The sequence below is a fragment of the Pinus tabuliformis genome, chromosome 1_1 (assembly GCF_031772625.1).
Source record: "Pinus tabuliformis cultivar Carrire ecotype Pingquan chromosome 1_1, CPIR1, whole genome shotgun sequence".
Classification (NCBI taxonomy): domain Eukaryota; kingdom Viridiplantae; phylum Streptophyta; class Pinopsida; order Pinales; family Pinaceae; genus Pinus; species Pinus tabuliformis.
The window spans coordinates 700,451,418-700,595,596 of NC_142297.1; the positions used below are offsets into that span (position 1 = coordinate 700,451,418).

At 37.3% G+C, this 144,179-nt stretch overlaps 3 long non-coding RNA genes across 3 annotated transcripts; all 3 read left to right on the forward strand.

The window, feature by feature from the left end:
* The first annotated feature begins 35,015 nt into the window (after positions 1–35,015).
* Positions 35,016–35,639, forward strand: LOC149215430 (uncharacterized). The gene is made up of 2 exons (XR_016250483.1): positions 35,016–35,152; positions 35,259–35,639. It is a non-coding gene; the product is annotated as an uncharacterized LOC149215430 (long non-coding RNA).
* A 5,945-nt stretch (positions 35,640–41,584) lies between these two features.
* LOC149215431 (uncharacterized) lies at positions 41,585–42,123 on the forward strand. Its single transcript, XR_016250484.1, has 2 exons — positions 41,585–41,636; positions 41,743–42,123. It is a non-coding gene; the product is annotated as an uncharacterized LOC149215431 (long non-coding RNA).
* A 23,149-nt stretch (positions 42,124–65,272) lies between these two features.
* Positions 65,273–65,713, forward strand: LOC149215432 (uncharacterized). The gene is made up of 2 exons (XR_016250485.1): positions 65,273–65,315; positions 65,429–65,713. It is a non-coding gene; the product is annotated as an uncharacterized LOC149215432 (long non-coding RNA).
* The last annotated feature ends 78,466 nt before the right edge of the window (positions 65,714–144,179 follow it).

Genomic DNA, 144,179 nt, shown 5'->3' on the forward strand with positions numbered 1-144,179 from the left:
CAAGTCTGCAGGAAGGTTTCTGTGCTTTCTTGGCCACATAGTCGACATGCAAATATGACCAAGTATTAATACACCTTCCGCAGTATCTTCATCTTATAGATCTGGTTCGGTGTCATCCTAAATCTAGCCGGCTCCTTTACCCAATTCTTCATAATGTCCCTAGAATTGGCACTGTTTCTGGGTAAGCTGAAAGGAGTCTCCATGATAGTCACAGGTTTCGACATTTGATACATCTCATCATAATCCTGTGCCCAGAAGGTGGCAAGCTTCGTTCCGTTGGCATTGATTAGAGTCATCATCTCAGGATCAGTGTGTGATACTACCCAGTGTATCATGTTCATGCATGGGAACGTGGGGTATCTGCATGCAATCCGGTACAAGATAGACTTATGAATGTTCACATACACCTGACCATCTTCGAGGTCTTCCACAAAAGTGCCTGCAAATGCTTCATTGACCTCTTGCCATTTTAGCTTGATGTCCTTCTCTAGAACAACTTTGTATCTTCATATATTTGTAGACATGTGGACACCTCCTCAACTGCTGCTCCAGTTGCACTTTCGTCTGTGTCCTTTGATCGTGCTCTCTTGGAGGCCATTGATCCTATGCTACTAATAGGCAAATGAACACCTGAAATTTCTAGAGACAAAACAACATGCATGGTAAGAAATCTGTCAACGAAAACCAAATCAAATTTGGGGAATGGCTTAACACATACCTAGGGAATGATAGGCAAAGATTGTGAAATTTCTTTTGGGAGGCTGGGTAATTGGCTGCCAGAACTGCGCAAAAGGAAGTTTGAGCTTGTCTAGGAGGTAATACTGGTTGTTGGATTTGTGCAATAAGCAATCCAGGCTAACTGTTGGGATTGTGCAATGTGTAATTCCAGCTAGCAATCACTGCAGCCTCAGGGACTACAATGCGCAATTTTTTGGGCCATAAGTCACTATCCTTCAAAAATGCGCAAAAAAGTCCTGGAGGACAGTGTATATGTAAAAATGTGCATTTCTGGAGAGGAAGACAGAGCTTTCCTTCTCTAGATTGTGCGATGTTGTTTGGTGAGGCAGAGTCCGGGCGAAGGCTGCCCAGACCCACCGACAGGCAACTGAAAGAAAATATGAAAGTGAATGCATGGCGAAACTAAGTGAAAGTAGAAGTGATTGGTCTTGCATGCAAACATTGAATGAAATATTTAGTAAACAGATCAACATGTGTGTGAGTGAAGCAAGTCGCCGAATCGGCGACCGTTCATGCAAAACAGTTTCATGCATGTGACAATAGTGAGATAGCAACGAAACATGAAACAGTGCCAGTACAAGATAGTATGCATGTAAATGACAATAAGTGTTCAAAGAAATCAAGCAAACAACACTCACACAAGCGAAAACACAAAAAGCGACAAAAATGTTGAAAAAGACAATTTGAGACCACTTACCTGTGAATAGATGAGCCAGATGTGTCGAAGAGTCTTGGATGTGTTGTGGGATGTCCGAGCTCCAAGATCGATGTGAAATAATGAGCTTTGATGTGTCGAATAAATAAGTTTGATCTCATGACGCGCCTACCACAAATCTAGGAAAAAGAGACACTTGGAGGAAAGTTTCTAAAACAAACTTCGCATGTAACCTTTGGCTGCTAAAAATAGCTCCCTGAATCAAGGGATTCTTTTTGCATGTTTCCTTTTTCTATTCTCGAAAAAATCAAGCCATGCATTCAAGTCAAGTTTCCTTGGTCCCAACTGGAACTGGTCAACCCAACTGCTCATGCATGAGGTTGCTCAATTGCTGGGAGAAATGTGAATTTCATAGTGGGAGTTGGGCTAGCTGCCTAGGAGATTTGCACAATTTCTAGGCAAAGCAGCTGACTACTGCCCAGGATTGTATAATTCTTGGGCTGAGCAGGCCTGTTGGGAAGGATTGCACAGTTTTCTGGGTGAAGCCTGACTGGAAGGATTGCGTAATTCTGGAGCCGAGTAGGCTTCCAGACAGAATTGCACAATTTCTAGAGGGAAGGTTGGTTGCCCTCCAGAATTTCGGAATTTATTGGGGGAGCTACTCAGTCTACAGTTGGACCAAGTCCAGATGAAAAGCATGTGACGAGAATGCATCAAGCTTTGATCATGTTGAGATTGCAACAAGATGATGGAGCTTAGTGAAAAGAGTCGCCTTCACTAAGTGGGCCCGCAGGCAAATTATGGCCCAAGTTCTATTTTTGATCCCAGCAGGGATGATCACAGTGTGGGTGACCATAGTATGCGTGATCACAGTGTGGGTGACCACAGTATGAGTGATCACAGTGTGGGTGACCACAGTATGAGTGATCACAGTGTGGGTGACCACACTGTGAGTGATCACAGTATGAGTGATCAAAGTCTATTTTAGACTGGCTGTCAAAAATAGAAAAGTCAAATATTATTGTCTCATAATAATATTTGGACTATAAACTTGATCTTATTCTCTTGGAGCACTTCACGATGAGCTACGGATGTGGTACATGCAGATCCCAGAGGGAAATACGTGGTTACCTATGGGATGACTAATATTTTCATGCAGGACTTCAGTTAGAACTCAAGTGAGTTGAGTTTAGTGGACTGGAGGTGCAGTTGATGGAGTTGTCTTTAGTTTAGCTTTGTTAAACTGGTTGTATTTAGTCTAACTGGCAAATAGACTAGAGATGAGTTGGGTGAATTAGTTATTAATTAGTTCACAAGTTATTAACTCATAATGCAACTATAGAATACATCAGTTAACTCAGTTGCATGTCAGTGCATGTTCAGTTCAGCAGGGACAGGTGTTAGAGGATCAGATTGCTATCAGGTGTGACTATAGTTGTGCATGATGATTTGCACAATCAGAGGGATTGAGTATGCCAATGAATTGGACAATATCAAGAATTGTAGCCTGTGCTGACGTCCAACACAGTGTGAGTGATTCTTTGCAGGTGAAAGACGAGTTTGTTAAACCATTCTCATCAGTTCTTGAGCAGGTATTGAGCTGGAGAGGCAGGCAAGCAGTGGAAAAGAAAAAGAGATCAGATCTGAGATGTATTGTGTGTAACAGGTGGAGCTGGTACTAGATTGCTTGTGATAAGCATTGTACTTTGTAATGTTACATGTTCTCAATCATTAATATACAGATAGTGTGTGGTTTTTAGCGAGATGTTTTCCCCGGGTTACATACTGTGTTAATGTGTGAATGCTCTTGATGTTTTATTGTTATTGATGCTGCTATATTAATGATCAACGTAAAGGAGCTTATGTATTGTGTATGTATTCCGCAATAGTACATGATCAGGATAATCTCCATTGAATATGTGTTAAATTATTCAAAATTTCTACATGGTATTAGAGCTGTTGATCATCAGATCTGCTATTCAAGAAGTGTTTACATTCTATTTCTTTAGGCAGAGTCTGTAATCGGGCCAGGTAGCCTCTGGATTCATTCTTCCTTTGGAAGGTGAGATATCCGGTGAATGCCCATACAGTCAATCTCTGTACGAGAAATATTGTGTTCTCATGAATTTTAGATTGGAAGCGGTTGAGTTTGAGCTGGTGGAAATCGAATTTGCAGCAGTGTTGTTGAAAATGTCTTTCAACGAATTGCAAATGTTATTCCAAAGCAAGAGCGACCTGGCGCTCAAGGATAAACTCAGAAACAATAAAGGTGAGAATGGATCTTCATCAAAGGTATCTGATGAAGAGAATTGTGCTTTGGCTGCCAAAGCAAAGAAAGGGAAGAGCAAGAAAGCTTCTCAGACTGGTGCGAAAGGCAAGAAGCAGAATATGTCCAAGGTGAAGTGTTTTCACTGTCACTAGCATGGACACTATGCCACTAATTGTCCGCAGAAGAAGAAGAACAAGCAGGTTGCTGGATCTTCAGCAGGAGAGGCTCTAGCCTCAGAGTTTGAGCTTGATTTTTCATTGATCGCATGCTTGGTTTCAAGTGTGATGGGATCAGTGTGGTTCTTGGACAGTGGTGTGTCTTTTCACATGACGGGAGATAGAGATTTGTTCTCTGATCTAGAGGACAAAGATCTTGGAGTGCACATCGAGATGGGCGATGATGGTAGATACAGTGCGACCGGTATCGGTACCATTTCCTTTGAGAGGGAGTCTAGTAAACCCTTCGTATTGAAGGAAGTCATGCATATTCCAGGATTGAAGAAGAATCTTATCTCAGTGGCGATGTTAGAAGACAAGGGGCATGATGTTGTTTTCAGCGAGGGAAAGGCTTTCCTGTGCAGCAAGACAACTAGTGAGACCCGGAAGATAGGGTTCGAGTGAGGAACCTTTATCAGTTGCATGTAGATGGATGCACAGCAATGGCGAGCAAGGCAGAAGGATTGGTAAGCTGGGATGATGGCGAGTTGTGGCACAGGAGATTGGGTCACCTTCACCATGGAGCCTTGAAGATACTGCAGCAGATCACTACAGGGCTTCCTAAAGGCACACTTGCACAGTCAGATCAGTGCAAGGGGTGTACTTTGGGGAAGTTTGTGAAAGCCACCTTTCACAAGAAGGATAGTCGCGCTGCGACGATCCTTGAGAGAATTCACACAGACGTGTGTGGACCTTTCTCAGTTGCTTCGATAGCAAAACACAGGTATTATGTGATTTTTTTTTATGATTTCTCTCGTAAGTGTTGGATATTCTTCATGCAGAAGAAGAGAGAGACATATTCAAAGTTCTGTGAATTCAAAGCATTGGTCGAGAAGGAGTCGAGGAAGAAGGTGAAGGCTCTTAGGAGTGATAATGGTGGTGAATACATCTCGGACGAGTTCAAGGATTTCTACAAGGCAGAAGGGATTCGTAGAGAGCTCATAGCTCCCCATAACCCACAGCAGAACGGGGTAGCTGAGCGGAAGAACAGAACGATTGTGGGTGCTGCACGGGCAATGTTGCATGATCAGGGCCTACCCCTTCACTTGTGGGTGGAAGCATGCAATACATCAGTTTATGTGCAGAACCGTTGTCCTCATAGGATACTTGGCATGAGTACACCCGAGGAGGCTTATTCTGGTAAGAAGCCTGATCTTTCTCATTTGAGGATTTTTGGTGCTAACGTTTACATGCATGTGATGAAGGATGCCAGGAAGAAGTTGGAGCCGACCGCAGAGGTTGGGATATTTGTGGGGTACACTGATATGCCCCACAACTATCGTGTGTATTTTCCAGACAGTGGTAAAATTGTCGTGCGACGAGATATAAAATTTCAGGAGGAGAAAGCCATGAAGTGTTCGCTTGAGAGGGAGCTACACTTGCATGCAGATGAGGAGCTATTAGTTCCTAAGGATGAGCTTCAGGACGTGGATCAGCCACAGGTTGAGGTTCATGGAGTGGAAGAGACCACTCATGCAGCGCCAACCATCAGAGGACGAAAGCGCTTGACAGAAGCTGAGCGACTGCCTCAAGATGCAGAGAAAGTTGTAGGACCACCTACAGCCCAACGCAGGCAGAGACAGTCACCTAATCGGTACATTGGATACATGGCTCTTATGAGCAAGTGTATTGTGACTGATCCATCCTCTTTCGAGGAAGCTGTGGAGGATCCCGCATGGGTAGACGCCATGGTGGAAGAGTATGATTCTATTGTCAGAAACAGTGCATGGGAGATTGTTCCTAGACCGGAAGGGAAATCAGTGGTGGGTTCGAGATGGATCTACAAAGTTAAGCAGGCAGCTGACGGGAGTGTGGAGAAGTACAAGGCAAGATTTGTTGCCCGAGGCTTTTCACAGATAGAGGGGATTGATTATGAGGAGACTTTTGCACCTGTCGCAAGGTATTCTTCCATACGGACGATTCTTGCTCTCTCAGCACAGATGGGATGGCACATTCATCAGATGGATGTGAAGACTGTGTTCCTCAACGGAGTCATTGAGGACGAGGTGTACATTGAGCAACCCGAAGGCTTTGAGGTCTTCAACAACGAGTCGCATGTGTGTAGGCTCAAGAGAGCGTTGTAGGGGTTGAAGCAAGCACCACGTGATTGGTACACACGGATAGACAACTATTTCACAGGACTTGGATTCTCCAAGAGCGAGGTGGATCCTAACCTATACCAGATTGTGGTGGAGGGTAAGTTGCTTATCATTGTATTGTATGTTGATGATTTGATTCTAACATGTGATGAGTTGTTGATACTGTCATGCAAGAAGGATCTTGCTACAGAGTTTGAGATGAAGGATTTGGGCCTCATTCACTATTTCCTAGGATTGGAAATATGGCAGCACAGTGGTGGACTGTTTGTTTCTCAGGGCAAGTATGCTCAGGAGATACTGGAGAAGTTCAACATGCATGGCTGCAAGCCTGTTGATACTTCTCTTCCTGGAGGTTGGAGGAAGGAGGATGCCACTTCGGGAGAAGAAGTGGATGCCACTGTTTATCGACAGTTGGTGGGGTCGCTAATGTATTTGGTCAATACACGACCTGATATATGCTATGCAGTTAACCAGCGTTCACAAGCTATGGTTAAGCCTACCAAGTTCTTCTGGAAGACGGGCAAGCATGTATTGCGCTACTTGAGAGGCACATTGGGATATGTTTTATGGTACAGACAGGAGGATGAGGTGAAGCTATGTGGCTTCATGGATGCATATTGGGCAGGGAGCCCAATAGACAGAAAGAGCACATCAGGAGGGGTATTCAGTACTGGATCGACAACAGTTTCTTGGTACAGCAGGAAGCAGAGATCCGTGGCACTCAGTTCAGCGGAGGCCGAGTATATGGCAGTAAGTTTGGCTGCATGCGAGGCTATATGGATGAGGAAGATCCTGGTTGGTTTGTTCGGTTCTCATTTGGATTCTACTATGATTTACTATGATAACCAGAGTTGCATTAAACTCTCGGCTAATCCTGTATTTCATGATAGATCTAAACATATTGACATCAGGTACCATCATATCAGAGATTGTGTGCAGTGGAGGATCATGTTGCTTTCATACATTCCAACGGAGGATCAGGATGCTGATATTCTGACGAAGGTTCTCACCAGGAGCAAATTCGAGTACCACCGAGGCAGGATAGTGGTTGCTGATAATCCATATCTTGTCGAGAGGGAGTGTTGAGATTACAACAAGATGATGGAGCTTAGTGAAAAGAGTCGCCTTCACTAAGTGGGCCCGCAGGAAAATTATGGCGCAAGTTCTATTTTTGATCCCAGCAGGGATGATCACAGTGTAGGTGACCACAATATGAGTGATCACAGTGTGGGTGACCACAGTATGAGTGATCACAGTGTGGGTGACCACAGTGTGAGTGATCACAGTATGAGTGATCAAAGTCTATTTTTAGACTGGCTGTCAAAAATAGAAAATTCAAATATTATTGTCTCATAATAATATTTGGACTATAAACTTGATCTTATTCTCTTGGAGCACTTCAGGATGAGCTATGGATGTGGTACATGCAGATCCCAGAGGGAAATACGTGGTTACCTATGGGATGACTAATATTTGCATGCAGGACTTCAGTCAGAACTCAAGTGAGTTGAGTTTAGTGGACTGGAGGTGCAGTTGATGGAGTTGTCTTCAGTTTAGCTTTGTTAAACTGGTTGTATTTAGTCTAACTGGAAAATAGACTAGAGATGAGTTGGGTGAATTAGTTATTAATTAATTCACAAGTTATTAACTCATAATGCAACTATAGAATACATCAGTTAACTCATTTGCATGTCAGTGCATGTTCAGTTCAGCAGGGACTGGTGTTAGAGGATCAGATTGCTATCAGTTGTGACTATAGTTGTGCATGATGATTTGCGCAATCAGAGTGATTGAGTATGCCAATGAATTGGCCAGTATCAAGAATTGTAGCCTGTGCTCACGTCCAACACAATGTGAGTGATTCTTTGCAGGTGAAATACGAGTTTGGTAAACCAGTCTCATCAGTTCTTGAGCAAGTATTGAGCTGGAGAGGCAGGCAAGCAATGGAATAGATTTGGAGATCAGATCTGAGCTGTATTGTGTGTAACAGGTGGAGCTGGTACTGGATTGCTTGTGATAAGCATTGTACTTTGTAATGTTACATGTTCTCAATCATTAATATAGAGATAGTGTGGGGTTTTTAGCGAGATGCTTTCCCCGGGTTACATACTGTGTTAATGTGTGAATGCTCTTGAGGTTTTATTACTATTGATGTTGCTATATTGATGATCAACATAGAGGAGCTTATGTATTGTGTATGTATTCTGCAATAGTACATGATCAGGATAATATCCATTGAATATGTGTTAAATTATTCAAAATTTCTACATGATCGACATGCTATCTTTGTACCAAAAAAACACTGAAGCTTGTGTACTTAATGAATCAAGACAAGGTGCTGCGAAATGTTGGTAGGGAGGATCCAAAACAAAGTTAATGCAAAATTCTCGAGGGTGGTTGTAGCCGCTACAACACTTGGTGACACACTAGCAGAACTCCAACTCTTTGAATGGACCTTGTTCGTGAAAAGCAAGTCTAACACCTTCGGAAGTATTGTTTAGTTCTCAGTTCATCTTGTTTTCACACTAGCTTGATTGTAAGATGTAGCATCTATCAAGCTTTTGGTCGATTGACACACATTCCAAGCTAAGGCAACATAGTTGTTTCGATTGGGGTTGAGGGGTATATTGATGCATAAGCAGTATAGTCGTCGGAGTCATAGTTTCATCTCTTGTGTTGCTCCGCTGCCAATAGGCCTGGAAAGTACCCTGGCGGAGTCACATAGGAACACAAGCATGGCTCTGCTGTCAACGAGACTGGTCAATACCCCAGCAGAGTTACTTGCATCACCTCTCTACAAAGAATCCTTTCTCTTCTTTTGCCTTATTCATTTTTTATTTTGATTTTTTTCACTTTTCATTTTTTCATTTTTCATATTTTCAATTATGCATAACACTTATTCATTTCAGAGGTAGAAGAGGATCCTGAATTATTGAGAGTAGAAGAGGTTGTTCGAACAGAGAATTAGTTTACTATATCTTTGACGTGCCTATTAAGGTTTTCCCCCTCACCTTACTCTACTTGAATAAGCTGACAAGGGTTAACCCAAAACAACCGACTAGAGTAGGTGACACTAATTAGCACGCAAGTGTTGTGTTTTCACCAAGGTTCACTTCGAACAGTACATATTTTCCATCAACGTATCATGGACTAAGAGTAACAAGTTCTTCATACAGAGGCAGGATGATAGATAACCAAGTACTGATAGTTGTACAAGGCCTCTTGCACTTTACCCAACTTGTTTCAAGAGTCATACATGGTTTCATGCGAAACTAACCTACGAATGAGAGAAGCAAACAATAAACAACAAAGCAAAGAAGAAGTAGAAGTGAAAGCGAAAACAAAGCGAGTAAGAAAAAAAGCAAGGAGATAAACTAACAAACAAAGCAAGTAAGAAAACAAGCATGAAATAAAACCAATTGAAAGCAAACACTACTCCTACTCCTAAACTAACGGTGCATGGGCCTGATCACGTGAAGTGATATTTCCAATGTAGCCACCGGTGCATTGGTTGACCCATGTTGGTGAAGGCTTGGTCCACGAGCAACCCAGTTGTGCGAACCAGCAAGAAAGAAAGATATAACAATGAAGACAAACACACTTCATGTTTCAAAGTGCCCACAGGACATAAGTGAGTGCAAGTGCATGAGAAGTAGTCTGTGGACTTATCATGGTGCTATGTGACACTATGTGCAACTTTCAGGAATATGCACACTCTTGACTGTGCCATGCAAGCAAAAGAAATAAACAAAGACAACTAGCATCATGCACGTGTTCTTACAATGTAGGATTCCTCCAATGCATGAGCGATAGGATCGTGTAGTTCGAGTGGAGGAAGTATGATATGTGTGTGAGATTGATCTTCAATGCATACAAATGAGTGATGAGGAGTCGTGGGTGGTTGAACAGTTTCCTGATTGGAAGTAAGACTAACCTCAAGAGAGCAAGGACTTGACATAACCATTAGCTTGCGCTAAAGTGCCTCGAAAGTCTTGGGCGTTTCAACTTCATTGTCAGATAGATCATCATAGACCGGTGGCTTTGAAAAATCAACTGTGATAGGATCATGATCGTGATCGAATATAAGGTAAATGGATCATGACAACCATGATCAAGATAATCAACTATTTCATTGGCATCCTCATGATCTGATGAATCAAATAGAGGGGTAGATGAAAAGCAGACAAAATTATCCTTTGTGTTTCCGAAAAAGACAGATGAAAGATCAAGTGGATTTTCAATGAATAACTTATCCTCTCCATTGTCGAATGATGGACTAACATCCGATGTGTCCTGTGACTGATCCACAATGGGTACATCCGTGGATGAAGATACACATGCGAAATCATGGATGGTAGGTTCACCAAATATGTCAGGAAATAATGGAGGGGGCTCAGACAGAAGGCAGTCATCCTTCACCGATTGTTGATGCTCAAGCTCCCACTCACATTCTTCATGAACGACAACACATGTTGGTTATGCAACACCGACTCCGTTAGTGGCTTATTCCTCGTTCACAACAAGTGTAGAGTCCAGAATGGAAGAACACAAGACAATATCATCCAAAGGAACAGCCAAGTGCAAAGACGGAGGTTGTGGAACAAAATGCATGTGACAACTCGATGGACTCACAACCAAATCTTCGCGAAAATTAAGTGAAGTGATGTTGGGAGGATGTGACAACTAAACAAGTGTGTGAGCATGATCCTCAACATCACTCTGCAACGGTGGAGCTGTTTGATGAGGGGATGGCAGACAATCACTTGTGACAGTGACCATCTTTGTCTAGGATTGCCCAGCTCCATCACTGAAGAATGTTGAACGAGGCTTGATTTCAAACTTCTTCTTGGGATGAGCAGATTTCTTAACACAACACTTGAACGAGTCGCAAAGATAGAAAATTTTCAGTTGGCTCTTCGGAGCTTGAAACTGCAAGTCACAGAAGCGCTGCCAAAAATCCATAGTTGATTCATAAGGAGACTTTCGTTGTTGTGACAGTTTTTGGTCAAGATGGTCTGGATCAAACTGATAGAAAGTTTCTTCAATAAGATCACAGAAGTGCTCAAGTGAGTGCATGTTGTCAGATGGTAGGCTGCACATCCATCGAAGTGGAGATTCGTGAAGTGTGTATGCAAGCAGCAAGCTGGCTTGTTCGTCAGAACACCCATCTTCCTCATGAAGCATGGAAAGAAAGTCATGTAAGAACTCAGGCCAAGCCACTTCGCCTTCACCATCATACGTGTAAGTGGACAAGAGATCAAAGAACTCCCTCGTGATGGGGACATCTTCATGATTCAAAAAACAAAGTGGAGGGAGAAGAGTGAAAGAATCCATGATAGAAATGCAAAGTTTCAAAACAAGATGAGAGGACACATCTTATCATCTGGCCCTCCTTCTAGCACTAGAAATTTTAACAGTGCTAGACTTGCCAACATGTCAGGGGATCTCCCTGGTAAGAAGTCCCAATTTGACCTCAAACTGTTTGGTGTAGGAGTCCCAGCAGTGGGTCGTATTGTAATGCCTTGACCATGATTTCGCATAGATGTAAATAAGATAACTCTATTGGTAGCAATGATGTGACAATTGTAGTGAGCCAAGGAAGGTGCATGAGAGGTTCTAACACACGGGGTTGAACTGAGTCCACCCCTTGGAAACCTGTGATAGCATGCAATTAAGAAGGGAACACACAAGCAAAGATACATCACAACATGGAAGGATAGTTAGCAAGCAACCCAAAGTGATGGTTAAACCGACAACACATTTCAGAATGATTCGTACATACATACATACATAGATAGCTATACATGCATGTATAAGCAAACCAATACACATATCATTTAGAGTAAACCAGATAGCATAGAATGCAATACAACATATGCATGAAATGTGTTTGCTCTTGTTATATTAAGAAGTGTAAGTTCCGGTCATACAATACATCCATGTCCAAACACTAGTTCCGATAGCGGAACGTTACAGCCACAGCCACCTACTCCTCCAAAGAGATGTACTAGCTCTACACAATGGAGAAGCCAAGGCTCATTACAATATTGTCCATGCTCTCTCTAAGATAGTCTTATCGGAAGCTTGTCTGACCAAAAGCCTCTACAATGAATTATGAGAGACTATTTATAGCAAAGGGTCGGGTGACCCTTAACATTCCCCTTTGTGACAATTCAACTACCCTCATGACTCTTCATCTACTCTATTACTGTTACATCCCACTATCGACACTTGACTTACACTTGCCAAGACATTACATTACAATTCACATGTACCCATGTGAGAGAAATGGCTTGAGCAAGCCATGCTAGACATCACTATGACTTAGAAAACCATGGAAGTCCAACTCCTAGACATCCTTGTGCTGATCAGCAGTAACATACTGATGCCAAGATCAGTAGTCCATGATGTTATCTGTGTGCTCTAAGGTAACATATTTCTGGAACCTGACTCTTGCCTCCATAGCATCCAGGTACATTGATTAGGCTCCTCTGTCCAACTCATCTGTAAGCATGCACATCATTGTCTTCAATGCAGCCGGACCAGTAACATACTTGTGCATGATGTCTGCATTAATGGGCAAGTCTGGGCTGGTAGTAATGCACATCAACTCGTTGAAGTACGAGTCAAGCTCTATTTAGACTTGTGCCTTTATGTTAGGTCCCTATACTACTAGTGTAACCCCTTATTGTTATTAGTACAACCCCCTTATTATATTGTTGTGCCCATGTAGTCCCCATATTGTTATTATTGTGCCCCATAGAAGCCCACTATTGTTATTATTGTGCCCTTACATTATTATTGTTATGTCGGCTCTAATTCTATTATGACCCCTTAGACTCCTACATATAGAAAGGAGGCCTTGTCATTTGTATCATCCAAGAATTGTTCATCTGTGTAATGTAAATGAGGTTGCTCCCTCAAAGAGGCTTATTTTTAAGGTGTTCATCTATCTTTCGTATCTTTTTGTGAGCTAGTTTCATAACATTTGGTATTAGAGCTTTGGATTCTACAGTTTCGCTGCTCCAAATAGGTCATCATGGCCTTTTTGCTATAACTATTTTTCTGCAACATTTCAGAAGCTAAAACAAAAACCCATTTGAGTTGAAATCGCTCTAAACCTTGGGTCCAAATTTCAGATCTTGTCTCGCTATATTTTTGGAAATATGATCTGAGGAAGTTAAGGTTTTTTCCAAGTTTCAAAATTTCATCTAAAACAGGTCATCGTTGAATTTGCACTATAAATTTGTGGATACGAAGTTTCAGAAGCTAAAAGAGAAACCCATTTGTGAAGACATCGATCTGAATCTCGAACCCGAATTTCACATCTTGTCTCACTATATTTGCGGATATATGATGTAAGGAAGTTAGGCTTTTGGAAGATGCCCGAATTACATCCTAAATAGGTGACCTAGGGAATATTGTCATAACTATCTCTCTTAGCATCATATTGAAATTTCGTAAGAAGTTATAGAAATAGGACGAACTGTAGTTTTCTGTGTATATTTTTCAGATCCGAAGGTCAAAACAATGACACATGGAACTTATACAAGTTCACTCTTTTGAAAAAGTATATAATCAGGTCATCTTGGGAGATTGTGTATAACTCTTTCTTGGAGAATTCAATTTCGATCAGACTGGTGGCATTGGAAGGAGGACGCAGAGGACTACTACAGGTCGTGATTTCAGAACTAGAAGATTAGATATTACAAAGTTACAGTCATTTCAAGATCAAGCTCCCAAAATCAATAAAAAGCGAGATGAGGAAGTTTGATGGCAAGGATCTGGTAAATTGGATACTACAGATGGAGAAATATTTTTATTGACATGGTGTACCACTGTTACAAAAGGTATGTATTACATCTAATTATTTAGAATCAAATCAATTTTATGGTGTAAAGGGCTTTTTTCTCGTAAACCACTTGTCACGTGGTCAATTTTCACGGAGGAAATGATAGCACATTATGAGTATACAAAGAGAAACACCTTCTTTAGCCTATTCATAAATCTCAAACAAAAGGGTTCAATGGCAAAGCACATTAAGGACTTTCAAAAATTGAATATAAGGGTAAATGATATTCCAGAGAAGCAAAGGATTGATGTTTTCATAGGGACTTTAAAGGATAACATTCAACATGAGGTTCGTCTTTGGGAACCTGATTCATTGGAGAAGGCATTCAGGTTGGCAAGAAAAATTGAAAGAGAAATTATGGAAACAAGGAATTCGACCCCTCACAACTATAAAAATGGAAGTGTTGTTTCTCCTAGCCTTCCACAACCTACAAGGGTGACACCAAAACAATTGGAAGACAAAAGAGAAAAAGGACTTTGTTACAATTGTGATAACAAATACATTAAAGGTCATAAGTGTGCTGAGAATAAATTATTTTACATTGATAGTGAAGAGGAGGAAGAGAAGGATCAAGAAACATCAAAAGAAGAGGATATACACCAAGAACCTACCCCAGAGAAACAAGAAATGAATCCAACCATACCTTGTAAAGCATTGGCAATATTTACCACTCCTCAAACTCTCAAGATAGAAGGACATATCAAGAAGAAAAAGGTTTAAGAAGTGAAAGATCACATCGAGAATTAAGAAATGAATCCAGCCATATCTTGTAATGCATTGACCAGAATTACCACTCCTCAAACTATCAAGATAGAAGGACATATCGTGAAGGAAAATGATCAAGAAGTGAAAGATCACATCGATCATCAAGAAATGAAACCGACCATATCTTGTAATGGATTGGAAGAAATTATCACTCCTCAAACTCTCAAGATAGAAGGACATATCAAGAAGAAAAAGATTCAAGCAGTGAAAGATCACATCAAGCATCAACAACGAGTTCTCCAACTTTTAAAGGATAACGCTACTTTGGTGTAGAATCGAATGAAACAACAGGAAAATCAAGATCACAGTGAAAGAAGTTTTGATGTAAGCGATTGGGTATTTTTACCGCTACATCTTAAGCAAGTTATTTATGAGAAGGAAATGTTAGCAATACTACATGCACTTAAGAAATGGCGACCTTGCCTAATGGGAAGATGCTTCAAGGTAAAAATGGATCATGATAGTCTTAAATAATTTTTAGAACAAAGATCATCTTTAGAGGAACAGAAAAAATGGGTCACAAATATGTTGGGTTATGACTTTGAAATCATATACAAAAAGGGGAAGAAAATTGTTGTTGCATATGCACTCCCAAGAAGGGTGAGGACATGGAAGCATTGTTTTGTGATATTTCTATTATCCAACCAAATTGGATGAACGAAGAAAGGGATGAATGGAAGAAGGACGAAGAAGTGTGGCCACTCATTCAAAAGTTCCAGAAGATCCCAATTCAAACAATATTTCCAGAACTTGACGAGTAAGGAAAAATCATATTGGAACCTGGAGCAGTCACAGGAACAAGAACCCGACAGCTACGAAATCGATCAATTTCAGAGTATCTCATCAGGTGGAAGAACTTGCCCACTGAATATTCTACATGGGAGGACAAGCATTTTATACAGAAGCATCAAGAACTACTCAAGCATTGAGGACAACACTTTTTGAAGGAGAGGGGCATGTTAGGTCCCTATACTACTAGTGTAACCCCTTATTGTTATTAGTACAAAGCCCTTATTATATTGTTGTGCCCATGTAGTCTCCATATTGTTATTATTGTGCCCCATAGAAGCCCACTATTGTTATTATTGTGCCCTTACATTATTATTCTTATGTCGGCTCTGATTATATTATGACCCCTTAGACTCCTACATATAGAAAGGAGGCCTTGTCATTTGTATCATCCAATAATTGTTCATTTGTGTAATGTAAAGGAGGTTGGCCCCTTGAAGGGGCTTATTTATAAGGCGTTCATCTATCTTTTCTGTCTTTTTGTGAGTTGGTTTCATAACACTTTATCTTTGCCTGGGTGAGAGTCCCAACAGATGGGATCGCATGTGCACACACCACAACATCCATACTCTTAAACACACATGCATGGGAAGCTTGTATACTAGTGATGAGCAACAGGAGCTCTTCATAGTTTCGGATCTGACTCCGAATATGTGCCTTCAGCTCGACCGCATTGGCCTTCACCATCTTAGCCAAGTGAAGCGAGGCTCCCTTGTATCTCATTGTCCATGTTTGCATGTAATCAACAACAACATGCAAGTTTGTCAAGATATGTGCCCTTCTAGCACATCACTGTTGCCATTCGTTGAGATGGAAGACTACCTTATGCAAGGTGCCAAACTTGGATTACAATGCTCACATAATTGTGTCAAGGGACAATACTTCATCTAGTATTTCCTTCTTCAGTTCAGCTTAGGTGGACGTTATCATCAACTCTCCTCCTTGCTTGGTCGTCTGAAGCTCTTTACCCATTCACTCATTTTCAGCTATCAAAAAGTGAACACTTGAGCTAGTGGCTTCAACGTACACTCTAGTTGCATCGGCAAATGCTGTTGGATGTTTGTGCACATCAGACATGATCACTTGTTCCTCAACTTGCGTAGGAGATGTATGATCCTCCGAAGTTGACACTCTGCGAGACTACACAACTCTATCTTGAGACTCATCGAATTAGATATTGTGCATCTCTCTTTCTGGCTAATATCCAAGGAGCTTAGTGCCTCCTTGGTCACTTGAGACTTGCTCATCATCTAGATGTGGTGAAGTGGGTAAGTCGACCTCTTGGTAGTGAGGCAAGAGGTCGATGTCCTATTCCAATTATCGTTACTCCATATCTGTATCTAACTATTGAAGTGCTTGTTCTATCTCATGAGCGAATTCTTGCTCCTGCAATGATTCACCATGTCTGTCTAATGCCAACTATTCTGATGAATCCACTACCTGTACGAGCATTGTTTCATTTTTTTGCACCTGTTTCGCCCCTTGTTGTACCTATTGCTGTTGCGCTTCCCTCTCCTACTTGTGCAATTCTTGTTCCTTTCAGAGTTACTCCTTCAACTCATGCAACTCCTTCTCCGCTTCTTCCATTCTTCTCTTATCCATCTGCCTTTGCATGATTCACTTGTCGTGTTGTTGCCTCTTAGCCTTTATAGCCATAGTTTCTTTCTCCAAAAGTGGATCTGGTCAGAACTTGCAATTTTTCTCATCCTCCATGCGATCGACAATCTTCCTCTTGCCCTTTTTGTGCATTGGTATGCTTGCCTCTACTACTACTACTGCTAGTGTTGTTGCTCTCCAGTATGTTGGTTCATGTTGCTTCGCTAACCACTCCACAACGAAGCCAACTTATTCATTAGGTCTCGAGAAACTATAGCAATATATCCATGGGGACTCCTCGGCCCAATGAAATGCCCCGTGGATCCAACTGAATAGCACTCTCGTGTAATGATCTTTCACAATAAAATGTGGGTCATACAGATTGTAGCTTCGGAGGTAGAATGGATACTTCTTCATCAGTTTTGATTCGACATCTGCTTGCTTTATACTTCGGATCTCGTATAACCCAATATGCAACGGAAGAGTGGACCAAGGTGCCTTCTTCTTCCGATGCAGTCTAGCTTTCAATCCTATCGAGGTGTGATATGCTACTTCCTGCATGACGAGTATGTCCAAGGAAAACTTCAGTAGCATATGTGGAGGCTTCTCTGCGCTGAACATTCGTATGAAGGTGTTGGACGGTGAGGCAAACCAATTAACAATGTCTATCAGTGCCTCCATTGCTTCCTTCAACATGCAGGGTGGATACTATTCGAGTATCATCTTGTAAACTGGGGTAACAAAATGATCGGACAACTATGTGATTACTCCTTTGAAGTTGCATTCAGACAACAACTTACAATATGTGTTCAGCAATCTCCGTCAATGACCATGCCCACTCCAAGCCTGGGAACTCTTGTCGGGCACAGATTGCATCTAAGATGTAGGCATACATGTAGATCTCTGCTTTCATTCCTCTAGGTGACTATCGAGCCTTCAGTACCTATTCCTTCAGCTGATGAGCCAACATGCCGAACCAGTTACATGGTTTACCCTCTCTGGCCAGTTGGTCCAGCACGATCACCCAAGTCTGCAGAAAGGTTTTCGTGCTTTCTTGGCCACATAGTTGACATGAAAATATGACCAAGTATTAATACGCCTTCCACAATATCTTCGACTTATAGATTTGGTTGGGTGTCGTCCTGAATCTAGCCGTCTCCTTTACCTAGTTCTTCAGAATGTCCCTGGAATTGGCACTGCTGCTGGGTAAGCTAAAAGGAGTCTCCATGTTAGTCATGGCTTTCACATTGGATACATCTCATCATAATCATGTTCCCATAAGATGGCAAGCTTCATACCGCTAACACTTCCTAGAGTCATCGTCTTGAGATCATTGTACAAGAGAATCTAGTGTATCATGTCCGCACATGGAAACGTGGGGTATCTGCATGCAATCTGGTATAAGGCAGACTTGTAAATGTTCACATACACTTGACCGTGTTCGAGGTCTTCTGAAAAGTGCCTGCAAATGCTTCATTGACCTCTTGCCATTTCAGCTTGATGTCCTTATCTAGAAATAGCTTGGTATCTTCATAGATAGGTAGACACGCAAACACCTACTCAACTACTACTCCAGTTGCATTTCCGCGTGTGTCCTTTTATCATGCTCTCTTGGAGGCCATTGATCATGTCCTGCTAAGAGGTGGATGAACACCTGAAAGATCTAGATATAAAGCAACATGCATGGTAATAAATCAGTGAGCGAAAATCAGAGCGAATTTGGGGAATGACTTAACACATGCTTGGGGAATGATAGGCAAAGATTGCACAATTTCTTATCGGAGGTTGGGTGATTGGCTGCCATAACTGTGCAAAAGGAAGTCTGGGTTGTCTAGGAGGCAAGTCTCGCTGTTGGATTTGCACAATGCACAATCCAGGCTGACTGCTGACTGTTGGGATTGCGCAATGCACAATTCCAGCTGGCAATGACTATAGGTTCAGGGACTGTATTGCCAATTTTCTGGGCCAGCAGTCATTGTCCTTCATAAATGTGCAAAATAGTCCTGGAGGACAGTGTCTCGGAAAAAATGTGCATTTCTGGAGAGGAAGATAGAGCCTTCCTTCTCCAGATTGCGCAATGTTGTCTGGTGAGGCAGAGTCCAGGCCAAGGCTGCCCAGACCTGCTGACGAGTAACTGAAAGAAAATCTGAAAGTGAATGCATGGTGACACTAAGTGAAAGCAGAAGTTATTGATCGTGAATTCAAACATTGAATGAAAGATTCAGTAAACATATCAACATGCATGTGGGTGAAGCAAGTTGCCGAAGCAAGTTGTCGAATCGTCGACCATTTGTGCAAAATAGTTTCATGCATGTGACAATAGTGAGATAGCAACGAAAACTGAAACAGTGTTAGTACAAGCTAGTATGCATGTAAATGACAGCAAGGATTCAAATAAATCAAGAAAAGAACACTCACACAAGCAAAAACACAAAAAGCAACATAAATGCTAAAAAAGACAAGTTGAGACCACTTACCCGTGAATAGCTGAGTCAGATGTGTTAAAGAGTATTGGATGTGTTTTGGGATGTCAGAGCTCCAATATCGATGTGTAAGAATGGGCTCTGATGTGTCTAATAAATAAGTTTGAGCTCATGACGCGCATTCCACAAATCTAGGAAAAAGTGACACTTGGAGGAAAGTTTCTAAAACAAACTTTGCATGTAACCTTCGACTGCTAAAAATAGCTCCCTGAATCAAGGGATGCATTTTGCATGTTGCCTTTTGCTATTCCAATAAAAAGAAAGCCATGCATGCAAGTCAAGTTTCCTTGGTCCCGAGTGGAGCTGGTCAACCCAACTGCTCATGCATAAGGTTGCTCAACTGCTGGGAGAAAATGTGCATTTCTGGATGGGAGCTAAGCTAGCTACCTAGGAGATTTGCACAATTTCTCGGCAGAGCATATGACTATTACCTAGGATTGTGTAATTCCTGGGCTGAGTAGGCATGCTGGGAAGGATTGCGTATTTTTCTGGGTGAAGCGTGACTGGTAGGGTTGCGCAATTCTGGAGCCCAACAGGCTTCCAGACATAATTGCACAATTTCTGGAGGGAAGGCTTGTTTCCCTCCAGAATTGCACAATTTCTTGGGGGGAGCTGCTCAGCCTTTAGCTGGACCAAGTCCGGATGAACAACCTATGAGGGGAATACATCAAGCTTTGATCGATAGGCTCTCTTTGTACTAGAAAAACACTGAAGATTGTGTACTTGTCAAGTCAAGACAAGGTATTGTGAAAGGTTGGTAGGGAGGATCCAAAACGAAGCTAAGGAAAAATTTTGGAGGGTGGTTGTTGCGCCTACGACACAATGACAACCCCATTGAGCCCTGGAAGGGCATTGAACAAGTGTGGGATGAAGGAGGGCTAGTAATAGCCATGTGTTTATAGTATTATGAAGGTATTAAGAGTGGCTTTGTAGCAAATCTCAATGGCTTAATGGAGAATAAATGGAGGGATGATTTGCTAAAAGAATTGTTTGGGGAGAGAGTCACAATGGTCTGGTGAGAATTCAAGAAGATTATAAAAAATAAAATAAAGTTGAAGATCAACACTCCCTTTCAATTAATGAAACGGCCTATGTTTCAAGTACAGACCTCTCTCTATTTTCTTCAATGCGGCAATTCATTCATCTTTATCTAATGTTATAATGTGGTTCTTTCAAGTAATTTTAAAAATTATTTTGTCGCTTATATTGCATGTGTGTGTGTGTGTGTGTGTGTGTGTAATTGTGTGTTGGGGTTTACATAGTGTTGTAATGCATTTCTCTCAAGTAATTTGACGATTCTCTCAAGTAATTTGGAAAAAGATTTTGTCGCACCTTATATTGTGCATATATATGTGTGTGTGTGTAGGGGCGAGTGGGGGGGTCCTTCTTGAAGAAGGATTTCATGAGATTCTTCTCCCCAAACAAGAAAGATGGCATAGCCATGATGATCCAATCATAACTAAAAAATTATTATTAAAAAAAAATGTTGTAGACTATCAATGCCCTTCCAAGTACACAAACCACATATGTTATAAGAACCTAATATTCTATATTACAAGGCATTTGAGCCCATTCTTCTATTGGGACGTCATCGCTTCACTGGTGTGGATATGAGAATCAGAGTGAAATGAGGAGGGCACACTTGTAAATCTATGCCATTATGCAGAGCATTGCGAAAGCCCTAGTTTCCTTCTACCAGAAATACATGGACGAGCAGTCAAAGAAGGATATAAAGGATACCCTTATCAGGTATGACAAGACTATGCTGGTGGTTGATCCAAGGCACTATGATCCCAAGAAGTTCAGATCTCGTGGTGCTCATGCTCCATTCCATAAGTCCTACCATTTAAGTCCTATATGTCATGGTATTTTTGTTAGTGTTGTTGAGTCATTTTTTCATATTATGGAATTCAACTTGATTATTTTCATTTAAGGTCATCATAAAGTTTAAGGTTTTGGGATATTTGCATGTTTTCTACAACTTTTGCAAGCATAACAAGTTTTGAACTTATGAGAGCCGAAAGAAATGCTTAGCTTTGTTTTAAAAAATTCTCGATGTCATTTTCATGACCTTAAAAGGGATTTGTGGATCTGGAAGAAAAGGGGGAGATAGATGGGTTCCGGGCAAGGGTACGTTGATTATCAATGGAGAAAAATGCAAGGAAAAATTTTGGCCTAATGTTGTAACCATGTATCTAGACTATTTTACTCACAAAAATACCCATGAAATTGAAGGGGTAACCAGTCCCATAAGCATTCATGATCTTGTTGGAAGCTTCAATAGGAACCACAAATTAAGTAAAGTCTTTCAGTAGAAACCACATAAGAGAATTTAATTTTTTTTGGCCGACATGTTTTAAACCAAGACTTTTCTTAATTCATTATGGATCACAGAAGCTTGAATACAAAAAGGAACCATAAATGTTAAAACTAATTAATTGATTTGTGTGAAACTTAATTTTATTATTAAAATAATTTTAATTTCAACATAGTTTAATTTTGAAAATAAATATTAAAATACTACTAAAATAAAATTTGTATCTGATTACCAATTTTTTTTATTTAGAGACTTGGAACGAGGCAATGATCATTTCTAGTGCCATGATAATATAACATGTTAAGTCATGAGAAAATAGATATTATTATACACCAAAATTGTATTGAGATTTTCAATAAAATTGAAAAAAAAAAAATAATAATAATAATAATAATAATAATTATTATTAATTCCATTAGTAAAAAATAATAATCTAGTGATCCAACAAATTTAATATACATTTATTTAATATAAAATTAAATTTAATAATAAAATTAAAAAACAACTTAAACTTCCTATAAACTAAAATGCCAAAAACAAAATTTAATAATAAAATTAAAAAACAACTTAAACTTCTTATAAACTAAAATGCCAAAAACACATGCCTTAACATAGGGTTAGACTTCTTGTTTTTCACTAGAATAAAAATTAATATAAATATGTTAAATAAATTTAATATTTTTCCATTGAAATGTAAGATAACTATATTAAATAAAATAAATATGAATTTTTTATTTTTCACATAAAAATAAATTTTCAAATAAATGATAAATATATTATTTTTTTTTTAATATAAAGTTTACTGGGTTTAATATACATAAAACATTCTAGTTTTTCATTTTATCAATAATTAAAACAATGATAGAGACGTTCCGTCAGTGGCAGTCTTTGATACGGAAAAGCCAGGCATAAAATCTGAACTAGCTAGAAGTTATTTTATATTTTTATATGGAGAAGGGATAATAATCACTCTATGTAAAGGTATAAATTAATTTAAAGGTTTAAAAATAAATTATAGATGATTTTTAAAGTATAAAATTTATTTAATATATTTTTTTGAAAAAAAAAATGTTAAAATATTTAAAAATAAAAATTAAATTTTTATTATAATAAAAAGCTAATTTATTATAGTATTAAATGATTTCACTTTACTCTTATAAATATATTTTTATCTAGTAAAAAATTTAAAATATAAAATATAGCTCTTAAAATAATATAACTAATTTATTGGTAAAATGAAAATGACACTACAGTTTTTTTATTAAAAAATATAAAAACTTTCTAACAATAGAAAAGTGTATACAAAAAAGTTATAATAAGTGGTAAAGTGTTAGAATTCTAAATTAAGTAAACACTCAACACAATTATTATAGTAGAAAATAAATAAAAATAAATAAAAAATTAATTCTAATAATAGAAAAGTGTACATGAAAAATCTATAATAAGTTTTGAATTCTAAATTAGGTAAACACCAAACAAAATGACCCTAGTATGCCACATATAAACTATGCGCACAAAAGTTGTGAATAGAGATTCGAACACTAAAAGGTATGGAAAATATGTGGGCTAAACATCATTGGGATGTTCAATTTATGGTTCTCGAAAGTCTTTTTCCCATAGATTTCTCACACTGCAATTTTCATGTAACTATTTTAGTTCTCTGCTCTCATACTTAGAGTTTGTGACTGAGTATGAGAAAAATTTCCTGTGACCTTTGGATCTTTATTACTTACTATTACCTTAGGAAAGCCATGAAGGCTATAGCTTTATTTTATCTATATACCAAAGTTGCATATATAACACCCAATGGAAAGGAACTTTTTTTATTAATAATATTCACCTAAGAAGAAGAATGACATAGACGGTCTCTAAAGCCCTCATCTATGAGAGGGTTCTTTTGATATCCCTACACTTTATTGGGCTATTTCTCTCTTAATCATAGAACAAGACAATGGAAGCTGAATATGACAGCTAGAAAGTAAAAATATTAGATTAATGATGATGATAATGAATGATCATATGTAGAGAGTAAAGGAAAACTTTTCTATTTATAATAAAATGCTAGGGTGGGTTTAGATTTAATCAAATAATAAAATATTATAAACCAAATCAAGGTCTATCAGCTATGAGTATTTTATTATATTTAGGATAGGAAAAGATTGATGAAATGGTAAAAAATCTTTATTTAGTGAACAAACTAAAAAAATATTGATTAATTAAGTTAATTAAGAAAAGTTGTTAAACTAATTAATAACTAAAAATGACTTATTAATTACTTTAAGAAGATATGGTCAAAGCAAATTAGAAATAATTATTAAATAATGATTTGATAATTAGTTCACGAAGAAATGCGTAAACATTAAGGAATAATAAATAAGTAATAGTTTATTTAATTATTTCTGGGTAATGCTGTCAAAATGTGTTAGAAATAGTCAATCAATCTTAATATCGATATATCATATCGGACCTAGCTCCCTCGAGCTACTGCACTGCACTAGCACTGTGCATGCTCACAACCGAGTAGCTGCACGCCCTCCCAGGCAGCCATGACCAGCAACGGGGACTCGGAGACCCCCCCCCCCCTCCCTCCTAAAGTCCTCAATTTCCAGAAGATGGTGGCTACATGCGGCAAATGGCCCCCTTCAGCATAGCAATAGAAATTTGTAAAAAAGAAGGACTACATTCCCACGATGGCCCTCCCTGTGGAAGAAACTTGCCGCTCAACACTGAATCTTGCTGATCGAGGCCTCATAGGACAGTTTACTAGCCTCTGGCCCTCGCCCAAATCAGTTGAAGACTGGATCAAGAGAAACTGGTCCTTGTTGATCAAGGAAGGTATCAAATCTTATTTTGTAGGCAAGGGCTTCTTCGTGTTTGTGTTTGACTCTGTCGAGCATCGGAGCCTCATCTTCAGGAACGAGCCCTATTTCATGGGATCGCAAGGCTTATATCTAAACAAATGGTCTCTAGACTTTGATCCGACCCAGTATGTTCCCACTGCGGTCCCAATATGGGTGCGACTTCCCCAACTTCCCCTGCACTACTGGAATAAAAAATATCTCCAGATCATTGGCAACTCCCTTGGTAAATACATCGATTAAGCTACCAAGAAAAACCAGTACTCATGTACCTGAATATGCGTGGAAGTAGATACGGAAGAAGGACTACCAGAAGCAATAAAACTCATGGTCGCGGGATGGTCTCACATTCAAGAGTTGGACTATGAGCAGATTCCTTTTAAATGTAGACACTACCATGGCTATGGACACTTTGCGCAATACTGCAAGAAAAAAGCTGAAGAACATAGTGATAAATCGAAGGGAGAACAGTGGACCTCAGTTCAGAAAAATGGACATGCAAAAGCAGCTGGGAAAGGACCCAACAAGGGGAACAACTCAGAAGAACATGGAAATGAAAAAAGGAACCCCCAGGTCTCGGATGAGAACCCAAATCCCAAAGGAAGCTCTTCACCAAATCCTCCAAAAGAAAATCTGATTACTCTGGCTCAGATTGAAGATCCTCAAGCTAACAAAGATGGAGGTGGAGCTGCCTCACCTAGTGCCTCTCAAGGTAGCCCCTCCATCCCCTCGTATGCAGATATAACAAAGAAAAAGGTGGCAGAACCCTTTGACTCCTTAGAGGAAGAGATCTATGAGAGGCCCTCGAAGAGAGCAGGGAGGAAGCCTCACAAAGTAGTCAGGGAAGAGGAGGCAAAACACCTAAAAATGCAAGGTAGCCAATCCACAATAGAAATGAAAATCGAGAGAAACACTAGATCAAGAGCTTCCAAGGGAGGAATCCCAAATCCCTCGCCAGGTAAATAATGCATAAAATCTCTTGGAACTGCAGAGGTTTGGGGACCCAACCAAAAATCGAAGTCGTCAAAGATCTCTCAGATATCCTCCTACTCCAAGAGACTAAAATCGAAGGGCAAGCCCTTATGGATATCAGCAAGTCTAAATGGAAGAAGAATGCAAGCAAAGCAGTCAGCTCGAGGGGAACTTCAGGAGGTGTTGCAACTCTATGGCCTAAAGATCACTCCCACCTCCTTAACTCTCATGAGACCCAGCATTGGATCATTACCGAGCTCAAGCATCTAGAAATTAAGTTAACTATAGCCCTATTCAATATCTATGTTCCTGTCATTTATGTTGAAAAACAAGAATGTTGGAACTCTCTCTCCGAATTTTTAGACCTCCACTCCCCCAACAACATCATCCTGGGTGGAGATCTCAACATAGTCATGAAGCCAAAAGAAAAAAGGGAGGAAACAGCACTAGAGACCAACTGCTGCCTTTGGTGGAAGATTTAATGCAACAAAGGGACCTTCTAGATTTTTCCCCGGTAAGAGGCAAATATACTTGGACCAATAATAGAACTAGGACTGACCACATATCTACCCAGTTGGATAGATTCCTGCTATTAGTGGAAAATCTTCTTATCTCTACAAAAATTCTTCCCAAACTCACCTCGGACCATCAGCCAATTCTACTCCTCATGGCTCCTGAGGATGATCTTGGACCAATCCCCTTTAAATTTAGTCCTCTTTGGATTGAAAAAGAAGGCTTTCTAGACACAGTTCAATCTGCATGGGACACCCCTATCAATGGATCCCCAAGCTATGTTTGGGAGCAAAAATTAAAAGCCACCAAAAAAGCCTTAAAAGAGTGGCTAAGAAACCTCCCCAAATCCCTCTCCCATCAGAGAAATGAAGAAGTTAAACTAATGGAAACTACGCAAATGGGAATGGAAGGTCTTTACATCACCCCTAAAATTCTAAATAAAGAGGTTGTTCACCAAAGAAATACCCACCACTCATTCAGATGGGAAGAAGAGTTCTGGAGACTCAAATACTGTAGTCTGTGGCTCAAGGCAGGAGGTCGAAACACTTCACTCTTCCATCACTAGTACAAATCCCACCTATCTTGAAACCATATCTCTGAGATCAAGAATGAAGAAGGATAGATCAGCAATAAGATTGACCAAATTAAAACAGCAGTTGAAAATCATTTCAAAAATCTTTATGGTCTTGGGAATGAAGGCAGTTTAGAAGACACCGAAGATCTCCTCTCCAACATCCCCCATCTCATCAATCAAGAGGACAATCTAACTCTCTTGAAACCTCTATCTGAAGAAGAAATCATCAAAGTTATATGGGCAATGGAATCATACAAGGCACCCGGACCAGATGGCTTCACAATTCACTTCTACAATGTCTGCTGGAAGATCATCAAAACAGATCTGTTGAAAATGATACATGGATTTTTCAGCAAAGCTAAGGTTGGGGGAGGCATCAACTCAACCTTCCTAGCATTAATCCCAAAAGAGGTCAATCCAGAAACTTTTGGCAGGTTTAGGCCTATCTCCCTATGTAATGCCTCCTACAAAATCTTGGTCAAAATCCTTGCAAATTGAATCAAACCCCTGCTAGAAAAATTAATATCCAGTCCCCAAGGGGGGTTCGTCAAAGGCAGACACATCTTGGATAACGTCATTCAAGTTCAGGAAGCTATCCATTCCAGTAAACAAAGGAAATAAAAGGGGATGTTGATCAAGCTCAACATGGCCAATGCCTTTGACAAGGTCAATCACTCCTTCCTCCTCCAAGTTCTCTGATCCTTCGGATTCCCGCTCAATTTATCAATCTCATCAAATCCTGCATCACAAATCCTTGGATTTCTCCCCTGGTCAATGGCCACCCAACATCCTTCTTCCAAGTCTATTGTGGCTTGAGGCAAGGTTGTCCGTTATCCCCATTCCTGTATATTCTTATGGCGGATCCTCTCAGTAGGAAGCTTGCTGCAGAAATGGACACTGGTGGACTCCCTAGAATTCAAACTTCGAATGTTCTAAAGCCTATAAACCATGCACTCTTTGTAGATGACTCTCTCCTATTAGGAGAAGCCTTTATCAGTATAGCTACCTCCTTTGACACAGTTCTAAAAAATTTCTTCAGAGCCTCAGGAGCACTGATAAATAATAGAAAGAGTTCAATCTATGGATGGAATGTGAATCAACATAGTCTTAACAATATAGCCCAGATTCTTGGCTTTGAATGTTTTTCTCATTGGGACGACATCAAATATCTTGGCTTACCTCTCACATCTGAAGTCAACAATAGAAATCTGTGGCATGGCATCATCAACAAGATTAAAGCCAAGATCATCTCCTGGGGAGGTTATTGGCTTACCACGTGAGGGAAAACTATCTTATTAAAATTAGTTTTATCTGCTCTCCCCATCTACCAAGCCTCATTCCTTCTTGCACTGAAACATATCATGGAACAAATTTCTAGTCTTTTGAGAGATTTTCTTTGGAAAGGAGGCAAAGGCAATCACAAAAAACTGCATTTGGCAAATTGGGATCTTGTTAACCGCCCAACAGTGGGCGGAGGACTCTAGATCAGAGACCCAACCCTCTCTAATCTCGCACTTGGCTACAAGCTCCTTTGGAAAATCTACTTTGACCCTTCACATCCTGTCAGGGAAACGCTTAGGAGCAAATATGCACAGGGGATCTCTCTCAGGCATTTATCAACCGCCAATACTCCCACAGGCACTCAAACATGGAATCTTTGCAGAAATAGTATCAGCAGCTTCAGGAATCATTTGTACCGCATACCTGGTAATGGCAAAATAATTTTACTGTGGGAAGACCAAATAATGAATTGTGCTCCTCTCAATTCCCATGACGAGATCTGAGAGCTAAGTCGCTGGCTCCTCAGCGCGGGCTTTCGTAAGTTTTTTGACATCTCTGTGTGGGACGACAGTGGGAATTGGTTTGATTGGGACTTCCCAATCGTGCCAGGGCATCTACACAGTCAACTTGAATTGCTCAAACCGCTTCTCATCAACGTTGCCCCTGTTCATCATGACAGCCCAAACAGATGGGGATAGGGCGGCTCCAGCTCTTACACCTCAGCAATGGGATATATTTCCCTACAACCAAAAAAAGACAGACTTTTCTCTCCCACCATTTGGAAACAGGTTTGGAACATCACCGGGCTTCCCAAAGTAAAAAAAAATTATGGATCCTCATGCACAAAAAACAACTAAAAGGAGATAATTTGTTAAAAAGAAATATAGCAGGACCACATAGATGTGTGATGTGCAAAAATGCTAGATAAACAGCCTCTCATTTGTTCATAGATTGTGATTTTTCCAAAGAGATTTGTAATTTAGTTCTTCTCAGATTATAGGTTCACCCTCCCCAGCATAGCTTCATGGTTGATCTCTACTCCTCTTGGTTCCAAAGCTATCTACATAATATCCCCATCAATTCACTCTGGTACCACATTTGGCTCTCCATCCCCAAATTTGTGTTGGGAAATCTGGCTCGCCCAGAATGACTTGACCTTCAACAACTCTCCTTGCAATCCTGCAAAATAAGCTACCAAGGCAAAAGCACTTCTCCTTGAATCTGTTCTACTGCAATATCATAAATCAGACTCCTCTCTCCCCCCTTTGAAAATAACTCGTTGAATCTCCATAGCTCTCACCCCAAAGGCAATGTCCAGATCCTTCCCCTTCCAAATCCACCTTGGAGAATTAGAGAACCAGATGATACCTTTCAAGTATGGTGGAGGTCCCAAAATAAAACTACTATCTTCTTTGACGGTGCCTCCAAGGGTAACCCTAGGGTTGCAGGGGCTGGTGGAGTCATCTACTCCCCGAACAACTCTAGAAAAGACTACTTCTGTTGCGGGCTTGGTCCTCGTACAAACAACCAAGCAGAACTTCTTGGACTCACAAAAGCCTGCCAAATTGTCTATGATAGAGGCATTAAAGAATGTCAAGCGTTCGGAGATTCAAAAATTCTCATCAAGAAGATCAGCTCGAAGGACTAGTTCAACAACGCTATCCTCAATAGGTCTTTGAAAAGGTTAAATATCATTTTGCAGGACTTCACTTCCTTCAAAATTTTCCACATTCTCAGAAGCTTGAATAGTGAAGTGGATGTAATGGCAAACAAAGGATTCCTCCTAGCACTGGGAGATCTCAATATTAACGACAATAGCCCTATCTTATCATGCATTCCTTATTTCAAGTTAAAGAGTAGATCAAGCTTAATTAAGATGTAGGGAAATTTTGTGTAACGTTAGTTATTTAGGCTCTGGCCCAACCAAACCCCTTATAATAAAATATACCTGTTTCAGTAAAAAAATAAAAAAATGTGTTAGAAATAATTAATAAATAATTATTTCAAGGGATAAAGGTTAGATGATTAAGGAATAATAAATAAATATTGGTTTATTTAATCATTCCTATGGATATCCACAAGGCCTTAGATAGACGATGATCGGGTGCATTGTTAAGACAATCCTAGATGTTAAATCACTGGTTCACTTCCCCACCCTATTCGTGTGTTATTCTTGGATATGGACATAATGTAGCCTCATGAATGCCAAACATTATTAAAATAAAATAAATCCTTTGGATGGATGAAAACATGTTAATTATTTTCACAAGAATAGGTAAATATGAGAATAACATGAAATTAATTAAATGGGTTCCTCTGTTATTTTCAAGTGGTTAAGCAAAAATAATTTAGGAAAAGTAGTTCTCTAAATTATTTATGAAGGCGAAAGTGGGTTTTAATGTGTAAAACCCATACTACATGGCGTATTTCGATCATCCTAGTGGAAAATGGCTAGTTGATCACTTTAAAGGTGATAACAGATAGTTCCCTAGTGTACGAGTGTTAGGAGCACATCGTATGACCAAAATACATTGTACATTCACATTCACAAGAAACCAAAGGGGTAGTCAAATGGAGAAAGAATGAGAGAGCCACTGCAACATAGGGAAGAAATATAACTAGAGGAGGAAAAACCTATTGGCTAGATAAAGTCTCATTTATTATTTGTACATGACCTCAATGAGGCAGGGGAGGCATACTCATACCCACTGAGATAACTCAGTACAAATAATAATAGTGCGTCCAAAAATGTGTGTGAGAGAAATATAGTACATGATACATTATGTGCATGCATCAATGAGCTAGAAAGTAATATAATGATACAAACGAGTCCCATATACATATGTGCTTGAAATACGAAGTCCATGACTAATAGAATGAGTGTTATTGAATGGAGTACATGGGACCAAATGTCCCCAAGTTGATGTCAAGGGGAGATCTCAACTAAAGAAGCCCTACTGAACTAGAAAGGGCTCTGAAGATATGAATGGGCCAACTGAAGGAGGGGCTCATGTAGTGGGCTCTGCGATTGGCATACAACCTTTGATATTTCATGACATCTGAAAATATTTTTTTTTGTAAGCTTGGGAGTACCTTTATATTAATCATATCTAAAGGATGTTACAAAGTATATGCCTGATGGCCTCAACCTGCTCGAAGGAAACCAGTTCTGTTGGCCACCGATCAGCACCATAAGCCATCCAAAACATAAACAATTTGGGTATGTCCATCTAATATTTATAAGCTACCATATCTATCACACATCTATATTTACTACTGACAATGTAAATGTTATCTGACCAGATCATAAAAACAAAAGACATAAGAAACTTTAAGAAATATCATGACTTCCCAGTTTTCAATCATCAGACCATGCTACCAGGGCAGGGTCCTTTGCACTCATCCCTGGAATTTCATTTTTTTGCAGACTTTGTAGCTGTTTTTCCATGCGGCCAAAGCGAACATTCTTATGGTACAATTGAACCTGTACTTACTATATTTCCCATTGGATGTCCTTGAGACTCGGCTCAACTTGTTGGGTTTGGTGGGGACCTTCCAAGTTTTGGATTTCTAATATGGCTCTCGCTAGTAAGCTCTTCATTACCCAATATAGTTGGAATGACTGTTTGAATAGAGTCAGCTTTCCGCAGGTTTGTCCAAGGTCCATTACCAAAAGTGCCCATTCCTCTATTAGAATCGATTATTCTGCCGCCTTGGCGTTCAATTCTTCCTACCATTTCGAAATTTCAGACTTCACTTACATCAGGGATCCAACACTGTAAGCATGCAAGAGATTTTCCATGTTCTCCTCCCCTATTTTCCTGCCTCTTTTATGTTGGGTTTACTAGATGAAGCCAGCGACGCTTTCCCTTTCCTACTATTCTGATTGTTGTTGCAACAGCGCCCACTCCCCATGCTCTACCTTCACCATGTTGTCTTATATTGGGTCTCCCAATGACTACAGTACCTCCTGCGCCCTCACCTTAGCGAGGACCAGCAATGTAGGAGTTGGAGGAGTTTGAAGTTTAGGTAGACCTGAAAGGGTGGTGCACACAGATGGTTGATTCAAATATTTCAGCCAAATGCAAACTTTACCATCCATATATTTCTTGTGGGTGACAATTTTGGTTCCACATTTCCTATTCTGAGGAATGAAAACACTTAGAACCCCGCCACCCTCAGCCTTTTCCTTTGGTATGGTAGAAAACTCGACTTTTACCATATCATTGAAATGGCTCAGATACATTACGTCGCCTAGACTCTCTAATAGACCCCAGGCCCATCCAAGCCTCAGACACCAAGAATTAAATCAAGCATTTATAGAATTAACAGATCGGTTGCTAATTGCTGACCCTGACTCCCCATACATGCCCCTCTGGGCCGGAATATTTCCGAAAAACGTCAGACTCTCTAATCGACCCCAGACCCATCCAAGCCTCAGACGCCTAGAGTTAAATGATTCATTAACAGAATTTACAAACAGAGTACTAGTTACAGACCCCGACTCCCCATACATGCCCATCTGGGCCAGTAGATTTCCATAAAATACTAAAATCAGCATACCATATGTTAACAATGATAGACTTAAACCAATCCCAATTAGCCCATGCAATAACATCACCAAACCCTACCATTATGGCTTCATTCCTTGCAGTAAGACCTCCATTTCATGAACTAAGAAGGCCACATAGATGTAGCCTTTCCTTGTCGTCGTGTCGTTAATGTCACCTTGGGTGCTCAGGCTATGTCCCAAGTTTCCAATCCCATGAGAAACCTTTACCACCGCTCAACAGCTCCAGAGGTGAAACCACAATAAGGTTTGCATGCAAAAAGCTAGACTCACCACTTGTAAAACTAATGTTACCATGCTCGAGGTTTGGTCTACCACTTGGTTACGGGATGTCAGGGCCTTTAATTCCTTGAGCGTGTGGAGGCATTGGGTGGGTCACCCAGTTGTCCTGCCCCACAACCATTCAATTATTACTTCGATACTTGGGAGGGTCTTTCCTCCCTTCACACCCCGATCGGGGGCCCTGATTGTCACTCATGTCTCTATTAAGAATCTCCAGCAAGGTTTCCATCCCTTCATCTTGGGTTTCCTTGTCCCCGGAGACGTCCAAATCCTTTCTAGAGTTGTTGCACCCCCAATTAGCCAGAAAATCAACAACTACATTAACTGAGCATCGTACATGTACAAGAATGATGTATTCTATGTCTGAGATAATGTCTCCCATTTCCTGGATTAATCTCATTGTTCTCCAACTCTTACTTATCTTTTCCTAGTGTGTTCCTTGATGAAGCTTTTTAATGGTACCTATCACCAGGGTGGAATCTCCTTCAATGTATTTGTTCCCTTTTTGCGATTAATAATCCATGTTTAATTGCATTGAATTCCGCCTCATTGTTAATCACAATGGCATAGTTTGATGCAAACAGTCGGACTACCTGGCCTTGATAGTCTCTAAAGATGCCTCTGAATCCCACCTCTTGAGGGTTACCTTTGGATGTGCCATCTAAGTTCATTTTTATGAACTCCTCTGAGGGGCATATAAATTTCGAAGGTGATTGGATGACATCTAAAAATATAAAAATAGAGATAAGATTTTTTTTTATTTATGGGTGTAAATTAATTAATTTGTATGAAAAAAATAATATATATATATATATATATATGAATGAAACATTAAAAAAATTATATTTGATAAGCAATTATTTTATTTATTTTTAAAATATCATTTTCATTAAATAATTTGAGAAAAATTCATATAATATCATTATTATTTTAAATTTATTTGTATGTCCAATTACGTTTTACTTTTCATTTCTCTTTCCATAACAACTCTCTAAATCATGGAGATTTTGTACTCCACTATGTTAACATGTCTCAGTACATTGAGGTTATATTTTGCATTCAAATAAATAAAAACACTATGATTACACAAAAATTATGGAATGTGAAGAAACATTTTTGTCATGGATTTGGCAATAAAAGTTAAATGTTACATTATACTATATTATTGTGGCTAATACTAATAATAATTACTTGTAATATTATAGCCAATTGATTTGAATAATATTATCATATTATTTTTCACCTATAACAATATATTTTGGAACCAAACCAACAAATGCATAAGGAATTTGGCGATCTATTTTAACTATATTTATAATATATAAACATAATCTTCCAATGAGTCAGAAACATCATGGTAAATAACACATTTTATATCATTGACATGTTACAATGATAATAGCCCCATGCTCCAGAAGTTAATTGGGTTGCACATATTTCTATCTCTATGTAAACCAAAATAATGGTGATGGTAGTGAGGTTTGTATAACAAACAAAGTTTGTATCAAACAACAACAAAGTTGCAACCCATCCTTCATAATAATAGTTCATTCACTTTCCATTTAATGAAATGTGTCAGCCTCATGAGATTCAAACAAGAATGGATTTATTTGCATAGAAGTTGTTCCATCACATGTCATTTACACTTCAATTGGTAGCTTCCAAACCGCATGCAAGAAAACTTGTAGCAGATTGGAGACTTGCTACGAAACCATGATGATGGCCCAGCCCTGGTGACGTGGTCTTGGCCACGTGACTCACCTCAGTCCCACGTGGTCACACTTGCGTGGGTAAATATCTGCTCCAGCACTGATGCGCATTTAAGTTTTCATCTTCCGGTTACCAGGTGGATCACCGGTCCTCTCCGTGGCTTCCCGCCTTTGTAAAACCCTTAAGGTTTTAGTCTTGGCTCATTTGCTTCCGTCTCCCCTTCTGTTCCAGCTCCGCATGGCTATAGCGCTGCCCTCTGTGCACTGACACCTACCTAGCTCTCACTCTGTCACTGATGGTGGCTCTTGTTCGAAATGCAAAACCTTTGCTGTAGCTGCTGTCTTCGTCGACCCGGTTTGGAAGTCTGTGGTAAGGATTTGTATTTTAATGGCTTTAGCTAAACAGTCTTTTGGTTTCCAGTCTCTGAACTCTGGTCCTGTGCAGGTATTCGTAGCCACAGAGTTACCTTCCCTCCGAACGCAACCAGGCTTCAAGGTAACCTCTTGTTCTATGATTTATCGTCCTCTGCCATCTGTTGTCGACACTTACAATGTTCTTGTGCCTTTCAGCTTGTGGTTTCGTTTTGTGGCTCGGCAACCTTCGTCGACCCTTGGGTAAGTTCACTGTTCCTTTACTCCTGCAACTTACAATATGACTCGGCTTCTTCTGACATTATTCTGGTTATAGAGATGAATTAATTCATTCTGTGCTCCTGTGCAGGTGGGTTGGGACTATGCTCGTGAGGGTTTCTTCTATACAGTCTTCGGCTTCCTCCAATCTCTGGTTTCCTTTGACCGGGTAGGGTCTATTCTCATTTCAGCATTTCTTTAGAGTATGTAATACGGACTAGCTGTAGGGTTCTGCTGGTTAGGGTTTGTAGAATGGGCGTGCCCTTCGCTGGCATTCACATCTTCAGGGTTTCGCTTCTCTGTCTCATTGTATGGCCTCCATGCGTCTATATCTTAGACTTTGCTGTTACGGCAGTGCCGCTTTTGTTTATATGACTCTGTTGTTGTCTAATGGACTGTGGTGTACGAAGACTTATGAAATACTGTATTTAAATGAAAACAAATGGTTCTGGAATTGTTACCTCTGTTGATAGTCGCTGTGTTGATTTAATAATGGCTGTGTGACTCTTTGTGTTGGCGTATGGGCTCTGTTCGGTTTGGCCGTAACTCGACTTGATATGAAGTCTGTCTTTGCTTTATCCTCGCAACGATGTACACATATGCTGCTTGTCCACTTGCTCTTCTTGCTGTATGATAGTTCTGGCAACGTACTTATGGTTTCGGCCTGAGGCCTGTGATGCTTCAATGTTTCTAGTTACAGCATATGAATATCGTTCTATATTAACTTGTCTTTAAAATAACAAATAATTGAACTCTCAGTTGTATAACACAGTAAAGTAATGAACAGTACTTTATATTCGGAAAAGGAAACAAAGTTTCAATTACAGAGGGTGTCCTTCTATTTTTGCTTGAATGCTGTCTTGCTATATTTTTTCTTAATTTCTCTTCTGAGGTGAACCAAAAAAAACAGCACCCTCTTACATCGTATTTTCTTCCTTTTGAGCTACACTGAATGTAACTGTTTGGAAACTGAATGCAATAACTACTACCTGTTTCTTTAAACAATAAACTAACTAAAACAGTTGTTGCTACCTAGCTAACTACCAGTAACTTAACTTGTGCTGTAATTAAATAAAAGAAAGGAAATGAATAATGATTAATTAAAAACAACAACCAATTAGTCCTTTTGGTGACCTGTCCAATCACCCTTGAAAGTCGTGTCCTGTCTCTGCACGAACCAGTCATTGAGTCTCTGTCTCCTCAGAGCTGGATGCTCCTGCATCAGGCTCCCGGGGTGGCAAAAAGTCATGGCTCCGTTCCATGAGCTCGTCAACAGAGTAGCCTGCTTTAGTTATCTGCGCTGTGTCGAGCCAAGAACTGTCCTCTATTGGACGGTTCCGCCACTTGACCAAATATCGCAGATACTCCTTCCTGCGTGTGCGTCTAGCTACCTGTGTGTCCAGTATTCCTTCGATCTCAAGGGGTGGTGCCTTTGGTAGTTGTCTCGTCCAAGAACCTTCCTCATAGCTGTCTTTCTGTGGTGCTGTAGTTGCTGCATCATCTTCTGAATTGGCCACATAGGGAAACAGATCTGCCACGTTGAAAATGGGAGAAATTCCAATTTCGGGCGGCAACTGTATTTCGTAAGCGTTCGCAGAAAATTTGCGGATGATTTTGCAAGGGCCGATCTTTTTAAATTTTAGCTTGTTATACTCCCGCTTCGGAAACCTTTCCTTACGTAGATACGCAAGGACTTCATCCCCAACGTTAAACTGAACTTCCCGACGCTTTGTGTCAGCTCGCTGCTTGTATTTCAAACTGCTGTCCTGTAACTTCAGCTTGACCTGTTCGTGTAAATTGCTCATTTCTTGAGCAAATTCTTCCCCATCAGCACTCTGTTTCTCAAGTTTCCCCAAATCCCGTAATTCATGCACTCCTCGCGGATGCATACCGTACAAAATCTGGAACGGACTGTAACCGGTGCTGCGGTTAGGTGAATCGTTGTACGCGAACTCGGCTTGAGCAAGTACACGGTCCCACGTCCGGGAATTTCCTCCTGTCAAACTGCGAAGTAAGTTCCCCAGGCTTCTGTTTACGACTTCCGTCTGACCATCAGTCTGCGGATGATAAGCAGAGCTGAACTGCAATTGTGTATTTAACTTTTTCCACAGAGTTCTCCAAAAGTGACCCGTAAACTTTACATCCCGATCAGAGATGATGGATTTCGGGAGTCCATGTAACCGAACGACTTCAGTAAAGAATAGGTGTGCAATGTAAGTAGCGTCGCTGGTTTTCCTGCATGGTACAAAATGTGCCATTTTCGAGAATCGGTCAACTACAACCATGACTGAATCGAAGCCCCGCTGTGTCTTTGGTAGACCCAAAACAAAGTCCATGCTCACTGAATCCCATGGTCGACTCGGAATCGGCAATGGTGAGTAAAGACCAGTGTTTTGACTATGACCCTTTGCTAGTTGGCAAACTCTGCATCTGCTCACGTACCTCCGTACATCTCGCTGCAATTTCGGCCAGAAATAAAAGTGTTGTACTTGAGCAACCGTCTTGTCGATACCAAAGTGTCCAGCCAGTCCTCCACTGTGTTTCTCCTGTATTATGTTTTCCCTCATGGAACAGTTGGGTATACATAGTTGTCCTCCTTTGAACAGCAACCCTTCTTGCAAGTTATAATCTAGCCACATGCTATCATTCCTTGTCAAAGGGTTTTGACAGGCTTCATATGCCTCCCCAAATTCGGTATCAGCTTGATACAGTTCCTTCAAATGTTCAAAACCCAGAACTTGCATTGTACTCTCCTGCAGAAGAAAGGTTCTTCTGCTCAGTGCATCTGCCACCTTATTCGCTTGGCCACTAATGTGCTTTAATACGAATGTAAAATTTTGCAGATACTCCACCCAAGCTGCATGTTTGTGGTTTAGTTTGTGCTGTTGCATAATATACTGCAAGGCAGAATTATCTGTAAACAAAACAAACTCATCTCCCAATAGATAATGCCGCCAATGCTTCAACGCTTGTATGATTGCATAAAATTCTTTGTCGTAGGTTGAGTACTTCTGCCTGCTCTCATTTAGTTTTTCACTGAAGAAAGCGACCGGTCTGTCCTCTTGACTGAGGACTGCTCCAATGGCTGTCCCACTGGCGTCACAACGAACTTGAAAAAGTTTGTTGAAATCTGGCAGTCTCAATATTGGTCTTTCAGTGATCTTTTTCTTCAAAGTTTGAAAACTGCTTTCTGCCGCTTCAGTCCAGTGAAAAGGCTGATTTGCCTTCTTGATCGTGTCCAACATAGGTGCGCAAATCTCGCTGAAATTTCTGATAAATTTCCTATAAAAACTGGCTAGTCCATGGAAACTCCGGACTTCAAACAAACTCCTTGGTGACGGCCAGCTGACTATGGCTGCCACCTTTTCCGGATCCATTTTTAGCTCATTCTCTGCAATAACAAACCCCAAATACACTAGCTCTCGCTGGAAAAAGGTACACTTTTTCAAATTTATCAGCAACTTGTTTTGCTGCAGCTTCCTCAACACACTCTGTAAATGCCTGAAATGATCCTCTTTAGTCCTGCTAAAAATCAAAATATCATCCAGGTAAACTATCACAAATTTCCCATTAAACTCTTTCAATACCTCATTCATCAACCGCATGAATGTGCTGGGAGCGTTACTCAATCCGAATGGCATCACCAGCCACTCATATAAGCCTTCATTTGTCTTGAAAGCTGTCTTCCACTCATCGCCTTCTCGTATTCGAATCTGATGATACCCACTCTTCAGATCAATTTTTGAGAAATAGGCTGCCCCACTCAAACAATCCATCATATCGTCCATCCTTGGTAAGGGGAACCTGTACCTGACAGTAATTTTGTTTATGGCTCTGGAGTCTGTGCACATTCGCCATTCTCCTCCCTTCTTTGGAGCCAAAACAGTCGGTACTGCACAAGGGCTCATACTCTCTCGAATCAACCCTTTGTCAAGTAACTCCTGAACTTGCTTTCTAATTTCCTCATGATCCTTGGGGCTCATACGGTAAGCAGCCTTATTCGGTAAGCTTGCGCCTGGTATAAAGTCGATACAATGACTAATACCCCTCCTTGGTGGTAACTCATTTGGAAGATCATCCACCACTATGTCCCCAAATTCTTGCAGCAATTGCTGAACTTCTTCTGGCAAATCTGACAGCTGTGTGTGTAACACTACTGCCTTTGGCCTCCTTATGACAGCAAAGTTGATTTCGCTGTCCTCAATCTGTTTCACGAACTCCTTTCCTCCTAATAGCAATGCCTTCACTCCACTGGTTTCTGCTGTATTTTCCTCTTTGATGGGTACAAGCGTGTGCTTGATCCCATCTTTAACAAACTTGTAGCAATTCTTTTTCCCGTCATGAACTGCACCTCTATCGAACTGCCAAGGTCGTCCCAAAAGTAGGTGACAGACATCCATGGGCATGACATCACAAAGGATCTTATCCTTGTACTTGCCAATTTGGAATTCTACTTCACATTGCTCATCAACTAACAACTGATGCCCTTTCTGCAGCCATGACACTTTGTAGGGTGTAGGATGCTTTAATTTCTTCAGTCCCAACTTGTCCACCATCTCTACCGCCACAAGATTGTCCGTACTCCCACTATCTATAATCAATTTGCAGCACTTGCCCCGCGACTTGCAGACAGTACGGAACAAGGCTTTCCGCTGATCTGGTTCTGCAACCTCCTTTGCTGGTTTCAACAGCACTTTGTTCAACACCAAAGCTTCACCTGTCTCTGGTGCATTTTCTGCTTCCTGAGGTGTTGCCTCAGCATCCTCAGTCTGAACAACATAAGTCCCTCTTCCGCCTGCTGGTTCAGCTTCAGGACATTCATAAGACTTGTGCCCCCATTTGTGGCAGCGATAGCACTGGACAGCTCCTCTGCCCCGACCATTTCCTCGCCCTCGCTGGGGTGGTCGTCCTCCTCTCGTGCTATTGTCTTTCTCTGTTGTTCCAGCAGATTTAGAACTGCTGCTTTCTTCATTTGGGCCTGCACCTCGACCTCTTCCAAATACTTTACCCTTCCCCCTGCCAGTTCCACCTCCTCTCCTGGCATTCTGCTTCCGATTAATCTTTTCTTCCGCCTTCAGTGCAAACTGATAGGCTTCCTCCATTGTTCGGGGTGAAAGGATACCAATCTCGTCTAAGATTTCTCCCCTTAAGCCATTCACAAATCTGGCTGTTTTCTCCGGGGTGTCCTCCACATAACCTGCTCGCAAATTCAACTTATAGAATTCTTCTGTAAATTCTTTCACAGTCATTCCTCTCTGTTTCAAGTTCTGTACCTGCCTGTACAACATAATCTGATAATCCTGTGGTAAGAATTTCTCTTTCAGTTTGGCCTCCATTCTAGACCATTTCTTTATAGGCTGTTTGTTAAGCCTCCTCCGTTCCGCCTGAACACTGTCCCACCACAAGGACGCATGTCCTTTCAGCTTGGTGGCGGCGAACTTCACCTGCTTATCTTCGCTGGTTTCCTCAAATTCAAAATACTTGTTGACTTCACTTAACCAATCCAACAACACGTCTGCGGACAGACTTCCGTCATAAGTCGACAACTCATGTTTTGGCTTATGACTTGACAGCAAGACCGACTTCAACAATCTAAATTCTAGTGTCACCCCCTCTAATTCCTCCTCTGGTTCAACTTCTTCTTCATCACTGTCATCTGCTGGGTTTCTTCTTCCCCCAGCTTCCACTACTGCCAATCTTTCACGCAAAACTCGAATCTCCTCTCGAAGTCCATCATCTACTACCCTCCGGACTACTCTTCCCCTTCCTCTTCCTCTTCCTCTTCCTCTTCCTCTTCCTTCACCTTCACCTTCTCCCTGTTCCATTGGTTCTAACTCAAGAAACTAGCTCTGATACCACTTATGATGGCCCAGCCCTGGTGACGTGGTCTCGGCCACGTGACTCACCTCAGTCCCATGTGGTCACACTTGCGTGGGTAAATATCTGCTCCAGCACCGATGCGCATTTAAGTTTTCATCTTCCGGTTACCAGGTGGATCACCGGTCCTCTCCGTGGCTTCCCGCCTTTGTAAAACCCTTAAGGTTTTAGTCTTGGCTCATTTGCTTCCGTCTCCCCTTCTGTTCCAGCTCCGCATGGCTATAGCGCTGCCCTCTGTGCACTGACACCTACCTAGCTCTCACTCTGTCACTGATGGTGGCTCTTGTTCGAAATGCAAAACCTTTGCTGTAGCTGCTGTCTTCGTCGACCCGGTTTGGAAGTCTGTGGTAAGGATTTGTATTTTAATGGCTTTAGCTAAACAGTCTTTTGGTTTCCAGTCTCTGAACTCTGGTCCTGTGCAGGTATTCGCAGCCACAGAGTTACCTTCCCTTCGAACGCAACCAGGCTTCAAGGTAACCTCTTGTTCTATGATTTATCGTCCTCTGCCATCTGTTGTCGACACTTACAATGTTCTTGTGCCTTTCAGCTTGTGGTTTTGTTTTGTGGCTCGGCAACCTTCGTCGACCCTTGGGTAAGTTCACTGTTCCTTTACTCCTGCAACTTACAATATGACTCGGCTTCTTCTGACATTATTCTGGTTATAGAGATGAATTAATTCATTCTGTGCTCCTGTGCAGGTGGGTTGGGACTATGCTCGTGAGGGTTTCTTCTATACAGTCTTCGGCTTCCTCCAATCTCTGGTTTCCTTTGACCGGGTAGGGTCTATTCTCATTTCAGCATTTCTTTAGAGTATGTAATACGGACTAGCTGTAGGGTTCTGCTGGTTAGGGTTTGTAGAATGGGCGTGCCCTTCGCTGGCATTCACATCTTCAGGGTTTCGCTTCTCTGTCTCATTGTATGGCCTCCATGCGTCTATATCTTAGACTTTGCTGTTACGGCAGTGCCGCTTTTGTTTATATGACTCTGTTGTTGTCTAATGGACTGTGGTGTACGAAGACTTATGAAATACTGTATTTAAATGAAAACAAATGGTTCTGGAATTGTTACCTCTGTTGATAGTCGCTGTGTTGATTTAATAATGGCTGTGTGACTCTTTGTGTTGGCGTATGGGCTCTGTTCGGTTTGGCCGTAACTCGACTTGATATGAAGTCTGTCTTTGCTTTATCCTCGCAACGATGTACACATATGCTGCTTGTCCACTTGCTCTTCTTGCTGTATGATAGTTCTGGCAACGTACTTATGGTTTCGGCCTGAGGCCTGTGATGCTTCAATGTTTCTAGTTACAGCATATGAATATCGTTCTATATTAACTTGTCTTTAAAATAACAAATAATTGAACTCTCAGTTGTATAACACAGTAAAGTAATGAACAGTACTTTATATTCGGAAAAGGAAACAAAGTTTCAATTACAGAGGGTGTCCTTCTATTTTTGCTTGAATGCTGTCTTGCTATATTTTTTCTTAATTTCTCTTCTGAGGTGAACCAAAAAAAACAGCACCCTCTTACATCGTATTTTCTTCCTTTTGAGCTACACTGAATGTAACTGTTTGGAAACTGAATGCAATAACTACTACCTGTTTCTTTAAACAATAAACTAACTAAAACAGTTGTTGCTACCTAGCTAACTACCAGTAACTTAACTTGTGCTGTAATTAAATAAAAGAAAGGAAATGAATAATGATTAATTAAAAACAACAACCAATTAGTCCTTTTGGTGACCTGTCCAATCACCCTTGAAAGTCGTGTCCTGTCTCTGCACGAACCAGTCATTGAGTCTCTGTCTCCTCAGAGCTGGATGCTCCTGCATCACATGATCATTTCTAGTACCATGTTAATGTAACATGTTAATACATGGGAAAGTAGATATTATTTCATAAAAAAGTTGTGGTGAGTTTTTTATATTAATTAAAATAAAGTTGAAACAATTAAAAAAGAAATTATCTATTCTAATAATATATTGCTCCAACCACCAACCAACTTGATATTGAAGAATTGAATAATAAATTAGATACACATTTATTTGATATAAAATGGAATTTGATAATAAATTTAAAAAACAATTAAAACTACCTGTAAACTTAAATGCATAAAACAAATGTCTGCAATCATTAGTGTTAGACTTCTAGTTTATCAGAAATAATAAATTAAATGTTAATATAAATATATTAAAAAAGAAATATAAATAAAATAGATTGAAGTGTAAGATAAATTAACTAGATAACTCTGTTAAATAAAATAAATATTAAATTTTCATTTTATCACGTGAAAGTAAATTTTAAAATGCATATTAATTTTTTTTTATTTTGTTATATTTTATTTTAAATCATAATTTACGGTTAATAAATCTAAAACATGTTTGATTTTAGATTTTTGTGATCCATACTGATTTTGATAAATTCTTTCGGATTAATCACATCATGAGTTTTTGGTCAATGTTTCGAACTATAATTTATCCTGAAAACAAAAGAGAAAAAAATCACTTAGTCAGAATTTAATATGATTATTAAAAAATAATAATATTCAACAATTATATTTAAATATTAAATAATGTTTTAAAAGAAAGTTAAAAAATATATTACAATATAAATATAAATATAAATATAAAATTAATAAAATAATAAATTATATATATATATATATATATATATATATATATATATATATATATATATATATATAATTTACTAAAACATTCGAGTTTGTTTATCCCTAATTAAAAACAATTATGGTGAACCTAACGCGTTTCACGGTTTAACCATATAGGCGGTTATCTCGACAAATATTACTCTATAAGGATCAAAACCTTGAAGACTTTGGTGACTTTTGATGAAATGTTTGGTATCAAAATAACGGAAAGTGGGAAAAGGAAAAACCCTTTGACATCTTTATATGAATTACAGGAACCACAATACTGTTAATGGCATATGGAGTATGAGGTGTAATTTTTGTTTCCTATTAATAAAATTACTAGATTTTTTTTAAATATACCTGGTTTAAATCAACATAGTTATTAAAGTAATTTATTTATAATTTTCTTTATATTATTTAATATTGTATATTAAAATATTTTGTTTAGTGTGTTTTTTATTACATAAAGAATAAAACTAATTACATATTTTTTTTACGAGAAAGTATTTGAAATGTTTTATATTTAAAAAAAAAAATTGATATAAAATTATTTTATTTGAGATGGATATTGAAATATTCTATTTATAGTCAGCGATAATATATATTTATATATCTCTTTTATATCAAATTGAAAATGTATTTTTTTTTTTTACTTCCAATTACCTTATTTTTATATAAAATTACATTACTTAATATTAGTATTTATATATACATTATATTACTTAATATTAGCATTTAAATATTTATCTTTAAGTGAGAATGAAATATCTTTATTATTATTTAATATAAACATTGATTTTTTTTTAATTTAAAAATTACACACTAAACTAAAAATATAAGATTTGTATTTTTTCCATTACACTCACAACTACCTTATTTTTATCTTAAAAAAATCATATTGTTTAATATAAATATTGAAATATTTTATTTATTATTGAAAATAAAATAAATTTATTATTTATAAAACTACATATTTCTCTTTTTTATTTATTAAAAAAAATTATTTTTATTTAAAAAAACACATATATTTATAAACTAAAGTAATTATTATACATCTCCCTTATATTAAAATTAAAATACACCTCTCTATACAATAAATTAAATAAATATTTTAAAGAATCAAATAAATATTATACTGCCTTAAAATATAGATTGTAATAAAAAAGTCAATATTACTAAAAAAACAGGATTTGGAGCCTCAAGGTGGCGTGGTGGCGTTGACTACTAGTTAAAGAGGCAGGGACTGGTGGTACACAAGTGAAAAGGGGTTGTGGTACCCAAGTGAAAAGGCCTTGTGTATGGCTGACGAAATGCTTTGTCCTCATAAAATAGTTTGGATTTAATAAAACCAGTAGAATTGTCCCGCGTACAACCATATTAGATCTCAATTTTATAATCTTTGTTTCAATACTGATCTTTCTAGCCTTTTACGATATCAAAATTAAATTATAGGGAGCTCGGGAGGCTTCTCTCCAAGCTTTTTGAGTATAAGAATAAAATCTTAAATCAAACTAAATAATTCGTTTCTTAGGTCCGATAGACCAAAGTTTGGTCTCAGTGGATGTTAACCATCATCATCATCATCAATAATTTATTTATTTTTATATTCTTCATATATATTTTTTATATCAATATATAAATTTTAATGGCTAATGGTTAAAAATGGAGGTTAAAAATATCATAAGTATTATATTTTTCTAAATTTTAATAATCAAAATTTGAAAATTAATATTAAAAAGTCTTATATAAAAATTTTAATTTTTAAATAATACATTTCCCAAATGACCTATCTACTAAGAATCAACAACTAAGAAGAATCAACAATGAATATTTAATTGTGGGACCCCTCTCGTCACTGTGCCTATGACTTCAGTCTAGGTGTAGCCTCCTCTAAGTGTGCCCTTTGTCACTCATTTTTGTCCTAGTTGGTGATTTCAAATTGTCGAATTTGGGTGCCATGTATCACGCTAAAATAACATCACGTCAACCTTTGGTCCACACCATTACCATTTTGGTTGTGGACTCGATCATTGGCTTTAACCCCACACAATTTAGTTTTTCCCCATTTTAATTATTTTGAAGTAATCCAACATTCCTATGCACCTAGGGAATTCAATAGTTGTCATAAAAATGCGGACCCCCTCCCAGTGTTGACCTAGAGAGGGGAGTCTGTTATCACTATTTCTACTCCAAGTTCCACAGTATCCCATCAATGGCCACTGCGCTCTCCATGATTCCAATGATTGCGATTGAAATGTGAACTCCCTCCCCCCACCTCTTGCTAACTTGGCAGGGGCTTTTCCTCTATTGGATCTTGATTTTTCAATAAGCGAGAACCCTCCACCATTGATTCATTTAAGGGTCCACTCCAGGTACTCATGCATCCACTCCTCGGCCCTAGTCATAGCGTGAAGTCATATGGCTTAACGAGGGTTAAGCCCTTTTCCTCCATAGCCATAGAATGTTATCCCTGTGGAATTATATATGTGTGTGTATAAATTTAAAGTTAGGCCTCTGCCCTTAGCACTTAACTATAGTGCTTAACCACATGGGTTATGAGATTAAGTCTCGTCCTTCAACTCTCAAGGATTTCAGCCTCACAATATATATATATATATATATATATATATATATATATATATATATATATAGATAGATAGATAGATAGATAGATAGATATATTCTTCTATGTCCATATACATGCCTATGCATGTATATGAACATAGTGTGAATTTATTCTAAGCTTTCGACCATGTTTACATGTACATATAAATTAAAATTAACAGGTCCGTAGGTCAGCCTTGGTCATCCTTCCAAAGCTCTTACACATGATACCAAGACCTAGTATCAATATATTCATGGTAGATTCTGATAGTTATTTATATTCAAACAGGGATTTAATGACCCTTTCAAATTCAGACCATTTAGGCCATCTATTAGCACATAACAATCAGGAATTCATATGCCATTCAAAACAAGAAATTAGCATAAAAAATCTCAGTATTATTTACTAGCATTCACCCATTATTTCATTAAAACATAAGTAAAGACCCTCACTAATACCTTCTTCTTTTTTAATAACAAATAAATTTTCATTTACCTATGTATATTAACGTAATAGAATTCAACTCATGGATGTGGGTGTTTAGGCACGCAGGTACTATGCAGCGACCTTGGGTTGGCAAGTGGCGAGGCCACCTAGCCACCCACGCTTCCACTCAGAACCATATACAGAAAGCCACCGCCAATATTAATGGCACATTAATGAACTGTGCGGATCGAGGCTTCATCAATTTGGTTTTTAAGATGGCCTCTTCAAACAGTCTTCCCCCCGCTCCGCCTCCTCTGAACTGCAATTTTCTCCCTGCTGCTGCAGAGCCGAGCTCGTGCATGACAACGAGGAGATGCTGCTAAGTTCTATGTTGCATTGAGATGATGGATGGTGCACATTTATCGCAGAGTCTTCTATGTTGTCTACTGACTAGTTCTTCGGTCTTGAATCCTAGGCACTGGTTCTTCAGTCTTTAATTTCTGCTCTGAACCGCTAATTACAGGTCCTTCTGTTCCCATTGACCACTCATTCTTTGGCATTGCTCCTTCTCGTCCCCGTTCGCTCAATTTTGCCCAAGTGAGCATGCCTCATTTGCATCATCGAATGCGTTGCAGGAGGGGTAGTAGCAGAGGAAGATCACCCCCCTCCTTGTCCCTCTCTGACTCGTCCCCCTCTGACTCATCCTCCCCTTAGAGGGCTCATTTCTTTGGGCGCTACCCAGCCACTCGCAACGGTCGGGGGCGGGCTCAAATTTCAAGTCCTCGGCATGTTGATGTTGCTCCCCAGCCTCCTGCTGCCTCTATATCATCTCTACAGCCCAGTCATTCTGCACAATTTCAATTTCGCTACACGTTGGAACGTCCCTGCATAATAGCGACTATCTCGGTGGCATTTAGAGAGGAGCCACAAAATTCTGAAGACCCAACCCACAATACTCAGGCGCAGAACAGGTTGTTACCCCTACAGGCTGTTACCCCTACATGGGAAGAAAACTCTTATAGTTTTGGACTGGTTTCCCTGGTGTGGATAGTCTCTTTCCAGTCTTTTGTTGTTAAACATGGCATAATTTGGGGCTTGCTCTGCAGAGGCTGATGCCTCCTTGTACTACTTTTGTTACATTAATAGAATTAGTCTAATTTAGAAAAAAATAAAACAAAATAAAATTAAAATAAAAATAAAAAAATGTTATAGAATTCAACATACATATATATATATTAACACCATATGTGGGTTAAACATCATCGAGATGTTCAATTTATTGTGCTCAAAAGGCTTTCCCTCGCGGATTTTCTCAGACTGCAATTTTCATGTAATTATTTAGTTCTCTGCTCTAAGACTCAGAGTTTGTGACTGAGTATGAGAAAAATTCCCTGTGAACTTTGGATCTCTATCACTTACCATTACCTTATGAAAGCCATGAAGGTTATGGCTTTATTTTATAAACACTTTTTCCACTTGGATTGTTCAATGTAAATTTCTAAGCAGAAAAGTAAAAAATATAATTTTATATGGTTGGTGATGTATTCTCCTAACAAGAAGAAAAGGTAGAAAAAGATGTTAAAACCGTATAATCTTCAGCTTCAATCCTTAGGTCTACATAAAACACTTATAAACTTGCAAAAGAAACTAAGAAGATCAAAAGATCTATATAGTAAAGTTGCATATATAACACCCAATGGAAAGGAACGTTTTTTATTAATAATATTCACATAGGAAGAAGAATGTAGACACGGGTCTCTAAAGCCCTCATCCACAGGAAGATCAAAAGATCTGTATACCAAAGTTGCATATATAACACCCAATGGAACTTTTTTTATTAATAATATTCGCATAGGAAGAAGAATGTAGACACGGGTCTCTAAATCCCTCATCCACAAAGAGGGTTCTTTTGATATCCCTACACTTTAGTTGGCTATTTCTCTCTCTTGACAATGGAAGTTGAACTCACAGAGGGGAGCTCGAAAGTAAAAATATTAGATTAATGATGATGATAATGATCATATGTAGAGAGTGAAGGAAGACTTCTCTATTTATAATAAAATGCTAGGATGGGTCTAGATTTAATCAAATAATAGAATATTATTAGACCAAATCAAGATTTATTAGTATATTTAGGATAGGAAAATATTGATGAAATGGTGAAAAAACGTTATTTATTGAAGAGACTAAAAAACTAATGATTAATTAAGTTAAATAAGAAAAGTTGTTAAAGTAATAAATAAATAAAAATGACTTATTAATTACTTTAAGAATATATGGTCAAAGCAAGTTAGAAATAATTATTAAATAATCATTTAATAATTATTTCACGAAGAAATGAGGAATAATAAATAAATAATATTTTATTTAATTATTTATGGGTAATGCGGTCAAAATGTGTTAAAAATAATTAATAAATAATTATTTCAAGGGATAAAGGTTAAATGTTTAAGGAATAATAAATAAACATTGGTTTATTTAGTCATTCCTATGGATATCCACGGGGTCTTAGATAGATGGCAATCGGGTGCATTTTTAAGACACTCCTAGATGTTAAATCACTGGTTCAATTCCCCACCCTATTTGGGTGTTATTCTTAGACATCCCCACCCTATTCGGGTGTTATTCTTAGACATCCCCACCCTATTCGGGGGTGTTATTCTTAGACATCCCCACCCTATTCGGGTGTTATTCTTAGACATGGACATAATGCAACCTCATTAATGCTAAACATAAAATAAAATAAATATTCCTTTGTATGGGTGAAAATATGTTAATTATTTTCACAAAAATAGGTAAATATGAGAATAACATGAAATTAATTAAATTTGTTCCTCAATTATTTTCAAGTGGTTAAGCAAAAATAATTGGAGTTGTCTTTAGTGCGACTTTTTGGGAGTCTTTCTGCTGGGTTTTTCTGTTCTAGTTTCTCTAAAATATGGCAGGAATTTATTGAAATCACAAGCTTGATGGGTAATCCCTGTACAATCGAAGTTCCCTAGGGGTTTTTCAAGGTGTTGAATCCATATATACAGTTAAAAAATCAGATTAAATAACACAAATCAAAATTTCACTTAGGAAAAATGGTTCTCTAAATTATTTCTGAAGGTGAAAGTGGGTTTAATGCGTAAAACTCATAGCACATGGTGTGTTTCTATCATCATAATGGAAAATGGCTAGTTGGTCACTTTAAAGGTGATAATAGATAGTTCCCAAATGTACGAGTGTTAGGAGCACATCGTATGACCAAAATACATTATACATTCACATTCACCAGAAACCAAAGGGGGAGTCAAATGGAGAAAGAATGAGAGAACCATTGCAGCATAGGGAAGAAATATAACCGGAGGAAGCAAAACCTATTGGTCAAAGAAAATTCTCCTTTATTATTTGTACGTGACCTCAATGAGGCAAGGGAGGCATACTCATACCGACTAAGATAACTCAGTACAATAATAATAGTGCGTCCAACAATATGGGTGTGAGAAAAATAGTACATGATACACTATGTGCATGCATCAATGGGCTAGAAAGTAATACAATGATATAAAAGAGTCTCATATACATATGTGCTTGAAATACAAAGGTCATGGCTAATAAAATGAGTGTTATTGAAGGGAGTACATGGGACCAAATGTCCCCAAGTTGATGTCACAGGGACATCTCAACTAAAGAAGCCTTACTAAATTGAAAAGGCGTCTGAAGATATGAATGGGCCAACTGAAGAAGGGGCTCATGCAGTGGCCTCTACGATCGACATACAACCTAACCTTTGATATTTTGTGACATCTGAAAATATAAAAATAGAGATAAGATTTTATTTATTTATGGGTGTAAATTAATTAATTTGTACGGGGATATCTCAACTAAAGAAGCCTTACTAAACTAGAAAGGACTCTGAAGATATGAATGGGCCAACTGAAGAAGGGGCTCATGCAGTGGCCTCTACGATCGACATACAACCTAACCTTTGATATTTTGTGACATCTGAAAATATAAAAATAGAGATAAGATTTTATTTATTTATGGGTGTAAATTAATTAATTTGTACGGGGATATCTCAACTAAAGAAGCCTTACTAAACTAGAAAGGGCTCTGAAGATATGAATGGGCCAACTGAAAAATGGGCTCATGCAGTGGCCTCTACGATCGACATATAACCTAACCTTTGATATTTCGTGACATTTGGAAATATAAGAATAGAGATAAGATTTTATTTATTTATGGGTGTAAATTAATTAATTTGTATGAAATATATATATATATATATATATATATATATATATGAAAGAACAATTATATTTGATAATCAATTATTTTATTTATTTTAAAAATATCATTTTCTTTAAATAATTTGAGGAAAATTTATATAATATCATTATATATTTTAAATTTATTTGTATCTCCCCCATTATGTTATACTTTTCATTTTTCTTTCCCTAACAACTCTCTAAATCATGGAGATTTTTTTACTCCATTAAGTTAAGCAGTTGTATATAACGCGACTTTTTGAAAGTCTTTCCGGCAGTTTTTCCAGTCGAAATCCGGCAGGAATTTATTGGAATCGCAAGTTTGATAGCTAGTTTCTGCACAATGAAAGCGTCCCAGGGTTTTTCACGGTGCTGAATCCAAATATGCAGTTAAAAAACCATTTTAACTGCAACAAATCAAGATTTAACCTCAATTTCTTCCGCCGTATTCCGTCACCGAAATCTCCAAAAAGTTGCATTATAGACAACTCCTTAAGTTAAAACACATCGATATATTGAGTTTATATTTTGCATTCAAATACGTAAAAAGGCTATGATTACATAATAAATTTCATTTTCTTTCCATAACAACTCTCTAAATCATGGAGATTTTTTTACTCGATTAAGTTAAAACACCACCTAGATATATTGAGTTTATGATTTGCATTCAAATACATAAAATTGCTATGATTACATAATTTTTTTATGGAATTATTTTTGTCAAAAATTTAATGATAAAAATTAAATATTACACTATACTATATTACTTCAGCTAATATTAATAATAGTTATTTGCAATATTATAGCCAATTGATTTAAATAATATCATCATATTATTTCTCGCTTATAACAATATCTTTTGAAACAACACCAACAAATGCATAAAGAATTTGGTGATGTAATTTAACTATATTTATAATATATAAACATAATCCTCGAATCAGCCCAAAACCACATGGTAAATGACACATTTTATATTTTTAACATGTTACAATGATAATAGCCCCATGCTCTAGAATTCAATCGGGTTGCACATATTTCTATCTCTATGTAAACTAGAACAATGGTGGTAGTAGAGAGGTTTGTATCACAAACAAAGTTTGTATCAAACAACAACAAAACTACAACTCATCCTTCGTAATAACAGTGCATTTACTCTCCATTTAATGAAATGTGTTAATCTCATGAGATCCAAACCAAGAAATGGCTTATTTGCATAGAAGTTGTTTGATCACATGTCATTTACACTTCAATTGATAGCTTCCAAATTAGTTGCAAGAAAAATTGTAACAAATTGGAGACTTGCTATGAAACCATGATCATTTCTAGTACCGTGTTAATGTAACATGTTAAGACATAAGAAAGTAGATATTATGACATACCAAAATTGTGTTGATCTTTTAATTTATTAATCCTACCAACTTGATATAGAAAAACTAAGTAAAAAATTAGATATACATTTATTTAATATAAAATAAAATTTGGTAATAAATTTAAAAAACAACTAAACTACCTATAAATTTAGATATTTAAAACAAATCCCGGTAAACATTGACATAGTGTTAGACTTAGACTTCTTGTTTCTCACTAGTTTACTAGATTAGATATTAACATAAATATATTAATTTTTTTAATAAAACTTAGTTTAAAATAAATTCACTAGTAATATATTGAAGTTTAAAATAACTATGTTAAATAAAATAAAGATTAAATTTGTATTGGAGTTTATGTTAAATAAAATAAACGGTAAATTTGTATTTTATCATGTAAAGATAAATTCTAAAATAAATGATAAATTTATTCTTATTTTATTTTAAATTATAATTTACTTTTGCTAATAAACCTAAAACATTCCAATTTGTCATTTTATCAATAATTAAAAACATTTATAGATCCATCTCGATTAAAGTTGTAGTGGGTCTAGTGAAACTATTGTTAGTGGTGTATCTCAAGCATATGAGAACCAAGTCTTACACTTTTGCAGAGCATGTGGAGAAAACCAATAATCATGTCCGCATCGAAGAAAGTGTGATTGCTAGAGTGTCGCAATTCCATCACGGGAAATTTAGGGAAGCCCTTGAGATTGGAAAAAGGTCGAACAATCTCAATAGAGAGGATTGGCTGGAAGATCAGTGATTGCTGGGAAATTTAGGGAAGCCCTTGAGATTGGAAAAAGGTCGAACAATCTCAATAGAGAGGATGGTTGGAAGATCAGTAATTGCTGGGTCCAGCCCTCTCCTCCTAGTCGTTTTCTCCCTTAAATATTCTTTTTTTTTACTTAATTCCCTAATATTTATATATTTAAACTCTTTGATTTTTAAATCAATATTAATATTTTTTATTTTTTATTTTTATTTATTTATTTGACTTTTAAACTAATATTTTTATTTTTATTTTTTTTTTAATTTTAATATTTGTAATTTTTCTAATACTTGAATTCTCTAATATTTATTTTTGACTATTTTTTATTTTTATTTTTATTTTTATTTTTATTTTTTATAAACTATTTTTATCCTTAATAAACTATTAGTTAATATTGTAATTTCTCTAGTATTTTTATAGGGATACTCTTTGATTACGAATATAAATCTTTTTATTTTAATATATATTCATAAATATATGTCATTTAGCTTTTATTTTAAAATAGAATTAACTATTTATAGATTATTCTATTTCTAACTTATTCAACTAACTAATAACTTCTTTGATAACTAATTATTTTATTCATTTATTTTCTTAATTTAAATTAAGATTTAAATGTCCCTTTAACTTATATTTTATTTAAAATATAATTAACTTATATTTAATTAAAATATAATTAATTGTTCTCTATTACTTGATTTATTAACTCGCTTATTCTAACATATATTTGCAATTATAAAATTGTCCATTTATAAGGAAATTAATAACTGGATTTACTTATTTAAATGAATTATGCCCTTCATAGTCTAACTAGTCGTTCCCTAGTCAATCTAGCTGTTATCATTTTAGCCGTTACTTGATTTGGAAATTTGGTCATTGGATATTCTACCCGATCTATTTATAATGCATAGCAAGATATGCTCATTGGTTTGAAAAGCGTCGACAAAAATTTCTCTATGTGATTTTGGCCAAAGATTCTTCTCAAAATTGATATGGATCACAAAAGCCTAAGAAGGAACCATCACTTTAATACACATATTTTAATACACAAATACAAGTAAAGCAATAAATTAATTTTAATATTCAAAAATAGACTATAAAATTTGTTTAATTTCATTATTATTATTTTGTTCGTTTTAAATCGAAAAATGATTAATGTTATTTAAAAATAAACATTTAATTATTTAATGGTTAATATCATTTTCAAAGTTAATTTATATTTTCACTCCCTAAAAAAAATAATATTAAACCTAAATTGAAATTTTATATATATATATATATACTATTTTAATAATAATTTAATAAATTATTAATATAATTTTAATTATCACAATATATGATGATGATGATGATGGTTAACGTCCGCTGAGACCAAATAATGATCTATGGGACCTAAAAAGACAAATTATTTATTTTGATTTAAGATTTTATTCCTATGCTCGAAAAGCTTGGAGAGAAGCCTCCCGAGCTCACTATAATTTTGGCATTGTAAAAGGCTAGGAAGGTCAGTATTGTAACAAAGGTTGTGAAATTGAGATCTAATGTGGTTGTATGCAGGGCACTCTAAGAGGAAGTGGTTTTCATCCTCGATGCTCCTGTTCTCACAAATATGGCAGATCCTTTCCATCCATGGCGTTTTAGGAACTGCCTAGCGACCAGTTTCACTATGGAGCTCATGAGAATTCGTTCTAATCTTTGCTATATTAATTTTCTTCTTTGAGCTAGTTAGAATAGAGAGATACTTTTGATCTTCAAGGGTGGGGTTGATGACCTTCTTATAATAACTTAATTTTCTTTTAGACGTTAAATCTTTCTCACAACACAATTTTTCTTTGAACTTAGAAGTAACAATATCTTTAATGTTATTTATGTTTTGCAAAGCATCATTCTCATTGATCTCCCAATATTTTAACCAGGCCCTTGTGTCCTTATGCCATCCTCGGTTAAGCCTTAGGTGGTTTTGGCTGGAATTTAAAGCTAGCTTAGGAAGTCTATGGTTGTCTATGTTATTGAGCTTGTGCTTGTACAACAGAAACCTGAGCATAGCAAGGCTCTCAATAGGAGAAAGACATAAATAAACTATAATAATAATACATTAATAATAATAATAAGACATATAATAATAATACATAAATAAATTATATTTAATTAAAAAACATTATTTTATTATAATATTAAAATATCTTGCTTTTCTCATATAAATATTTTTTTATTAAATTAAAAATTAAAAATATCTTTTAAAATAATGCAACTCAACATATTAATTTGGTAAAATATAAATCACAATCGTCTTAATAAAAAATATAAAAACGTTCTCACAATTAAAAAAATAAAATAAAAAATGGACGCGAAAAAAGCTATAATAAGTGGCATGTTTTGAGGTATAAATTAGGAAAAACGCACATTATAAAAAAATTAATAATAGAAAAGCGCACACTAAAAAAGCTCTAAGAAAACAAAACGACCTAGTAAAAACAATAAAAACTTTCTACTGTTAGAAAAGCGAACACTTAGAAGCTATACTTTCTACTTTTAGAAAAGCGAACAGTAAGTCTTGAATTCTAAATTAGACAAATAATAAACAAAACGAGCATGGTACGCCACATATAAATTTTGCGACACACATGAAGGTGTGAAGAGAGATTTATAAATTCTGCGACACACAGGAAGGTGTGAAAATATATTCAGAAGAAGAGTAGGAGCAAGAGAAAGCATGGAAAATACTTGGGCTAAACTTGATTGGGATGTTCAACTTAGGGTGCTCAAAAGCCTTTCTCCCAAGGATTTGCTCACACTGCAATTTTCATGTAACTATTTTAAATCTCTGCTCTCGGATTTAGAGTTTGTGATTCAGTATGAAAAAAACCGCCCATCTCACACGCCCTTCTACCGCCAAACTAGACGCACGTTCTGGCAGTTTGGCGTTATCAACCATCTGTGGACGTTGACTGCTTACGGCGACGGGTTCTTGTGCTACCAGACTTTCCAACGGCCTTCAACAACTGAGAGGATATTTCTGGTGTTCAATCCTCTCTCTCACAACGATCGATGGATTCTGACGGCGCCGGACAATGACTGCAGCGGGGGAAGTCTCTCGGAGATTGCCGGAATCGCGTTCGATCAGAAAAACGGTGTACCCAAGCTCGTCCTGTGCCAGAAGTCGATTCCGTTCGATTTTCATTCTGAAAGAACCACTTATGTTTACAACTTCAAAGAGCTGACGTGGAAGAAAATACCAGAGTCGAGGGAAATTAGCAGTAAGCTAAAAATTGGCCCACCCTTAGATTGTAACGCTCAAATTGTGAATGGGCGTCTATTGTGTTGGGTGATGGATTGTGTGCAAACTTGGTGCATTCCATACATGGTGTACATTCCATACATGGTGCTGGTGTTTGACTTGGAAGAAGAGGCGTGGTTGGACCCAATCCCAGTGAACCACGAGTTGTCCGTTCCCGTGTGTATTGCAGAGCATGAAAATGAGGTGTGTCTGGTAGGCGGCCGCAGCACAAATGGGATGATGGAATTAAGGGTTTGGAAAATGGATAAGCTCCTCAAAATTTTCAGAGCAGAGGAATTCATTCCATCCCCACCTTCTAATTCGTTGTGGAAACGTCATGATCTGTTGGGAGGTCGGGGTGCTTTTATGTGGATCACACGCTTCCACAGCCAAGCAGACGAAGGGGACGTGGAGATACAGCGTGTATGGGTTTATGACATGTCACGTCGTTCTTGGGAAGATTTGGGCACCTTATCATTGGCAACTCAATATGACTTGGTGAGGGCTACACTCTAAAGATTTGTTTGTTTGGAACCCTGAGATTAAGTTGAATGCAGATTCTTGAAATATTGTAGATCCGATTAACACATGCAAAGTTAAGTAGATCTGATCCCATATCCAAGGTACCCGTTTTGAACCTACTCTTTTCAGGTTGCTGTATTCCTTCAATTCATAACTATTCATCTGTTTGGCACATCGCATGAGCACTGCAATTTAAATTTTATACTTAATATGCTCACGTATAAATGTTGCCTCATACAGTTAATGTTTGAACCAATATATAGGCGTAGTACTGGCTTCTAATGGGTTTCATTATTTCTTTTATGTTGTCTCTTTCTATCTGTACCTCGATTAGGTGACACACAATAGTGTGAAAAAATGTATGTTTGTATATATATAAAATGACTAACTTAGGATAGTTTTCTGATATGTTTATAGCAGTGCTATATCAACGGTCATCCTTAAGTGATTGCAGATTTTCAGAATATTTCGGGATCTATGATCCGATGGATATGGATGATGTTAAAAATTATTAGATGAAAAATTTAATGGCAGAGATGCCTCAACATAGCTTGCCAAGTAATCTAAAAATGATAATTAGTGGAACGTTCAGCGAACTTCGAGTGAGAAAGTTTTGATGAAGGAATCCATTCGTTGGTGCTTATGGAACTTCTAGTAACACACGCCAGTAGGGGAAGAACTACTTGCAACGATTCTGCTTGATAGGAATGCTTTGGGGGAATGCTTTGGCACAATGTGACTGACTCTAGTTATTCTATGGTCTCTCACATGTATGAATGGCTCAATTAATTCGCAGCCAAGCATGGCAGCTCGTCTTTTACTTTAAATGTTAAGTATGACTTTTTTAGATAGGTCAGGCATGTCCCATTTTTATGATTTTAGCCGAGTCAAGATGGGATTGTTTCCTATGGTTTATCTCAAAGTAAACCATAGTGGATTAGAAAAGAGTATTAAAAGTGTTATGAAGAATGTGGGAGGTGTTGAAAAGAGTGACGTGAATGTTAAAATCAGCGTAGATCCATCTTAACTCTAGATCTACCAAGCGTCAAGACGGATGAATTATCTTTTCACTCTAAAAGGGATTTGCACTTCAAGCGATTTGATCCCTCTCAACCCTTGGTAGATTTGGAGTTAAGATGGATCTATGCTAGTTTTATTACTGATGATTTGGTTGAGAAGAAATGAACAATCCACTCGCCCCCTTCGCCCCCCCTCCAAAAAAAAATCCAATTGAAACAACCTTCAAATTTGAAATTCATCAATAAACTCTTAAAATTTATAAAAACTTCTTTAAAATATAAATTTATATATTCAAAAAAACTTATAGTTAATACAATTATTAGAGACTCCAGCGAAAACTTTTTTAGTGTGTCCCATTTATATGCTCTTCCTAGAATTCTAAACATGATATTATAGTGAATTGCACTAACTTCATATTCTAAACAAGATATTATAGTGAATTACATTAACTTCATAACACTCTTTCTTTCTTCTAAAACCACTTAAAAATATAAAATGTGACACCAAGCACTCATTAGCAGCAAAAGCCTTAATGTGTGCCTCTTTGTGATGCTAGGTAGAGTAATGAGAGCATAATCTAGATTGTAAGTATTCTATGAATATTGATATGACCACCTATAGCTATCAATTAACCTAATAGACCTCTTCTTGGCAAATAAGAAGCGATTCTCAATTGAACTACACTTTTTCCTGTGAATTGGAATTTTAAGGAAGGGGTGCACTAAAGGAAAGAGCGCCAGCCAAAATAAAGGTGGACTAATAATGGAATGGAACAAAGCATAGAATAATAGGAAGGTACAAAGGAGCAAGATATATAAGTGCTAGTTGAGATTATGTATAGAAAATAAGGGAGGGAAGGGATACTTGAGTGAATTGAGGACAGGGCGGAGGAAATAGCTGTTCACCACTCTTAAGGAGATAAGAACAAGAAATATTCAAAGCTTTATCTAATTTTTCACTCCACCTTTTCATTAATTTTGTAACACACCCCCTTAGCACCCATAGACCTCATGAAAGGTGAAAGGAGGTATGTTACTATGATGACCCAACCTCCAAGGTATTGTTATGTAGATGGGGTCTAAAAAATTGATATTTTAAAAACTTTTCAAAACGCAAAACAAATAGCTCCATTGTGTTTGTCTCATCGAGACCTTTCCAATGATACAAAATTTTCCCTAATCAAACCTCTAGATTGAAAGTTGTGGCTAATTGAATATTGGGATATTAAACACTACCATGTCATCTTGAACTGCCATGTGGCCACTAGCTAGCTCACCATCCTACTCGTCTACACCTGGCATAGCCACGTCACCACCCAATGGCACCTACCTATCCCAAGTGACCTTGTCCATCCCTGAGGACCATATATATATATATATATATATATATATATATATATACACACACACTACCCCAATGGTCGATCAATGGTCCTTGTCCAATAGAGGAATCAATAGCTAAGGTTTAATTGTGGGATTCCTCCCATAACCATGCTGGTGATGCTAGCCTAGGTGACATCACACTTGCCATGTGGCCTCCTCTAAGAGTGCCCTATGGCACTCATTTTTGGCCTAGTTGGTCATTTCAAATGGTCAAATTCAAGTGTCATGTGTCACGCCATCATGGCACCACGTCACCCTTTGGTCCACATCATTACCATGCCTTATGTGGGCCCCACCATTGGCTCTAACCCCACACAATTTAAAAATTCCCTATTATAATTAATTCATAGTAATCCAACGGTCCTATGTACCTGGGGTATTCAACAGTTGTGATCAAAACATGGACACCCATCCATTCTTGACCTTGCAAAGGGTTTCATTATTATGATTCTTGCTCCAAGTTCCATGGTAGCCCATCAATGGCCCCAATGCTCTTTGTGATTCCGACAGTTTTGATTGAAGCATGCACTCCCCCCCTCCCCTTGCTCACCTGGTGAGGGGTTTTCCTCCATTAGATCTTCATTGTCTAATAAGCGAGAACCCTCCACCAATTATTCATTTTCGGGTCCACTTCTAGTTCTCACGCCTCCACTCCTTGACATGGTCATAGCGCAAAGGTCATATGGCTTAACAAGGGTTAATCCCTTTTCCTCCAGCGCTATAGAATTCCAACCCCATGCAATTATGTATATGTGTGTGTGTGTGTGTGTGTTTACATATATAAAATTAGAATTGGACCTCCGCCCGTAGCACTTAACCATAGTGATTGACAAATCATAACTAGATAATCACCATTTGAAATGACCAACTAAGCCAAAAATGAGTACCACAGGGCACTCTTGGAGGAGGCCACATGGCGGGTGTGACGTCACCTATGCTGACATCACGAGCATGGTTATGGTAGACATCCCACGATTAAATATTGGCAGTTCATTCCTTTGTTCAACAATCCTCGTCCAACAGTGGAATGAACTGCCAAGATTTAATTGTGGGATGTCTCCCATAACCATGCGCGTGATGTCAACATAGATGACATCACACCCTCCATGTGGCCTCCTCCAACAGTGCCCTGTGTCACACCATCATGTCACCACGTCACCCTCTAGTCCACATCATTACCATGATGGTTGTGGGCCCCATCATTGTCTCTAACCCCACACAATTTAGAACTTCCCTATTATAATTAATTCGGAGTAATCCAACAATCCTATGCACCTGTGGAATTTAACAGTTGTGATCAAAACACGAACCCCCCTCCCATTATTGACCTGGAAGGGGGGGTTCGTTATCACAATTCTTGGTCCAGGATCCATGGTATCCCATTAATGGCCCCAGTGCTCTCTACGATTCCAACAGTTGTGATTGAAACATAAACTCTCCCCCTCCCCTTGCTGGCTTGGTGAGGGGTTTTCCTCTATTGGATTTGCATTATACAATAAGCAATAACTCTCCACCATTAATTTATTTTAGGGCCCACTCCCAGTGTGCACGCCTACGCTCCTCGGACCTAGTCATAGAGTGAGGTTGTATGGATGATCGAGGTTTAAGCCCTTTTCTTCCAGAGCTATATAATTTTATCCCTGCGCAATTATGCATGTGTGTGTGTCTCTATATATATAAAATTAGAGTTGGGCCTCTGTCGTTAGTGCTTAACTATAGGGCTTGAACACATGGGCTATGACCTTGTCCGACCCCATATATATATATATGTGTGTGTGTGTGTGTGTGTGTGTGTGTGTGTGTGTGTGTGTGTGTGTGTGACATCAACCTAGGTGATGTCACACCCACCATGTGGCCTCCTCCAAGAGTGCCCTGTGGCACTCATTTTTGGCCTAGTTGGTCATTTAAAATGTTCAAATTTGGGTGCCATGTGTCACGCCATCATGGCACCACTTCACCCTCTGATCCACATCATTACCATGCTGGTTATGGGCTCCACCCTTGGCTCTAACCCCACACAATTTAGGAATTTCCTATTGTAATTAGTTCGGAGTAACCCAACAATCCTACGTACTAGGGGAATTCAATAGTTGTGATCAAAACATGGACCCCCCTCCCATTTTTGACCTGGAAGGGTGGGGTATGTTATCATAGTTCCTGCACTAGGTTTCATGGTAGCCCATCAATGGCCTTTGTTCTCTTCGTGATTCCAACAGTTGTGATTGAAATGTGCACTCCCCCCCCTCCCCTTGCTAACCTTTCCATAGGCTATCCTCTATTCGATCTTCATTACCGAATAAGAAAGAACCCTCTACCATTGATTCATTTTAGGGCAAACTCCTGGTTCTCATGCCCTCATTCCTCGGCCCTGGTCATAATGCCAGGTCATATAGATTAACGAGCGTTAAGCCTTTTTCTTCCAGAGCTATAGAATTCTAGCCCTGTACAATTATGTATGTGTGTGAATCTATGTGTATAAAATTAGAGTTGGGCCTCTTCCCTTAGTGCTTAACCATATGGGCTATGGCCCTATCCAACCCCGGGGACTATACACACACACACACACCACCCCAATAGTCGATCAACGTTTTGTGTCCAATGGAGGAATCAACTATGAATATTTAATTGTGGGACCCCTCCCATAACTGTGCCTGTGACTTTAGGTTAGGTGATGTCACACCCGCCATGTAGCCTCCTCCAAGTGTGCCCTGTTGCACTCATTTTTGGCCTAGTTGGCCATTTCAAATTGTTAAAGTTGGGTGCCATGTGTCACGCCATCATGGCATCACGTCAACCTCTGGTCCACATCATTAACATGTTGGTTGTGGACCCCATCATTGGCTTTAACCCCACATAATTTAGAAATTCCCTATTTTAATTATTTCAAAGTAATCCAACAGTCCTATGCACCTAAGGAATTCAATAATTGTGATAAAAAAGCGGACCCCCTCCCATTGTTTACCTAGCAGGGGGAGTTTGTTATCACTATTCCTACTCCAGGTTATATAGTATCCCATCAATGGCCATGATGCTCTCCATGATTCCAACGGTTGTGATTGAAGCGTGCACTCCCCCCTCCCCTTGTTGGCCTGACGGGGATTTTTCCTCTATTGGATCTTCATTTTTCAATAAGTAAGAACCATCTACCATTGATTCATTTTAGGGCCCACTCTCGGTGCTCACGCCTCTACTCCTCGACCCTAGTCATAGCATGAGGTCATATGGCTTAACGAGGGTTAAGCCCTTTTCCTCCATAACTATAGAATTCTATCCCAATGCAATTATGTATGTGTGTGTATAAAATTAGAGTTGGGCCTCCGCTCTTAGCACTTAACTATAGTGTGTGACCATATGGGCTATGGGCTTAAACCCCATCCTTCGACTCTCTTAATTGGTTTGTAGCTCAACCTTGGTCATCCTTCCAGAGCTCATACACATGATACCAAGGCCTAGTATCAATATATTCATGGCATATTCTGATAGTTATTTATATTCAAAGAGGGATTTAACCACCCTTTCAAACTCAGACCATTTATGCCATATACTAGCACATAACAGTCAGGAATTCATATGCCATTTAGAACAGGAAATTAACATAAAAAAAAAAAAAAAAATCAGTATTATTTACCATCATTCACCCATTATTTCATTAAAACATAAGTAAAGACTCACTAACACCTAATTTATTTTTTTTGAATTACAAGGAGTACATATTCATTTACCTATGTATATTGATATTATAGAATTCAACACACACATATATTGTCCAGTGACACCATAAGATTATTTTTCCTATATTCTTTGTAGCATTTTTTGTCACTTATATTCTAATTTGTCCAAAACATTAAAAAAGATATGTTTTCTAATTTCATCCATATAAGTTATGGGCCGGCCGGACTATTTTTTTTTTTTTCTTTAACTTACTCATATATATATACAACCTTCAATTTCTTTTTTTTTCTTAACTTACTCATATATATACAACCTTCAATTTCTGGATATTCAACTATGAAACATATACACATATATGTTATGTTGTTCCATCACCTTATAATATTTCAAGGCATTAATTGAATAAAGCATGTGGTTTAATATTATGATAGACGTGTTGTATGTCTTTATATAAAATATGGACCTTTGTCCATTTCATAATTGGTATTGAAAGCATGTGATACTAATCATTAGATATGATTGTAAACTCATGTTATACCTTTACACTATGTTATTCTCAATGATTTAATAGTTTTCCCATTATAAACGTCATGATTTCATTTGAAATGTTGCCACAATCTATTTTATTGTTTTATTATGATTTTGGCCATATAAAGGGCGTTGTTCCTCTCGTTATTTGTGAAAGTGGTATTAACTTATTACACTTATGTAATGTTTATGTCAAATTCCATATGGTAAATGTGACTTATGTAATGTTTATATCAAATTCCATATGGTAAATGTGAGGCTTATGGATAGTTCTACTCCTACAAGTGGAGCTTATCCTTGAAGCCATGTATGGTGTATCAATCTAACACATTAATGGTTAAAATTATATATTTTAACTCAGCAAAAAAAAATTGCATTAGGGTTTTTATGGTGATGATAATGACTTTGTTGAGTTTTTACTATGTCACATTCATTTCACCAGAGTCCTTTTCCGGTCATACCACTCTTTGGCTAAGATTTCAACGATATTTCTTACCAAGTGTTATGTGGTTTCCCTCTTTTCGATGTTATTTTTCACCATTTGTTCTTTAAGAACTATTGAATTCATGCTCTATCAAGTGGAACATGTTCCTCTGCAACAATTCAAAATTTGTGACAAAGGTATGCTCTATTTAAATTTTATTTATGACATTTGTGTTATGACTTCATGGCTAAATGTCATTGTTTAATTTGTGCATAACGCCTTCTCTTTTATTTTATGTTTGCAAAATAATAAGGGTTCTCTGCTACATAAAGGGTTTAGTTTCTAAATTCCAATTTCACTTATCCGTCGAGGTCTTCATTCAAGGAATTATCATGTAGGGGATTGTTTAGAATATTATATGCAGAGTCTCCATCCTTAGATTTTTCATGCTTCCGCATGTAGGTAAGCTTTTATTTTTCTCATTAAGTTCTTCATTTTCCAGGAGCTCACCCTTGTTACCTATTTAAAATTTCTATATCTTTTTCACAATATCATTGCTCTCTTTAAAGTTTTACTCTTGGTCTTTCTATTCAATTTATTTAATCGTCCGGATGTCATAGGTTTGGTCTTAGACTATTGCTATCTAGTAAAGGCCAAAGGTGTACAATATTCCTTATTTGAATAGTTGTATCAGTTTTGATATCAAAATATTAAGGGAAATTTGTCTTTTGTTATTGTTCCTATTTTAAGGTTAGTGTTGATGTATTATGTCTTCATACCTTTGATATATTCTTTTTTCTTACAGAAAGAGGGTCATTGTTGTTGTGCATTAGTTCTTTTCTTAGTCTGCTTATGTGTTAATACATATATCATTTTTGTTTCTCTTTACAACTATACCAATTCATTATCGCAAACCCTTAGTAGTTACTCTGGTTCTTTATTTTGAATTACTAATTACATATTTTGGGTTATTCCAACCATAACCCAATTGGGGTTCAGTCTCGCTTTCAAACCCTAAGGCTTTTAACTATACAACAATTCATTATTATTAAAATTGATGTTTCATTAATTTTCTATTTAAACATGTTGGTCTCTATAGCCATTTTATTATAGGTCATTTATCCATTTTTCTATAAGAGGATAGTAACAACAATGGATAGATATAGTTTAATTATTTGCTATTATTAATGTCCATCTGTAATAATTTATTATTCCTAGCATCCTTGGTGTTTTATATAGTATATTTTCTTCTTATTATTACACCCAAGCTTTAACTTATTTTAATCCTTCTTAATTAAAATATTATATTGACTATTTTAATTTCACTGTACAGCAAAACATGTATGCGAAAATTACAACCAAAGCTTATTTAGGTGACTTATCGTCCTCCATTAATTTTATAGTAATATTTTAGCACCTTTTGTGTCTTTCTTTAAGATCATTTATCAAAAGTTCCTAACACATACATGTGTTTATTTTTTTATAGGTATGATTTTCGCTCGTGAGGGAAGAATCTTACAAATGTATTCAAACTATATGTCCTTCTTGTTTACCGATTCATATCTCTATTTTAGCAAGTCGAGGTTTCCAACTCTTGATCCTATCTCCTATTTCGGCTAGATTTTCCTCTGCTCAAGGGCTAGAGTACCAAGTGATTTGGATTTTGGATTTTCTATCATAAATTTTTTATGCCTCTCATGCCATATACTATCCTTTGACGGTTTATTTTTGGATTTTAATGTTTTAAAAAGGCTATAAGCCTATTTCTTTATTGGATTGTTAAGTACCATAGAATAGACTTATTTTTGTCTGCATAAATATTATTTTTTTATACATTTTCTATAGCTACATAAGGCCTTTGAATTCTAAATTTCCATTTTAAAATTATTAAGTTTTTACTACCAGTTCTTTCTCAATTAAACTCGCATGTTCTTCATTTATAAATAAAAATTCTACTGGAAAATTTCAAAAGTTGTTATAGTTCTATTCCAATATAGTTTTCCCATATAACTCATATCTCTATTATTTTCAAGTCAAAAATCCCTATTCTAATAAGGTCCTTATATAAAATAACTTGTATACATAGTTATATTTTCAAGTCTTCTATATCAATTTTAGTCGGTATATGATATAAATTCTTCTAATTTTCATTTATGTATACATATATTAGTATTATTCATATACTCTTTTTACGTTGTAATTATGTTTGTATATATTCTAAAAAGCATCTCTGATATAGAGTTAATCTATCAGTTCTGGTATCTATAAATAATATATATCTAACCCAAATTTGTCTCGTAGTTAACATTTATTCTACCAACAGACTTATTGAATAAGTCTCTTCCTCTAACCAAAACAATAAGTATAGTAATTTAAACAATCAGAAATTTTTTTACAAGATAATCGATATTCCTTGAATCAGGGATTTTTCTATAGAAAAATATCAAAAAATTGTAATAGAATATTTATCTTCCATTTGTATTTGCATGCAAATCATAAATAGAATATGACAATGAAAACTTAATAAACCAAATAAAATATATAACCAGGTCCCACCCTCTTCATATAAAACAATTAAATATAAAGTTAGAGATATTGATTTGATATAAGTTTTTCTTTTCTGGGAAATTAATTGTTGGATATTTGGATCCTCCAAACCATGAAAATGTTACACAACCAATGCCCCCCCGAGCAGCTAGGTTTTCAATTCTTCTTTTTCCTATCTTCTGCTGCTTTCTTCTCCATAGTCTTTATTCTTTCTCAAAATAATCAGACAAAAGCTAGTAAAAACAACAAATATTACCTCATCTACCACTCTTCTTTGGTTAATAACTACCTCCACCTCACCAACAAGTGCCAGGTATTTATTTTCTCATAAATGATCTCTTGTTTCCCACTCTTGAGGACAACTTATTGTCTTCTAGGAAACAATTAATTGGCCAATATCATAATTCCTTAATTAAATATAATCACCTAGATTAGATGCCTAGGACTTCTTAATGGGTAATAACACTTCCTCAATAATTGCAACATTTATCTCTTTCAGCCATTTGTAATCAATAATTAATTTCCCATTCTTTTCACTATTCACAAAATAAAAACATATAATTACATCTGTACATCAGATATTATCATCATTAAATTTTGTTGGTAATTAAAGTGTTCATTTGTATTTTAATGTAATATACTTTAACCAGAAATAAGTGTATGCATATTTAATTACAAAATCATTAATCTAAGTGATATGATATCCTCCCCCACTTTAATTTGACACTGTCTTGGTGTCTAATCAACAACTTTTTCCAGAAATGATTTCCAATTTTTATCAAAACAAATATGGATATGTTTCTTTGAAAGCATCATCCAACTCCCAAGTTGCTTCTTCCAGGGTAAATTTTTTCCATTAAACCTTCAACTAAACGATATATCCATTCTGGAGTGTAACTACCCTTCAGTCTAGAATATATAGTGGTTCTACTATGAACTCTCCTTCTAGTTCCACTTGTACATCATGCTAACCAATAACATGAGAGTGGTCATATACATCCTTTTTTAACAAAGAAAGATGAAAAACATTATGAATTTTAATTTTGGCTAGTAGGGCTAGCTGATAAGCTACAGACCCAACCCTAGCTAACACCTCAAAAGGTCCACAATATCTAGGAGATAACATGGCACAACTACCAAGTTTGAGTGTGCTCTTCTTAGGCTTTATTTTTAAAGAAACATGATCTCCCACATTATACTCTTTCTGAGTTTTTTCAAGTTTGCATAACTTTTTTGACAGTCTTGGGATGTTTTCAAATCATGTTTAACCTACTTGAATACTTATTCCATTTTTTGGGCCTAATACCAATCTGTCTTCAAGATTATCCCCGGTTAGGGGTACCTTGCATCTTATTTCACACATGACTTCAAAAGGCCTCATTTTAAGGAGGCTTGTTATCCATTGTTATAAGAAAACTCTGTTAAGTGCAGATAATCCTCCCATTTATTTTGTTTGCCTTTGACATACATCCTTAACATATCCTCCAATATTTGACTGGTCCTCTTTATTTGACCATCATTTTGAGGATGATAGGATGTACTAAAGTTTAACTTTGTTCCCATGTTTTCAAACAACCACTTTTAAATTTTGGATGTGAATTTTGCATCCCTATCTAAAATTACAGCTTTAGGTATCCCATGAAGCCTAAAAATTTCCCTCATGAATATTTTTGCAATTTTTATGGCCTTAAAAGTGGATTTGACCATGATAAATGTGTTGTTTTACTAAGTTTGTCAACCATTAACATAATGGAGTCATGCTATTTTCTATTCTTTGGCAGTCTAGTGAACTTGTCTCCCCATTTCCATTCTAGAATGGGTAGGGTTTGCAACAATCCAACCGGGTATTGATGAGATGCCTTAACTTGCTAGCACTAAAGACATCTAGCTACATATTCTGCTATCTCATTTTCATATTTGGCTAATAAAAATCCCTTCTTAATATAGTGATCATCTTTTTATAGCTAGGATGTCTAACTTTTGGTATTTTGTGCAGCTCATCTAAGATGAAATGTTTCAAATTTATGTCATCGGGTACATAAATTCTACCCTTAAATAGTAATATAACTTGGTTTTCTATTGAAAAATAATTTCTCTACTTCTCCAATTTTTCAATTTTCAACACTTTTCCTTTGATTTTCAAATATTCCAAATCATTATTAATTTGCAACTACTTTGACTTGTTCTACTAGGTTTATTGACCAAATGATTGTTGATGTAGCACAAACCTGATTAAGTTTCTTGCTTAAGGCATCAACTATTATGTTTTATTTTCCCTTGATATGTGCAAACTCAAAATCATATTCACTAATAAATGCTAACCATCTTGCTTGTCTGGCATTTAGATTTGTTGTATCAAATAGATATTTGAGACCAACATTGTTTGACCTTAACTAATATTTTCTCCCTATCAGGTAATGTCTCCACATTTTGAATGCATGAATGATGGCTACTAATTCTAGATCACGAGTAGCATAATTTTTCTCATGTTCTTTCAACTTTCTAGGCTCATAACAAATAACATGACCATCCTGCATTAAGACCCCCCAGGCATTCCTTACATGCATTTGCACATACCACGAAATCCTTGTTGGGATCAACTGATTTTAAAATTGATGTTGTGGTCAAAAGTTGTTTTATCTTTCAAAGCTATCTTGCCACTTTTTACTCCACTCAAACTTAATCCCTTTCTTCTATAAGAATTAATTAGATATGCAAGTTTGGAAAATCCTTTTATAAATCTCTTATAGTAGCCTGTGATGCCCATAAAAGATTTGGATTCTTTTAAATTCTTGGGTGTTGGCCACTCCATTATTGATTTTATCTTTTCTATATCAACTACAATTCCTTCTTCTAATATTACATGTCCTAGATAATGAATTTGTTTATGGTAAAATGAATACTTGCTTAATTGGGCATATAGTTCATTATCTCTTAGAGTTTGATGAATCATCTACAAGTGTTGGTCATGGTCTTCTTTACTCTTCAAGTATACTATAACATCATCTATAAATACAATAATAAAATTATCCATAAATGGTCTTAATGCATTGTTCATAAGACACATGAATGTATCTAGTGCATTAGTAAGCCCAAATGGAAGTACTAAGAATTCATAATGCCCACAACATGTGCGAAATGTTGTCTTGTGAATGTCCTCATCCGTAATTCTTATTTGATGAAACCTTGACCTTAGATCAATTTGGGAGAAAATAGAAGCCCCTCTAACTTGATCAAATAAGTCATCTATTATGGGCAAAGGATATTTATTTTTGATAGTCATCTTATTTCGGTGTGTGTGATCTATACACAATCTCAATGTACCATATTTATTTTTTACAAGAAGAACTAGTGCTCCCCAAGGAGACACACTTGGCTTTATATAATTTTTGTCCAATAGTTCCTGTAATTGAATTTTCAACTCCATTAACATAGGGATACTCATTTTGTAGGGAGTATTACAATGGAGCGCCTCCATGTATAAGATCAATGGTAAAATCAATATCCCTCCTTGGAGGAAGTATTAGTCTTTCTTATGGAAAAACATTTGTATACTATTCTAATATAGGATATTCTTCTAATGTAGTTGTTGTTTATCATCATAAAATTCTTGTAATTAGAAAGTGAATAATTGGCACCCTTTTCTAGCATACTTTTTCATTTGCATTGTATATATTTGTGTAATAGAAATCTTCCTTGGAATTCCTTAAACCATGTAAACTTCTTCTTTATCATTAATACATGTAAAGGACTTTTCTAAGCAATTTAGTATCATTCTATGTGATTCTAACCAATCCATACCTATGAGGATATCATAATATCCCAAAGGTATAAGACCCAGATTGAGGGTGGCATGCATTCCATTCAGATTTATTATGCATTTTTTTCTTATTTCAGCCACCTTTCTTTTAGTTCTTGTGGCCAACTGCACTAACCAAGGCTTATGTTGTTTTCCTTTTTGTAATATCCCGTTTCAGAGATATTCTCCAAAACCCCAGTAACTCCAACCAAATACGTACAAATGATATAATAACCGAGAAGCTCAAAATGATAAAAATAACAGTGGTGCAATATATAATAATATAAACGTGAAATATAAGCAGATACTCAAGAAATGCAGAGAGAAATGTTAAGCCATTTTATTATACCGAGTAATAGAATGAGTACAGGAGGTGATCAGAAAGATGGCACCTCGACTTGCACAAGGCAAGTGAAGAAATACACTCATAATAGCAAAGGAATGGCCTCTCTCTGATCTGTGTCCCAACTACTGCTGCTGGAAATCAAATGAGGATTTGGGGCTGTTACCCTCCTTAGTAAAGGCTGAAACTCTAGAATCGAACTCTACTCAAGAAAACCAGAAAAACTCATAAAGATTTTCTGAAATGGCCGACCCCCGAAAATCACCCCCTTGGGGTTCTGCGCAGTCCTTCAATGCTCTGCGCTGCCACTGAATGAAACTCTCCAGTAATCTGCCTGAAACCTCTGCCAAAACCCTCCAATATGCAAGGGTTGATCCCCTGCTCAATCTCCCAGCACAAATCCTACTGCAAACCCTCAATCCAGAACTCCTACCAGAAAGAACTGTGTCATCCCTCTCAGTGTTGCGCAGTCCTCCAAGATGTTCAATCCTCCTGCCAAAAATTCCGATGAAACTACTGCAAAAATGCTGATGGAAATACCTTGCCCGAGCAGGCACTCGAAGTCCCCTGGGGCTAAGGGTGAGATCTCCGAACAGAGACACTCAATGCACTAAACAGTGTTGCAGACTAGCTAAACAACCAGCATGCTCTAATTTGAAGTGACTAGCTGAAATGCTCATAATCAAATGCCAAAATGAGGAAGCTCCTCTCTCCTTTATAGCCTTTGCCTCTCTCAATCCCAAGGCCCACCTTCTCCAGCGTAATTCCTCTCTTGCCACATGTTTCTTCCCTTATGCGCAGTCCCTCCAAGTGTCTGCGTGGGCTCCATCTCTATGTCCCCCTTTGGCCCCCTTGGCTCCCCTTTAAGTCACAACGTTGTGCTACTAGGAAGTGAATTTTATTCTAAAAGTGAGTCATGTCCCCTTTCCCTCACCTTTTTATTCATAAATAACTATAGAAGGCAAAAATAAGCAAAATCGAATATTCCAATTAGCCATGGCTAATTAGGAATATTACAGTCTCCCCCAGCAAAATGTTGCTTGTCCTCAAGCAACTGAAGTGATGGATGCTGCAAGATTTTCTCAATTTCCCAAGTGGCATTCTCATCCGGCAAATTCTTCCACCTCACCAAGAATTCCCAGACCATCTTGTTCCGCAGCTGCCTCTCCTTGGTATCAATAATAGCCTCTGGCTGCAACACCAAATGCCCCTCATCATCCATGGGTGGTAGCTCATCTGTCACTATCACCTGCTCCCCCAATGCCTTCTTCAGGCATGATACATGAAAAACGTTATGAATCTTGCTGCCTTGGGGCAGCTCCAACTCATATGCAACATGTCCAATCCTGCATATCACCCTGTATGGTCCATAAAAGCGGGGCTTAAGCTTCTCAACCCCCTTCTGCTTCAGCGACGACTATCGGTATGGCTGTAATCATAGGTAGACCATGTCCCCTACCTCAAACTGTCTCTCCACCCGACCCCTGTCAGCATACATCTTCTGGTGGTTTTGCGTTGTAACCATGTTATCCTTGAGAGCTCGGAGGATATCCTGACTCTCTTGGATCCAAATCCTGGCTCTCGGAGCCTTGCTATCACCAAACATCATGTCAACAAAAGATAAAGGATGATACCCATACAAAGCATAGAATGGTGACATACCAATGGACATGTGATGTGTAGTGTTGTAGCAGTACTCCCATAGATGCAGCAACTTCAGCCATGCTCTCTGCTGCCCATTGACATAGTTATGCAAGTAGCCCTCTAGCCACTTGTTAACTATCTTTGTCTATTCGTCTGTCTGTGGGTGATAACTGGTGCTCGGTGTCAACTCCGTCCCCACTAGCTGAAAAATCTCCTGCCAAAACCCGCCCATGAAACAGTTTTCCCTGTCACTGACGATGGTCTTAGGAAGACCATGTAGCCTAAAGACCTCTCTGAAGAACAACTCAACCACCTGTGCTGCTGTGTAGTGTGCGGATATGGCAAAGAAATGTGTGTACTTTGTCATTTGATCAACGACGACAAAGATACAATCCTTGCCCTGTACCATGGGCAACCCTGTGATGAAGTCCATCGAAATACTCTCCCATTTCCCCTCCAAATGGGAAGAGGCTGCAACAAACCCGCGAGATGGCTCATCTCCCCCTTTTTCCTCTGGCAAACGTCGCACTCCCGCATATGTTGGAGTACGTCCTCCTTGAGGCCCTTCCACGAGAACCTCTCTGATGGCCCTGTAGGTTTTGGTAAACCCCTGATGGCCGGCCAATGGTGAATCATGTGATGCCTAGAGTATCTTCTTCTTGAGCTAAAATCCCTCAGTCAAGAAGATCTGATCCCTATAGTAGATGATCCCATCGACCACCCTGTACCTGTCATCCGCCACCTGCCCATCCAAAACCTCACATGCAAACCTGTCCTTGGAGTACTCTACTAAGAGTCGAGCCCTCCAGTCGGTGTCCAAGCTCATAAGAGACAACGTGGCTGGTCTATGTGAAAGAGCATCTGCTACCACGTTGTTCTTACCCTTAACATACTCAATGTCAAAGTAATATGCTTGGATCTTGCTGATCCACTTCTGCTGCCTCTCCTGTAGCAACTTCTGCTCCAAAAAGAGTCTGAGGTTGTTGTGATCAGTCCTCACCCTAAACCTGTTACCCACTAAATACTGTCGGAACTTGGCCAATGGATGCATGATGGCCAACATCTCCTTGTCGTATATAGAATACAACCTCTCATGTGGAAGGAGCTTCCAGCTCTCATAGGCTATAGGGTGACCTCCCTGCATCAATACTGCGTCGATCCCCTCTCCCGACGCGTCACACTCCAAAACAAATCGCTACGTGAAATCTGGCAATGCAAGCACTGGGCAGCTGCTCATAACCTCCTTGAGCCTGTCAAAGGCTCACTGCATTGTATCTGACCAACTGAAAACCCCCTTCCTCGTCAAATTTGTCAGGGGTGCAACAAGCTGTGAGAAACTCTTGACGAACTTACGGCAGTAAGTACAAATGCCAATGAATCCTCGGAGTTCTGTCACATTCCTCGGCTCTGGCCAGCCAATCTAGTCTTGATTACAATAGCTCCTTAACTTGAGAAGAAATGTCTTTTAATCCACACTCAATACTTCGAAAGGTGAAGTATTTATACAAAAAGTATTTACAAAATATCTTAAAACAATATGAGAATTAATCTAGGAAATCAAAATATCTTCAAGCATGAATATAGAGACAGAAGGAAAACTGCATCATGTTGTCCCTTTTATTGTGGTTGTGCTGGTTGTTGCAGTTGAACTTGAGCCCTTTTAAGCTGGCTGATATGTGTACGTTGGAATCATCTTTGTCTTTAACCTTTGACTGATTCTTTTTAACCTGTTACCTTATTTATCTGTCCTTTCACCTGCCTTCGGATTTATTGTGGTAACTTATAGTAAATCTGTCATTGTTACCCACCATTCATTTTCAGGCAATTTTACCTTGAGAATTCTTCTATATATCTCATCTACCTCAGTGTATTTGGAAAAATTTGGCTTGATGACAAATAGATGCTTCATTCGTGCTCTAGGAAGAATAGATTTTCTAAAGTATCATATAATACTTTCCCTGTTGGCAATGCTTTGACTCCTGAAGTGCTTGCCTGTTCTCTGAACAATTTCTCTAGTCTGTCAATATAATCCACTTGGGTCATAAGTTTTTCATTGATTACCGTGGGATTGGGAAGGCCTTTACTTATCAGAATTTGAAGCTTTTCCATGAATCTTTCAATACCAACTTGCAAGTCATGGAACTTTTTCTCTAAGTTAAGTATAAGGTTTCTTCTAGAGAGAACCTTTTTTATTTTAAGGATGGTTTCTATTATGTCCTCCACACCAAGCTCATCTAGTTCATTCATGTTCTTGTTGTTCAAGAAATGGATGAGTTGATTGGCTTCCTTAGACTGGTCTCCTAGGTCTTTCTTTACCTGTTGTATTGCTTCGGTGGCCACTTTCACCAGTTCTACTTGCTCAAATATTACTTAAATTGATGGCCAAATATCCTTGACAGAGTCAATGATATTGGTCCAAAGCATCTCCTTAATTTGTCCTAGTGGATTTTGCAATGTTAAATCTTTTTCAAGGAACTTTATCCTCTCACCCATCCTTAGGGTTTTTTGTGCTTCTTCTTTCTATTGTATTTGGGCAAGCTGACAGTCAGTTTCTAGGCTTGTCACTTTCTCCGTAAGTCCCTTAAGCTTTTTTTCCTGGATGGACATTTCCTCCATGGCTTTCACTAACTCTGTTTTTTTTTCTGTTGATGTACCTATAGTTGTAGACTCAGTTGTGACTGGCAGTGTTGTAGCAAGTGGAGTTGTTGGTGCTAAAGAGGTTTCCAATGTTGTGGGAACTGCAGTAGAGACTATGGGAATAATAGTCTGTGGAGTGGTGGCCAACTCACTTTGTTTAGACTGAATCAATGTGTCCAACTCTTTCTCAGTTTCTTTCAGCTGATTATTTAGCTTAAGGACCAAGTCCATAAGCTCTTATTGTTCCTTCTGGGTCTCTAAGACTTCTGCTGTTTGTGGATGATGAAGATGTGGAATTTTGAGCTGCTTCTTTAGAGCAGCTATGTCATCATTTTTCTTTCTTATTAACCTTTCTGCAGCTTTCACATCTTTGGTATCATGTCCCAACTCTATGATTAAGTCCTCCAAGGACTTGATTATGGTATCTTTGGCCTGTGAGGAGGCCTTTTCTAGTTGAAATTGTGCTGATATATTATTCATCAAATTCTGTAACTGGTGGGCTACAATGGCTTTGCTTGTCAACGTGGAATATACCATTTCTCCTGTTTGTTTATGAAATTCAATCTGGTCAATAAGATGTATGTCCTTTTCCAGCGCTTCAAAATCTGTCTTCTAGTAGTCAGCTGCTGAGTGGTGGGCTTCAGGAAAGTCATCTGCATTTTGCCTTCTTTCACATCAAAGGCTGACATAAGCCTTGTTTGGTTGGTGGGAGCCATTTTGAGGTATTGTGCATAGCTTTTGGTTTTTAACCTTTCATTCCTGGCCTTTGTTTCTTTATACTTTTCTCTGATATCCTGATCTTGGTCAGCTAGAATCCTTAATGAGGACACTTCCACACTTTGTTGTCTTTCCAACATCTGAGCATGTGATGTGGAAGGTTCTTGTGTTCCTCCAGAGGGAGTAGCATGCCTACTCCCTTCACTTTCTGTGCTTGGGGCTCCAACTATTTCTTCTGTGAATTCTTGTTCAGAGAAAGGATTAACCTTTGTCTTTTGACATATGTTTTTGAAATGGCTCTGCCTAAAGGAGTAGCCTCCTCTTTGTCTCTTTTGAGGTTTCTCTCCTCATTGAGAGGAGTTTGCACGATAGGGGGAGTACTCATGATGGGCTTTGGCAGTCTTGTTTGAGTCAATTCTTCTAATAAGTCTAGTTGTTCCGACTCTTCTTGCACCTGGGGTCTTTCTTCTGCTTGTTGTTCATTGTGTGCTTGTGATTCCCTTTGTGCTTGGGATTCTCTCGGTACCTGTATGAAATAATCTTCATGAAGTCTCCTCTCTAGATCAATTAATGCATTTTCAACAGCAACTTTAGTGCTATCTCTGTCCACTAGAGTATTTTCCACCCATTCTAACTGATTTGCATATTTTTCTATCTCAAAGATTTTGTGGTGATATAGGGAGACAACTTATTTTTTTGTCTTCTATTGCAGATGAAAGCAAAGGGGTCATTTCTCCATATAAAGCTTTGTTTCAGTTTGAGCCTTTGAAGGATTTCTTCTGCATCTCTTCTAGCTTCTCGACTATTGCATACAAAGGGGCCTAATTGATCTTTGATTCTGAGTTGGGCCTTCTTTTTTTCTTTCACAAAATGTACCTCATCTAAATTGATTATCTACCTGTAGTACTCCAGAGAAAATAATCTCATTGGGAGGTATCTGGGTAACTTGTATAGTGTTAACTCACAACCATAGATCCTAATTTCAGTGTGATTTTGGTACAAATACCAATCTCCCACTTTGTGTTGCTTTGACAGCTGCAAGATCCTCTTGATATCTGACCTGATTCTTGGAGGAGGACTTCCTAGCAGCATGGACATTATAGGATATACAAAAAGATCTATGAAGTCTGTGTATGGAAATGGTGATTCATATTTGTGGATCAAAGGAGTCCAAAAGACTATTGACCTAGGGTTGCCTCTGGTATCAAGCTTTTGAAGAGTAAATGGGAATTTATCAGCTTGATAATATAAGAAAAGGTGGTACAGAACTGAAGAATACTTGAATACTCTTTCATTGCTCATTATTAAGAATTGATCATGCATTTTATCTGCTATGAGCTTGGCATAATCATATATGATGGCAAGGGGTTGTCCTGTGGTAAAAATGGACATGAAGGGTAAAATGATTTCATCAACATACTCACTTGTAGTATAGCCTAAGACACTAGATATCATTGACACAATGTCCTGGCCAAGTTTAGAAACTATGGTCCACATGTATGGGGGAGGGTCCGTTGAAATATGTTTCTCTTCCACAATAAATGTCTGGAACATTTCAGCAAGTCTATGTTATAGCTCCAAATCTCACCCTTGAGGTTTGTGAAGCTGCATTTATGGCCTAGGGCAACCCCTCCTTCCAGACCTGGTCCCAAAATTTAAAAAACAGTGTTTTATTCCTTATACGCAAAATTGCCCTGAGCTAAATGCGTGTGTACGCGGGTATGTGTATACCCAACCCGCGTATATGTACTAAAACACTTAAAAAAATATAAATCTCCTTAATTTCGGGCGGAGATCACGGTTTCACATGTTGATTACCTGTAAGTGCCCGTGGCCCAACTGTTCCCAACGAATTCCCAACTAAAAAACTAATTTAGGAGAATTATATAAGGCTTCAACGGGAAGGCCTAAGGGAGGAGAGAAGAGAGAGAAAGATTATTATGCTGAGATTTCCCTGACCAGGTCTGAAGATCCTAGTGCCTCCTGCACTTCCCCCATTTTTACAGGAAACCCTTGTTTCCTTGTGTGCGTTGATGTCCTCATACTACTTGAGATATCATGGAGTAAGTCATGGAAGGAGTTTGTTAAAGGCTTGAGACTGGACAAATCCGGAGGACGGTTCCGCTTGGAGCCTGCGAAAGGACGAATCAGGTGAAATTATTCCTTTCTGTACTTTATTTTTCTATAATAAAAGAAACACATGTCTTTGTTCCCAATATAAATCCTCTTCATGTTTATGATATTCATGTTATGATTCATATGTGAATGGTTGTTTAATTGCATAACTAACTACCTTTCTTTACAATATGAAGATGGTTTCTTTATGATGTTTAGTCCATATACTGTTGTACTTTCTGGAATTGATTGTTTTGCAGGTTGAAGGAGCAAAGGAACTCCAAGAAGGGTTTGGACCCTGGATGGCTCTTCTCAAACGTAGGACCTCAGGTATGACCCTATCGTAGAGTTTGCTTATATTAGCATTATGGCTGTATGGAATGTGTGTTTCTCTGTATAGATAACCTCCAGTCTGCTAGGGTATCAACCCAAGACCCTAGGGGAATTTATCCCATAACAGTCTAGCAGGGGTAATCTTGGGGATTTTTTCCAACAGGTCTCCAAAGGAAATGAGGGTTAGATTTTGTCTTGGTTGTAACTGCAGCATTTCATTGATGGATTTAGCAGTGATGGTAAAGAGTACATCCTGGTTTAGAGACATCACTGCTCTTTGACAAGGGTTGTAATTGGTATGGCAATAAAGAACAATTTCAGGGAAGATATGCACCTCTGGGAACTGGTACTTGGGCAAATTGGATTCCCAAAGCCCAATTTGGTCAGTTTGGTTTAGGTATTGGTCCCTGTATCGGGAATATAGTTTAATAGGGGATTCCCAGGCAGTAGTGTCTTTGATTTGGAAATCTTTATCTGCGAGGGGAAGGTGGTCAAGGTCCCGATGAGGAGTGGTAATTGGCTTGATATCCATGGTGATAGGGGCAGACATTCTTAGTTCTTGTGTATTTAAGAATGGAGAAAGGATTTTTAGTCAAATTGGGGCAATTTGGTTCAATTACAGAGTAGTTTGGGGTTGCTGGGCAATTCTTTCACTTAATTACTTAATAACTCTAAGCAATTGACTAACTGTTTCAGAAATGAGACAAGGTTTCTGGTAAATTTGGATAAATACTTGGAATTTCAAGGAATTTCAGCTCTAACTGGTTGACAGACGAATGTGCACAGTTGCAGGTGGTTTGTTTGAACTGGAGGGTCGACTGGAGTTCATTGGCTTCTGTAGGTCGGCAGTTGGACATGGGTTGGCAATTGTATGTAATATGTCACTTGCATGGAGGTCTGAGCGTCTTTTTCACAGTAAAACCAAAAATAATGAGTTTTTTAGTTATATTTGCAAAGTCAACTATTGAGCGGGCACATGGGGAAAAGGGTACATTTGGCTTTTAGCGGGAGATGGGATGTTTTGTCGTCTAGCGGGAGGCAGTAAGTGGGTTTGATCGCACAGCTTTTGGGGCTAGAGTGGTTGCCATTCATGGGGCGCCACGTAGCATCGGGGCCCAAAAGAAAACTGCCCATATCGGGTGGGTAAAGGTCGGGCTTTGGAGACCGCCCGATATGATCATCCATTGCTGAATTAATGGGGGGCCGATCATACGGTGATCGGGGTGGAATTATGGCATTAATTTAATGGAGGGGCTTGGCAAAGGTTTAAGAGTGGTGGGTTAGATTAAATGATGGATTATGGTGGGTTAAGGGAAGTCGATTATTAATTAACCGCAGATCGGTTAATTAATTCGTTTAACGGGGTGGTCTTTTATAAAGTTTATATTTCAAACTTCTTTGGGGCGGGGTATTAATATAAGGGTTTTGTTTTATAACTATACGGGGAAGGGTTATTTGCTTTGGGGAATTAATATATACATAACGTTAGAAATTAATATGAAAATGGCAGAGAATGGGTTTAGAGCTAAGTGTAATGTATCTAATTCATTTGCTTTTCACGTAAACACATTATAACTTAGGCTAAAGTATTTTTTGGGTTTTTTGAGAAAAGGGGTCTCTTTCATGGGGGACGATCACTTTTCCTAGGATAACAAGGTTTTATCTTTTGAAAAAGGGGTTTATTAGGAGAAAATGATGTTTTTTCTTAGGAAAGGGATTTGTTTGGGAATATGAGTGAATTGCAAGTGGTAAATGTTGATGAGGGGACTTTTATTACTTAAGACCTATGAGTCATTGGGCCGAGGGTCTCGTCCCTTCAAAGTAAAAGAAATGCTTTGAGCCCCTTTGACTTAAGATTTTGGGTACTTAAGACTTTTTATTGGAAATTAGTTAAGTGAAAAGTGTAGGGAGTGAGGGAAGTTAATCATTTTGACTTTGTGGACTTGATGCATTTCCAATTTTTATCCATACTTAGGACTTAGATGATGAAGGTGAATAATAAGCTTTTGTCTAAAAATTATCACAATTCTGCAACCTTTCTTCTACTTACCCACCTACTCATCCTACCATTTTTACTTCTCTTTATTAGGGTGCACTTAAGCTGACAAACTCTTATCAAAACATTTTGTTTTCTTTTACAATAGTAATCTAACTAAGTCTAACCTTATTACATCTAAGTGCTCAGATTAAACAATTGAGCTCCTTTTTATTTACTCTACCTATCTACTTATCTGTCAAGATTAAATAGTTTGGTCAGATTTTATTCTCTATTTATAAGCACGAAATTGAAAACATGAAGTAGTCAAGTTTAAACATTTTTACTATCATGGATTGTGGCAATGGTAACAAGCTGCACACAATCAATTATTTTGTATCAAAAGTAACTAGGAGTGGCATTTTGACTTACTCACTTTCATGGTCTTTTCTTTTCTTGGGGTTCATATTTTTTATCTTTTTTTGACCTTTTTATTATTTTTGTCCTTTGATTTTTCTTTTAGGACATACCCTCTTTACATTTTTTGATTTTTTGAATATGGAAAACATTTGCAAAAAAACAAAGGTATGTACATACTACAGGTTTAATCTCAGCTATTCAAAAATTATGACTCCTATTGGTATAGGAACCTAACACCAACATTAGTACCTTAAATTTTTCATGAAGATATCATATTGAGAACGTTTGAAAAATGGTGGGAAATATAGGTAGCAACTATCTCTCTTCTGCGAGAGTGATGCGGAAAGAGTGATAAGATTTCACTGGTTTGAATTATTTTTTTGTTAAATCAAGAAAACCAATATTAATGGAGATATGGTATTTTTTACTAAATTTTGTGAAGTGACAAAAATAGCTTTAACCATTCACCTTAAGATGTTTTTTATAATATAATTTCCTAAGTCTATTTAATATCTTCATTATCATAAAAACCAACCTATATCCATCTTAACTCCACATCTACCACTTTTAGAGGGATCAAATCTATTTATCCCTCTCAGCACTTGGTAGACCCGGAATTAAGATGGATCTAAGCTGATAGAATTTCCCCTTTAAATAGTCTATGCTCACATGAATACCATGGTATTACCATGGGTCAATACCATGGGTTATCATAAACCTGGAGCTTAAAAACTACTATTAATAATTTATAAAAATTAATAATTGATTTTTATTTTATTGTTTTTATTTTAACTGAGTTAAAATGTCTAAGTGACATTAAATTACAAGATCCATTTTTACTCTTGATCTACCAAGCCTGGAGAGGGATCAAATATTTTTTCACTCTATGCTAGTTTGCATATCATGATATTTGATCCCTCTGGGCGCTTAGTAGATCCAGAGTAAACATGGATCTATGCTGGTTTAATTCCCCCCTTTAAATAGGCTACATTCCACGTGAATATACCATGGGTCAATACCATGTGCCATCTTTATTTTTATTAATACTAATATTATGGTTAATAATGTTTTTTTGCATGGTATTAATAGTAATTTGGCCCATGGTATTTGGCCCATAGGTTTCACCTAAATATCACTCATTTTTTCAGTGTTCATAAATATAAGGTGACTTATGGAGTAAATATAAAAAAACAAATGTTTTATTTATTTACTTATATTTTTATTTATTTACCATATCTTTGGAATAAGTATAAAAAGAGGTTTTATCTATTTACCATACCTCCACTTTATTTTTATTTTTATTTATTTACACCCTTGTGTGTTCGTAAATATAAGGTGACTTATGGAGTAAAAAAAAAAAAGTTTTATTTATTTACCATACTTCTAGTTTATTTATTAATTTACCATACCTCTTTTATAAATCTGGTATTTGGCCCATAGGGTTCACTTAAATAAAACCTATTTTTTGAGCCTTCTTAAATAGAAAGAGGATTATGGACTAAATATAAAAAGAGGTTTTATTTATTTACTATACCTCTAGTTTATTTATATTTTTATTTATTTACCATACCTTTGGAGTAAGTATAAAAAGAGGTTTTATTTATTTACCATACCTCCACTTTATTTATATTTTTATTTATTTACACCATTTGCCATCAACGAAAACCAGATTTGAAAATAGGGAGTCGTTCACAAAAGAAATTAGGGCGATTGGGACCAAATACAACCTCCCAAACTAGAAAACGGGTGATTGTAAATGAATTTAACATGGCAAAGTAGAAAATCGGGCGATTGTAATGGAATATAACCTCCCAAACCATGTGAATCGGGTCAAATGAGTCTTTTCATAGTTTATCCGCCCATTTTTTTGGGCTAAAATGAAAAAAATAATTATTTTTTACATAAAAGTTGGGCTAAATATATGAAATGGGTGTTTTATAAAAATTTCACCCCTATAAAATGAAAAACCCCTTAAATTTCGCCCTTGGGCTAAAATTCGCCCCTAAAATTTACCATGGCCACAAGGAGATACGTATTACCATCGGTTCAACCTTGTTATAACTATATGTTAAATAAAGTGTCGAGAGGTTAATCCAAATATTGATTAAAAATATAGTTGTAACATATGGCTATGTAAAACCATGCGATATATTCGTAATACTATATGTTTCCAATCAAATCCTGGGAGGTCCGCAGGTTTGACCCCAGGACCTTCCTGCGAAGTTATAAAATATTTCACCAGTGTGCCTTTGGCATGGGAGTTGTAAGGAGTGAATCTGTAATTGCTTTAACAGTGCCTATAAATGCCTTTTGAGGCATATCTCGGCCAATAGTGGGCCTTTTTGTAATCTGAAAGTTGTGTTCGAAAGTTGGGGCCGAATCCTACCAGCTAACAGTAGTCATTGATGCCTGTGAGTAGATTCCAGAATGGTGAATTTTGATGTAAAGAGACTTTATGATAATTTTCAATACATCGAACGCCCATTGGAAGCGGACCCAGAGATGTAGTCCAAGAGGGACGAACTCTGTCATCAAATTTTTTGTGTTTGCTTCATATTTCTGTTGTTCATGGTTGATTTCAGATTTCATGTTTTAAAGTTTAAGGCACATAAAAATCCATTTTCCTTATTAATTCACTTGAAAAGAAACCTTAGTTAATATTTGAAGAAATTGAGCAAATAGTCAATTCTATTGTTTTTGAATCACATGGAAAAAAAAAAAAGACCAAGGCTTCCAGAGGCCAAACCACTTCAACCCTCAACCAGTGATTCCACCTCATGGTTAGACATCATTAACAACAATCAGATCAGTCTCTACCCAAGTTGTCTAGGGTTATAAGAACTAGTAACTCAACCCACAACCTTCCAGGGATCCAAAGTGTTTTTCCAACCCGACTCTAGGACTAGTAACTAAACCCACCAAGGGCTCTAAAGTGTTTGTCCAACCTAGGCTCAAGGACTGGTAACTCAACCCAAGTTATTACATGGCTTCCAGATTGTTTTTTCCAACCCACAGCCATAAGGAATTAAAAGCACCAATAAAAAAAAAATTGATCGAAAAAACTCACAACACCATGGCTATCTATGAAATGGTAAGGCTAGGCTAAAAACCACCATAGATCCAACAACTCCTCCATGCCAATGATAAATCATAACCAGATAAACACATGTATATACCATGCATCCATAAATCAACAAGGAAATCACACATGCAACCTATTACCTACAAAGAAATCCACATGTAGCTATTGATCCCTTGCACTTTTTTGCTTTCCTCTACCTTCTTTCTTCAAATCCATTGAAAACTAGAGTGCTCCAAAAATGCTCCAATATTTCTCTAAGTGTGCAAGAGTATGAGAGAGAGAATAGAAGAGAGCTCAATCTCAAAATTGACAAAAGGTTTCACACACTGAAAAAAAGTTGTGAATTGATCCTCAAAAGCCTTTTTGTCATTGAGGCCTCTATTTTCTTCATTTTCCTCGATTATCCTTCAATTTCTTGCTCATGCATTTATGTGACCTTTCATCTCCTTTTTCTCCTATTTTCCATTATTTTCATAAATAAAATGCCAATTAATGTCACTTTGTCTTTGAAAATTTCCATATTCATTAATTAATCTCTAGTTATCCTTGTCACTATGATTTCTCCAACATTCATCTTGGAATACATGTCCCGTGACCTTGATTATTATTTTTTTTTACATAGGAAATCAGTCAAGGGTTGTTACAAACCCTCCCCCTTAGGGGAACATCGTCCTTGGTTTTCAATGACACTTATAAACCAAAAACACATGTTTTCTATGGAGATTTATAACATACCTTGATACAGTGTTTACATCATATCATACTACTGAAGACATAACCAACATATCATGAAAACCATATTGTTTATTGGTGCTTTATAACATAGCTCGATGCAGTATTTACATACATATGCACATACATAAATATATCCAAAAACACGTCATCAAAACACATACCAAAATACATCCACTCAACTAGCGAATAGAAAAGGATACATAGCCTGCACCTAATTATCCATCTCCCATGTAGCTTCATCAAGCCAAAAATGTTTCCACTACACTTTAACTGGATCAATTGTTTGATTCTAAATCATGAGCATCTTTCGCTGCAAAATTCTCTAAGGTTCCAACTAGAATTCTCCTTCTGGCTCCACCTGCAATACAAACACAACAATCACATGATCAACATCTTTCACATACTTCTTAAGCAATGACACATGGAAAACATCATGGAATTTCACTGTCAGAGGTAGTGAAAGTCAGTAGGCTCCTGGTCCAATCCTCTCAAGGATCTTGAAAGGCCCAAAATACTGAAGTGTCAGCATGGCACATGATGTTAGGCTCTTATACTACTAGTGTAGCCCGTTATTATTATTAGTACAACCCCCTTATTATATTCATGTACCCATGTAGTGCCCATATTGTTACTATTGAGCCCCATAGAAGCCCACTATTGTTATTATTGTTCCCTTACATTATTATTGTTATGTCGGCTCTGATTATATTATGACCCCTTAGACTCCTATATATAGAAAGGAGGTATTTCATTTGTATCATCGAAGAATTGTTCATTTATGTAATGTAAAGGAGGTTGCCCCCTTTGAAGAGGCTGAATTCTAAGGCGTGGATTTATCTTTTCTATCTTTTCCTTGAGCTAGTTCATAACATTTGGTATCAAAGCTTTGGATTCTAGGGTTTCGCTGCTCCAAATAGGTCATCGTGGAATTTTCTCTATAACTTTTTTCTGTGACATTTCAGAAGCTAAAAAAAACCCATTTGAGAAGACATCGTGCTGAACCTCATGTCCGAATTTTAGAGCTTTTTGTGCTACATTTACAGAGATATGATCTGAGGAAGTTGGTCTTTTTGCAAACTCCTGAATTACATTCCAAACAGGTGACCTGGGGAAAATCATCATAACTTTCTCTCTGAGCATCGGATTGAAATTTCGTAAGAAGGTACAGAAAGAAGACGGACTGTAGTTTCTTGTATATATTTTTCAAAGCCAAAGGTTGAAACAGTGACTCGTGGCACATCTTACAAGTTCGCTCTACTGAACTAGTTTATAATCAGGTCACTGTGGGAGATTTCGTATAACTCTTCCTTGGAGAATCCAATTTGGATCAGACTGGTGGCATTAGAAAGAGGACACAGAGGGCTACTGCAGGTCGCAATTTTAGAACTTAAAGATCTGAAAGTACAGAGTTACAGTCGTTTCAAAATCAAGCTCCTAAAATCAAGAAAAAACAAGATGAGGAAGTTTGATGGTAAGGATCCGGTAAATTGGATACTTCAGATGGAGAAATATTTTGATCTACATGGGTACCACTATTACAAAAGGTATGTATTGCATCTTCATATTTAGAACTGGATCAATTTTTATGGTATGAAGGGCTTTGTTCTCGTAAACAACTTGTTACGTGGTCAATTTTCACGGAGGAAATGATAGCATATTATGTGGATACAAAAAGCAACACCTTCTTTAGAGCAACACCACAAAAATTGGAAAGAGTAAAAGGGCTTTGTGACATAGTGGGAAGCAAAATTATGGAAACTAGGAAGCATACTCCTCACAACTATAAAGATGGAAGTGTTGTTTCTCCTAGCCTTCCACAACCTACAAGGGTTACACCACAACAATAGGAATAAAAAAGAGAAAAAGGGCTTTGTTACAATTATGATAGCAAATGCACTAAAGGTCATAAGTGTGCTGAGAATAAATTATTTTACATAGAATATGAAGAGGAGGAAGAAAAGGATCAAGAAACATCAAAAGAAGAGGATATACGCCAGGACCCCACCCCAGATAAAGAAGAAATGAATCAGACCATATCTTGTAAAGCATTGGCAAGAATTACCACTCCTCAAACTCTCAAGATTGAAGGACATATCAAGAAGAAAAATGTTCAAGAAGTGAAAGATCACATCGAGCATCAAGAAATCAGTCCGACCATATCTTGTAAAGGATTGGAAGAAATTACCACTCCTCAAACTCTAGAGATAGAAGGACATATCAAGAAGAAAAGGGTTCAAGCAATGAAAGATCACATCGAGCATCAACAACAAGTTTTCCAACTTTTAAAGGATAACGCCATTTCAGTGCAAAATCAAACAAAACAACAGGTAGATCAACATCATAGTGAAAAATGTTTGGATGTAGGTGATTGGGTATTTTTACTGCTACATCTCAAGCAAACTATTTATGAGAAGGAAATGTTGGCAATACTACATGCACTTAAAAAATGGCGACCTTACCGAATGGGAAGACTCTTCAAGGTAAAAATGGATCATGATAGTCTTAAATACTTTTTAGAACAACTATTATCTTTAGAAGAACAGAAAAAATGTGTCACAAATATGTTGGGTTATGACTTTGACATCATCTATAGAAAATGGAAGAAAAATTTTGTTGTAGATGCACTCTTAAGAAAGGATGAGGATGTGGAAGCATTGTTTTGTGCTATTTCTATTATCCAACCAGATTGGATAAATGAAGCAAGGGATGAATGGAAGAAGGATGAAGAAGTATGGCCACTTATTCAAAAGTTGCAAAAGATCCCAATTAAAACAATATCGCCAGAAATTGAAGAGGAAGGAAAAATCATATTGGAACCTGGAGCAGTTATAGAAACAAGAACCTGATAGCTACGAAATCGATCAATTTCAGAGTATCTCATCAAGGGGAAGAACTTACTCGCTGAAGATTCCACATGGGAGGACAATAATTTTATATTGAAGCATCAAGAACTACTCAAGCGTTGAGGACAACACTTTTGAAGGAGAGGGGCATGTTAGGCCCTTATACTACTAGTGTAACTCGTTGTTATTATTAGTACAACCCCCTTATTATATTCATGTACCCATGTAGCGCCCATATTGTTACTATTGTGCCCCATAGAAGCCCACTATTGTTATTATTGTGCCCTTACATTATAATTGTTATGTCGGCTCTGATTATATTATGACCCCTTAGACTCCTATATATAGAAAGGAGGTATTTTCATTTGTATCATCGAAGAATTGTTCATTTATGTAATGTAAAGGAGGTTGCCCCCTCGAAGTGGCTGAATTCTAAGGCGTGGATTTATCTTTTCTATCTTTTTCTTGAGCTGGTTCATAACACATGATCCAAACCTCAAGTAGCTCGTCTTAGGCTTGATGCACAAGTACACTTGTTCCCCAACCTAAAACTCCTAAGACACCTCATGTTGATCTGCATAACTCTTTTGTCTATCTCGTGCTACCTTTATATTCTTCTTAATAACCAACATTTCTTGTTCCATTTCTACCAACATGTTTGGTCCAATCAATACCTTATTCACTAGATTACTCACACTAATAAGAGTATTACAACTCCGCCCATAAAGTGCCTCAAACAGATTCATCTTCATATATTCTTGATACCCATTGTTATATGCAAACTCCATCAACGGAAGGTACTCTTCCCACTTCCATTGTTGATGCATAACATACATTCTCAACATTCCCTCAAGAATCATGTTAACCCTCTCTATCTATCCTTCTATCTGTGGATGATGAGTTGTACTGAAATCCAACTCTATGCCCAAACCTGCAAATAACTCTCTCCAAAACCTGGAAGTGAACTTGACATCTTTGTCTGACACAATATTCCTAGGAATACAATGTAACCTCACTATCTCCCTAATGAATACATGGAATACCTCACTGGCTAAATCAGTAGACTTCACTGGAATGAAGTGAGCTACCTTAGTCAACCTGTCAACCATAGCCATAATATAATCATGTTGTCTAGATGTCCTCAGAAAACCTATACTGAAGTCCATGGAAATGACCTTTCATTTCCAATCTGGAATCGTAATTGACTGCAATAGACCACCTAGATTCTTACTCTATGATTTTACCTATTGAAAATCCAAACATCTCGCAACAAATTCAACCACCTGTTTCTTCAAATTGAGTGAATGGTAGAACTTCTTAACCATTGTCAGTGTCTTTTGATATCTCGAGTGACCTAAATACAGCTTAACATGAAATTCTCTCAAGATAATCTTCTTGAGCTCACTATTGTTCGACACATAGATCTTGTTCCTAAATATGAACAAACCATTTTTCATGAGATGATAGTCCACATCTTGTTCACCTATACCCTTCTACTGTAACATGTGCTTGAGTTTTTGGTACCTATCATCTTGTTATAATACCTACAATATCTAATCTTGTAAATCTATCCCATATGAACTCATATCTATTATGAAATTTATCAATACTCTTCTTCTCAGATCATCTACAACCTCGTTCCCTTTACCCTTAATATACCTAATCTCTAAATCAAACTCACTGAGCATAGAAAACCACCAAGCTTGCCTGAAATTCAAATTAGGTTGATCAAATAAGTACCTCAGTCCACTGTGATCACTCATTAAGATGAACCTCCTACCACGAATATAATGTCTCTACATCTTCAATGCATAAATGATCGCTGCCAACTCAAGATTATGTGTCACATAGTTTTGCTCATGCCCATTCAATCTCCTTGACACATAGAATACTACTTGTCCTTCTTGCATTAGGACACCATCAATTCCTCTCTTATAAGAATCTATACTCACTACCAACTCTTTATCTGGATCTGCACTCTTTAGAACTAGAGAATTTGTAAGCAATTTCTTCAACTGCTCAAAACTAGTTGCACATTCCTTTGTCTATTCAAATTTATTCCCTTTCCTCTGCAAGGATGTAATAGGAAAGGCAATATGTGAGAATTTCATGATAAACCACCTATAATAAACTAGTAACCCCATAAATGATTTGACCTCATCCACATTCCTAGGAGTTTCCCACTCCATGATAGCTTTGGTTTTTTTCGGATCCACTACGATACCTTCCTTGGAAACCACATGCCCCAAGTAATGAACCTATGATTGAAAGAAACTATCTTTACTAAGTTTGGCATACAACTAATGCTCTCTTAACAGTATTAACATTGTTGCTAGATGTTTTTCATGCTCTTCCTCATTCTTAAAATATATCAATATGTCATCAATGAATACAATCACAAAATTGTCAAGATACGAACGCAACACACTATTCCAAACACATGAAAGTATTTGGAGCATTATTCAAACCAAAAGGTACAATAACAAACTCATAATTCCCATACCTAGTCTAGAAATCAATCTTGTAAATGTCCTCTTCTTTGATGTGTATCTGATGGTATCCTGATCTCAAATCAATCTTCGGAAACATTGTTTCTCCATTCAGCTGGTCAAGCAAGTCATGAATCTGTGACAAAGGGTACCTATTATTAATAATCACATCGTTCAATTGCTTGTAATCAATACACAACCTGAGAGTAGCATCCTTCTTATTCGTTAAAAATATTGGTGCACCCCAAGGTGACACACTTGGCCCATTGTATCCCTTGTCAAGCATTTCCTTCAACACTAACTTCAATTCCACCAATTCCGGAGTGCTCATCCTTTACGATGCATTTAATGTTTTTGTTTCTCTAGGCATGAACTCAATATAAATTTCCACTTACCTGCAAAATGGTAACTCATAGATCTCTACTGGGAATACATCCTGAAACTATTGCAAAACCAGGTACCTCTTCAAGACCTCAACATCTTGAACATCCTTACCTTTGTCACTGGAAATATAAACTACAAATAATACACATCATTTCATGTTACTTTTCTTAGCCTACATAGTTATAACCATTCAAATTGATGTGGGTTTCTTCTTACCTCGCAATATTCTCTTCTCTTCATCATCATCTAAGCACTCAATAGCCTTAACATAGCAATCCATCTTAGTCATGTGAATGTACAACCAACCCATACCCAACAACATATTGTGTGATCCCGATAGAAGCACATTTATATGTGCTGATGTAAACATGCCATTCAACTCAAAGGCACAAGATATTACCTAATGATGAACTCTTTTTTTGGCACCTATAGCCAACTTCACTAACCAAGATTCTGCATGCACTTCTTTATTCAAACCACACTTATCCACCAATTCAAGACTGATATAATTGTAGTTATATCTAGGGGCAAGCAAAATAGAAACAACTTGATCACAAAGCTTACCTTCCATCATGATAATAGATGCTTAATTATCAACCTACCTATTATCCAATGTTTCATAAATCCAAGTAATAATTTTTCCAACATCCTCAACTGTTTGTGCCTCCTGAGCACTGCAAATCAGTGGTCTTCCACCCTGATGATGTGGAAAATCTATTTTTCGATGATCCTTGCCACAATTCCAACACGAAAAAGGCTTCCTACCATCACTCTTGTTTTCTCCTTAGATTGAAATCCATGTCCTCTGTCAATTGCATTGAACCTCTTGTGTGGTGTTTCATTCTCCTTGTCATCTGTATCTTGTGGTTTTCCTCTCTTCTGAACCCACTTTCCTTTATTCATCTCATTATCTTTCCAATCCTATTTAGACTCATTCTTAGGCTTTGATTGCATAAGTATTTCAACTTTCTGATGGCTTCCTCCAACAATCTAGGCTCATCAAACTCAATCATGTCTTTGAATGATACAAAAAACCTATTGATGAATCTCTAAATCTTGGCTTCTCCTCCTTAAGGTAAGACACATATCCCAACAACTCCAAGAATCTGCTAGGATACTCCTCATCGGTCATAGATCCCATCTTCATCTCATAGAATTGCTTTTCCTTATCAACATAGTATCTTTCAGATAGATACTTCTTATTGAACATTCTCTTATACTCACTCCAAGTCAACTCCTCTTCTCGAATTCCTCTGACATTCTTCACATCTTCCCACCAAATGTTTGTTTTTCCTTTAAGACTGAATGTAGTTATCATGCCTTTCATATTCTCTCAGTAGTCATGTAATTTGATGGACTTATTAGTCCCAAGCAACCAAGCTTCTACATCCTATGACTTTTTCATTTCTCCATCAAACGTAGAAAAGTACTTCTTTTCACTCTTCCTATACAGACGATGATACTGATATTGGTGTTGTCTATCTGATGTAGAACTAGAATAGAACCCATGGTCATTACACATCCTCTCAGGTGTATCCAAGAACCTAGAATCTATGGTTGTATCATCCTTGTCAAACCTGTATCCCAGACTGAGACCTGGTGCCATATGCACCATTAGCCCTTGCATCTACAAATATGAAAACTCTAGTTCTAAGTGGTCCTTTCATATACAAATCTAAAAAACTCTAAAGGATGACTTCATTGACCTATGCTTGCTTTTCCTGTGCTCTAAAAAGTATTTCCTTTAACTAAATTATTTTGTCATTATCTGCCTTACAACTTCTGATCTCTGCTTTCAAGCTTCTGAATGTGTCTGCTATGTGAGGGGAGTACTCATCACCATGTTTTTCATCTAATTTGTAGGGGGAATCACGTGAACTGTAGTCCACCATTTTTCTTATCATCTTTGACCATCTATTTCCTGCAAACATATCACGTAAGATAAACCAAACATAAAGTTAATCAACATACCAAAATGAATTTCAAGGGAGGCTATCTCGTCTGCAAGATCAATCTGAATTAGCACAACATATGTATATATATAATGAAATCAATACATCAATCACCTCAACATAAATATCATCAACCTATACATGACAACATAACTACAACAATGACTATCACAATGCATGCACATCCAACACATAGACGACTAACATGCATGCATGACAAACACATTCCGCCCATCTGGTCCAAGTGTTGAACTTGGGAGCTCTGATACCATTCTATAAACACCCATCCCATATATACTCCATTTCATCAGCATGTCAGGGTAAACATGAGAGGAAGAGCTACTACGAAATTACTCGACCTCCTAATTTCCATTAAGAAAGTGGGGTCGACCACAAAAGAAAACCTAACATCTCATAACATTCTACAGGGGCTACAAGTCAGTCAGAGGATGAGTAACCACCCCAAGTGGCCAAAACCTTATTTGGACACCCTTTTCTATGATCTGGGTCTGCAACCACACCCACAACAAGCCCTCCATGTCGTTGGAAGCCTCCAACTGCATGCACAAACCTGCATCCATGCAATTACAACCTAATTTTCTTAGTTAGGAGCATGTAGTCCTGAGATCTGAGACTAGATTCCAGGTCATCCTCCAGACCACTTCCCAGACCTTCTAGTAACTTGTCAAAATCACTAATGGCATGAAAACAATTCTAGACATACAAACTTGAAGGCAGAACTTGACCTAGACTGCGTAGAACATGACAGCCATTTCGTCAAACATATTGCAAATAAGTAAGCTACAGGTTATAAATGCATATATGATCATAAAGGTCTGAGATTCATCTTAGAATCAATGATAAGTCCCTATGTCCTCTCCACATAGATGCAACACCACTTATTATTCCATACATTCATCACCGATCAATAGCTAAACAATTCATGACAAAAGCCATAGAAGATCCACATCATATAAACAACATAGAACCAGAAAATAACCAACTTATAAACAATGGCAACTCAGACATAACATTTCCAACACATTGCTAATAAATATACATGAATAAAAATAGAAGAATAGCTCTTATTAACATAGGAAGTACCAACCAAGTTAGGAACTTCCACATACCCCCCGACTATAGATTTGGCTTAACATAATCTCTCTTTTAGCCAATCACCCCCACGCCACATTCAAAGCGTGAATGTGGGATCTCACGGAATAAACCAAACCAGGGCTTCCAGAGGCAAAACCACCTCAAGCCTCAACCAGTGATTCCACCTCACGATCGGACATAACTAACACCAACCAAATCAATCTCTACCTAAGTTGTCTAGGGCTTTAGGAACTAGTAACTTAACCCAGCAAGGGCTCCAAGGTGATTGTCCAACCTAGGCTCTAGGACTAGTAACTCAACCCCAGTTGTTCAAGGGCTTCTAGAGAGTTTGTTCCAATCGAGAGCCATAAGGAATTACGAGCACCAATCATAAAACAAATCAATGGAAAAAGCCCACAACACCATGGTTATCCAGGAAATTGCAAGGTTAGGCTAAAAACCACCATCAATCCAGGCAATCCTCCATGCCAATGACATATCATAACTAGATATCACATGCATATACCATGCATCCATAAATTAGCAATGAAATCACACATGCAACCTATTACATGCAAATCAATCTAGTCATAGTTAATGATCCACTTGTTCCCTTGCACTTTCCCACTTTCCTTTGCGTTCTTTCTCCAAATTCAATGAAAAGTATAGTGCTCCAAGCATGCTACAAAAATGCTCCAATATTTCTCTAAGTGTGGAAGAGTATGACAGAGAGAGGATAGAAGATAATTCAAGCTAAAACTGGCACAAGGTTTCACACACTCACAAATGCTGTGTGAATTGATTCTTAGAAGCCTTTTTTTCATTGAGGCCTCTGTTTTCTTCATTTTCCTCAATTTTCCTTCAATTTCTTCCTCATGCAATTTTGTTATCTTTCATATCCCTTTTGTCATATACGAGTCCCGTGACCTTGGTTATTATTTTTTTACATTGAAAATCAACCAAGGGCTATTACAGCCTGAGAAAAATAGTACATGATGCATTATATGTTGGTATCAATGAACCAATAAGCAATACAATGATACAAAAGAGTCTCATATACATATGTACCTAAAATATAAAGGTCATTACTAATACAATGGATGCTACTAAGCCTAATACATAGGACCAAATGCGCTCAAGTTGATGTGAGGGGAGGATCTCAACTAAAGAAGCCCCACTGAATAGGAAAGGGATATAAAAATCTAAATGAGCAGTTGAAGGAGGGGCTCATGTCGTGAGCTCTACTATTAGCATACAATCTTTCGTATTTGGTGAAGTTTAAAAATATAAAAATAGAAATAAGATTTTATGGATGTAAATTAATTGATTTTTGTGAAACATAATATTTATTATTAAAATAATTTTAGTTTCAACATAATTTATTTTTGAAAATAAATATTAAAATACTACTAAAATAAAATTTATATTTGTTAACCAAATATTTATTTATTTGGAGACTTGGAACGAGGCTATAATCATTTCTAATACCATGTTAATGTAACATGTTAAGATATTATTGTACACCAAAATTGTGTTGAAATTTTTATATTAAGATAAAATAAAATTAAAACAAATAATAAAAATAAAAATATTAATTCCATTAATAAAAAATAATAATCTACTAATCCAACAAATTTTTTATATATTTATTTAATATAAAATAAAATTTAATAATAAAATTAAAAAACAACTAAAACTACCTATAAACTAAAATTACCAAAACACATGCTTGACATAGTGTTAGATTTTTTGTTTTCTAGTAGAATAAAAGTTAATACAAATATGCTAAATAAATTAAATATTTCTTTGAAAATTACTAATAAATTGAAACTTAAAATAATTATATTAAATAAAATAAATATTAGTTTTTTATTTTTCACATGAAAATAAATTTTAAAATGCTAAATTTATTTTTTATTTTTTTAATATAAATTTTACCTAGGTTATTATAAATAAAACATTCCAGTTTCTCATTTTATCAATATTTAAGAACAATGATAGAGACGTTTGGTTTAACGTTGTGGTGGCTAAACGGATGATGAGTTGTTTTATTATTTGCAAGCTGGCTGGAAGATGTTATTTTACCTCTGTCATTCGTTTATATACTTAAATGTTTGCCTTTATTACAGTTTTCATTGGAATTAGTTTTGTGCGATGGTAATTTATTAAGGGCTCGGTGTATGTTCACTCTTTTCATACGGCTCTAATGTGTTTTTCTATCCTTCGATATTTTACTATAACCCATGCGGGTCTTTTGCCTTGCCTTAACCGCAAGGCAAATTCAGTAACATCCCCAGGGTTTAAGTGTTGACCCTCCATGCTTATGCTTTTATTCCAGTTGTTATTTTTTCTAGCTTTATGACAACTTTTCCGTCAGTTCTAGCAAAGGTTTTCCTAGGGAAATAAAACACCGGTTGTGCAGGTCTACCTCTGTTTCAAGCTTAAATGTCCTTTTTTATAATTTCTGGTTTAACAATTATGCTTTTATCTGGTTACGGTTAAATTGTAGCATTTGCAGCCTATGGCTATTCACTGTCCCAGAAAAGTTTGTATGATTAGACCACAGACCCTAGTCACTATTCTCGAATTCCCTCATTCAAGGGTATTTCTGCCACTACACATATTTTCTGATTTCTTCTTTGCAATTAACAGAGGGGTAAGAGAACACTATCTATGCATAGTTATCTGGTAATAAATCAAATAAGCCAGACCCTTCACCCATTCTTGAGCAGTTACATATAATATATTGAACATATTTCCTACCAGGAAAACTTAGCAGATAATTTAACAGATGTCCAAGGGATTTTTCTTACTTACCTGGTCTCTGCCTGGTCAATAAGATTCCTCAGTGGTTCACTTGGAATTCCTGCTGCTTCTTTGTTTGACCACCCAACCGTGAGACTCGTCTTTCAAGACCAGAGTCTCCCCCTGGAATTCCTGCTGCTTCTTTGTTTGACCACCCAACCGTGAGACTCGTCTTTCAAGACCAGAGTCTCCCCCCTAGCTTTCGCTTGCCGGATCACTATCCTCAGCAAGAATGCACTCAGTGCTTGGCTATCTGGTCATCACCAGACTTAGCCTCAATCTTTCTTTCTTTCTTTTTTCTGTTCCCCTCCTTTTCTCTGGAAGCCTTCCAATTAGGGGAGGTAGTTTGATTGCAGTTTTTAACAACTGTCTTTTCCCAACTTCCTCCTTAGAAGTTGCCAGCGTTTCAAAAAACATTTCTTACACACACAGATATATATATATATATATATATATATATATATATATATATATATATATATATATATATATATATATATATATATATATATATATGTATATGTGTATATGTGTATATATGTATATATGTATATATGTATATATATATATATATTTTAAAGAGCACAATAATAATAACAATACTATTAATTTTCAAACAGTTAATAGTGTCATATGTAGCTCTATTTTTTACCACAGTGAAAATAAAATATTTACATTTTCCGGGGACATCACACTCAACAACCCATAATAAGACCTTCAATCTTCATACAAATAAATAAATTTAAATAATAATAAAAATTGAATTTATAATATCAAATTATAGATAAGTGATATAAATTTGTGGTCGAAAACAAACTAATACGCAATAAATTGGAGAGGACATTATAGGGGATTTGTTTAGAACTCACCATTTTCAGGCTGGTGTAGTCCTTCATCTGTTTGGCACATGATGTATGATGTAATTTTTAAATTTTGAGGCTGTGATCTAACCGCTATATGTAGCAGAAAAAAGGGCTTTGTTCTTGTAAACCACTTGTCACGTGGTCAATTTTCACGGAGGAAATGATAGCACATTATGAGGATTCAAGTTGGCAAGAAAAATTGAAAGCGAAATTATGGAAACAAGGAATTCTACCCCTCACAACTATAAAGATAGAAGTGTTGTTTCTCCTAGCCTTCCACAACCTACAAGGGTGACAACACAACAATTGGAAGAAAAAAGAGCAAAATGACTTTGTTACAATTGTGATAAAAAACACATTAAAGGTCATAACTGTGCTGAGAAGAAATTATTTTACATTTATTGTGAAGAGGAGAAAGGAAAGGATCAAGAAATATCAAAAGAAGAGGATATACACTAGGAACCAACCCCAGAGAAAGAAGAAATGAATCCGACCATACCTCGTAAAGAATTGGCAATATTTACCACTCCTCAAACTCTTAAGATAGAAGGACATATCAAGAAGAAAAAGGTTCAAGAAGTGAAATATCACATCGAGAAAGAAGAAATGAATCTGACCATATCTTGTAATGCATTAGCCAAAATTACCACTCCTCAAACTATCAAGATAGAAGGACATATCAAGAAGAAAAATTTTCAAGAAGTGAAATATCACATCGATCATCAAGAAATGAATCTGACCATATCGTGTAATGCATTGGAAGAAATTATCACTCCTCAAACTCTCAAGATAGAAGGACATATCAAGAAGAAAAATATTCAAGCAGTGAAAGATCACATCAAGCATCAACAACGAGTTCTCCAACTTTTAAAGGATAACATTACTTTGGTGCAGAATCGAATGAAACAACAGGCAAATCAAGATCACAGTGAAAGAAGTTTTGATGTAGGCAATTGGGTATTTTTACCGCTATATCTTAAGCAAGTTATTTATGAGAAGGAAATGTTGGAAATACTACATGCACTTAAGAAATGGTGACCTTTCCTAATGGGAAGACACTTCAAGGTAAAAATGGATCATGATAGTCTTAAATACTTTTTAGAACAAAGATTATATTTAGATGAACATAAAAAATGGGTCACAAATATGTTGGGTTATGACTTTGAAATCATCTACAAAAAAGGGAAGAAAAATGTTGTTTCGTATGCACTCTCAAGAAAGGATGAGCACATGGAAGCATTGTTTTGTGCTATTTCTATTATCCAACTAGATTGGATAAACGAAGCAAGGGATGAATGGAAGAAGGACGAAGAAATGTGGCCACTTATTCAAAAGTTGCAGAAGATCCCAATTCAAACAATATTGCCAGAACTTGATGAGTAAGGAAAATTCATATTGGAACCTGGAGCAGTCCCAGGAACAAGAACCCGACAGTGACGAAATCGATCAATTTCAGAGTATCTAATCAAGTGGAAGAACTTACCCACTGAATATTCCACATGGGAGGACAAGAATTTTATACGTAAGCATCAAGAACTACTCAAGCGTTGAGGACAACACTTTGTGAAGGAGAGGGGCATGTTAGGTCCCTATACTACTAGTGTAACCCCTTATTGTTATTAGTGCAACCCCCTTATTATATTGTTGTGCCCATGTAGTCCCCATATTGTTATTATTGTGCCCCATAGAAGCCCACTATTGTTATTATTGTGCCCTACATTTTTATTGTTATGTCGGCTCTAATTATATTATGACCCCTTAGACTCCTACATATACAAAGGAGGCCTTGTCATTTGTATCATCCAATAATTGTTCATTTGTGTAATGTAAAGAAGGTTGCCCCATCGAAGAGGCTTATTTCTAAGGCATTCATCTACCTTTTCTATCTTTTTGTGATTTGGTTTCATAACACTTTATCTTTGCCTGGGTGAGAGTCCCAACACATGGGATCGCATGTGCACGCACCACAACATCCATACTCTTAAACACACATGCATGGGAAGCCTGTATACTAGTGATGAGCTGTGGGAGCTCTTCATAGTTTTAGATTTGACTCCGAATATGTGCCTTCATCTCGACCACATTGGCCTTCATCATCTTAGCCAAGTGAAGCGGGGCTCCTTTGTATCTCATCGTCCATGTTTGCATGTAATCAACAACAGCATGCAAGTTTGTCAAGATACATGCTCTTCTAGCACATCACTATTGCCATTCGTTGAGATGGAAGACTGCCTTATGCAAGGTGCCAAACTTGGATTACAACGTTCGCATAATTGTGTCAAGGGACAATACTTCATCTAGTATTTCCTTCTTCAGTTCAGCTCAGGCAGACGCTATCATCAACTCTCCTCCTTGCTTGGTCATCTGAAGTTCTTTACCCATTCACTCATTTTCAACTATTAGAAAGTGAACACTTGAGCTAGTGGCTTCGGCATACACTCTAGTTGCATCAACCAATGTTGTTGGATGTTTTTGCACATCATACACGATCACTCGTTCCTCAACTTGCGCAAGAGATGTATGATCCTCTGAAGTTGACACTCTATGAGACTTCACAACTCTATCTTGAGACTCATCGAATTAGATGTTGTGCATCTCTCTTTCCAGCTAATATCCAAGGATCTCAGTGCCTTCTTGGTCACTTGAGACTTTCTCATCATCTGGATGCAGTGAAGTGAGTAAGTCGACCTCTTGGTGGTGAGGCATGAGGTTGATATCCTATTCCAATTCCCATTGCTCCATATCTGTATCCAACTATTGAAGTGCTTGTTCTATCTCATGGGCGAAGTCCTACTCCTGCGATGGTTCACCATGTCTGCCTGATGCCAGCTGTTCTGATGAATCCACTACCTGTACAAGCATTGTTTCATTTTTTTGCACATGTTTCGCCCCTTGTTGTACTTCCCTCTCCTGCTTGTGCAGCTCTTGTTCCTTTCAGAGTTGCTCCTTCAACTCATGCAACTCCTTCTCTAATTCTTCCATTCTTCTCTTATCCCTCTGCCTTTGCGCAATTCACTTGTCGTGTTGTTGCCTCTTAGCCTCTATAGCCATAGTTGCTTTCTCCACAAGTGGATTTGCTCAGAACTTGCAACTTTTCTCTTCCTCCATGTGATTGACAATCTTCCTCTTGCCCTTTTTGCGCATTGGTGTGCTTGCCTCTATTGCTACTACTGCTAGTGCTGATGCTCTCCAGTATGTTGCTTCACGTTGCTTCACTAACCACTCCACAGCGAAGCCAACTTGTTCATTGGGTCTCGAGAAACTGTAGCAATATATCCATAGGGTCTCCTCGGCCCAATGAAATGCCCCGTTGATCCAACTGAATAGCACTCTCGTGCAATGATCTTTCACAATACAATGTGGGTCATACGGATTGTAGCTTCGAAGGTCGAATGGATACTTCTTCATCAGTTCTGATTCGACATCCGCTTGCTTGATACTTCAGATCTCGTATAACCCAATCTGCAACGGGAGAGCGGGCCAAGGTGCCTTCTTCTTCCAGTGCAGTCTAGCTATCAATCGTATCGAGGTGTGATATGTTACTTCCTGCATGACGAGTATGTCCAAGGAAAACTTCGGTAGCACATGCGGAGGCTTCTCTGCGTTGAACATTCGTATGAAGGTGTTGGACGGTGAGGCAAACCAATTAGCAATGTCTATCAGTGCCTCCATTACTTCCTTCAACATGTAGGGTGGATACTGTTTGAATATCATCTTGTAAACTGGGGTAACAAAATGATCGGACAACTATGTGATTACTCCTCTGAAGTTGCATTTAGACAACAACTTACAATATGTGTTCACAGAAATCTCTGTCAATGACCATGCCCACTCCAAGCCCGAGAACTCCTGTCAGGCACAGATTGCATCTAAGATGTAGGTGAACATCTTAATCTCTGCTTTCATTCCTCCAGGTGATTTTCGAGCCTTCAATACCTGTTCCTTCAGTTGATGAGCCAACATGCCGGACCAGTTACATGGTTTACCCTCTCTGGCCAGTTGGTCCAGCACGATCACCCAAGTCCGTGGAAAGGTTTTTGTGCTTTTTTGGCCACATAGTTGACATGAAATTATGACCAAGTATTAATACGCCTTCCGCAGTATCTTTGACTTATAGATTTGGTTGGGTGTCGTCTTGAATCTCGCCGACTCCTTTACCTAGTTCTTCAGAATGTCCCTGGAATTAGCACTGTTGCTAGGTAAGCTAAAAGGAGTCTCCATGTTAGTCACGGCTTTGACATCTGATACATCTCATCATAATCATGTTCCCATAAGGTGGCAAGTTTCTTCCCTCTGACACTTCTTAGATTCATCGTCTTGGGACAAGTGTACGAGACAATCTAGTGTATCATGTCTGCACATGGGAACGCGGTGTATCTGCATGCAATCTGGTACAAGGCAGACTTGTGAATGTTCACATACAATTGACCATCTTCAAGGTCTTCCACAAATGTGCCTGCAAATGCTTCATTGACCTCTTGCCATTTCAGCTTGATGTCCTTGTCTAGAAATAGCTTGGTATCTTCATAGATTGGTAGACACACGGACCCCTGCTCAACTACTGCTCCAGTTACACTTCCGTCTGTGTCCTTTTATCATGCTCTCTTGGAGGCCATTGATCATGTCCTACTAAGAGGTGGATGAACACATGAAAGATCTGGATATATGGCAACATGCATGGCAATAAATCAGTCAGCGAAAACCAAAGCGAATTTGGGGAATTACTTAACACATACTTGGGGAATGATAGGCAAAGATTGCACAATTTCTTTTGGGAGGTTGGGTGACTGGCTGCCATAACTGTGCAAAAGGAAGTCTGGGTTGTCTAAGAGGCAAGACTGGCTGCTGGATTTGCGCAATGCACAATCCAGGCTAACTGCTGATTGCTGGGATTGCGCAATGCGCAATTCCAGCTGGCAATGACTATAGGCTCAGGGACTGCATTTCGCAATTTTTTGGGCCAGCAGTCATTGTCCTTCATAAATGTGCAAAACAGTCCTGGAGGATAGTGTCTCAGAAAAAATGCGCATTTCTAGAGAGGAAGACAGAGCCTTCCTTCTCCAGATTGCGCAATGTTGTCTAGTGAGGTAGAGTCCAGGCCAAGGCTGCCCAGACCCACTGACAGGCAACTGAAAGCAAATCTGAAAGCAAATGCATGGTGACACTAAGTGAAAGCAAAATTTATTGATCATGAATTCAAACATTGAATGAAAGATTCAGTAAACAGATCAACATGCATGTGGGTGAAGCAAGTCGCTGAATCGACGACCATTCGTGCAAAATAGTTTCATGCATGTGACAAATGTGAGATAGCAACGAAAACTGAAACGGTGTTAGTACAAGCTAGTATGCATGTAAACGACAACAAGCATTCAAAGAAATCAAGAAAATAACACTCACACAAGCGAAAACACAAAAAGAAACAAAAATGTTGAAAAAGACAAGTTGAGACCACTGACCCGTGAATAGCTGAGTCAGATGTGTTGAAGAGTCTTGGATGTGTTTTGGGATGTTAGAGCTCAAAGATCGATGTGAAAGAATGAGCTTTGATGTGTCAAATAAATAAGTTTGAGCTAATGACGTGCATGCCACAAATCTAGGAAAAAGTGACATTTGGAGGAAAGTTTCTAAAACGAACTTTGCATGTAACCTTCGGCTGCTAAAAATAGCTCCCTAAATCAAGGGATACATTTTGCATGTTGCCTTTTGTTATTCCAATAAAAAGAAATCCATGCATGCAATTCAAGTTTCCTTGGTCCCGAGTGGAGCTGGTCAACCCAACTACTCATGCATGAGGTTGCTCAACTGGTGGGAGAAAATGTGCATTTCTTGATGGGAGTTGGGCTAGCTGCCTAGGAGATTTGCGCAATTTCTGGGAAGAGCATATGATTGTTACCTAGGATTGCACAATTCCTGTGCTGAGCAGGCATGCTAGGAAGCATTGCATAGTTTTCTGGGTGAAGCGTGACTAGCAGGATTGCGCAATTCTGGAGCCCAACAAGCTGCCATATAGAATTGCACAATTTTTGGAGGGAAGGCTTGTTTCCCTCCACAATTGCACAATTTCTTGGGGAAGTTGCTCAACCTTTAGTTGGACCAAGTCTGGATGAACAACCTGTGAGGGGAATACATCAAGCTTTGATTGACAAGCTCTCTTTGTACTAGAAAAGCACTGAAGCTTGTGTACTTATCAAATCAAGACAAGGTATGTGAAAGGTTGGTAGGGAGGCTCCAAAACGAAGCTAAGGAAAAATTTTGGAGGGTGGTTGTTGCCGCTACGACACAATGACAACCCCATTGAGCCCTGGAAGGGAATTGAATGAGTGTGGGATGAAGGAGCGCTAGTAATAGCCATGTGTTTATAGTATTATGAAGGTATTAAGAGTGGCTTTGTAGCAAATCTCAATGGTTGAATGGAGAAGAAATGGAGGGATGATTTGCTAAAAGAATTGTTTGGGGAGAGAGTCACAATGGTCTGGTGAGAATTCAAGAAGATTATAAAAAATAAAATAAAGTTGAAGATCAACACTCCCTTTCAATTAATGAAACGGCGTATGTTTCAAGTCAGACCTCTCTCTATTTTCTGCAATGCGGCAATTCATTCATCTTTATCTAATGTTATAATGTGGTTCTTTCAAGTAATTTTAAAAATTATTTTGTCACTTGTATTGCCTGTATATATATATATATATATATATATATATATATATATATAATTGTGTGTTGGGGTTTACATAATGCTGTAACGCATTGCTCTCAAGTAATTTGACGGTTCTCTCAAGTAATTTGGAAAAAGATTTTGTCGCGCCTTATATTGTGCATATATATATGTGTGTGTGTAGGTGGGGGGTCCTCCTTGAAGGAGGATTTCATGAGATTCTTCTCCCCAAACAAGAAAGATGACACAGCCATGATGATCCATTCTTAACTAAAAAATATTATTAAAAAAAAACGTTGCAGACTATCAATTCCCTTCCAAGTACACAAACCACATCTGTTATAAGAACCTGATATTCTATGTTACAAGGCATTAGAGCCCATTCTTCTATTGGGACGTCATCGCTTCACTGGTGTGGATATGAGAATCAGAATGAAATGAGGAGGGCACACTTGTAGATCTACGCCATTATGCAGAGCATTGCAAAGGCCCTAGTTTCCTTCTACCAGAAATACATGGACGAGTAGTCGAAGAAGGATATAAAGGATACCCTTATCAAGTATGACAAGACTATGCTGGTGGTTGATCCAAGGCGCTATGATCCCAAGAAGTTCAAAGGTCGTGGTGCTTGACATGCTCCTTTTCATAAGTTCTACCATTTAAGTCCTATACGTCATAATATTTTTGTTAGTGTTGTTGAGTCAATTTTTCATATTATGGAATTCAACTTGATTATTTTCATTTAAGGGCATCATAAAGTTTAGGGTTTTGGGATATTTGCATGTTTTCTACAACTTTTGCAAGCATAACAAGTTTTGAACTTATGAGAGCCGAAAGAAATGCCTAGCTTTGTTCAAAAAAAATCCCGATGTCATTTTCATAACCTTAAAAGGGATTTGTGGATCTGGAAGAAAAGGGGAAGATATATGGGTTTCGGGCAGGGGTATGTTGATTATCAATGGAGAAAAATCCAAGTAAAAAATTTGGCCTAATGTTGTAACTATGTATCTAGACTATTTTACTCGCAAAAATGCCCATGAAATTGAAAAATATCACTATAGGTACCTCCTAGAAGAGGGGTAACCAGTGCCATAGGCATTCATGATCTTGTTGTAGGCTTTAGTAGGAACCACAAATTAAGCAAAGTCTTTCAGTAGAAATCACATAAGAAATTTTTTTTTTTTGGCCAACGCGTTTCAAACCAAGACTTTGCTTAACTCATTATGGATCACAGAAGCTTGAATACAGAAAGGAACCACAAATGTTAAAACTAATTAATTGATTTGTGTGAAACTTAATTTTATTATTAAAATAATTTTAGTTTCAACATTATTTAATTTTGAAAATAAATATTAAAATACTACTAAAATAAAATTTATATTTGATTACCAATTTTTTTTTATTTGAGGACTTGGAACGAGGCTATGATCATTTCTACTACCATGATAATATAACATGTTAAGTCATGAGAAAATAGATATTATTATACACCAAAATTGTATTGAAATTTTTATATTAATATAAAATAAAATTGAAACAAATAAAAAAATAATAATTATTAATTCCATTAGTAAAAAATAATAATCTAGTGATCCAACAAATTTAATATAAAATAAAATTTAATAATAAAATTAAAAAACAACTTAAACTTCCTATAAACTAGGATGCCATAAACTAAAATGCCAAAAACAAAATTTAATAATAAAATTAAAAAACAGCTTAAACTTCTTACAAACTAAAATGCCAAAAACACATGCCTTAACAACACATGCCTTAACATAGTGTTAGACAAAAACACATGCCTTAACAACACATGCCTTAACATAGTGTTAGACTTCTTGTTTTTCTCTAGAATAAAAATTAATATAAATATGTTAAATAAATTTAATATTTTTCAATTGAAATTTAAAATAACTCTATTAAATAAAATAAATATGAAATTTTTTATTATTCACATAAAAATAAATTTTCAAATAAATGATAAATATATTATTATTTTTTAATATAAAGTTTACTTGGTTTAATATACATAAAACATTCCCGTTTTTCATTTTATCAATAATTAAGAACAATGATAGAGACGTTCCGTTAGTGGCAGTCTTTGATACGGAAAAGCCAGCCATAAAATCTGAACTAGCTAGAAGTTATTTTATATTTTTATAGGGGGAAGGGATAATAATAATCACTTTATGTGAAGGTATAAATTAATTTAAAGGTTTAAAAATAAATTATAGATGATTTTTGAAGTATAAAATTTATTTAATATAATTTTGAATTAAAAAATGTTAAAATATTTAAAAATAAAAATTAATTTTTTATTATAATAAAAGGCTAATTTATTATAATATTAAATGATTTCACTTTTCTCCTATAAATATATTTAAAAAATTTAAAATATAAAATATAGCTCTTAAAATAATGCAACTAATTTATTGGTAAAATGAAAATGACACTACAGTTTTTTTATTAAAAAAAATATAGAAACTTTCTAACTATGGAAAAGTGCATACAGAAAAGTTATAATAAGTGGTAAGTGTTTAGAATTCTAAATTAAGTAAACACTCAACACAATTATTATAGTAGAAAATAAAATAATAAACACTCAACACAATTATTATAGTAGAAAATAAAATAATAAAAATAATAGAAAAGTGTACATGAAAAGTCTAGAATAAGTCTTGAATTCTAAATCAGGTAAACACTAAACAAAATGACCCTAGTATGTCACATATAAACTATGGCCACAAAAGAAGGTGTGAATAGAGATTCGGACACTAAAAAGTATGGAAAATATGTGGGCTAAACATCATTGGGATGTTCAATTTATGGTTCTCGAAAGTCTTTTTCCCACGGGTTTCTCAGACTGCAATTTTCATGTAATTATTTTAGCCATGTAACTATTTTAGTTCTCTGCTCTCAGACTTAGAGTTTGTGACTAAGTATGAGAAAAATTTACTATGAACTTTGGATCTTTATCACTTCTATTACCTTAGGAAAGCCATGAAGGCTATGGCTTTATTTTATCCATATACCAAAGTTGCATATATAATCCCCAATGGAAAGGAACTTTTTTTATTAATAATATTCACCTAAGAAGAAGAATGTAGACAGGGTATCTAAAGCCCTCATCCACAAGAGGGTTCTTTTGATATCCCTACACTTTATTGGGGGGTTCTTTTGATATCCCTACACTTTATTGGGCTATTTCTCTCTTGATTATAGAAAAAGACAATGGAAGCTGAACATGACAGCTAGAAAGTAAAAATATTAGATTAACGATGATGATAATGAATGATCATATGTAGAGAGTGAAGGAAAACTTTTCTATTTATAATAAAATGCTAGGATGGGTCTAGATTTAATCAAATAATAAAATATTATTAAACCAAATCAAGGTCTATCAGCTATGAGTATTTTATTATATTTAGGATAGGAAAATATTGATGAAATGGTAAAAAAACCTTTATTTAGTGAACAAACTAAAAAAATATTGATTAATTAATTTAATTAAGAAAAGTTGTTCAACTAATTAATAAATAAAAATGACTTATTAATTACTTTAAGAAGATATGGTCAAAGCAAGTTAGAAATAATTATTAAATAATGATTTGATAATTAGTTCACGAAGAAATGCATAAACATTAAGGAATAATAAATAAGTAATAGTTTATTTAATTATTTCTAGGTAATGCGGTCAAAATGTGTTAGAAATAGTCAATCAATCTAAATATCGATATATCATATCGGACCTAGCTCCCTCGAGCTACTTCGTTGCTCTAGCACTGTGCATGCCCGCCACTGAGCAGTTGCGCACCCTCCCAGGCAGCCATGACCAACGACGGGGGCTTGGAGCCCCCCCCCCCCCGCATCCTGAAGTCCTTGATTTCCAGAAGATGGTGTCTGCATGCGGAAAACGACCCCCTTCAACACAGCAACAGAAATTTGTAAAAAAGAAGCACTGCATTCCCACGGTGGCCCTCCCTGTGGAAGAAACTTGTCGCTCAGCACTGAATCTTGTAGATCGAGGCCTAATAGGGCAGTTTACTGGCCTCTGGCCCTCGCCCAAATCAATTGAAGACTGGATCAAGAGAAACTGGTCCTCGTTGACCAAGGAAGGTACCAAATCTTATTTTGTAGACAAGGGCTTCTTCGTGTTTGTGTTTGAATCTGTCGAGGATCGGAGCCTCATCTTCAAGAACGGGCCCTATTTCATGGGGCCGCAAGGCTTATATCTAAACAAATGGTCTCTAGACTTTGATCCGACCCAGGATGTTCCCACTGCAGTCCCAATATGGGTGCGACTTCCCCACCTTCCCCTGCACTACTGGAATCAGAAATCTCTCCAAATCATTGGCAACTCCCTTGGTAAATACATTGATTAGGCTGCCAAGAAAGACCAGTACTCCTGTGCCCGCATATGCATGGAAATAGATCTAGAAGAAGGACTACCAGAAGCAATAAAACTCACGGTCGCCGGATGGTCTCACATTCAAGAGCTGGACTACGAGTAGATTCCTTTTAAATGTAGACACGGCCATGGCTATGGACACTTTGCGCGATACTACAAGAAAAAAGCTAAAGAACAGAGTGATAAATCAAAGGAAGAACAATGGACCTCAGTTCAAAAAAATGGACATGCAAAAGTAGCTGGGAAAGGACCTAACAAGGGGAACAACTCGGAAGAACATGGAAATGAAAAAAGGAACCCCCAGGCCCCAGATGAGAACCCAAAACCCAAAGGAAGCTCTTCACCAGATCCTCCAGGAGCAGATCTAATTACTCCGGCTCAGATTGAAGATCCTCAAGCTAAAAAAGATGGAGGTGGAGTTGCCTCGCCTGGTGCCTCTCAAGGTAGCCCCTCAATCCCCTCGTATGCAGATATAACAAAGAAAAAAGTGGCAGAACCCTCTGACTCCTTAGAGGAAGAGATCTATGAGAGGCCCTCGAAGAGAGCAGGCAGGAAGCTTCACAAAGTAGTCAGGGAAGAGGAGGCAGAACGCCTTAAAATGCAAGGCAGCCAATCCACAATAGAAATGACAATCGGGAGAAACACTAGAGCAAGACCTTCCAAGGGAGGAATCCCAAATCCCTCGTCAGGTAAATAATGCATATAGTCTCTTGGAACTGCAGAGGTTTTGGGACCCAACCAAAAAATCGAAGTTGTCAAAGATATGCTGAAAATAGAGCCCTCAAATATCCTCCTGCTCCAAGAGACTAAAAGCGAAGGGCAAGCCATTATGGATATCAGCAAGTCTAAATGGAAGAAGAATGCAGTCAAAGCAGTCAGCTCGAGGGGAACTTTAGGAGGTGTTGCAACTCTCTGGTCTGAAGATCAGTTCCACCTGCTTAACTCTCATGAGACCCAGCATTGGATCTTTACCGAGCTCAAGCATCTAGAAAGTAATTTAACTATAGACCTATTCAATATCTATGTTCCTGTCATTTATGTTGAAAAATGAGAATGCTGGAACTCTCTCTCCAAATTTTTAGACCTCCACTCCCCCAACAACATCATCCTGGGTGGAGATCTCAACATAGTCATGAAGCCAAAAGAAAAAAGGGGGGAAACAGCACCAGAGACCAACTGCTGCCTTTGGTGGAAGATTTAATGCAGCAAAGGGACCTTCTAGATTTTTCCTCGATAAGAGGCAAATATACTTGGACCAATAATAGAACTAGGACTGACCACATATCTACCCAGTTGGATAGATTCCTGCTACAAAGCTCCTTGTTACTGGAAAATCTTCTTATCTCTACAAAAATTCTTCCCAAACTCACCTCGGACCATCAGGCAATTCTACTCCTCATGGCTCCTAAGGATGATCTTGGACCAATCCCCTTTAAATTCAGTCCTCTTTGGATTGAAAAAGAAGGCTTTCTAGACATAGTTCAATCTGCATGGGACACCCCTATCAATGGATCCCCAAGCTATGTTTGGGAGAAAAAATTAAAAGCCACCAAAAAAGCCTTAAAAGAGTGGCTAAGAAAGCTCCCCAAATCCCTATCCCATCAGAGAAATGAAGAAGTTCAGCTATTGGAAACTATGCAAATGGGAATGGAAGGTCTTTACATCGCCCCTAAAATTCTAAATAAAGAATTTGCTCACCAAAGAAATACCCACCACTCATTCAGACGGGAAGAAAAGTTTTGGAGACTCAAATCCCGTAGTCTGTGGCTCAAGGCAAGAGGTCGAAACACTTCATTCTTCCATTTCCAGTACAAAGCTCGCCTATCTCGAAACCATATCTCTGATATCAAGAATAAAGAATGATAGATCTGCAATAAGATTGACCAAATTAAAAAAATAGTTGAAAATCATTTCAAAAATCTTTATGGGCTTGAGAATGAAGGCAGTTTAGAAGACATTGAAGATCTCCTCTCCAACATCCCCCATCTCATCAATTAAGAGGACAATCAAACTCTTTTGAAACCTCTATTTGAAGAAGAAATCATCAAAGTTATATGGGCAATGGAATCAGACAAGGCACCCGGGCCAGATGGCTTCACAATTCACTTCTACAAAGTCTGCTGGAAGATCATCAAAACAGATCTACTGAAAATGATACATGGATTTTTTAGCAAAGCTAAGGTTGGGGGAGGCATCAACTCAACCTTCCTACCATTAATCCCAAAAGAGGTCAATCCATAAACTTTTGGCAGGTTTAGGCCTATCTCCCTATGTAATGCCTCTTACAAAATCTTGGCCAAAATCCTTGCAAACAGAATCAAACCCCTGCTAGACAAATTAATATCCAGTCCCCAATGGGGATTCGTCAAAGGCAAACACATCTTGGATAACGTCATTCAAGTTCAGGAAGTTATCCATTCCAGTAAACAAAGGAAAGAAAATGGGATGTTGATCAAGCTCGACATGGCCAATGCCTTCAACAGGGTCAATCACTCCTTCCTCCTCCAAGTTCTCCGATCCTTCGGCTTCCCTGCTCAATTTATCGATCTCATCAAAGCCTGCATCACAAATTCTTGGATTTCTCCCCTGCTCAATGGTCGCCCAACATCCTTCTTCCAAGTCTATCATGGCTTGAGGCAAGGTTGTCCGTTATCCCCATTCCTGTATATTCTTATGGCGGATTCTCTCAATAGGAAGCTTGTTGCAGAAATGAACACTGGTGGACTCCCCAGAATTCCAACTTCGAATGTTCTAAAGCCTATAAACCATGCACTCTTTGCAGATGACTCTCTCCTATTAGGTGGAGCCTCTATCAGAATAACTACCTCCTTTGACACGGTTCTAAAAAATTTCTTCAAAGCCTCAGGAGCATTGATAAATGATAGAAAGAGTTCGATCTACGGATGGAATGTGAACCAACATAGTCTTAACAACATAGCCCAGATTCTTGGCTTTGAGTGTTTTTCTCATTGGGACAGCATCAAATATCTTGGCTTACCTCTCACATCTGGAGTCAACAAAAAAACTCTATGGCATGGCATCATCAACAAGATTAAAGCCAAGATCATCTCCTAGGGAGGTTATTGGCTTACCAAGGGAGGGAAAACTATCTTATTAAAATCAGTTTTATCTGCCCTCCCCATCTACCAAGCCTCATTCCTTCTTGCACCGAAACATATCATGGAACAAATTTCTGGTCTTTTGAGACATTTTCTTTGGAAAGGAGGCAAAGGCAATCACAGAAAACTACATTTGGAAAATTGGGATCTTGTTAAGTGCCCAACAGTGGACGGACAACTCCAGATTAGAGACCCAGCCCTCTCTAATCTCGCACTTGGCTACAAGCTCCTTTGGAAAATCTACTCTAACCCTTCACATCCTGTCAGCGAAACGCTTAGGACCAAATATGCGCAGGGGATCTCTCTTTGGCATTTATTAGCAGACAATACTCCCACAGGCACTCAAACATGGAATCTTTGCAGAAATAGTATCAGCAACTTCAGGAATCATCTATACCACATACCTGGTAATGGAAAAAAAATTATTGTGGGAAGACCGCATAATGAATTGTGCTCCTCTCAATTCCCATGATGAGATCCGAGAGCTAAGTGGCTGGCTCCTCAGTGCAGGCTTTCGTAAGCAGTATGACATCTCTGCGTGGGACAGCATTGGGAATTGGTTTGACTGGGACTTCCCAATCGTGCGAGGGCATCTACACAGTCAACTTGAATTGCTCAAACCGCTTATCATAAATGTTCCCCCTGTTCATCATGATAGCCCAAATAGATGGGGATGGGGCAGCTCCAGCTCTTACACCTCAGCAATGGGATATATTGCCCTACAGCCAAAAAAAGACAGACTTTGCTCTCCCACCATTTGGAAACGGGTTTGGAACATCACAAGGCTTCTGATCCGGATTTAAACAGGAACGCAACAAATTACAGAGATAACCATATACAGAAAGATGCAGCGGAAATAATACTTCGTTTCATTAATGGAAAATATTGAAATATGCTTACAAACATAAATGGAAATGAACTAGCTAGGGCGATGGTAGCTTATCTCTAAGAAGAGATGTGATGGCTACATGCCTCTAAACTGTGTTACAATGAGGCTCGAAGGCCTATTTATTGTTGAGAAACAATGGAAAAACCCTTAACATTCCAAAACCTAACCCTAGGAGATGAAACGCCAAACTGTGGGCCCCGTTTGGGGGTAAGTTGGTACATCAACTTCACGGGGTCGTAACTTTGGCATATGATCTCCGTTTGACGCGTACAATAGCTCATTAGAAAGATCTATCCGAGCACTATCATTGTTGGAACGGGCAACACCAGTCCATTCCATGGACTCGTGTTGCCCCCGGATTCCCCAAAAAACGTCGTTTAGGGCCTCAAAACGGCTCCGGAAGTTCAAGACCCGAAAAACTGCTAAAAATAGTAAGTTGTGCTACAATTAAGGAAACTGAAAATGCTGAGAAAGACAATGGTGGGGGTCCAGGTGGACTTGGCAAGTGGCCACCAATATCCACCTGGATCATTCCTCCCCCCTTAGGAAGCAATGGTCCCCATTGCGTTGAGATCCTCCATGAGATGAGGAAACTTCTGCTGAACTTGTTCCCTGGTGAGCCACTTGCCCTGCTGAAGGAGTTGGCCCGCTTTGACAACTCGATACAGTTGGATATTCTGTTGGCGAGTGTTCTTGATCTGTGTGTCCATGATCCGATCAGTTGCAGCTTGTTCCATGCAATCTGGATTTAATTCTGTGGGTTTGAGTTGTTCTGCAATGTCGGATGTGTCTAGCAATGGTGGAAAGTATGGCCGAAGGCGGTCCACATTGAATACTTGGTGCAGGCCAAGGAATGGGGGAATGCTGAGCTCAAATGCATTGTCTCCCATAGCCTTAGTAATGGTGTAAGGACCATATCGGAGTGGTCTCAATTTCCGATAGGCTCCAGTAAGGCGTTCCTTTTGCAAATGCAACCAGACTTTGTCGCCCACCTGAAACTTGTGTGGCACCCGATGTTGATCATGTCGCTGCTTGTACTTGGCATTTGATTTCTCAAGAATGTCATGGACCTGCTGGCGAATATGTTGGATGCGCTCAATGAAGCTGGTGGCCTTATCTATTTCGGACTGGACATGAGCTGAATTCATGTGAGTAGCTGCAAGTGGCATGGCCACATCAATGGGGCATAGTGGCTGGAATCCCAAACCCACCTGAAAAGGGCTATGGCCAGTGGAGCTGTGAAGAGCTCGGTTGTAGCTGTGCTGAACGTAGGGGAGGCTCTCGTCCCATGTGCGTGGATGCTTTGAGTTATACATGCGCAGAATGTGCACAATCATCCTATTGACAACCTCTGTCTGGCCATCAGTTTGAGGATGGAAGGCTGTGGACTTCGTGAGTTTGGTGTCCAGCATTGACCAGAGACTGGACCAAAAGGTGCTGAGAAACCGACTGTCCCGATCTGAGATGATAGACTGTGGGATCCCAAAGTGCACCCACACTCGTTCAAAGAAGAGTTTAGCAGTGGCTTCTGCTGTGATATTCTTCTTGCAGGCCATCATAATGGCCATCTTTGAGAACCTGTCGACGACCACAAAAACACAGTCATTTCCATGCTTAGTGGAAGGAAGGCCTGACATGTAATCCATGGAGATGGATTCCCAAGGTCGACTAGGGGTAGGCAACGGGGTATAGAGGCCTTGCTTCTTAATGGTCGGTTTGGCAATGGCACAGGCAGTACATGATCGGATGTACTTCCCAACATCCTGTCGAAGATTCGGCCAATAGAAATAGTTTTGCAGTACTGCCACTGTTTTCTCGACCCCGAAATGCCCAGCAGCCCGACTGTAGTGTGCTTCCCAAATCATCTTGGCACGCTCGCTTGAAGGAACACAAAGGTGACCGAGGTGGCATAATAGGGCATCCTGGAGGTGAAAATCTGCAACCTGCCGACCCTCCAAGAGTGTCTGGTATGTGTGGCCGAATTCTGGGTCGCTTTTGTAGAGAAGTGGCCAATCAGAAGTCTCGTGCCCGCAAGAGTTGAGCACGGTGGTTAGCGCCATGATCGGTGGTCGACTGAGGCAATCTGCAACATTATTGGTGCTGCCCTTTTTATACTTGATATTCAAGTGAAACTGTTGCAGGTATGTAGACCACTTCTGATGGCGATCATTCTGCAATTTCCCTTGGGTCTGTATGAACTGCAGAGGTCGGTGGTCTGTGTGGATGACCGTTTCCTTCCCCAAAATGTAATGCTTCCATTGTCGGCAGGCCTGTACAATGGAATACATCTCTTTATCATAAGTGGGGTACTTCCGGACTGTGTCTGAAAGTGTTTCACTGTGATATGCCACTGGATGTCCATGTTGAGTAAGGACTGCCCCAATAGCATAGTCAGAGGCATCTGTCTCGACCTCAAATGGTTGTTGTAAATCTGGTAACGCGAGCACTGGTGCCGTGCAGAGGCGATCCTTCAACTCCCTGAATGCCTTCTGTTGAGATTCAGACCAAAAGAATTTTGCTTTCGCCCCGCCCTTGGTGACTTGACTCAAGGGCCAAGAAATATGAGAAAATCCCAACACAAACCTGCGGTAGAAGTTGGCAAGACCTAGAAAGCTGCGGAGCTCTGTTAGAGTGGTTGGAGAGGGCCAATCCCGAATGACTTGGACCTTGGCTGGATCGACATGCACCCCCTGTTCATCAATGATGTATCCCAGATACTGAACCTCGGTCATGCCAAAAGTGCATTTCTCCAAATTGGCACATAGCTTGTGTTGCCGCAGTGTTTGGAGAACCTGTCGGATGTGGTGGAGGTGCTCTTCCCAACTCTGGCTGAAGATCAGAATGTCATCCAAGTATACTACTACAAAGGAGTTGGTGAATGGCCGCAAGATGTCATCCATTAGCCTCATAAAGGTTGCAGGAGCATTCGTCAATCCGAAAGGCATGACCAACCATTCGAAGAGGCCCTCCTTGGATTTGAAGGCAGTCTTCCACACATCTGAGGGTTCAATTGGTACCTGGTGATATCCTGACTTCAGATCGATCTTGCTGAAATATTTCGCCCCCTTTAGTTGGTCTAGGAGGTCATCAATCCGCGGGATCGGGTACCTATTACGGACAGTGATCTTGTTCAGCGCCCGATAGTCAATACAGAGTCTCCACGTCCCATCCTTCTTCTGTACCAACACTATCGGGCTCCCACAGGGCGAAGAACTCGGACGGATGTGACCTTTCTGCAGGAGCTCCTGAATCTGCCTCTTGATTTCATTGTTCTCCAGAACGGAGCGCCGATAAATTGGTCCATTGGGTAGCGGCGCACCTGGGGTCAGATCGATGGAGTGCTTGACTTGACAGTGCAGAGGAACCCCTGCCGGGGAGGTGAAGATGTCTTCGTACTCCTCCACAATCTTGTCCATCTGTAGCTGCCGTGCAGAGGGACCCCGTTTGGAGGCCGCGGCCACTGTCTTCTTCTTCCCTTGAGGGCGTATCATCAGGAAAACAAATTTCCTGGTTTTGGAAATGATCTTACTGCATTGTTTTGCAGTAATCAAAGAGATGGCGGCAGGTGGTGCTACCTCTGGTATCCTGAACAACTTATTTCCCAATGTAATAATAACAGCACGGGGCCTTGATTCATACACAGCATGTCGCTTCCACAAGTATGGTTGTCCTAGTAATACATCACAAACTTCAAGGGGAGCAATGTCACACAATACCTCATCCGTGAAGGGCTTGATGTTGTATGGAAGGCGACACTGCTGGCTCACGCGAAGATCTCGCCCTTGGTGAAGCCACCCAATGGTGTATGGTTGTGGATGTGCTGTGGTCGGTAAGCCCAACCGCTTCACGACCTCTGCCGAAATGAGGTTCTTTTGACTCCCGCTATCAACAATGAACTGTATCGGGGAGCCCTTTACCCACATCTGGGAGTGGAAGAGACGCTCCTCCTCCTCTGGATCTTCGGGTTCATTTTTCTGGATCTTTGCGGTAGCAACAGTGGCGCTGGGATCCGCATCAATGATCTGCTTCCCTTTTTCATACCCCTTATCGGGTTCTGACTCAGAGTCGGAACATGCATCTGATTCTGAAACCTTTAGCTCAGCCACCAGTGACTGCTTGGCCCGACACTCACTTGTGTTGTGAGTGGAGCTCTTATGGAACTCGCACCATTTTCCAGTGTCCTTTCTCGGCTTCGCGGCGTTGCTCTTTGCTTGCAGCTTCGGCTGGTTGTCTTGGGCTGTCCCGCCTTGGCTTTGTCCTTTGTTCTGTGGTTTAGGGGCACCTTTCCCCTGCTTTGGATTCGCAGATCCAAAGTCTCGCTTCTTTTGTTTAAACTTCTGCTCGACCTTGACGGCATACCGGTATGCTGCGCCGAGCGAGGGGATGTTTAGGAATTGTATTTCTTCCTGGATGTACTTGTGCAGGCAGCCACGGTATTTGAGTATCAAATGTTGCTCCGAATCCTTGATACCCAACTTTGTGCGAAGGGTATGGAAAAGATTGGTGAACTCCGGCACGTCTTGGTCCCTTCCCTGCCGCAGCGTGGTCCACTTTATGTATTCATCCTCATAGCTTCCGACAGGGTAGTACTGCTCCTTGATGGCATCCCGGAACGAATCCCAGGTGGGTGCGGCTGAAAATAGTGAGCCAGTACTTTCATCCTTCTGCTCGCAGTAGGTTTCCCACCAGTCCTTGACGTGGGGGGCTGCTTTGAGAAGAGCAAAAACAATCTTTTCCCGACTCGAAAATTCATGAACAGAAAAATAACCCTCTAGCAGATTTAACCATTTATCTACGGCATCGGCGTCTATCTGACCCTCGAATATGGGGATTTCAAAATTAACTTGTACCTTAAAGGGTGTGGCGTTTCCAGAGGAGCTGCTGGAAGCCGATGCGCCGCTTCTGGGTAGCCGCTGAAGGATCTGCGCAAAGCTGTCCATCATCGCGTTCCGTTGTCGCTCGAGCGCTTCTTCGAGCAAGATTTTGATGGGATCTCCTGCCCCCTCGTCTTTCTTCTCGTCCGCCATGGGAGGCCGTCGGGATTTGCGAGGCTGGTCTTGCAAAGGTTCAACCAGTTCAAGCCCTAACTCCTTATATCCCGACCTTGTTGGGGACATGCAAAGAAAAACAGAGAAAAAGCAGACCGCTCTGATACCACTGATCCGGATTTAAACAGGAACGCAACAAATTACAGAGATAACCATATACACAAAGATGCAGCGGAAATAATACTTCATTTCATTAATGGAAAATACTGAAATATGCTTACAAACAGAAATGGAAATAAACTAGCTAGGGCGATGGTAGCTTATCTCTGAGAAGAGATGTGATGGCTACATGCCTCTGAACTGTGTTACAATGAGGCTCGAAGGCCTATTTATTGTTGAGAAACAATGGAAAAACCCTTAACATTCCAAAACCTAACCCTAGGAGATGAAACGCCAAACTGTGGGCCCCGTTTGGGGGTAAGTTGGTACATCAACTTCCCGGGGTCGTAACTTTGGCATATGATCTCCGTTTGACGCGTACAATAGCTCATTAGAAAGATCTATCCGAGCACTATCATTGTTGGAACGGGCAACACCAGTCCATTCCATGGACTCGTGTTGCCCCCGGATTCCCCAAAAAACGTCGTTTAGGGCCTCAAAACGGCTCCGGAAGTTCAGGACCCGAAAAACTGCTAAAAATAGTAAGTTGTGCTACAATTAAGGAAACTGAAAATGCTGAGAAAGACAATGGTGGGGGTCCAGGTGCACTTGGCAGGTGGCCACCAATATCCACCTGGATCAGCTTCCCAAAGTAAAAAAAAAAAATCTAGATCCTCATGCACAACAAACATCTAAAAGGAGATAATTTGTTAAAAAGAAATATAGCAGGACCACACAGATGCGTGATGTACAGAAATGCTGGAGAAACAACCTCTCATTTGTTCAGAGATTGTGATTTTGCCAAAGAGATTTGGAATTTAATTCTTCTCAGATTGCAAGTTCACCCTCCCCAGCATAGCTCCATGGTTGATCTCTACTCCTCTTGGTTCCAAAGCTGTCCTCATAATATCCCCATCAATTCACTCTGGTACCACATTTGGCTCTCCATCCCCAAATTTGTGTGTTGGGAAATCTGGCTCGCCCGGAACGACTTGTCCTTCAACAACTCTCATTGCAATCCTGCAAAATCAGCTACCAAGGTAAAAGCACTTGTCCTTGAATTTGTTCTACTGCAATCTCATAAATCAGACTCCTCTCTCCGCCCCTTTGAAAAGAATTGGCTAAATCTCCATAGCTCTCACCCTAAAGGCAATGCCCAGATCCTTCCCCTTCCCAATCCACCTTGGATAATTAGATAACCAGATGATACCTTTCAAGTATGGTGGAGGTCCCAAAATAAAACTACTATCTTCTTTGATGGCGCCTCCAAGGGTAACCCTGGGGCTGCGGGGGCTGGTGGAGTCATCTACTACTCGGACAAGTCTAGAAAAGACTGCTTCTGTTAGGGGCTTGGTCCTCGTACAAACAACTAGGCAGAACTTCTTGGACTCACAAAAGTCTGCCAAATTGTCTGTGATAGAGGCATGAAAGAATGTCAAGCGTTCGGAGATTCAGAAATTCAGAAATTCTCATCAAGAAGATCAACTGGAAGGACCAGTTCAACAACTCCATCCTCAACAAGTCTTTGAAAAGGTTAAAGATCATTTTGCAGGACTTCACTTCCTTCAAAATTTTCCACATTCTCAGAAGCTTGAATAGTGAAGTGGATGTAATGGCAAACAAAGGATGCCTCCTAGCACCGGGAGATCTCAATATTAACAACAATAGCCCTATCTTATCATGCATTCCTTAATTCAAGTTAAAGAGTAGATCAAGCTGAATTAAGATGTATGGAAATGTTGTGTAACGTTAGTTGTTTAGGCTCTGGCCCAACCAAACCCCTTATAATAAAATATACCCATTTCAGTAAAAAAAAAAAATGTTAGAAATAATTAATAAATAATAATTTAATAATTATTTCAAGGGATAAAGTTTAAATGATTAAGGAATAATAAATAAATATTGGTTTATTTAATCATTCCTATGGATATCCACAAGGTCTTAGATAGACGGTGATCGGGTGCATTGTTAAGACACTCCTAGATGTTAAATCACTGGTTCAATTCCCCACCCTATTCGCGTGTTATTCCTGGACATGGACATAATGTAGCCTCATGAATGTCAAACATAAAATAAAATAAATCCTTTGGATGGATGAAAATGTGTTAGTTATTTTCACAAAAATAGGTAAACATGAGAATAACATGAAATTAATTAAATGGGTTCCTCTGTTATTTTCAAGTGGTTAAGCAAAAATAATTTAGGAAAAGTGGTTCTCTAAATTATTTATGACGGTGAAAGTGGGTTTTAATGTGTAAAACCCATACTACATGGCGTATTTCAATCATCCTAGTGGAAAAGGGCTAGTTGATCACTTTAAAGGTGATAACAGATAGTTCCCCGGTGTACGAGTGTTAGGAGCACATCGTATGACCAAAATACATTGTACATTCACATTCACAAGAAACCAAAGGGGTAGTCAAATGGAGAAAGAATGAGAGAGCCACTGTAGCATAGGGAAGAAATATAACCAGAGGTGGAAAAACCTATTGGCCAGAGAAAGTCTCATTTATTATTTGTACATGACCTCAATGAGGCGGGGGAGGCATACTCATACCCACTGAGATAACTCAGTACAAATAATAATAGTGCATCCAAAAATGTGTGTGAGAGAAATATAGTACATGATACATTATGTGCATGCGTCAATGAGCTAGAAAGTAATACAATGATACAAACGAGTCCCATATACATACGTGCTTGAAATATGAAGTCCATGGCTAATAGAATGAGAGTTATTGAACGGAGTACATGGGACCAAATGTCCCCAAGTTGATGTCAGGAGGAGATCTCAACTAAAGAAGTCCTACTGAACTAGAAAGGGATCTGAAGATATGAATGGGCCAACTGAAGGAGGGGCTCGTGTAGTGGGCTCTATGATTGGCATACAACCTTTGATATTTCATGACATCTGAAAATATTTTTTTTGTAAGCTTGGGAGTACCTTTATATTAATCATATGTAAAGGATGTTACAAAGTATATGCCCGATGGCCTCAACCTACCCGAAGGAAACCAAGTCCGTTGACCACCGATCAGCATCATAAGCCATCCAAAACATAAACAATTTGAGTATGTCCATCCAATATTTATAAGCTACCATATCTATCACCCATCTATATTTGCTACTGACAATGTAAATGTTATCTGACCAGATCATAAAAACAAAAGACATAAGAAACTTTAAGAAATTTCATGACTTCCCAGTATTCAATCATCAGACGATGCTACCAGGGCAAGGTCCTTTGCACTCATCCCTGGAATTTCATTTTTTTTGCAGACTTTGTAGCTGTTTTTCCATGCGGCCAAGGTGAACATTTAGATGGTACAATTGGACCTGTACTTACTGTATTTCCCATTGAATTTACTTGAGACTCGGCTCAACTTGTTGGGTTTGGTGGGGGCCTTCCAAGTTCTGGGTTTCCAATATGGCTCTCGCTAGTAAGCTCTTCATTACCCAATATAGTTGGAATGACTGTTTGAATAGAGTCAGCCTTTCATGGGTGTGTCAAAGGTCCATTACCAAAAGTGCCCATTCCTCTATTGGAATCTATTATTCTGCCACCTTGGCATTCAATTCTGCCTACCATTTCGAAATTTCGAACTTCACTTGCATTAGGGATCCAACACTGTAAGCATGCAAGAGATTTTCCATGTTCTCCTCCCCTTTTTTCCTGCCTCTTCTATGTTGGGGTTTACTAGATGAAGCCAACGACGCTTTCCCTTTCCTACTATTCGGATTGTTGTTGCGACAGCGCCCACGCACCAGGCTCTACCTTCACCATGTTGTCTTAGACTGGGTCTCCCAATGACTGCAGTACCTCCTGCGCCCTCACCTTAGTGAGGACCAGCAGTGTAGGAGTTGGAGGAGTTTGAAGTTTAGCTAGACCTCAAAGGGTGGTGCACACAAATGGTTGATCCAAATATTTCAGCCAAATGCAAACTTTACTGTCCATATATTTCCTGTGGGTGACAATTTTGGTTCCACATTTCCTATTCTGAGGAATGAAAACACTTAGAACCCCGCCACCCTCGACCTTTGCCTTTGGTGTGGCAGAAGACTCGACTTTCACCATATCATTGAAATGGCTCAGATACATTACGTCGCCTAGACTCTCTAATAGACCCCAGGCCCATCGAAGCCTCAAACACCAAGAATTAAATCAAGCATTTATAGAATTGACAGATCAGACACTAGTTGCTGACCCTGACTCCCCATACATGCCCCTCTGGGCCGGAATATTTTCAAAAAATGTCAGACTCTCTAATCGACCCTAGACCCATCCAAGCCTCAGACGCCTAGAGTGAAATTATTCATTAACAGAATTTACAAATAGAGTATTAGTTACAGACCCTGACTCCCCATACATGCCCATCTGGGCCAGTAGATTTCCATAAAAGACTAAAATCGGCATACCATATGTTAACAATGATAGACTTAACCCAATCCCAATTAGCCCATGCAATAACATCACCAAACCCTACCATTATGGCTTCATTCCTTGCAGCAAGACCGCCATTTCATGAACTAAGAAGGCTTGGGATACATACATGTAGCCATGCCTTGTCGTCGTGTCGTTAACGTCGCCTTGGGTGCTTAGGCTGTGTCCCAGGTTTCCAATCCCATGAGAAACCTTTACCACCGCTCAACAGCTCCAGAGGTGAAACCACAATAACGTTTTCATGCAAAAATCCAGACTCACCACATGTAAAAGTAATGTTACCATGCCCGAGGTTTGATCTGCCACTTGGTTACGGGATATTAAGTCCTTTAATGCCTTGAGCGTGTGGAGGCATTGGGTGGGTCACCCAATTGCCCTGCCCCACAACCATTCAATTATTACTTCGATCATTGGGAGGGTCTTTCCTCCCGTCACACCCCAATCGGGGGCCCTGATTGTCACTCATGTCTCTTTTCAGAATCTCCAGCAAGGTCGCCATCCCTTCATCTTGGGTTTCCCTATCCCCGGAGATGTCTAGATCCTTTCTAGAGTTGTTGCAGCCCCAATTAGCCAGAAAATCAACAGCTACATTAACTGAGCATCGTACATGTACAAGAATGATGTGTTCTACGTCTGAGATAATGTCTCCTATTTCCTGGATTAACCTCATTGCTCTCCAACTCTTACTTATCTTTTCCTAGTGTGTTCCTTGATGAAGCTTTTTTATGGTGTCTATCACCAGGGTGGAATCTCCTTCAATGACCAGTTTATGTATTTGTTCCTTCTTGCGATTAATAATCCATGTTTAATTTCATTGAATTCTGCATCATTGTTAATCACAATGCCATAGTTTGATGCAAACAGTTGGACTACCTGGCCCTGGTAGTCTCTAAAGATGCCTCTGAATCCACCTCTTGAGGCTTACCTTTGGATACGCCATCAAAATTCATTTTTATGAACTCCTATGAGGGGCATATAAATTTTGAAGGTGATTGGATGACATCTAAAAATATAAAAATAGAGATAAGATTTTATTTTATTTTATGGGTGTAATAATTAATTTGTATGAAAAAAATAAGATATATATATATATATATATATATATATATATATATATATATATGAAACATTAAAAAAAATTATATTTGATAAGCAATTATTTTATTTATTTTTAAACCATAATTTTCATTAAATAATTTGAGAAAAAATCATATAATATCATTATTATTTTAAATTTATTTGTATATCCAAGTACGTTTTACTTTTCATTTCTCTTTCCATAACAACTCTCTAAATCATGGAGATTTTGTACTCCATTATGTTAACATGTCTCAATACATTGAGGTTATATTTTGCATTCAAATAAATAAAAACACTATGAATGTGAAGAAACATTTTTGTCATGGATTTGGCAATAAAAATTAAATGTTACATTATATTATATTATTGTGGCTAATACTAATAATAGTTACTTGTAATATTATAGCCAATTGATTTGAATAATATTATCATATTATTTTTCACCTATAACAATATATTTTGGAACCAAACCAACAAATGCATAAGGAATTTGGTGATCTAATTTAACTATATTTATAATATATAAACATAATCTTCCAATGAGTCAAAAACATCATGGTAAATGACACATTTTATATCATTCACATGATACAATGATAATAGCCCCATGCTCTAGAAGTTAACTGGGTTGCACATATTTCTATCTCTATGTAAACCAAAATAATGGTGATGGGTATAACAAACAAAGATTGTATCAAACAACAACAAAGTTGCAACCCATCCTTCATAATAATAGTTCATTCACTCTCTATTTAATGAAATGTGTCGGCCTCATGAGATTCAAACAAGAATGGACTTATTTGCATAGAAGTTGTTCCATCACGTGTCATTTACACTTCAATTGGTAGCTTCCAAACCACATGCAAGAAATTTTGTAGCAAATTGGAGACTTGCTACGAAACCATAATCATTTCTAGTACCATGTTAATGTAACATGTTAATACATGGGAAAGTAGATATTATTTCATACAAAAATTGTGGTGAGTTTTTTATATTAATTAAAATAAAATTGAAACAATTAAAAAAAGAAATTATCTATTCTAATAATGTATTGCTCCAACCAACTTGATATTGAAGAATTGAATAATAAATTAAATATACATTTATTTGATATAAAATGGAATTTCGTAATAAATTTAAAAAACAATTAAAACTACCTGTAAACTTAAATGCATAAAACAACATTAGTGTTAAACTTCTAGTTTATCAGTGATAATAAATTAAATGTTAATATAAATATGTTAAAAAAGAAATATAAATAAAATAGATTGAAGTTTAAGATAAATTAACTAGATAACTATGTTAAATAAAATAAATATTAAATTTTCATTTTATCACGTGAAAGTAAATTTTAAAATGCATGTTAATTTTTTTATTATTTTGTTATATTTTATTTTAAATCATAATTTAGGGTTAATAAACCTAAAACATTTTTTATTTTAGATTTTTGTGATCCATACTGATTTTGATAAATTCTTTCAGATTAATCACATCATGAGTTTTTGGTCGATGTTTCGAACCATAGTTTATCCTCAAGACAAGAGAAAAAATCACTTAGTCAAAATGTTTAAATAGCAAGAATGCATATGGTTCCAAAATTACCTGTTAAGAATTAATTGTTAGGAATTAGTCGTTAAAAATTAGTTGAATATATTTATTATTATTTTGTTATGTTTTATTTTAGTTTATTAAAATTTTTAATTAAAATAATATTGAATTTAAATTAGTTAGATTAATATAATAAAAATTGAATATTCGTAAATATATAATTAAAAATAAATTTAATATGATTATTAAAAAATAAATAATATTCAACAATTATATTTAAATATTAGATAATGCTTTAATAGAGAGTTAAATATATATATATTACAATATAAAAATAAAAAATTAATAAATTAATAAATTATATATATAAAATACAATTTACTAAAACATTCGAGTTTGTTTATCCATAATTAAAAACAATTATGGAGTCACGGTTTAAACTTTGAACCCAGCGCGTTTCACGGTTTAAGCATATAGGCGGTTATCTCGACAAATATTACTCTATAAGGATCAAAACCTTGAAGACTTTGGTGACTTTTGATGAAATGTTTGGTATGAAAATAACAGAAAGTGGGAAAAGGAAAAACCCTTTGACATCTTTATATGGATTACAGTAACCACAATACTGTTAATGGCATATGGAGTATGGAGGTGTAATTTTTGTTTACTATCAATAAAATTATTAGATTTTTTTTAAAACAAATATACATAGTTTAAATCAACAGGGTTATTAAAGTAATTGATTTATAATTTTTTTTATATTACTTAATATTGTATATTAAAATATTTTATTTAGAGTGTTTTTTTATTACATAAAGAATAGAACTAATTACACATTTTTTTATAAGAAAAAAAAAATTGATATAAAATTATTTTATTTGAGATGGATATTGAAATATTCTATTTATAGTCAGCAGTAATATATATTTATATATCTCTTTTATATCAAATTGAAAATGTAATTTTTTTTCTTACTTTTAGTTACTTTATTTTTATATAAAATTACATTACTTAATATTAGTATTTAAATGTAAATTATATTACTTAATATTAGCATTTAATATTTATCTTTAAGTGAGAATGAAATATCTTTATTACTATTATTTAATATAAACATTGATTTTTTTTTTTAATTTAAAAATTACACACTAAACTAAAAATATAAGATTTGTATTCTTTCCATTACACTCACAACTATCTTATTTTTATATAAAAAAACATATTGTTTAATATAAATATTGAAATATTTTATTTATTATTGAAAATAAAATAATTTTATTATTTCTAAAACTACATATTTCTCTTTTTTATTTATTAAAAAAAATTATTATTAAAAAAATTATTTTTATTTAAAAAAACACATATCTTTATAAACTAAAGTAATTATTATACATCTCCTTTATATTAAAATTATTAAAATACACCTCTCGATACAATAAATTAAATAAATATTTTAAAGAATCAAATAAATATTATACTACCTTAAAATATAGATTGTAATAAAAAATTCAATATTACTAAACAAAACAGGATCTGGAGTCTCAGGGTGGAGGCAGGCAGTGGTGGTACCCAAGTGAAAAGGCATTGTGTATGGCTGATGAAATGCTTCGTCCTCATAAAATAGTTTGGATTTAATAAAACCAGTAGAATTGTCCAGCGTACAACCATATTAGATCTCAATTTCATAATCTGTGTTCCAATACTGATCTTCCTAGCCTTTTAGGATGTCAAAATTAAATTATAGTGAGCTTGGGAGGCTTCTCTCCAAGCTTTTTGAGTATAGGAATAAAATCTTAAATCAAACTAAATAATTCGTTTTTTAGGTCCGATAGACCAAAGTTTGGTCTCAGTGGACGTTAACTATCATCGTCATCATCATCAATAATTTATTTATTTTTATATTTTTCATATATTTTTTTATATCAATATATAAATTTTAATCGTTAATGGTTAAAAATGGAGGTTAAAAATATCATAAGTATTATATTTTTCTAAATTTTAATAATCAAAATTTGAAAATTAATATTAAAAAATCTTATATAAAAATTTAAATAATAAAAATTTTAATTTTTAAATAATACATTTCCCCAATGACCTATCTATTAAGAATCAACAACTAAGAAGAATCAACAATGAATATTTAATTGTGGGACCCCTCTCGTAATTGTGCCTATGACTTCAGTCTAGGTGTTGTCATACCCGTCATGTAGCCTCCTCTAAGTGTGCCCTTTGTCACTCATTTTTGTCCTAGTTGGTGATTTCAAATGGTCAAATTTGGGTGCCATGTGTCATGTCAAAATAATATCACGTCAACCTTTGGTCCACACCATTACCATGTTGGTTGTGGACCCGATCATTGGCTTTAACCCCACACAATTTAGTTTTTCCCCATTTTAATTATTTCGAAGTAATCCAACATTCCTATGCACCTAGGGAATTCAATAATTGTCATCAAAATGCGGACCCCCTCCCATTGTTGACCTAGAGAGGGGAGTCTGTTATCACTATTTCTACTCCAAGTTCCATAGTATCCCATCAATGGCCACTATGCTCTCCATGATTCCAATGATTATGATTGAAACATGAACTCCCTCCCCCTGCCTCTTGCTAACTTGGCAGGGGGTTTTCCTCTATTGGATCTTCATTTTTCAATAAGCGAGAACCCTCTACCATTGATTCATTTAAGGGTCCACTCTCAGTGCTCATGCATCCACTCCTCGACCCTAGTCATAGCGTGAAGTCATATGGCTTAATGAGGGTTAAGCCCTTTTCCTCCATAGCCATAGACTTTAATCCCTGTGGAATTATATGTGTGTGTGTATAAATTTAGAGTTAGGCCTCTGCCCTTAGCACTTAACTATAGTGCTTAACCACATGGGTTATGGGGTTAAGTCTTGTCCTTTAACTCTCAAGGATTTTAGCCTCACAATATATATATATATATATATATATATATATTCTTCTATGTCCATATACATGCCTATGCATGTATATGAACATAGTGTGAATTTCTTCTAAGCTTTCGACCATGTTGACATGTACATATAAATTAAAATTAACAAGTCCATAGGTCAGCCTTGGTCATCCTTCCAGAGCTCTTACACATGATACCAAGACCTAGTATCAATATATTCATGGTGGATTCTGATAGTTATTTATATTCAAACAGGGATTTAATGACCCTTTCAAATTCAGACCATTTAGGCCATCTATTAGCACATAACAATCAGGAATTCATATGCCATTCAGAACAAGAAATTAGCATAAAAAATCTTAGTATTATTTACTAGCATTCACCCATTATTTCATTAAAACATAAGTAAAGACCCTCGCTAATACCTTCTTCTTTTTTAATAACAAATACATTTTCATTTACCTATGTATATTAATGTAATAGAATTCAACTCCCGGATGCGGGTGTTTAGGCACGCAGGTACTATGCAGCGACCTTGGGTTGGCAAGTGGCGAGGCCACCTAGCCACCCACGCTTCCACTCAGAAGCATATACAGAAAGCCACCACCGATATTAATGGCACATTAATGAACTGTGTGGGCCAAGGCTTCATCAATTTGGTTTTTAAGATGGCCTCTTCAGACCGTCTTCCCCACTCTCCGCCTCCTCTGAACTGCAATTGTCTCCCTGCTGCTGCAGAGCCGAGCTCACGCATGACAACGGGGAGACGTTGTTAAGTTCTATGCTGCATTGAGATGGTTGATGGTGCACATTTATCACAGAGTCTTCTATGCTGTCTACGAACTAGTTCTTCGGTCTTGAATCTTAGGCACTGGTTCTTCGGTCTTGAATCTCTGCTCTGAACAGCTGATTACAGGTCCTGTTGTTCCCATTGACCACTCATTCTTTGGCACTGCTCCTTCTCGTCCTCGTCCACTCAATTTTGCCCAAGTGAGCATGCCTCGTCTGCGTCATCGAATGCGTTGCAGGAGGGGTAGTAGCAGAGGAAGATCACCCCCCTCCTTGTCCCTCTCTGACTCATCCCCCTCTGACTCATCCCCCTCTGACTCATCCTCCCCTTCAACGGCTCATTTCTCTGGACGCTACCCAGCCACTCGCAGCGGTCGGGAGCGGGCTCAGACTACAGGTCCTCAGCCTATTGACGTTGCTCCCCAGCCTCTTGTTGCCTCTGTATCATCTTTGCAACCCATTCATTCTGCACAATTTCAATTTCGCTACACGCTAGAATGTCCCTGCATAATAGAAACTATCTCGGTGGCATTTAGAGAGAAGCCACAAAACTCTGAAGACCCATCCCACAATACTCAGGCGCGGAACACCACCAGCAAGAGAAAAGCCCCTAGAAGCAGCTAAGGGATGCACAGAAGCAGCGAAGCAACTCAGAGACGCACAGAAGCAGCGAAGGAACGCACCAATCCAGGCCACTTCAAGAACATGGAAGAAACTCCGAGAGACAAACATGATGCAGAAGATGACATGGAGGCGTATAGGTGTCTAATAGTGGAAGAACCTTCTCCTCCTAACGACACCTAACTGGTCAATATTTTTCAGGTTTTGGGTTCCCGACTCCCAATACTATGGGTCTATTATGGTGTTTTTTTTATGCAATGTTGTTAATTTTGATGATTGTTCAAAAAAATATTCCACTCTGGCACTACAGGCTATTACCCCTGAATGGGCAGCAAACTCTTATAGTTTTGGACTGGTTTCCCGAGTGTGGGCAGTCTCTTTCCAGTCTTTTATTGTTAAACATGGCATAATTTGGGGCTTGCTCTGCAGAGGTCGGTGCCTCCTTGTACTAATTTTGTTACATTAATAGAATTAATCTAATTTAGAAAAAAAAAATGTTTTAGAATTCAACATACTTGTACTACTTTTGTTACATTAATAGAATTAGTCTAATTTAGAAAAAAAATGTTTTAGCATTCAACATCTATATATATATATATATAGGCACCATATGTGGGCTAAACATCATTGAGATGTTCAATTTATTGTGCTCAAAAGGCTTTCCCTCGTGGATTTTCTCATACTGCAATTTTCCTGTAATTATTTTAGTTCTCTGCTCTAAGACAAAGTTTTTGACTGAGTATGAGAAAAAAATCCTGTGAACTTTGGATCTCTATCACTTACCATTACCTTATGAAAGCCATGAAGGTTATGGCTTTATTTTATAATCACTTTTTCCACTTGGATTGTTTGATGTAAATTTTAAGCAGAAGAGTAAAAAATATAATTTTATATGGTTGGTGATGTATTCTCCTAACAAGAAGAAAAGAGTAGAAAAAGATGTTAAAACCGTATAATCTTCAGCTTCAATCCTTAGATCTGCATAAAACACTTATAAACTTGCAAAAGAAACTAAGAAGATCAAAAGATCTATATAGCAAAGTTGCATATATAACACCCAATGGAAAGGAACTTTTTTTATTAATAATATTCACATAGGAAGAAGAATGTAGATACGGGTCTCTAAAGCCCTCATCCACAAGAAGATCAAATGATCTGTATACCAAAGTTGCATATATAACACCCAATGGAAAGGAACTTTCTTTATTAATAATATTCACATAGGAAGAAGAATGTAGACATGGGTCTCTAAAGCCCTCAGCCACAAGAGGGTTCTTTTGATATCCCTACACTTTAGTTGGCTATTTCTCTCTCTTGACAATGGAAGTTGAACTCATGAAGGGGAGCTCGAAAGTAAAAATATTAGATTAACGATGATGATAATGATCATATGTAGAGAGTGGAGGAAAACTTCTCTATTTATAATAAAATGCTAGGATGGGTCTAGATTTAATCAAATAATAGAATATTATTAGACTAAATCAAGATTTATCAGTATATTTAGGATAGGAAAATATTGATTAAATGGTGAAAAACCTTTATTTATTGAAAAGACCAAAAAAATAATGATTAATTAAGTTAATTAAGAAAAGTTGTTAAAGTAATTAATAAATAAAAATGACTTATTAATTACTTCAAGAAGATATGGTCAAAGCAAGTTAGAAATAATTATAAATAATCATTTAATAATTATTTCACCAAGAAATAAGGAATAATAAATAAATAATATTTTATTTAATTATTTATGGGTAATGCGGTCAAAATGTGCTAGAAATAATTAATAGATAATTATTTAATAATTATTTCAAGGGATGAAGGTTAAATGTTTAAGGAATAATAAATAAACATTGGTTTATTTAATCATTCCTATGGATATCCACGGGGTCTTAGATAGACGACGATCAGGTGCATTTTTAAGACACTCCTAGATGTTAAATTACTGGTTCAATTCCCCACCCTATTCGGGTGTTATTCTTGGATATGGACATAATGCAGCCTCATCAATGCTAAACATAAAATAAAATAAATATTCCTTTGGATGGGTGAAAATATGTTAATTATTTTCACAAAAATAGGTAAATATGAGAATAACATGAAATTAATTAAATCCGTTCCTCAATTATTTTCAAGTGGTTAAGCAAAAATAATTTGGGTTCCTCAATTATTTCCAAGTGGTTCAGCAAAAATAATTGGAGTTGTCTTTAGTGCGACTTTTTGGGAGTCTTTCCGTTGGGTTTTTCCATTCTAGTTTCTCTAAAATATGGCAGGAATTTATTGAAATCACAAGCTTGATGGGTAATCCCTATACAATCGAAGTTCCCTGGGGGTTTTTCAAGGTGTTGAATCTATATATACAGTTAAAAAATCAGTTTAAATAACACAAATCAAAATTTCACTTCAAATTGTTCCGCCAAATTTCGACACTGGAAAGTCCAAAAAGTCATACTAAAGACAACTTTTTATGAAAAATGGTTCTCTAAATTATTTCTAAAGGTGAAAGTGGGTTTAATGCATAAAACTCATAGTACATGGTGTACTTCGATCATCCTAGTGGAAAATGGCTAGTTGGTCACTTTAAAGGTGATAACAGATAGTTCCCCTATGTACGAGCGTTAGGAGCACATCGTATGACCAAAATACATTGTACATTCACATTCACCAGAAACCAAGGGGGAGTCAAATGGAGAAAGAATGAGAGAACCATTGCAGCATAGGGAAGAAATATAACCGGATGAGGCAAAACCTATTGGTCAAAGAAAATTCTCCTTTATTATTTGTACATGACCTCAATGAGGCAAGGGAGGCATACTCATATCGACTAAGATAACTCAGTACAATAATAATAGTGCGTCCAACAATTTGGGTGTGAGAAAAATAGTACATGATACATTATGTGCATGCATCAATGGGCTAGAAAGTAATACAATGATATAAAAGAGTCTCATAGACATATGTGGTTGAAATACGAAGGTCATGGCTAATACAATGAGTGTTATTGAAGGGAGTACATGGGACCAAATGTCCCCAAGTTGATGTCACAGGGAGATCTCAACTAAAGAAGCCTCACTAAACTAAAAAGGGCTCTGAAGATATGAATGGGCCAACTAAAGAAGGGACTCATGCAGTGGCCTCTACGATCGACATACAACCTAACCTTTGATATTTTGTGACATTTGAAAATATAAAAATAGAGATAAAATTTTATTTATTTATGGGTGTAAATTAATTAATTTGTATGGGGAGATCTCAACTAAAGAAGCCTTACTAAACTAGAAAGGGCTCTTAAGATATGAATGGGCCAATTGAAGAAGGGGCTCATGCAGTGGCCTCTACGATCGACATACAACCTAACCTTTGATATTTCGTGACGTCTGAAAATATAAAAATAAAGATAAGATTTTATTTATTTATGGGTGTAAATTAATTGATATATATATATGTGTGTGTGTGTGTGTGTGTGTGTGTGAATGATATAATAAAAGAACAATTATATTTGATAATCAATTATTTTATTTATTTATTTTTTCTCAGTTAAGACTAACCTAAGTACCCACGGGGGATTTGAACCGGTGACCTATCGCAAGGAGTGCCTTAACAGCGCACCCAATCACCGTCAATCCAAAGCCCCGTGGGCACCAATTTTATTTATTTTAAAAATATCATCTTCTTTAAATAATTTGAGGAAAATTCATATAATATCATTATATATTTTAAATTTATTTGTATCTCCCCCATTATGTTATACTTTTCATTTTTCTTTCCCTAACAACTCTCTAAATCATGGAGATTTTTTTACTCCATTAAGTTAAAACACCTCGATATATTGAGTTTATATTTTGCATTCAAATACATAAAAATGCTATGATTGCATAAAAATTTTCATTTTTCTTTCCATAACAACTCTCTAGATCATGGAGATTTTTTTACTCCATTAAGTTAAAACACCACCTCAATATATTGAGTTTATAATTTGCATTCAAATACATAAAAATGCTATGATTACATAATTTTTTATGGAATTATTTTTGTCAAAGATTTAGCGATAAAAATTAAATGTTACATTATAGTATATTATTGCAATTGGTGATGTAATTTAACTATATTTATAATATATAAACATAATCCTCGAATCAGCCAAAAACCACATGGTAAATGACATGTTTTATATTTTTAACATGTTACAATGATAATAGCTACATGCTCTAGAAGTCAATTGGGTTGCACATATTTCTATCCCTATGTAAACTATAACAATGGTGGTGGTAGAGAGGTTTATATCACAAACAAAGTTTGTATCAAACTACAACTCATCCTTCATAATAACAGTTCATTTACTCTCCATTTAATGAAATGTGTTAATCTCATGAGATTCAAACAAGAAATGACTTATTTGCATTGAAGTTGTTCGATCAGATGTCATTTACACTTTAATTGATAGCTTCCAAATGGGTTGCAAAAAATTTTGTAACAAATTGGAGACTTGCTATGAAACCATGATCATTTCTAGTACCGTGTTAATGTAACATGTTAAGACATGGGAAAGTAGATATTATGCATACCAAAATTGTGTTGATCTTTTAATTTATTAATCCTACCAACTTGATATAGAAAAATTAAGTAATAAATTAGATATACATTTATTTGATATAAAATAAAATTTGATAATAAATTCTAAAAACAACTAAACTACCTATAAATTTAAATACCTAAAATAGATCCTGTAAACATTGACATAGTGTTAGACTTAGACTTCTTGACATAGTGTTAGACTTAGACTTCTTGTTTCTCACTAGTATTAGATTAAATGTTAATATAAATATTTTATTTTTTTTAATAAAACTTAGTTTAAATTCAATTAACTAATAATATATTGAAATTTAAGATAACTATGTTAAATAAAATAAATATTAAATTTGTAATGAAATTTAAAATACTTATGCTAAATAAAATAAACAATAAATTTGTATTTTATCATGTGAAAATAAATTCTAAAATAAATGATAAAATTTTTGTATTTTATCATGTGAAGATAAATTCTAAAATAAATGATAAATTTATTTTTATTTTATTTTAAATTATAATGTACTTTTGGTAATAAACCTAAAACATTCCAGTTTATCATTTTATTAATAACATTTATGGAGCCATCTGGTTTATAGTTGTAGTGGGCCTGATGGAACTATTGTTAGTGGCATACTCAAAATGAGGGTATAAAATCTAAATGAATTGGAAGTTATTTTATATTTATATATATATATATTTATATATATATATATTTATATATATATATATATATATATATATATATATATATATATATATAGAACAATCGCTTTAATACACAAATTTTAATATGCAAGTAAAGGTATAAATTAATTTTAATTTTCAAAAATAAATTATAGATAATTTTTCTCACAAATTTTAATATGCTAGTAAAGATATAAATTAATTTTAATATTCAAAAATAATTTATAGATAATTTTTCTAAGTATAAAATTTATTTAATTTTATTATTATTATTATTATTATATCGTTTTAAATTGAAAAATAGTTAATGTTATTTAAAAATAAATATTTAATTATTTAATGGTTAATTTTATTTTCGAAGTTCATTTATATTTTCACTCACTATAAAATAATAATATTAAACTTAAATTGAAATTTTAAAAAATTAAATATATATTTATAAATAATATTTAAATTTGAACCTTAATTAAGGGTCCTCTCCTTAACAGTCGAGCCTGCTTGCGCATCCTTATCAGTCGAGCCCCCTAAAGGGTCTTCTCCTTAACAGTCGAGCCTGCTTGCGCATCCTTATCAGTCGAGCCCCCTAAAGGGTCCTCTCCTTAACAGTCGAGGCTGTTTGCGCATCCTTATCAGTCGAGCCCCCTAAAGGGTCCTCTCCTTAACAGTCGAGCCTGCTTGCGCATCCTTATCAGTCGATCCCCATTGCCGGTCCTTATCAGTCGAGCCCCGTTGCCGGTCCTTATCAGTCGAGCCCCGTTGCCGGTCCTTAAAATGTAAGAAGAGGTTAGGGAAGTTTGACTTCTCATTCAGAGAAGTACGGTGATTGGATTCGAGAAAGCGTAATTACATATATAATATATCTCATGAATGACTGGAAGCCTCTAACTAAAAGGAAGAAGATCTAGTTCCAACGGCACCACCTTTATCAGCATCCCTTTATTAGATTCTATTATGAATGAAAGCAGCAGCTACCACTAAGATTCTTCTTCAAGGAAGTGTTATTGAAGTCTGTGAAAGTTGTATGCCCATCCATCCAACAGCTCTATGTTAAGTTCTTCCATCCGTCCGATCTTTCCATCCATTCATCATCCATCCATCCTTCCTATCCTTCCTAACCTTCCTAAGTCAGGTGAGCCATCCTTCCTCATAAGCGGTGGCTATCATCATAATGGGGCGAGGTGTAGGCAGTAGTGGGCAGAATGGGTAGAATGCGGGGATGCACGAATGCGAGAAGGCGGGTATGGGAGGGAAGCGGGGAAGCAATAGAAGGGGGATAAAGCCACTCCTATATCTATCCTAGTATTTGAGAAAAGAGCCTTTCTCCTTGGTAGCGTAGAAGCATTCATTGGCCTGCCTACTAATCGCTTTAGGTGGGTGCAAAAGGAAAGGAACACAATTCAAGGAACCCTTCCTTTACTGTCACCCATCCATTTACTTATCCAATTAAGGGATCGGATCCATATCTCAAAGAAACAATATCGTCTATAGAACTACGCATCTCCACTTATCACCATGATCCACTTGAATCAACTACCAGAAAGCACAGGAACATCTATTATACCATGCACCCTATTTACCTAGCAGCATTCCTTTCAGTGCCAGTCGATGAACTGGTTTCAATTTATCTGCTCGCAGCAAAGACCAGTGCATTTCTAGGTCAGGAGGTCAGGAAGCTAGTCTAATCTGTCAATGTGGTCTGTCTCTCCATTGAGTCAAGCCGGTAGTTGAGGTTCGTCAAGTCCGTCAATCCGATAATCCCGTCTGATAGGGCTATGGACATTTCCCCAATGAGTCTGTTCTTTCTTTAGGTCTGCCGGTTGTTGGGTTCCGCGAATTCAGTCTGAGTGCGTAAAGGTATTGCAAATCCTTGGCGATCTTGGGCTTCTTAAGGCAGTTGCTTTGTTGCATGATAGCTCCCATAGGTCTCGTGACTTCCTAAAGCAAGTGTAGTTGGGATTTTCATTGTCAGAGTCTATTGGGTGATGTAGGCAAGGTAACCCTACTGAATAAGGCTGCCGGGTATGGATTGTTTCACTATTTAGTCTATGGAGTCAATCCATGCGCTGAGGAGTGAGGGTCGATGTTTTCTATGTCCATTTGGAAAAGTAAGTGCAGTCCGGTAAGTTCCCCGAGGAGTTTGGCCCTACTCAATAAGGCTGCTCCCAACATCAGTTCATTCTGTTTAGTTAGCCTTTTAGTCTACCCTTTGAGCATATACGCCTGCCTTCCTTAGAGGTGGGACTATAGGTCACGGTAGTCAACGCCTTATGGGTCACGGTGGTCAACGTAATAGGATACCCTCGGTGCTGAACGCCTTATAGGTCGCTTAGTCCTGGTGCCTTTGAGGAAGGTCTTCCATGCCTTTCGAGAGCTTTTCTCTGCGCCTAAGGAAAGCAGTTATCGTCTCGTATTAGGAAGTGATCGGCGCCTTTAGAGCAGTTATCGTCTCGGCGCCTTTAGCAACTTGGTGCACTTGCCTAAAGAGAGTAGTAGTTGTCCGGGCCACAGTGACCCTGTTCAATGGCTGAATTAGCGGCACGAGAGGCTAGTTAGAATGCCCATTTCAGGTCTTTGATAGGTGATTCATACTGAAACTATTTGATGTGCCTTAAATGACAGTTTTGTAGTAGTCGATCAGACGCTTTCGTTACTGGCTCCTGTCATTGGCTGTATTAGGAGACCCTTTTCGAAGTAGTAGGAAAGAAGGAACGTAGTCGCTTGTCCGCATCGGGCAAGGTCCTCGCTTTCAATAAGATAGGCTCGAGTTGGCTCGACAGAAGGAGGCGGATCAGAGAGCAGGAGAAAAAGAAAGTAGCAGTTCTCCCCTGGAGTGGTCGATGGTGACGGTCTATGGAATGGAAGTTTGTTTCAATAGTTCAGTTCACGGCCGGAGGCGCAGGTCAGGAAAGCGGAAGAAGAGAGATATGGCTCAGCCCAACCTTTGCGGGGAGTTTCTGGCTGTAATGGTTGCTTTTCATAGGATGGCTTGCACGTGCACGCTGACGGTATAGCAAATGTGCCTTAAATCGGCCAAATGGACTGAACATGAGGTCTCCTCTTTTCCGAGTAGTTAGTTCATCAAGTCGATTGAATAAGCACTTTTTTTGAACAAGCCACTTCTGACCCTCCCTTTTGGTAAGATCGACTCGAATGGGCAGTACCTGTTTTTCCGCGATTCTAGCTTCCTTCCTTCGAGCACAGGTCTTCTACAAGTACTGTATAGGAAGGAGAGTTGTCTTTCTTTACTTTATGGCCTCTAGAAAGTCTAATACACTAGACAAACATGAAATTGAAAGCCCCGACTGAGGAAAGGAGAAAGGAAGTGTTGGATGATAGCTTTCTATATTAGAAAATGAGGGCTTGGCGGAGGTTTGAACATCTTTCTCTCCTCTCGATGGCGGCCCTCTCCTCTCCCTTATGGTCGAGCACCTAAAGGTCCTTAACAGTCGAGCGCCTCCGGTCCTTATGGTCGAGCACCTAAAGGTCCTCTCCTTAACAGTCGATCCTGCTTACGCATCCTTTTGGTCGAGCACCTAAAGGTCCTATTATTGCCATAAAGAAAAGAAAAGCTAAGTAGCTTGGTTGTTTGACTCATTCCCTTCAATTTACTTATTGGCGGCCCCTATCAAATAAGTAACTAAAAAAGTCACTAACGTACCTAATTGATAGCCCGGTGAAATGGTGGTAGTTATATATGAGCATATGGATGCGTAAGCAGGCTCGACTGATAAAGACCCTTTAGGGGTTTATATATATAAATAAATATTATTTTAATAATAATTTAATAAATTATTAATATAATTTTAATTATCACAAAATATATATATATGTATATATACATAAATAAATTATATTTAATAAAAAACATTATTTTATTATAATATTAAAATATTTTACTTTTCTCATATAAATATTTTTTATTAAATTAAAAATTAAAAATATCTTTTAAAATTAAAATAATGCAACTCAACATATTAATTTGGTAAAATATAAATCAAAATCGTTTTTATATTCGTTTTAATAAAAAATATAAAAACGTCTCACAATTAAAAGAATAAAATGAAAAATGGACACGAAAAAGCTATAATACGTGGCATGTTTTGAGTTATAAATTTGGAAAAACGCACATTATAAAAAAAATTAATATTAGAAAAGCGCACACTAAAAAAGCTCTAAGAAGTGGAAGTGGAAGTCTTCCATTCTAAATTAGGCCAAGACAAGACAAAACAAAACGAACTACTTTCTACTTTTAGAAAAGTGAACAAAACGAACTACTTTCTACTTTTAAAAAAGCGAACACTTCGAAGCTATACTGAACAGTAAGTCTTGAATTCTAAAATAGACAAACAATAAACAAAGCGAGCATGGTACGCCACATATAAATTCTGCGACACACAGGAAGTTGTGAAGAGAAATTTATAAATTCTGCACACAAGGGAAGACGTAAAAATATATTCAGAAGAAGAGTAGGAGCAAGAGTAAACCATGGAAAATACGTGGGCTAAACTTCATCGGGATGTTCAACTTAGGGTGCTCAAAAGCCTTTCTCCCAAGGATTTGCTCACACTGCAATTTTCATGTAACTATTTTAAATCTCTGCTCTCGGATTTAGAGTTTGTGATTCAGTATGAGAAAAACCGCCCATCTCACACACCCTTCTACCGCCAAACCAGACGCACGTTCTGGCAGTTTGGCGTTATCGACCGTCTGTGGACGTTGACTGCTTACGGCGACGGGTTCTTGTGCTACCAGACTTTCCAACGGCCTTCAACAACTGAGAGGATATTTCTGGTGTTCAATCCTCTCTCTCACAATGATCGATGGATTCTGACGGCGCCGGACAATGACTGCAGCGGGGGAAGTCCCTCGGAGATTGCCGGAATCGCGTTTGATCGGAAAAACGGTATACCCAAGCTCGTCCTGTGCCAGAAGTCGATTCCGTTCGATTATCGTTCTGAAAGAACCACTTATGTTTACAACTTCAAAGAGCTGACGTGGAAGAAAATACCAGAGTCAAGGGAAATTAGCAGTAAGCTAAAAATTGGCCCACCCTTAGATTGTAACGCTCAAATTGTGAATGGGCGTGTATTGTGTTGGGTGATGGACTGTGTGCAAATTTGGTCGACTCCATACATGGTGCTGGTGTTTGACTTGGAAGAAGAGACGTGGTTGGAGCCAATCCCGGTGGGCCACGAGTTGTCCACTCCCGTGTGTATTGCAGAGCATGAGAATGAGGTGTGTCTGGTAGGCGGCGGCAGCACAAATGGGATGATGGTTGGAAAATGGATAAGCTCCTCACAAATTTCAGAGCAGACGAAATCATTCCATCCCCACCTTCTAATTCGTTGTGGGAACGTCATGATCTGTTGGGAGGTCGGGTTGCTTTTTTGTGGATCACACGCTTCCACAGCGAAGAAGACGAAGGGGACGTGGAGATACAGCGTGTATGGGTTTATGACATGTCACGTCATTGTTGGGAAGATTTGGGCACCTTATCATTGGCAACTCAATATGACTTGGTGAGGGCGACACTATAAAGATTTGTTTGTTTGGAACCTTGAGCTGCAGATTCTTGAAATATTTTGGATCCGACTGACATGTAGGAAGTCAAATATTGACGCCGCCCCTAGTTGAACCCACCCAATAGTTTTTTTTTTAAAGGAAGGCCATGTTTGGCATAGTTCTGGCTTGTAATGGGTTTCATTATTTATTTTATGCTCTCTTTTTATCTATACCTCCACTGACGGATCCACAATGGTTTGAAACCATATATTTTTGGATATATATAGAATGACTCAATTTAGGATAGTCTTCTGATATGTTTATAGCAGTGCCATATCAACCATATAGGCAGTTATCTCGACAAATATTACTCTATAAGGATCAAAACCTTGGAGACTTTAATGATTTTTGATGAAATGTTTGGTATTTTCTTTACAGGCTTGGGTGACTTTTGATGAAATGTTTGGTATTTTCCTTGAAGACTTTGGTGACTTTCGAAGAAATGTTTGGTATTTTTCTCGAAAATTTTGGTGACTTTTGATGAAATGTTTGGTATGAAGATAATAGAAAGTGGGGAAAAGAAAAACTTTTGACATCTCTACTTTACATGGATTACAGTAACCACAATATGAAGGTGGAATTTTTGTTTATTATTAATAAAATTATTAGTTTTTTGGAAAAAATATACGGAGTTTAAATCAACATAGTCACTGAAGTAATTTATCTATAATTCTTTTATATATATTATTTAATATGGTATATTAAAATATTTTATTTATAGTTTTATTTTTATTTTTTATTAATATTTCATAAATGTTATATATAAAGAAAAGAATTAATTATACATTTTTTATTAGGAGAAAGTATTTGAATTTTTTCGCATTTAATTATTTTTTAAAAATTGATATAAAATTATTTTATTTGAGATAGATATTGAAATATTTTAGTTATGGTCAATATCAATGTATATTTATATATTTATTTTACAGGGAAGTGAAAATATAAGTTATTTTTTCTTACTTTCAATTACTTTATCTATATAAAAAAAATTGATATAAAATTATATTACTTAATATTCACATTTAAATATTTATTTCTAAGTAAAAATGAAATATTTTTATTATTATTTAATATAGACAATAAAATATTTTTTTAAAATTTTAAAAATTACACTAAACTAGAAATATAAAATTTATATTTTTTCTATAAATTCTCAATTACATTATCTTTATATAAAATCATATTATTTAACATAAATATTAAAATATTTTATTTATTATTGAAAATAAAATATTTTTATTATTTATAAATTACATATTTCTTTTTTATTTATTAAAATTTTTATTTTTATTTAAAAAAAAAACAAAAACAAAACATATCCATTATAAACTAAAATAATTATTATACATCTCCCTTATATAGCTCAGGCATGTCCCATTTTTGTGAGTTTCTCTTAGTCAAATGGGCTTGTGTGCTTATGGTTTATCTCAAAGATTTTCCAAACTTTTTGTATTATTTGAAGCTAGGGTTCACGGAAAGTTATTTAATCTTAAGATTCCGAAGAATTTGTGTTAGAGCATAATATTTGTGTTAGAGTGTTATTATGTTATGGGTTAAAAAAAAAAAATTGTGTAGATTTAGGATTATATAATATTAGGGTGGAATCATTATAGGGACAGAGGTAACCATAGTGGATTAGAAAAGAGAAAAGTGTTATGAAGAATGTGAGAGATGTTGATAATAGTGATGTGAATGTTAAAATTAACATAATCGATTAGAAAAGAGTATCAAAAGTGTTGTGAAGAATGTGAGAGATGTTGATAACAATGATGTGAATGTTAAAATCAAATTCATCTTAACTCTAGATCTACCAAGCATGGCAGAATCTATTCCTCTGCTTTGGTAGAGCATGCAAATAAATCTAACCATCACATCTATATTGAGGAGGCCCAAGTCGTTGCTAGGGTTAGTCATTTCCATCATCGTAAATTGAGGGAAGTCTTAGAAATTGAAAAAACACCAATAATTTGAATAGAGACAATGATAAGTTGGGTCCCTCTCATGTCCTCCTAGCTTTTTAGGTTTTTTTTTTGTATTTATATTATTTACTTGTTTATCTATGTAGGTATTGGTGTCCTTTTTATACTATTTGTTGTTGATTTATTAGTTATTAGAGTTTATTTTCTTGACCCTTCTTGTTTTCTTAAGAATTTTATCATCTGATTTATTCTTAACTCCTTTTAGTATATATATATATATATATATATATATATACTTGTAAATGATCTTGTTTTTTTTATTCATTTTTATAATTTTTGACTTCTCTTTTTATTTGGACTTTGATTGTTTTTAATATTTGATTTAATAAATTAATTTAAATATTATTTTTCAAAAATTAGCCATTTAATATAACCGTTACTTATTAATATTTTTTTTAATAATTAATAAACTAATATCATAATTTAAATATTATTTTTCAAAACCTAGTCATTTAATATAGCCTTTACTTATTAATATTTGTTTTTAATAAATTAATAAACTAATATCATAATTTAAATATAATTTTTCAAAAACTAAACGTATCGTTACTTAATAATATTTGTTTTTAATATCTTAATAAATTAATATCATAATTTAAATATTATTGTTCAAATATAGTCGTTACTTGAAAAAAAAAATGTTTCTACATTGCTCTCTATTTAAGCCTTTGCCATAGTCTACTTCATCTGGTCTTGATGATGAACCACACTCGTTGGTTCAAAATGTGTCGCTTAACATTTCTCTTATGTGATTTCTACCGAAAGACTTTGCTTAATTCATTATGGATCACAGAACCCTGAATACAAAAACATGAAATTAATTAAATGGGTTCCTTGGTTATTTTCAAGTGGTAAAGCAAAAATAATTTAGGAAAAGTGGTTCTCTAAATTATTTTTGAATGTGAAAGTGTGTTCTAATGTGTAAAACACATACTACATGATGTATTTCAATCATCCTAGTGGAAAATGGCTAGTTGATCTGATGTGGGTGCATGCAACCTGGGTCAATTGTTTATTAGAGGAGTTAGTTTGTAAAGTTAGAATTTAATTAATTAATGTATTTTTCTAATAGTTTTGAGAGAGAATGATGATTCTTGTAAATAGGAGAAGATTCGATAATATTAATATTGTGGAAGGTTTGAGAAGATTATGGATGAGTTAGCTCTTATCTAGGGATAATAGATTAAATGAGAAATGTTAAGGATCATGAGAAATTGTTAGGGAGTTAGTTTAGGGATCTAGAACCTACTTGGGTTCTAATCCATTTGTATAAATTGAGGTGAGCCTATGAGGCATGAAGTCATGTATTGTGTGAGTGAGTGTGAAGAATGAAGAGGCCAATCATTGGGCCAATAATTCTCCTATAATTATTTTGAACTTAATCCATTTGTATAAATTGAAGTGAGCCTATGAGGCATGAAGTCATGTATTGTGTGAGTGAGTGTGAAGAATGAAGAGGCCAATCATTGGGCCAATAATTCTCCTATAATTATTTTGAACTTAATCCATTTGTATAAATTGAGGTGAGCCTATGAGGCATGAAGCCATGTATTGTGTGAGTGAGTGTGAAGAATGAAGAAGCCAATCATTGGGCCAATAATTCTCCAATAGTTATAACTAAGTTAAATACCTACTGTGTTTGGTAATTTGGTTTTCAGTTTGATGTGTGTGTTTGAAATATTGTTTGAAATATGGTTACACGGTAATCATTGGGCCAATAATTCTCCAATAGTTATAACTAACTTAAATACCTACTAACTTAAATACCTACTGTGTTTGGTAATTTGGTTTTCAGTTTGATGTGTGTGTTTGAAATATTGTTTGAAATATGGTTACACGGTAGTTTAGTTTGGTTTTCAGTTTGATGTGTGTGTTTGAAATATGGTTATTTGTACCTGCATTTTGGTATCAGAGAGAGTTATGAGGCTTAGAGATTTGATGGCGTGATTGTTCGTATGGACAAAGACTGCGAGTTGTGCGCATCACATTGTTGCATATCGGATGGATGTGATTAATTGTGCAAATAATTCTAGCATCAAAACTCGCATATCACATGTGGGATTGATTGTTCGAATTTATCATATTCCAGTGATATGATAATTCATATATTTGAAGAAAATCATTTCAAAGTATTTTGGGATCAAAACTCGCATATCACGTGTGGGATTGATTGTTCGAATTTATCATATTCCAGTGATATGATAATTCATATATTTGAAGAAAATAGTTTCAAAGTATTCCGGAAATGAAGATGCGTTTAATAGGAATCTCACGAAATCGCTTAAAGTCTATGAGATCATGTCGGATGGAGTTGTTCATAGATAGAGATTCTATATCAGGGTTTGCAGAGAGACCAGTAGTTCTCCTAGCTAAAGGACTTTGCTAGGATCGTGACAAAGGAGGTTGAAAATCGAATTAAGTGCATCGACTCTGAGGTTGTTGCAGATCAGCAGAGGAGCTCGAGGCCTTCAATTTGAGCCTTTAGTTGACTATTATCGCTTGATATTTTCCAATTTTTGTTTCCTGAAGAGGAGGTTAAGGTTGTTGGCACTCAATTGCGCCTTCGGAAGCTGGAAATGAATGACCAGTGTTTGAATCATGGAAAAATAATTACCAGGAAATCGTTGTTCATCCATTCAAAGATCGTCGAGGGAATATGCCTTCGTGTTAAGAGCCATGGGGTTATTTAAAAGCGTGATTAGATTAAGACCCAATGATTCGTTGTTGTCCAAGATCTGTTTTGTAGCCAATTCTTTGTTGTGTGTGCATAAACAAGAATCTTGTTTATTGGACGTCCAGTCACTCTAGCGAAGATTGTGCCGGATACGGGTCATTACACAACATCGCCATCCTGGTGCAATTGTGTTTCCTGCATCACAATTTGGAGGAAATCAGGTTGATCTGAAAATATCTGTCGAGAAGGAAGTAATAACAGACACGCGTTGCATGGTATTTATATATTGCGAATAACCACATAGGTTATTCGCCAACTCATTGTTCGATATCCTTTCTCTTGGATTTGTCGATGCCCAATTGAACATTGGAAGCGTTATTACT